This window comes from Oncorhynchus keta, chromosome 33 (genome assembly GCF_023373465.1).
Source record: "Oncorhynchus keta strain PuntledgeMale-10-30-2019 chromosome 33, Oket_V2, whole genome shotgun sequence".
Taxonomy (NCBI): Eukaryota; Metazoa; Chordata; class Actinopteri; order Salmoniformes; family Salmonidae; genus Oncorhynchus; species Oncorhynchus keta.
This window is the reverse complement of record NC_068453.1, coordinates 6,300,953-6,445,131: the sequence shown is the minus strand read 5'-3', so window position 1 is coordinate 6,445,131 and position 144,179 is coordinate 6,300,953. Positions and strand designations below refer to the sequence as shown.

Below are 144,179 nucleotides of genomic sequence, written 5' to 3'. Positions count from 1 at the left end.
AATTTCTATGTTGATATGCTTTACAGTGAAAACACAACATAGGATTATGTTAGGTCATTTGTAGAAAATCAAAACCTAATCATGTCAGGCTTGTTAACACTTTATTAATATCTTCTCTCTTGAGGGTTGATCCACATGAACACAGAGGCTCCAGGAGACCTCCAGCTGCACTAACCTAAAAAGCTCTAATTCATTAATTAGCATTTGACGCTAACCAGGTGGCTCCACTCCAAAGGGCCTTGGCTCATATTAAAGGGCCTACGATGGTGTAGAGAACATAACCCCGGACGACGCCCTGCTGGGCTGCCCACTGAGCAGAGCGATAAAAACTTTCTTTAGAGCTATTCAAAGGCCTGAGGCATATACATGTGTGTGTGTGTGTGTGTGTGTGTGTGTGTGTGTGTGTGTGTGTGTGTGTGTGTTCAAAAGTTTGGGGTCACTAAGAAGTGTCTTTGTTTTGCATGAAATCATACATGAAATGAGTTTCAAAATGAATAGGAAATCTAGTCAAGATGTTGACAAGATAATAAATAATGATTTTTTTAATTTAAATAATACATTTGTCCTTCAAACTTTGCTTTCGTCAATGAATCTTCCATTTGCAGCCTTTCGGACCTTTGGCATTCTAGTTGTCAATTTGTTAAAATAATCTGAAGAGATTTCAGCCCATGTTCCCTGAAGCACCTCCCACAAGTTGGAGTGGCTTGATGGGCACCTCTTACATACCACATAGGGTCAAGCTGCTCCCACAACAACTCAAAGGGGTTTAGATCCAGTGACTGTGCTAGCCACTCCATTACATACAGAGTACCAGCTGACTGCTTCTTCCCTAGATAGTTATTACATAGTATGGAGCTGTGCTTTGGGTCATTAACCTGTTGTAGGAAGAAATTGGCTCCATGTAAACGCCGTCCACAGGGTATGGCGTTGCAAAATGGAGGGATATGGATCTTGAAGGAGGAAGGCTTTCACCTTGTAAACATCTCCCCCTTTACCACCACCAAATCACCCCCAGACCATCACATTGCCTCTACCATGCTTGACAGATGGCGTCAAGCACTCCTCCAGCATAATTTGTTTCTGCGTCTCGCCAATGTTCTTCTTTGTGATCCGAAAACCTCAAATTTAGATTTGTCTGTCTATTTAACTTTTTTCCCAATCTTCCTCTGTCCAGTGTCTGTTTGCACATCTTAATCTTTTATTTTTATTTGCCAGTCTGAGTTATGGCTTTTTCTTTGCAACTCTGCCTAGAAGGCCAGCATCCTGGAGTCGCCTCTTCACTGTTGACGTTGAGACTGGTGTTTTGCGGGTACTATTTAATAAAGCTGCCAATTGAGGATTTGTGAGGCGTCTGTTTCTCAAACTAGACACTCAAATGTACTTGTCCTCTTGCTCAGTTGTGCACTGGGGCCACCAGTTTGCCCAGTTCTGTGAAGGGAGAAGTAAATGGCTTTGTAACAGATCTTCAGTTTCTTGGCAATTTCTCGCATGGAATAGCCTTCATTTCTCAGAACAAGAATAGACTGACGAGTTACAGAGGAAAGTTCTTTGTTTCTGACCATTTTGAGCCTTTAATCGAACCTACAAATCCTGATGCTCCAGATACTCAACTAGTATAAAGAAGGCCAGTTTTATTGCTGTGCTAACATAATTGCAAAAGGGTTTTATAATGATCAATTAGCCTTTTAAAATGATAAACTTGGATTCGCTAATACAACGTGCCATTGGAACACAGGAGTGATGGTTGCTTATAATGGGCCTCTGTACGCCTATGTAGATATTCCATTAAAAAAATCTGCCGTTTCCAGCTACAAAAGTCATTTACAACATTAACAATGTCTACACTGTACTTCTAATCAATTTGATGTTATTTTAATGAAAAAAAAATATTTATTTCAAAAACACAAATCTCTAAATGACCGAAAACTTTAGTTTAGTTTATATACAGTATATATTACAGTTGAAGTCAGAAGTTTACATACACTTAGGTTGGAGTCATTAAAACTCATTTTTCAACCACTCCACAAATTACTTGTTAACAAACTATTTTTTTTACCGTTATTTAACTAAGTCCGTTAAGAACAGATTCTTATTTTCAACGACATCATAGGAACAGTGGGTTAACTGCCTGTTCAGGGGCAGAACGACAGATATCCCCTTGTCAGCTCGGGATATGAACTTGCAACCTTTCGGTTACTTGTCCAACACCCTAACCACTAGGCTACCCTGCCACCAAGTCGGTTAGGACATCTACCTTGTGCATGACTCAGGTAATTATTTCAACAATTGTTTACAGACAGATTATTTCACTTATAATTCACTATATCACAATTCCAGTGGGTCAGAAGTTTACATACACTGAATTGACTGTGCCTTTAAACAGCATGGACAATTCCAGAAAATGATGTCATGGCTTTAGAAGCTTCTGATAGGCTAATTGACATCATTTGAGTCTCCACAAGTCCTCCACAAGTCTGGTTCAGAAAAGTTCAATCAATGCCAGAACAACAGCAAAGGACCTTGTGAAGATGCTGGAGGAAACATAGCACGAGTGCTATATCGACATAACCTGAAAGGCTGCTCAGCAAGGAAGAAGCCATTGCTCCAAAACCGCCATAGAAAAGCCAGACTACGGTTTGCAACTGCACATGGGGACAAAGATCGTACATTTTGGAGAAATGTCCTCTGGTCTGATGAAACAAAAATAGAACAGTTGGGCCATAATGACCATCGTTATGTTTGGAGTAAAAAGAGGGAGGCTAGCAAGCCGAAGAACACCATCCCAACCGTGAAGCACATGCAGTCCATCCTGCTTTGCTGCAGGAGGGACTGGTGCACTTCACAAAATAGATGAAAAAGGAAAATCATGTGGATATATTGAAGCAACATTTTTATTTATTTATTTTACCAGGCAAGTCAGTTAAGAACAAATTCTTATTTTCAATGACGGCCTAGGAACAGTGGGTTAACTGCCTGTTCAGGGGCAGAATGACAGATTTGTACCATGTCAGCTCGGGGGTTTGAACTTGCAACCTTCCGGTTCCTAGTCCAACTCTCTAACCACTAGGCTACCCTGCTGCCCAGACATCTCAAGACATCAGTCAGAAAGTTAAAGCTTGGTCGCAAATGGGTGTTCCAAATGGACAATGACCCCAAGCATACTTCTAAAGTTCAATCCTATAGAAGATGTGTGGGTAGAACTGAAAAGAATGTGCGAGCAAACCTGACTCATTTACACCAGCTCTGTCAGGAGGAATGGGCCAAAATTCACCCAATTTATTGTGGGAAGCTTGTGGAAGGCTACCCGAAAAGTTTGACCCAAGTTATACAATTTAAAGGCAATGCTACCGAATACTAATTGATGTGATGTAAGAAATAAAAGCTAAAAAAAAAATCACTCTTCTATTATTCTGACAATTCACATTCTTAAAATCAAGTGGTGATTCTAACTGACCTAAAACAGAATTTTTACTAGGATTAAATGTCAGGAAAACTGAGATTAAATGCATTTGGCTAAGGTGTATGTAAACTTCAACTGTACACACACAGACACTTGAAAACACACACACACACAAAATTGTATACAAACACACACTTGTACATACACACTTGTTAATACATACACACACACGTGTATATATACACACACACACTTGTATATAAACACACACACACACTTGTATACACAAACAAACTTGTATACCCACACACACACACACTTTTATACACACACAGACATATGTGTATACACACAAACACTTGTATACACACACGCACACACACACAAAAACAACACGTGTATACCCACACACACATGCACATGTAAGAGAGAATATAGTAGACGGCACACGTGAAACAATTTATGACCCTATGTCCGGAGGCCGTGTGCATGCCCATATTTGGGCATCCGGCCAGGACATCCTGGCGGGAAGTGATCATGTGCTCTAGGGAGTAACCATATTTGGGCATCCTGTCAGGACATCCTGGCGGGAACTTATCACGTGCTTATGTCCATATATGGTTGTCCTGCTCCTGTTCTCACACGTTAGAGGGTGTACTAATTTATGCATATATTGCATCTATTCCTATGTTGTCATGATGATTTGTTGTCTAGGGACCTCTTTGAAATGGGGGGGATGTGTTTGAACATTTCAAAGAGTATGGCCCCCCAACCCCTGTTGTATTGACCTTAGGGCTGTTGTCTATGAAACAGGAATGTCCTGGGGTATTGGGTGTGGCAGACGCATTATAAATAAAGATCAGAACAAGACATGCGGCCCCAGAACACTAAACAAGATTTTAAAAATAAACATGGATTTTGTGATCAGTGGCAAAGCTGTGATGACTAACAACGGAAGCAGGACCGCGGCTGAAACATAGAGAAAGGGCCAAGTATATAAAGCCACAATATACAATGCGCCAAAAAAGCCGTTTCTAAATGTGTATAGAACCCAAATACCGCCCGCAACTGTACTGAAAGATCAGGTGCTGATGTCTAATGGACAGCAATGGGGGTATCAGTTTGATTACCTGGCCTGTAGAGTGAACCTTTATATGGTAGCTGAGGAAGAAGAATATACCAACCAGACTTTAGGAGTGGACTACGGGCTTGAAGACTGGACGGTTTTTCGCAAGGTTGTGTGTCCCGAACTGAGACTTTTCACCAAGGGGTAAACCTTGTTCACGGGCTACGAGACCCATTGGGAAGGTACCCCTGACTCCTCAGGAATAATATTTCACAGGGTGAAAATACAAAGAAAGAATGGACTTCCATGTGGCTGCGTGGAGTTCTATATCAGCAACGAGGAAACCTGCAACCAAAACATTTGTGATGGTGGCCTGACTGGGATGCTTATTCCTTTTAAAAGTTGGGATTTAATGGAATTGAACATTGGATGCTCTTTTTGTACAGAGCCAACAGCGGCAGAGCATTTTTCATGGAAGGAAGTGCATAATATATGCGAATCCTGAGGATTATGATTCAAAGGAGCCCCAAGAAGGGTCATCCTCAGAAGGGTCATCCCCCGAAGAAAACTAAGTACGCAGCTGCGTTAACCACGCCCTGAAACCCAAAGGACTGGTTCAACAATAGCGTTCCTTTCCGCATATACCATGGATATTCATTCAACATACCAGGACTCCGAAAAGTCATGGTGCCCAGACCCTAAGGACTCTATGCCTCGCAGCCCAACATTCTACTCCCCCCTGGCAAGACCCACGACACCCCCTACATGTACACAGCCTGAGGATGTGTTTGATGGGGTGGTCAGTACTATTTTTGTGGACACCATCAAGGCTTCTGTAGCCACACTTTTAGACGTGGTGATTGGAGAATATATACGTGTTATGCAGGTGAGTGAGGACCCAAAAGCGACTTAACAGAAACTGAGTTTATTAAAGTCCAAACAGGGAAAAGAGAAGAGAAAGCACAGGGACAAGACATGACAATACAATACATGACAATACGAGAAAAATGCATCGGTTGTGAGATCAATCACCCCAGCCAGCACCGGCATCCGTGCCTATAAGACCCCCAAGATACTACTTCTTCAACCATTTTGAGGCGCTGGTGAAAAGACTTTGGTCCAGCAGGTTTATACCATCATTTACATTTACATTTAAGTCATTTAGCAGACGCTCTTATCCAGAGCGACTTACAAATTGGTGCATTCACCTTATGACATCCAGTGGAACAGCCACTTTACAATAGTGCATCTAAATCTTTTAGGGGGGTGAGAAGGATTACTTATCCTATCCTAGGTATACCATCACTGGTCAGAGCCCTGGAGTCTATGGCTCTTGACCGTCTATTCCCAGAGTTTACGGGGTAACCGAGGCTTTCCTTCATGAACTGAAGGAGGCAATCTACATCCACGAGAAACTCAAAGAAATCCGACACACCCTGGTGGATGACAACAAATACAGGGAAGCTGTGGTGGCTGATGTGATGACTTTCTGGCTCAATAAACCCCAAGAGACAGAGTGACAATTTGTTATTTAGATGTAAAGCAATGGGCAACTATGTGTATACGATGTTAGAGAATAAAAAATATATATATTTTGAGAGAACTTACAAATGTTATGCATCAAATTATTGAAAATAAAGTGAGCAATGTAGCGTTCTAAACAACCCACAATACCTGGGCCAATGTAGTGCGTGTGCTGAAAATGGAACAAATCATGAATCATGAGCGACGGCTCACCTCTCACAGTTCTGGGCGACTTTAACCTCCCCACGTCTACCTTTGACTCATTCCTCTCTGCCTCCTTCTTTCCACTCCTCTCCTCTTTTGACCTCACCCTCTCACCTTCCCCCCTACTCACAAGGCAGGCAATACGCTCGACCTCATCTTTACTAGGTGCTGTTCTTCCACTAACCTCATTGCAACTCCCTCCAAGTCTCCGACCACTACCTTGTATCCTTTTCCCTCTCGCTCTCATCCAACACTTCCCACACTGCCCCTACTCGGATGGTATCGCGCCGTCCCAACCTTCGCTCTCTCTCCCCGCTACTCTCTCCTCTTCCATCCTATCATCTCTTCCCTCTGCTCAAACCTTCTCCAACCTATCTCCTGATTCTGCCTCCTCAACCCTCCTCTCCTGCCTTTCTGCATCCTTTGACTCTCTATGTCCCCTATCCTCCAGGCCGGCTCGGTCCTCCCCTCCCGCTCCGTGGCTCGACGACTCATTGCGAGCTCACAGAATAAGGCTCCGGGCAGCCGAGCGGAAATGGAGGAAAACTCGCCTCCCTGCGGACCTGGCATCCTTTCACTCCCTCCTCTCTACATTTTCCTCCTCTGTCTCTGCTGCTAAAGCCACTTTCTACCACTCTAAATTCCAAGCATCTGCCTCTAACCCTAGGAAGCTCTTTGCCACCTTCTCCCTCCTGAATCCTCCTCCCCCCCCTCCCCTCTCTGCAGATGACTTCGTCAACCATTTTGAAAAGAAGGTCGACGACATCCGATCCTCGTTTGCTAAGTCAAATGACACCGCTGGTTCTGCTCACACTGCCCTACCCTGTGCTCTGACCTCTTTCTCCCTCTCTCTCCAGATGAAATCTCGCGTCTTGTGACGGCTGGCCGCCCAACAACCTGCCCGCTTGACCCTATCCCCTCCTCTCTTCTCCAGACCATTTCCGGAGACTTACCTTACCCTTACCTCACCTCGCTCATCAACTCATCCCTGACCGCTGGCTACGTCCCTTCCGTCTTCAAGAGAGCGAGAGTTGCACCCCTTCTGAAAAAACCTACACTCGATCCCTCCGATGTCAACAACTACAGACCAGTATCCCTTCTTTCTTTTCTCTCCAAAACTCTTGAACGTGCCGTCCTTGGCCAGCTCTCCCGCTATCTCTCTCAGAATGACCTTCTTGATCCAAATCAGTCAGGTTTCAAGACTAGTCATTCAACTGAGACTGCTCTTCTCTGTATCACGGAGGCGCTCCGCACTGCTAAAGCTAACTCTCTCTCCTCTGCTCTCATCCTTCTAGACCTATCGGCTGCCTTCGATACTGTGAACCATCAGATCCTCCTCTCCACCCTCTCCGAGTTGGGCATCTCCGGCGCGGCCCACGCTTGGATTGCGTCCTACCTGACAGGTCGCTCCTACCAGGTGGCGTGGCGAGAATCTGTCTCCTCACCACGCGCTCTCACCACTGGTGTCCCCAGGGCTCGGTTCTAGGCCCTCTCCTATTCTCGCTATACACCAAGTCACTTGGCTCTGTCATAACCTCACATGGTCTCTCCTATCATTGCTATGCAGACGACACACAATTAATCTTCTCCTTTCCCCCTTCTGATGACCAGGTGGTGAATCACATCTCTGCATGTCTGGCAGACATATCAGTGTGGATGACGGATCACCACCTCAAGCTGAACATCGGCAAGACGGAGCTGCTCTTCCTCCCGGGGAAGGACTGCCCGTTCCATGATCTCGCCATTACGGTTGACAACTCCATTGTGTCCTCCTCCCAGAGCGCTAAGAACCTTGGCGTGATCCTGGACAACACCCTGTCGTTCTCAACTAACATCAAGGCGGTGGCCCGTTCCTGTAGGTTCATGCTCTACAACATCCGCAGAGTACGGCCCTGCCTCACACAGGAAGCGGCGCAGGTCCTAATCCAGGCACTTGTCATCTCCCGTCTGGATTACTGCAACTCGCTGTTGGCTGGGCTCCCTGCCTGTGCCATTAAACCCCTACAACTCATCCAGAACGCTGCAGCCCGTCTGGTGTTCAACCTTCCCAAGTGCTCTCACGTCACCCAGCTCCTCCGCTCTTCTCCACTGGCTTCCAGTTGAAGCTCGCATCCGCTACAAGACCATGGTGCTTGCCTACGGAGCTGTGAGGGGAACGGCACCTCAGTACCTCCAGGCTCTGATCAGGCCCTACACCCAAACAAGGGCACTGCGTTCATCCACCTCTGGCCTGCTCGCCTCCCTACCACTGAGGAAGTACAGTTCCCGCTCAGCCCAGTCAAAACTGTTCGCTGCTCTGGCCCCCCAATGGTGGAACAAACTCCCCCACGACGCCAGGACAGCGGAGTCAATCACCACCTTCCGGAGACACCTGAAACCCCACCTCTTTAAGGAATACCTAGGATAGGATAAAGTAATCCTTCTCACCCCCCCCCCTTAAAAGATTTAGATGCACTATTGTAAAGTGGCTGTTCCACTGGATGTCATAAGGTGAATGCACCAATTTGTAAGTCGCTCTGGATAAGAGCGTCTGCTAAATGACTTAAATGTAATGTAAATGTAATACCTGTAAGCAAGAAATATATTGATTGAGCTTAAAACGGATCAGAACGAAAACATAGAATTTACTTATGGTAAAACGATTGTAAAACTCCACTTTAGACCCACCAAAACCTCTCTACATATATAATATTAGTATTATATATTTTTATAAACATAATACAAATAAATTAAAAAGGGTTATGGACCACCAACATCTTGACCCTAACCGCTATGTCTCATACTATGTTGCTCAAGAGGGTAATGGGTTACCCGGCTATTATGGATCCCCTACCATGTACGGTTCGGGGATAGGAGGTATATTTCGTAACCTCTTTAGGATGTTTTTACCGTTTATGAAGAGAGGCCTCAGCATAGCCAAACCGGATTTAAAATCAGTGGCTAAAAATATAGTAATTGAGGTTGTAGCCAATGCTATGACCAGAAGAGCGTTACCAGATGCAGAGCATCAAGAAGGCTTGGGGCTTATGATGTTGTCTCGAAGACCAAAAAAGAGACCTCCGGGTATAAGGTGCAGGCTTGCCCCTAAAAGTCGGAGGATAACAGTTAAAAGAAACTCAGTAAGTCAAAGACGGGGTAAAGTACACACACACTCGGAAGTATATTCTGAAAGAACAAGCAACATGGCTCTTTTACACCGCATGTCCTCTGAAGCTATAAAGACAGAGCTCGATCTTTTCACGGCCCCCGTAACCCAACATTCAATAGAGAGGTCCAGTTATGTGGAGATAGCCCCACTCTCTGCCATTACAGACAACGGTCCTATAGAATTTTTCATACCAGGCCACGGTGACAACTATCTGGACCTCAACAACACCTTGGTGCATTTGCGTCTAAAAGTGACCAAAAGATGGTACTAATATTGCAAATGATGCCAAAGTGAGTCTCATTAGTTACGTAGTGGCCACTATCTTCTCCCAAGTGGATGTGACTTTGGGTGAACGCCTAATCAGTCAAAGCAGTGCCACATACCCTTATAGGGCCATCATTGGGTGTTTACTCAACTACTCCGAAGACACTCTCAAGACACAATTCAGCGCCGGGCTGTTTAGCAAGGATACTGCAGGAGTCTCTATGGAATCGACAGACCCTTCCACCGGTGCAAACAAATGACTGGAGGTACGTGCTCGCTACTGTGCCGAATCTCGAAAGCTAAGGCTTTCCAAACGCAATTTAATAACAACATATCTGTGCAAGAATTTTACAATCTATTCCTGGCTACCGGGAGGCATCTAAAATATCTCTCTTTACCTATTGACAGAAATGATTTTGCAGAGGGTTACACATTGTATGCTTTCAATTTAACACCTGATGATGACACCTCAGGAAATCTTTTGGTGGTGTCCCAAGGTAACCTCAGGCTGAAAATGCGTTTCTATACACCTTTAGCCTGTACCGTTAGCATGATTGTTTATGCATGCTCTGATTCAATCTTGGAAGTGAATACCAGAAGACAGGTCTTAGTGGATTAGTATTAAGGATCTTTGAGCAAAGACATGAATACCAAATAGTTGGAAGGGCTCATGAGCCGACTGATTGAAAAAAATTTGTGGCGTGTTGGCTTGTGATGAATTACCTATTGAGAAATGGCCGGAGCGGCCTGCCATGTTTATTGTCAATACCCATCCTAAACACATGCCGGGTGAACATTTGCTAGCTGTGTCATTAGAAGAGGAAGGAGGAAGTAAAAACTAAACTTTTTTTGATTCCTACGGCTTTCCCCCCGGTTTTTCACATTTCCCTAAATCTATTAAATAATTTTTTGACCAAAACGTCTCGAAGATATACTACAGCATCAAACAAGTGCAAGACAACCTTTCCACCACATGCGGTCACCACTGTGTATTCTACCTATGCCAAAGCCGGGGAGTTTCTTTTGAAGATGTTATGTCTCTATAAGGATGATTTAAGAAGTAACTATAACGTTGTATCTTGTTTTGTTAGAAAATATCAAAAGTGTTCAAATATGTGTCCTTTAAGACCGAGTAATCAAGGCGTATGCTCACGTCAAATGTTTCAAGAATGCCACAAATGTTGATTTGCTTAATTTTTCAAATACAATGTGTTGAATTTAATCATAGTCATTCAAAAGTCTAACCACCCAGAGAGATTGGGATTAGGAAAAGGTCCGGAGACGTTTAGGGGGGTAAATTGGTTTTCATCATTCATTTCATAGGGGGTGGGGTTGTTGGGGCATCTTTAGGGGTGCTGTATCTTGTTGAACGTTTTAGTTTTTAAGCTTGAATCTGTTGATGAAGCTTATAGTTGGGACACCAGAGAGGGGAATGTTGAGGATTGCCAGGGCCTTAAGAAACTGAAGCCACCCGGGAGGTTTTCTGTCATCAACAACCTTGTGGGCAGCTGTGGTACTTTTAAGCAAGTCAAGCATACAGTATGTGAACCCCTGACGACAGCGCCCTGAAGGATAAACTCTCCTTGGTCATTCCAAGTAGCGGTCCCCTTTGAGTCTTTTATCTTGTTCATAATGTATCTAACATTTTTCCTGTTTACGTGCCCGAACAAGGGTCAACATGTCCTGCATAACTTTATCTTCAACAAGCATTTGATCTTCAGCCGGTAAGCTCGCAAGTACAGGCATTACAGGGGCTTGGCTCTCGCTAGGCTCGTCATCTTTTAAAGGGTCCGGTAGGGAAATAGTTAAATGGCCAGTCTCTCTCTCCCCTTGTTTCACCAAGGCCAAATACCTTTGCAATAGGTTTGTGTATTTTTTTACCTTTTCAATCCTTTTCGGGTTCAAAATATCCTTCATGGCCGTATCCAAATATTTTTCCGCTGTTTGTCTGATATTTTCAGGACCCTGCACTTGTTTTTGAACTCTATCCAACTCCAAAAGGTTCTGGGACCCTGAAGTCCATGGAGAACAAGAGCACCTCCTCCCAGCTGCCCACTGCACTGAGGCTAGGTAACACGGTCACCACCGATAAATCCATGATTATCGAAAACTTCAATAAGCATTTCTCAACGGCTGGCCATGCCTTCCGCCTGGCTACTCCAACCTCGGCCAACAGCTCCGCCCCCCCCCCGCAGCTCCTCGCCCAAGCCTCTCCAGGTTCTCCTTTACCCAAATCCAGATAGCAGATGTTCTGAAAGAGCTGCAAAGAGCTGGACCCGTACAAATCAGCTGGGCTTGACAATCTGGACCCTCTATTTCTGAAACTATCCGCCGCCATTGTCGCAACCCCTATTACCAGCCTGTTCAACCTCTCTTTCATTATCGTCTGAGATCCCCAAGGATTGGAAAGCTGCCGCAGTCATCCCCCTCTTCAAAGGGGGAGACACCCTGGACCCAAACTGTTACAGACCTATATCCATCCTGCCCTGCCTATCTAAGGTCTTCGAAAGCAAAGTCAACAAACAGGTCACTGACCATCTCGAATCCCACCGTACCTTCTCCGCTGTGCAATCTGGTTTCCGAGCCGGTCACGGGTGCACCTCAGCCACACTCAAGGTATTAAACGATATCATAACCTCCATCGATAAAAGACTGTACTGTGCAGCCGTCTTCATCGACCTTGCCAAGGCCTTCGACTCTGTCAATCACCATATTCTTATCGGCAGACTCAGTAGCCTCGGTTTTTCAGATGACTGCCTTGCCTGGTTCACCAATTACTTTGCAGACAGAGTTCAGTGTGTCAAATCGGAGGGCATGCTGTCCGGTCCTCTGGCAGTCTCTATGGGGGTGCCACAGGGTTCAATTCTCGGGCCGACTCTTGTATATATCAATGATGTTGCTCTTGCTGCGGGCGATTCCCTGATCCACCTCTACGCAGACGACACCATTCTATATACTTTCGGCCCGTCATTGGACACTGTGCTATCTAACCTCCAAACGAGCTTCAATGCCATAAAACACTCCTTCCGTGGCCTCCAACTGCTCTTAAACGCTAATAAAACCAAATGCATGCTTTTCAACCGATCGCTGCCTGCACCCGCATGCCCGACTAGCATTACCACCCTGGATGGTTCCGACCTTGAATATGTGGACATCTATAAGTACCTAGGTGTCTGGCTCGACTGCAAACTCTCCTTCCAGACTCATATCAAACATCTCCAATCGAAAATCAAATCAAGAATCGGCTTTCTATTCCGCAACAAAGCCTCCTTCACTCACGCTGCCAAGCTTACCCTAGTAAAACTGACTATCCTACCGATCCTCGACTTCGGCGATGTCATCTACAAAATGGCTTCCAACACTCTACTCAGCAAACTGGATGCAGTCTATCACGGTGCCATCCGTTTTGTCACTAAAGCACCTTATACCACCCACCACTGCGACTTGTATGCTCTAGTCGGCTGGCCCTCGCTACATATTCGTCACCAGACCCACTGGCTCCAGGTCATCTACAAGTCCATGCTAGGTAAAGCTCCGCCTTATCTCAGTTCACTGGTCACGATGGCAACACCCATCCGTTGCACGCGCTCCAGCAGGTGTATCTCACTGATCATCCCTAAAGCCAACACCTCATTTGGCCGCCTTTCGTTCCAGTACTCTGCTGCCTGTGACTGGAACGAATTGCAAAGTTGGAGACTTTTATCTCCCTCACCAACTTCAAACATCAGCTATCTGAGCAGCTAACCGATCGCTGCTGCTGTACATAGTCTATTGGTAAATAGCCCACCCATTCACCTACCTCATTCCCATACTGTTTTTATACTGTTTTTATTTATTTACTTTTCTGCTCTTTTGCACACCAATATCTCTCTACCTGTACATGACCATCTGATCATTTATCACTCCAATGCTAATCTGCAAAATTGTAATTATTTGCCTACCTCATGCCTTTTGCACACATTGTATATAGACTCCCCTTTTTTTCTACTGTGTTATTGACTTGTTAATTGTTTACTCCATGTGCAACTCTGTGTTGTCTGTTCACACTGGTATGCTTTATCTTGGCCAGGTCGCAGTTGCAAATGAGAACTTGTTCTCAACTAGCCTACCTGGTTAAATAAAGGTGAAATAAAAAATAAATAAAAAATACATTGTTGTGGCACCAGATACATTTTATTGGCCATCACCCTCCGTGTTCAACCCCCAAGTCTGGCAGAAATAAGGCTGGTGATGAAGGGCACGGCTATACTTAGTAAAGGTAGAAGAAAACCCCCAGACTGTTGTATGCTATGTCTTTTCTTTTGAAGACTGGCCCTTTTATTGGCAAAGAGTTTGATCACGGTCTTTTGTCTCTTTAATTTTTTCAATTGGGTCAGGGTGAGTGGAATGCGTCCTTTGAGAAGATTCAAAGCAATCTCACATAGGGATAATATGAGATCTGAAGAACAGTGACCCAAGATGGCGTTCCGTTCCTTAGCTGTAGCCCCAACTAGTCTTCTCAAGAGGGGCAGGTTTCTTTTTAAACGCAGAGACATTTTACTTTTTACTTTTTAGGAATGTACGCAGCCGGCCACTCCCATTGGAACAGACCGGTTCGTAGCCTCAGGTGTTCTGGAGTATTTGCTTTTAAATCCACGATTAAATAAGAAAATGGTGCTTTGGTAGCGTCCTCATAGTTCTCCATAAAGTAGGATTTCCTGCCCGGGTACATCTGCTGAGCTAGAGTGTTAATTTGTAGTTTGTCTCTAGGAATTTTGAACAAAACCATGTAATTGGTGTTCAAACTGATGGTGCGGCTATTTTTACCTTGGTGAAAGACATTCTCCACCAAGTAAAGTATGGACAGGTTTCTGTGATGCGTATATTGGGTAAAAGCTCGTTCAATATTAGGATGTTCGCTTACCTGCAAATAGCATATTGTCCAAAACCAGCAGATTGTTTTTATGAGGAGAAATTCCACTTCCTGTTTTTTTTCTGGATGTGGAAGATTTTCAACCAAGGTCTCATTGAAATTACAGCGAGATATGGATGAGTTTTCACTTCCTACAACTTCCACTAGATGTCAGCAGTCAGTAGAACTTTGTCTGATGACTCTAATGTGAAAGGGGGTCGATTGACACAGGAAATAGTCACCACAGCCATGAGAACCATGCTTTCACAAGGTGCGTTCACAGGGGAAGGACTTGCGTTCCACCGCTCATCTGAAGTAATTCTAATTCTCCGGTTGGAACGTTATCCAAGATATATGTAAACAACATTCTAAAGATTGATTCAGTACATCATTTGACATGTTTCTACTGACTGTTACGGAACATTTGGACATTTCGTCACGTTATAGTGGACGCAATTTGTGACTTTGGAATTGTTTACCAAACGCGCTAACCAAAGTAGCTAATTGGACATAAATAACAGACATTTTCGAACAAATCAAGCATTTATTGTGGACCTGGGATTTCTAGGACTGCATTCTGATGAAGTTCATCAAAGGTAAGGAAACATTTATCATGTATTTTCTGGTTTCTGTTGACTCCAACATGGAGGCTAATTTGGCTACTGTTCTGAGCGCCGAGTATTTCTGTTGAAACGATGTGGCTATGCAAAATCACTTGATGTTTTTGGAACTAGTGAATCTAACGCGCCAATGTAAACTCCGATTTTTTTATATAAATATGAACTTTATCAAACAAAACATGCATGTATTGTGTAACATGAAGTCCTATGAGTGTCATCTGATGATGATAATTCAAGGTTAGTGATTCATTTTATCTTTATCTATGCTTTTTGTGAATGCTATATTTTGCTGGAAAATGGCTGTGCTTATTGTGGTTTGGTGGAGACCTAACAATCGTTTGTAGTGCTTTCGCTGAAGAGCCTATTTGAAATCGGACACGTTGATGGGATTAACAACGAAAATAGCTTTAAAATTATATAAGACACATGTATGTTTTAGGAATTGTAATCATGAGATTTCTGTGGTTTGAGTTTGGCGCCCTTTATTTTCACTGGTAGTTGTCATGTCGATCCCGATATCGGGATTGCAGCCATAACAGGTTAAATTCACCCAAAAGGTATTTTGATGTTCATAACCTGCAAATGTGAAAATGACTGCATTCAACCCTGTGTAGATCAGTCAATTCTTAACATAAAGACTTTAAACTCAGGATTCTGTAAGAGAGTACCCCACGCAAGATATGTGTTTATTTATAGCTTCCTGTGCCAACCGGAAATACCTTTAATTGGGGTCACAGTGTCTGTTTCGAAGGGTTAAAAAAGTCACATCTTTCCAAAACTTTATGTGTGTGACTAGGTAACCCTCATGAACTGTACATCAGTCATTTCTCCCAACAGGTGTCAAAGAAAAACCTCTCACACGCGCACACACACACAGCCAGGATGGAGTGACAAAGTGCGGTGCTTAAAGACAGATTCCCATAATCTCTAGGCTGTGCCGAGTTCAACGAGATGCCCCGCTTGACCGTAGCTCGCTCGGTCTAAGCACAGCGACCATGAGCAAAAGTAGGCCCAAAATGAAGCCTGGCCCTAAATGTCATTTGCTTTTGGGTGACAGTGAGAGAACCATTAGGATGAGAAGCACAATTCGACATCAGGTACATTCCTGAGGTCCTCCCGATCTGTGCAAGCCTACATAACCTGACCGTGTGGCATTAACCGTTAACAGTGAAAACTGTTTTTTTTTCATCTCACAGTTTAAAATGACTTCTCTCACCATAGGAATACATTGCCTGCTCCTCTAACGTCAAACTGAAGCCTATGTGGGTTATGAATGCCTTATGAACCTGTCTTCGATGACAGTCCATCAGGCCACTATGAGGTCTACCTGTGTTGATTCCAAGCTTCCCTAGTCAACCGGAAGTGGTTAAAATCACCCTAAAATTGTTTTTGCATACCCAACCTGTTGTTTGATAGAAATAGTGCATTCAACCCTGTGTAAATCAGTCAGTTCTTAACGTAAAGACTTAAAACTCAGGATTCTGTAAAAGCGTACCCCAATGTTTACTTTTAGCTTCCTGTGCCAACCGTAAGAACCATAATTGGTGTTATAGGGGCTGTTTCGAAGGGTTAAAAAAGTCAGATCTTTCCAAATCTTCATATGTGCGATTAGGCAACCCTCATGAACTGTTAATCAGTCATGTATCCCATAAAATTTCCAAGAAAAACTCACACACACACACACACACACACACACACACACACACACACACACACACACACACACACACACACACACACACAGCTTGGACGGAGGGACATAGTGCGGTGCGTATAGACAGAGCCTGCAATAGTTACCTTTGTTCGAACTTTAAAAAAAAAACGTCAGACCTAGAGTTCTGAAACTTTAGAAACCTGTTCTAGAGCTCAGGTCGATAGTGTGTGGTGAGTTACGTGGCTCTAGAAGGTTCTCGGACCGAGAAACAGCCTCGTACATTTGCAATGACTACAATTCATTTTGACCATTATGAAAATGATGACATTTAGAAAAGTCCCAGAGTCGCAAGACTAGGTGCATTGAAACCGGCTTGGCCCATAGAGATGGACCCCAACATTTCTGTCCGATAGCTCATTCAAGGACCCCGTAACAAGGCAAGGAACAAAGTGGATTTTCAGCACCAATTAAGGTCTATCTCGGGCAACGAATGACCCATTGAGCCGAAAGGTGGGATTCGGGGTCGCCTCAGCTTGCCCTATATATGATGTCAGAACTGGACCGGTAGCTAAAAACGTAACTATGTGTTTTACGTTTTTTTTTTATCGTTTGAACAGAAGGCGCTGTAAAATTTGGGCCTGTTCTGAAATATGTAATATTTGGCTTCCAAACGAGTTGGAGAAAGAGGGTGTGGTGTCAGTTTGTATCAGTTTGGTGTCAGAATGACATCTAATTGACTGACTTGATGGCTGAATTTTGTCCATTTGCATTTGTTTAACCTCTTGCTCCTACCTGACACGCAGGCGTCCCATCTAAACATCTGGAAATGCAAATGCGCTACGTTAAATGCTAATAGTACTAGTTAAAACTCAAACATTCATTAAAATACACATGCAGGGTATTGAATTAAAGCTACACTCGTTGTGAATCCAGGCAACAAGTCAGATTTTTAAAATGCTTTTCGGCGAAAGCATGAGAAGCTATTATCTGATAGCATGTAACACCCCAAAAGACCCGCAGGGGACGTAAACAAAATAATTAGCATAGTCGTCGCTACACAAACCGCACAAATAAAATATAAAACATTCATTACCTTTGACCATCTTCTTTGTTGGCACTCCTAGATGTCCCATAATCACTATTGGGTTTTTTTCGATTAAATCGGTCCATATATAGCCTAGATATCGATCTATGAAGACTGTGTGATAAACGGGAAAAAAAATAGCGTCTTATAACGTGACGTCATTTTTTTTTATTAAAAAAGTCGACGATAAACTTTCACAAAACACTTCGAAATACTTTTGTAATGCAACTTTAGGTATTAGTACACGTTAATAAGCGACCAATTTGACCACGAGGCGATGTATATTCTTGAGCTGTCCATCTGGAAATAATGTCCGGGTAACTCTCAACCAAAATATCCGGTCGGAGACCGGAAGAAATGGCTTGTCTCTTCTTCGTTTGACCAAGAAACAAAGCCTAGGCAAATGACAAGACTGTTGACATCGTGTGGAAGCTGTAGGTATTGCAACCTCAGACCCATTTATTGTGGTTCGCCTTTATCAATGGGTTGAAGTGGCGGATGGATATATATTTCCATTTTCAGTGATCAGATTTTCCTGCGCTTTTCGATGGAAAGCACGTTCTGTTATAGTCACAGCCGTGATTTAACCAGTTTTATAAACGTCTGAGTGTTTTCTATCCACACATACTAATCATATGCATATACTATATTCCTGGCATGAGCAGCAGGGCGCTGAAATGTTGCGCGATTTTTAACAGAATGTTAGAAAAGGTAGGGGGTAGGAGTAACAGGTTAAACAGTGAGGTACCATCACCAAAGTGGCATTCTGAAATCAACCCCAACGAGCGATGGAGAGGAACCAGAATCACTGCCCAGCCATCCCGAGTTCGTCAGGCCAGTCAATTTAGCATTTCTGCAGTATTTTTGAGCATGACAAATTTGTGATGGTAAATGCCCATTGGAACATATTGCAAATGCACGTGCATTTGGGGCAGCAGCGTTGCTTAGTGGTTAGAGCTTTGGACTAGTAACCGAAAGGTTGCAAGATCGAATCCCCGAGCTGACAAGGTACAAATCTGTCATTCTGATCCTGGCCAAGGCAGTTAACCCACGGTTTCTAGACCATCATTGAAAATAAGAATTTGTTCTTAACAGACTTGCCTAGTTAAATAAAGGTAAAATTTACGAAATGACATCGTAAATATTCCCTTACCTTTGATGATGTGCCAGGAATCCTAGTTCTGCATTAAATTGTTGTTTTGTTCGATAATGTCCATTACTAGTGTCCAATTAGCTACTTTTGCTAGCACGTTTAGCTAACATGTCCAAAAGCTGGCGCCGGTCCAGGCGAACTCTGAAGAAAACTTCAAAAAGTTATATTCCAGGTCGAATAAACTGGTCAAACTAAGTAGAGAATCAATCTTCAGGATGTTATTATCATATATCCAATAACCTTCCAACCGGAGCAATTGTTTTTGTCTACAGAGCAATGGAATGCATGATGATAAAATGAGTACTGCGCGTAACCAGGAACTGGCATTTTGCCAGACCAGTGACTCATTCCCCTCCCATCCGGCCCCACATTACACTAGAGGCTTCATTCCATGTTCTACTGACTGTTGACATCTAGTGGAAGGTGTAGAAAGTGCGAACAGATCCATATCTTACTTGCATGTGAATAGGCGATGAGTTGAAAATCAACCAGCCCCAGAATTTCCACTTCCTGTTTGTAAGTTTGCCTGCCCTATGAGTTCTGTTATACTCACATACATAATTCAAACAGTTTTAGAAACTTCCGAGTGTTTTCTATCCAATAGTAATAATACTATGCATATATTAGCATCTGGGACAGAGTAGGAGGCAGTTCACTATGGGCACGCAATTCATCCAAAGTGAAAATGCTGCCCCCTATCCCTAAAAGGCTAAAAAGTGTGTCTGATTTCCTGGAAAAGTTCCACACTTCAAAGATTTTGGCCACCCGATACCCCATCTCTAGAGCCTTAGAGAATTCAACTGTGACCCATACCCCTGTCAGGGCTCTTTCTTGATCTGAGTGATCACATGGGTTTTGCTGGTTGTTGTTTTCACTGCAAGTGCGACAAAGGGGAAAGAAAAGTTTTCCTTTAGGGCCCTTGTAAGGCAACACTGGTATAAACAAACCCCTAGGAGGGTAGACAGTTGCTTTGATCAGACCAAAATAGTTTTGAGGTAAGTCAACGTCTCAATGAATAATTTCCGGATGCCCCATAGGATAGCATGTTGAACTCATTACATGCGGATAAAGGGATGTAAAATCTACGTATCCTATTGTCTCGTCGGGTTGCGCTACATACCGCAATGTCAAAGCATTGGTACGGCCGCCATACAAGGCCTGTTGTGGTTCCAGGGGTTCTGGTGTGTCATAGCTGGAAAGGAAGGCTTGAACATGAAGATCAGACTTGATGGCAGCCCATTCTTCCTCCCACAAAACCTCCACTTTTAACCCGTAAGTAGCCTGTTAAAGAGTCCAATTTGTCTTGAAACTCTTGGTATATTTCCCCAAAAGTATTTTGGGTTAGGACACACATGGCCTGGGGCACAAAGCAAGATTTACAACCGTGGAAGAAACAACATTTGTACTCATACACGTTCTCAACCCCGTCAATCTGTGTGTATCCATCTACATGGTAAGAGCCAAACGCCTTCTCCCTCCGATTCAAAGCATGTTGAATAAAAATGTCTTTATCCTGGGCCAAGTACTCCAACCATTGAATGGACCCACTAGAGTAGGACTTGAATTGGCGTCGGTAGTTGTCAGGCGAGGGGATAGCTATAGATGCTGTAGGTAGAAGTGTGTATGATAGGTTTTGATCACACCCGAACATTTCGGGGCTGGGATAAGATCGAATATAATGTAGATTCTCCTCAGATGTGAAGAAGTGGGGGAACCAGACTTTCACAGAATCTCATGGGTAAGAAGCTTAAACTGTCAATGTATCTCTGGTTGAAAGCAGGGTCTACAAAACACAAGATTTTACTACCTTGAGCTATGACACTGGGGGCCACGCCTTGCTGTATCAAGGGGTTCAGAAGAAGATAAGAGTCATAGGCTCTAGCATTGTGCGCGATAAACGTGAAGTTTCTGTACTGGGGTTTTCTAAAGTATTTTAGAAAGAGCCGTGCACAATTGGGTCCCTCTGTCGACCACTTTTCACCCTTGAATGTCATGGTAGATACAAAAATAGCCAAATTAACCCCCAGTTGCTGATTTGTCTCAAAATCATAGAACACGTATTTCTCTGAATGTTCATCTTCATCCAAGGGCTGAATATAAAACTCGTGTGGCACTTCTTCCACTTCAGCGTCTCTGCTTTTCAAAGGCCCTTTACAGATTGGCCAACGTATGATTCCACACACATGCAGTTTAGGACTATCTATTTTAAGGTTGTAATTGCAATGGCATTTTGGGCATTTCTTGACACACCCATCCCGTCAGCGGGATCATTTACATCAACACCCGCTGAATTGGAGCACGCCAATTTCAAATTCAATTACTAAACATATTTCATTTTCATGAAATCAGAAGTGCAATATAGCAAAACACAGCTTAGATTGTTGTTAATCCACCTGGCGTGTCAGATTTCAATACAGCTTTTCGGCGAAAGCATAACAAGCGTTTATGTAAGAAAATCTCTCTCAGTAGACAAAATCTTACAAACACCTAGCAGCCAAGTAGATTGGTCACGAAAGTCAGAAAAGCAATCGATTAAACCGCTTACCTTTGATGATCTTCGGATGTTTTCAATCACGAGACTCCCAGTTACACAATAAATGTTCATTTTGTTCCATAAAGATTATTTTTATATCAAAAGTACCTCCATTGTTGTTTGGCGCGTTATGTTCAGAAATCCACAGGCGCAAGCGGTCACGACATCGCAGACGAAAATTCCAAATAGTGTCCATAATGTCCACAGAAACATATCAAACATTTTTTTATAATATATAATCGATAATCTATCAACCGGGACTGTCACTTTTTCAATAGGAGAGGGAGAGACAATGGCTGCCCCACTCTGTTGCGCAAGCAAAACTCATGCGAACACCCAGCTATCCACTGACGTGATGTTATCTTTCTCGCTCACTTTTCAAAATAAAAAGCCTGAAACAATGTCTCAAGACTCTTGACACCTTGAGGAAGCAATAGGAAAAGGAATCTGGTTGATATCCCTTTAAATGGAGCAAAGGCAGGCTATGGAACATGGAACTTTCAAAATAGAAGACACTTCCTGGTTTGATTTTCCTCAGGTTTTCGCCTGCAATATCAGTTCTGTTATACTCACAGACAATATTTTGACCGTTTTTGGAAACTTTAGTTTTGTTTTCTATCCTAATCTGACAATATATGCATATTCTAGTTTCTGGGCCTGAGAAATAGGCAGTTTCAAATGGGCACGTTTTTTAGCCAACAATTAAAATCCTGCCCCCTACACTCAAGAAGTTAATGTCACAACTGCTTACAGATTTACAGGCCTTGGGGAGCCATGTTTCAATTTTGTGTTTTCCGTAACAGTAGGCCGGACGACATGTGCAGTGACAATCCTCACAGGGTTTCAGGTTTAAGGGTTGCATAGGACAATTTTCATCCAGACATACTGAACAGTTATAACGGCATGAGTGCCTCCCCTTTCGGGTGTAGCCGGTATGGCACGATGTACAGACATATGGTGCACCTAAAAATGCTGTGATGTTAGTAATGGCATAGTAATGTTCATTTTGCACATAAAGGTACATAACCTGAGGATGAGGTTGGGGGTTGTCTTGGAACTTCAAGAGAGCTGCATTAGCTCTACTGTGGTTCAAAACCGCAATCTTGATATTCAGAAAGTTTTCAAATTTGACTATGTCAGAGAAAGCCACAGCATCCTGTATACCAAGACCCACGGCCGTTTGGAGCTCTCTAGCCTTTTGTAACGCCGCTAGATCAGTACATCCAGGGTTGAGTATATGGGATAGCCCTATTGCAAAGCATAGCTTATTACCTGGATTGTGAACGTTTATGAGGTAGGCCCTTTTATTGCTTACGATTTCTGATTGCATTATTAGGCTATCTAGCTTCCTTCTCTGACCCCCACCACCCTGGGGTTGACGTATTATTTGCACTACAAGCTCGAGGGTCCTATCGGCTATGACGGATACATTTGACTGAACAAGTCGTTCTAGCAGGGCGATAAATTGTTCAAGATCTGCTTCGCCATTGGGTAAAATAAGAGTTCTGCAGGCCATCTCCACAAATGTCCAACTGTAAGACATCACGTGGTTTGCCATAATCTCTTGCCCTGTCTAACAGTTTGTTCAGAGTATCCAATATCATTACGTAAAAACCTAGCTTGTTCTATTTCAGATCCAGATGATGCCACCAAAGAATTGGCGGAATCAAGAAGGTTGGCCGCATCCCATAATAGCTGGTCGTCTGCCTCTGAAATGTCATTTGAAACGGTGAAATCGTCCGGTTTGGTCGTTTCGTTGGGAATGTTCAGTGAGCCGGAATCCTCCGCGTGCTCTAGATGTGTGTGGTCTTCTGTGCCGTTATACGCCGGGGATGAGTCTGATAGAAAATAAAACCATACAAAATAGGTTATTAAATGTAAAATTATGTGAGATACATAAAATGTCAAATACATTTCAGGTATAATACTATATATTAACAATACATAATTAAAATACCTCAACTTTTTTGGCGAGGGCTGTTCTGACGAATCGCGGAAACCGAGGGGGCGTGACTTTTGTCATCAAGCGTTCCCGATTCTGCAGGGCCGGTCTCGTTGGAGCCTGAAAAAAACATTATTGGTCCTTGTTTTAACATATTCAATCCTACAAAATGTATAAATAATAAACTATGTATAACTAATAATATATATATAATGGCTTCATACGGTGTCCATGGAGGGCCGGCTCGGTCTGGAATATGTGGGGAGCGGGTGGAGGTTCCCGGGGGAGAATGGCGGGACGTTTAAATACTCTGTTCTCAGTGTGTTTGAAAAAAACTTTCGTACAGAACGGGAGAATTGCATCTGTGTCATTGGATGTGTCATCTGCTCCAACGAAGTCGTTCAGGGTCCATAAGGAGCCCGTTATCTTTCTTGGCTGTAAACACAAAAATAGCTTTTAATATAGGGTGCACACTTTTTTATGTATAAATATAGTTGTTTATGTGATTATTGGACTGTGATGGGGATTGGCTGCATGCGTTTTGCGTCTGAGAATCCCCGTCTAACGCTATCTGTTCCAGATCTTTTAAACCTTTGAGCAGCTGCGTAAATGATGGAGAACCTACAAACGTTAGATAATATTAACAGTTATTTATCCTATATATTTTTTTTACTTATAAGAGTATGTGCATTGCCCCCGTTTAAAACACATATAACTCCTGTTTAATATTACAATAATACCAATAATATTCAAACAATTCCCCGCCTCCAAATCTTAAATATATTATTTTCACTAACTCACCTTCAGAAAGCGCCATTGGGAGGGATTCACAGATGATCTTTTAACTGTTTGCTCTGATAACTCTTCTGGGCTGTTGGCCGGGTGTTTGTAGCTGTGCTAAAACCTTGTGAACAGAGTGGAAAGTATCTGTTTTCCTGAGACTCGTTCCGCGGTCTTGTCGCTAACGAGAGACAGTACGGAATGAGTTTACAGAGCCATGGTGGCATTTTTTCGGGCGATATCCTGTATGCCATAAAAATGGGACTGGAGTACCCTGTTACTATAATTTCATTATTCCAATATGTTTTCATTAATTGAATTCACTTAGTCTATTTTATGAGAATTTGTAAGATTCTTATTTGCATAAAATAGACAGAGACCAGTCTTATCAAAAATAGATAATAGTATTTATTCTGTACAAAATATGACATCACAGGTTATAAAATATTCTTTCTCCCAACAGTTCAAAAGTTAATTTGAGATAACTTCAGGTTTGTCATCCATCAACCTTCAGCAGACAGTTCCAGCTAATGGAAAACCTAAGATAACACACAATGTCTTATCTGAACATTACAGTGCTAAGTTGAGTCTGTTCAACCATAGGTTAATAATTACCCTTTCTGCTTACTTAAAAAAAAACTTCCAATCTTCTCCAACCTGGCTGGAATGGTATTTATTTTATTTAATTACCCCCTGTTTCAGGCTTCACAATCCCTCACTTATAAATTCATATTGTTAATCAGATATAATTAAACAGAGTATAAGTTTACTCAGTTACAGTTCTATTTGAAATGGGGATATTGTTTAGTCATTTATTCATAAAATTCCTAACATACCCCCAGAATGTTTTAGAGAACAAAGGCAGTGAATTGAAGCAACATGAGAGGATGTTGAGACATTATGTCTGCAGGTATTGCCTTTTGATTTGCTACATCCTCAGGGGTAGCAGCTTGGGGGATGTATTAGTATATGCGCTGATTAGAAATTACAATGTTTTAAACCCAAGGGTCGTTCTAGACATATTTTATTCTTGGGGTGTTTGCCTTTTTAGCCCCCACATCCTCTGGGGTGAGATAAATTCGGATTTGAAAGACGTGTGTTAATGAATCGAAAATGCCCATTTTAAGAGACGCCGACATACTTTTTGATGGGAGGTAGGCGGATATCTGGACATACAGTTTGTATGGTAGTGCAAACCTTGGTTTCAAACGACCCCTGCAGAGACACACACCCCCCATCCCTTTCGTTTTGAAACACACACTCCTCCTGGCCCGGCACACACACACCCACAGCTTTTCCGAAAGCCTTTTTCTCCGGGACATGCTTGGTGATAGAAGGAAAGGACATATTCTTTTAGTTAAAACGTGAGATACTGTTTTAAATTCCTTTATTTAATTCCAAAATATTTAGTACAAACCTTTTTAAGACATGTTAGAATGAATTAACCAATTTTACTGCGCAATATTTAAACATGCACAAATGTTTTATGTATAAACATTATTGGCCTACAGTTGTACATCATTACCACACACAGTACTAAACTTTAATAACCTTTAATGTTTATACCATACCGTTGTAGGAAAGACTATAAAATAATACATAGTTTTTTTAAGACATTGCATTTCTCCGCGACAGAGCGGGGCAAGAGAGAAAACGAGAGAACCCCTTTCGTTAAAGGGTGAGATACCATTTATTTAATTCAAAATATTTAGTACATACAGTTTAAAACATGTTATAATGAAACCTTTTTACTATTCCTTTCTTACAGATATAGGGCCTGGTTAGCCCTGACCTGCATCCGTTTCCAATTCACCAACCCCAAGACAGGCTCTCTTGCACACTCCATCAAAGCTCTAAGTTTTCACTCCAGGGAAAGATCCGCCGTTGGGCATGTGGGTCCTGGGAATGTATTAAGGATAGACGCGGCCAGCACCGTAATTTTTCACGATTTTGGAAAAGACTGTCCAGCTTAATGTCCAAAAGTTCCGTAACAGTCGGTAGAAACATGTCTAACGATGTACTGAATCAATCTTTAAGAATGTTGTTTACATAAATCTTGAATAACATTCCAACTGGAGAATTAGAATGATTTCAGATGACCGGTGGAACTCAGGTCCTTCCCCTGTGAACGCGCATGGTGAAAGCATGGTCAACTCGTGGCAGTGGTGACAATTTCCTGTGTCAATCGACCCCCCTTCACATTAGAGTCATCAGACAAAGTTCTATTGACTGTTGACATCTAGTGGAAGAAATAGGAAGTGAAAATTCATCCATATCTTGCTGTAATTTCAATGACATTTAACATTTACATTTAAGTCAGTTAGCAGACGCTCTTATCCAGAGCGACTTACAAATTGGTGCATTCACCTTATGACATCCAGTGGAACAGCCACTTTACAATAGTGCATCTAAATCTTTTAAGGGGGGGGGGTGAGAAGGATTACTTTATCCTATCCTAGGTATTCCTTAAAGAGGTGGGGTTTCAGGTGTCTCCGGAAGGTGGTGATTGACTCCGCTGTCCTGGCGTCGTGGGGGAGTTTGTTCCACCATTGGGGGGCCAGAGCAGCGAACAGTTTTGACTGCGCTGAGCGGGAACTGTACTTCCTCAGTGGTAGGGAGGCGAGCAGGCCAGAGGTGGATGAACGCAGTGCCCTTGTTTGGGTGGAGGGCCTGATCAGAGCCTGGAGGTACTGAGGTGCCGTTCCCCTCACAGCTCCGTAGGCAAGCACCATGGTCTTGTAGCGGATGCAAGCTTCAACTGGAAGCCAGTGGAGAGAGCGGAGGAGCGGGGTGATGTGAGAGAACTTGGGAAGGTTGAACACCAGATGGGCTGCGGCGTTCTGGATGAGTTGTAGGGGTTTAATGGCACAGGCAGGGAGCCCAGCCAACAGCGAGTTGCAGTAATCCAGACGGGAGATGACAAGTGCCTGGATTAGGACCTGCGCCGCTTCCTGTGTGAGGCAGGGTCGTACTCTGCGGATGTTGTAGAGCATGAACCTACAGGAACGGGCCACCGCCTTGATGTTAGTTGAGAATGACAGGGTGTTGTCCAGGATCACGCCAAGGTTCTTAGTGCTCTGGGAGGAGGACACAATGGAGTTGTCAACCGTGATGGCGAGATCATGGAACGGGCAGTCCTTCCCCGGGAGGAAGAGCAGCTCCGTCTTGCCGAGGTTCAGCTTGAGGTGGTGATCCGTCATCCACACTGATATGTCTGCCAGACATGCAGAGATGCGATTCGCCACTTTTTCAAAAGCCTGAGATCAATGAGAGCTTGGTTGAAAAGCTCCCACCCCATATATATATATATATATATATATATATATATATATATATATATATATATATATATATATATATATATATATATATATACTGTGGCAAAGAAGGGGGTCGAGTGATAAGTGGCAGATATGTGAGAGCAGAGCTAATAAACGGGCTCTGCCCGATCACTAAAATGGCCACCCCTGTCAGAACTACAGATCACAAAATGGCCGACCGCCAAAACTACAAGTCCCAAAAGCAAGGGGAACCCTCAGAAGGTGGAGCCGACTCACAGATAAAGGGTCAAGAAAAACCAGGAAGAAGAAGAGAGAGTGCTGGAAGGAGCTATGAACAATAGAGAAAGAGACTATAGATATTGGCTGGATTTACCGTGTATGAGCTGGATTGTTTGGACTTACCTGTTGGCGTTTGGACCTGGACCTACCGAGAACCCGATTCGTGTACCGAACCCTGCTATCCTTGACCTCGCCTACGGCCTGGGTGGACCAGGACGGAGAAACAAACACACAGGTACTGACTGTCCTGTTCGAAAGAACTCTCATTCTTGGGTGATTTGGTGACAGTTTACCACCAAGTTTGTGACAAACGCTCCTAACCATGAAGAGGTTTGCCACACGTGGTGGAGGATGCGGGCATGGACTAACATACCACTGGTTAGGTAGAAGGAAAAATTAAATAAATGTTCAGTTAGCACTCCAAAGGGGAGTCAGGTTTTTTTTGTTTTGGCTTTGTTTGGTTAGGACAGTTTTTCACGAAAATGAGTATGGAGGGAGCCATACAGGCCCTGTTACAAGCGGCGGCCGCCCAACAAGAGGCAACTAGAGCTCAACAAATAGTTCATCAGGATGCAATGCGAATGTATCAGGACACGTTACAGATCCAGCACCGCACCAACCAGCTGCTCAGAGAAGAGCAAGAGAGAAACACCCAGGAGTTAAGAGAAGGCCTAAAGGGGCTAGCGGACCAAATTGGGGCTCAATTACCAGCTGCAAATTCCCAGAGGAGGGCCAATCATTTTCTTCAAAAAATGACAGCGCAGGATGATGTGGAAGCATATCTTACCACCTTCGAAAGGACAGCAGAGAGGAAAAGTGGCCGAAAGAAGAATGGGCAGGGCTTCTGGCACCATACCTGGCAGGGGACGCTCAAAAAGCGTATTTCGACCTGGAGTTGAAAGAAGCACAGGATTACGATAAACTAAAGGGGAGATCCTGACTAGACTGGGAGTGACCGATACCGTGAGGGCACACCGCTTCCACCAGTGGTCCTACCGACCGGGACAACCCCCACGAACACAGATGTTCGACTTGATTCACCTGGCACGGAAATGGTTGCGACCAGAGACCCGGTCATCCGCCGAGATTGTCGAGACCATCGTACTCAACCAGTTTCAGCGAGGTCTACCCCAAGAAGTGAGACGATGGGTTGGCCAGAACGAGATATTTTCCGCCGACCATCTCGTGGGCCTGGTTGAACGGTATTGTACGGCAAGAACAGCTGAGCAGGCACAGGAGGAAAGATTCCCGTTCCCCAGGCATGGGCGAACCAGCGGACAGGGTAAGGCTGTCCCAACATATAGAGGGGGAAGAGAGCAGCGTGGGGCCATGAGGAAAGAATCAGAATCAGGCCAAGACACTAAGGGAAAAAACGGAAACCGGGACTGGGTGTCGAGGGGGTCTCCCCCCCGAACCCCTATTATCTGTTACAATTGTAATCAACCAGGACATATTGCAGCCTATTGCCCTATTAAAGAAGAGCCAATGCAATGTAACCTCGGTGAAAATGAAGATGATATACGGTATGCATGTCCTGTTGTAACCACTGTACTTGAAAGATCAAGAAACAACCATATGTGCAGGGTGAAGATTGAAGGGAAAGAGGTTGAAGCACTGCTGGATTCCGGCAGTATGCTAACCCTGGTCGTTGCAGGCCTAGTGCCGAATCATAAACTGGATACAAGACAGGATATCAGTGTTACATGCATTCATGGGGATACCCGTCTGTACCCCACGGCCTTAGTGAGCATACAAACAGAGGACGGTCTGCTGGATTATGAGGTCGGCGTGGTCCCAAAGATGCCATATGATGTAATATTGGGTAGAGACTTTCCTAACTTTGCGAAGTTAGGCCACAAGAATGGCATATTTGAGAATCCAACAACCCTGACCAAGCAGGAAGAAGCATGGGGCCTTCAACCAAAGCCAAGAAAAGAGGTCTCCCAGGGGACAACATCACAGGTGCTAGTAGGGGAGGAGGAGGATGAAGTGGCAAACCTCGCTGATGACGAACAGCCCGGTACTAGTGGGGCTGGGGTCGATCTGAATCCAGAGGACGACGATATAGAACCAGCAGACCTGGCAGAGTCCTTGACTAATTTTGGGACGGCCCAAAACCAGGATCCAACCCTGCAACAAGCCAGAGCAGATGTGCAGGTCGTAGATGGTACTCCCATAAATGGTGGGATGATGCCTAACAGTTTTCCACACTTCATCCTGAAAAAGGGTTTGGTGTACAGAGTCTCGAAAATAGGGGTTGATGTGGTGGAACAGTTGTTGGTTCCCACTCGGTACCGGAGGACAGTACTGGATCTAGCTCATGGGCACATTCTGGGTGGACACCTTGGTATCGATAAAACCAGAGACCGGATTGTAAGGAGGTTTTACTGGCCAGGAATTCAAGCTGAAGTGGCTCGGCATTGTGGAGAGTGCCCGGAGTGCCAGTTAACAGCTCCCCGACCAGCTTTTAGAAGCCCATTAGTGCCACTCCCCATAATCGAAACGCCATTTGAGAGGATAGCGATGGATTTAGTGGGCCCACTACCCAAATCCGCCAGAGGGCACCAATACATTCTGGTCATTCTAGATTATGCCACTCGCTACCCAGAAGCCATTCCCCTTCGGACGATGACTTCCAAAAATATCGCAAAGGAATTAGTGCTCTTGTTCACCAGGGTAGGGGTTCCAAAGGAGATCCTTACCGACCAGGGGACCCCTTTATGTCCCGCCTTATGGCGGACCTTTGTAAACTGTGGCAGGTGAAACAGTTGAGGACATCGGTTTACCATCCTCTGACGGACGGGCTGGTTGAGAGATTCAACCGAACCCTGAAGTCAATGCTCAGGAAGGTAATCGATAAGGATGGGAAAAACTGGGATTGCATGTTGCCGTATCTGATGTTTGCCATTAGAGAGGTTCCTCAAGCCTCGCTGGGGTTTTCTCCCTTTGAGCTGGTATATGGGAGGCATCCCCGGGGAATCTTAGACATCGCCCGGGAAACCTGGGAGCACCAATCCACCCCGTATACTAGTGTCATAGAGCACGTCACGGCAATGCAAGACAGGATAGCCACAGTCATGCCCATCGTCAGAGAGCACATGAGACAAACACAAGAACACCAGCGGCACACTTATAACCGGCAGGCTACCCTGAGGGAATTTCAACCGGGAGATAAGGTGTTAGTGCTGATCCCCACAGTAGAGTGTAAACTACTAGCCACATGGAAAGGGCCATATGAAGTACTGGAGAGAATAGGAGAAGTCAATTATCGGATCCGACAGCCAGGTCGACGGCCCCAGTAACAGATTTATCACATAAACCTGTTAAAAGCATGGAGAGAGAGAGAAACACTAATGGTCACATACCCCACACACATTCAGGAGACAGCCGAAGTAAATATTTCACCCACTCTGTCCCCAGCGCAAGTACAGGAAGTAAAGGCCCTGATCCAGAAAAACAGAGATGTGTTTTCAGAGGTACCTGGCCGAACTGAAGTTACGTCTCATGATATCGTTTCCCTACCAGGGAGAAAAGTGAGTATGAGGCCATATCGGGTACCCGAGGCTCGACGGGCCGCGATTAGAGCAGAGACTGAGAAAATGTTGACAGCTGGAGTGGTTGAAGAGTCACATAGTGAGTGGTCTAGCCCAATTGTGATGGTCTCCAAGCCCGATGGGTCGTTGCGGTTCTGTAACGACTTTCGGAAGGTAAATGAAATCTCAAAGTTTGATGCCTACCCCATGCCCCGAGTAGATGAACTACTGGAGAAAATTGGTCATGCTCGGTACATTACGACCCTTGATCTGACAAAAGGGTACTGGCAAATTCCTCTGACCCCCAGGGCCAAAGAAAAGACAGCCTTTGCAACACCTGACAGTTTGTTTCAATACACCGTCATGCCATTCGGCTTACACGGGGCCCCAGCAACCTTTCAACGGCTCATGGACAAAGTCCTAAAACCGCACAAGGCATACGCCACAGCTTATTTAGATGACGTGGGGATCTACAGCCCAGATTGGGAATCCCACTTACCCGGGTACAGGCAGTGTTAGATGCCCTTAGAAAGGCAGGGCTCACGGCAAACCCTGCCAAGTGTTATGTGGGGTTAGAGGAAACAGAGTATCTGGGATACACTGTGGGAAGAGGGTTAATCAAACCCCAACATAAGAAGGTGAAGGCAATTAGAGAATGGCCGAAACCAGTAAATAAGAAGCAGGTCCGAGCCTTCCTAGGGCTGACCGGTTACTACCGGAAGTTCATCCCAAGTTATGCCACAGTGGCCGCCCCACTTACCGACATGACTAGAGCCAGAGGGCCAAACATGGTCAAATGGGATGAAAGGGCCACCAAAGCATTTAGGACATTACAGGAGGCTCTCTGTTGTAACCCAGTGCTGGTGGTACCAGACTTTGAGAAAGAGTTTGTGGTTCAGACGGATGCCTCAGAGGTCGGCTTGGGAGCAGTGCTATCCCAAGAGGTAGAAAGGGTGGAACACCCCATCCTGTTTTTAAGCAGGAAGCTGGAACCACGGGAAACCAACTACTCAGTCGTTGAGAAAGAGGCGCTGGCAGTAAAGTGGGCTCTAGAAAGCCTGAAGTACTACCTGCTGGGGCGCCACTTCACCCTCATCAGTGACCATGCCCCACTCACCTGGATGCATAGGGCTAAAGAGAAGAACGCTCGGGTGATGCGGTGGTTTTGAGTCTCCAACCGTTTCATTTTGACTTGAAACACAGAGCAGGGAAGGAAATGGGAAACGCGGATGGGTTATCCCGCATGCATGCATACACGGTAGCCCGACCTAGGGGTCGGATCTAGGGGGAGAGATATGTGGCAAAGAAGGGGTCGAGTGATAAGTGGCAGATATGTGAGAGCAGAGCTAATAAACGGGCTCTGCCCGATCACTAAAATGGCCACCCCTGTCAGAACTACAGATCACAAAATGGCCGACCGCCAAAACTACAAGTCCCAAAAGCAAGGGGAACCCTCAGAAGGTGGAGCCGACTCACAGATAAAGGGTCAAGAAAAACCAGGAAGAAGAAGAGAGAGTGCTGGAAGGAGCTATGAACAATAGAGAAAGAGACTATAGAGATTGGCTGGATTTACCGTGTATGAGCTGGATTGTTTGGACTTACCTGTTGGCGTTTGGACCTGGACCTACCGAGAACCCGATTCGTGTACCGAACCCTGCTATCCTTGACCTCGCCTACGGCCTGGGTGGACCAGGACGGAGAAACAAACACACAGGTAATATAATAATATAATAATATATGCCATTTAGCAGACGCTTTTATCCAAAGCGACTTACAGTCATGTGTGCATACATTCTACATATGGGTGGTCCCGGGAATCGAACCCACTACCCTGGCGTTACAAGCGCCATGCTCTACCAACTGAGCTACAGAAGGACCACTGACTGTCCTGTTCGAAAGAACTCTCATTCTTGGGTGATTTGGTGACAGTTTACCACTAAGTTTGTGACAAACGCTCCTAACCTTGAAGAGGTTTGCCACAATACATACATACATACATACATACATACATACATACATACATACATACATACATACATACATACATACATACATACATACATACATACATACATACATACATACATACATACATACATACATACATACATACATACATACATACATACATACATACACACACACAAACTTGTATATATACAAATGTGTGTGTGTATATATTTACACACATACATACTTGTATACCCACACACAATTGTATATACACACAAACACTTGTATACACAAACACACACACACACACACACACGCACACACACACACACGCATATATACACACACATACACACACAAACACTTGTGTATATATACACACACAGATGTGTATACACACACTTGTATGTATATACACACGCACACACTTGCATACACACACAAACGTGTATACACACACACACACACACTTGTATATACACACACACAACCACAAATGTATATATACACACAAACACTTGTATATTAGTATATATACACACACTTGTATATTAACACACACGTGTATACACACACACACACTTGTGTATACTCACACACACACACACACACACACACACACAGACACGTGTATATACACACTTGTATACACGCACACACACTTGTATACACACACACACACACACACTTGTTTCTACACACACACACACACACGTGTATATATACTCACACACTTGTTTATACACACACACACTTGTATATACACACACACACGTGCATATAAACACACACACACACACTTGTATACAGTATATATACTCACACACTTGCATACACACAAACTTGTATAACCACACACAAACACTTGTAAACACACACACACAAAAAACACTTGTATATGTACACACACTTATATATTAGTATATATACACACACACACGTGTATACACACACACACTTGTATATACACACACACACACACTTGTATATACACACACACACACACTTGTATATACACACACACACACACACTTGTATATACACACACACACACACTTGTATATACACACACACACACACACACACGTATATACACACACACACTTATGTATATATATCTATATATACACACACACACACATTTGTATATACACGTGCACACATACGCGTACGTGTTTATATCACCTACTGGGGACACCACTTTCCTGACAACCTAGAGACAAGACAAAAACATTAACTCAAAAGAAATCTATAATAAATACACCCTTCAAATCTAATTGATTCATTGAAATAAGGGTAGATGACATTGTGGGGACTGGGAAGGTGATCAATGTGGGGACACAAGAGGAAACTCCTTATTTGGCATCAACAGGAAGTCCCATCTGGGGACAAAGTTCCGACCGACTGGTGCCATCTGGGGACAATAGTGTAGACTATTGTTTAGGGCACAAGGGGAAGATGGATTCTGATCTAGATAATTCTGAATTGATAGCCTTTCATCATATCATTACCCACTAGAGAATGTTGCCAGGCATTCTCTTTAGCATATGCATCAGATGCATATCGAACCTGCAAGGTGTGCAAACATGTTTGATAAATACATGCTTAATAAATAGTGCATAAACTATTGTAAATTATTCATAGCATGAAGAAATAATAGGAATATATGAATAAAAAACAATAGTTATTTGTTTAGAGTCAAGGATAAGTTTGGTATAGTTCTACAGTCCTAGAAACACGTAGGCCGATAGCCTATTTTTGTTTCCCTTACAATAAAACACCACAGTGGAATCCATTTGATCAACTTTATTTATAAGTTTGATTAGTAATAGAGTTCTAGTAATTAATAAAGTCCATTTTCAGCTTCTAACCGAAACTAAAAAGATGATAATAACACTACAACCAGCCAGGTGAATTTATTTGCTGTATTCCTGAACAAAAGCAACAGCGCATGAACAATTGTCAAGGATTAATTACATAAAGAAATATTTGTGAAAATATATTCATGACATGATATAAAAACAGTCATTTGTTGATTGAATCAGACACTGTATTGTGCCCTAATACCCGTGCCATTACACATGAATCAATCACGTCTTCTCTTTACGTTTCGGGTCCACAGTCAGCTTTGGGGATTTGTGTGAGCAAGCCCCACAAACAAGTTGCACTGCAAACAGTTTATGGGCCTCGTTTCCTGTGCACCTGCCAACTTGAGATTATGTCTTATTTTTCCCAAGTCGGAGCTGTGGTGCTTGGGGAAGAGGGAGAGCAGGACCTGCTGCCTGCTTGGCGGCTGTAGCTTCTTTCTTGGCATTCATGTGCTTCTCATGAAACTCACATGCCAGATCCAGTGGGATGCATGGTGCTGAGGATGCAAACATTTATTCATTTTACATATGTACACCGCAAGTGTTGCTTTACCACTCGCCATAACCAATGTGGAGTATAGCTCTGCTGGTATTTTGTTTTGTGCAGATGCCTTTGTTTGTTCACTATTCCCAGAAGGCTTTTCTTCTTTGCAATCAACATGTCAGCCAGGGAAGTTGTCTTCCATGGTCATATTTATACCTTTGTCCATGTAAGGCTCCACGAGTTTCAACACCCGTCTCTCACCCGTTGGCCTGGTTTCATCTTTCACCAGATATGGAAAGCCATTGAGCAAGTACATGGTTTCGACATTGGCGGAAACAAAAACTTAAACCTCTCTGGGGTAGGGGGCAGTGTTTTGACGTCCGGATGAAAAGTGTGCCCAAACTAAACTACCTGTTACTCAGGCCCAGAAGATAGTATATGCATATAATTGGTATATTTGGATAGAAGACACTCCAAGGTTTCTAAAACCGTTAACATAATGTCTGTGAGTATAACTGAACTGATATGGCAGGCGAAACCCAGAGGACAAACCATCCCCCCCCCAACAAAATTCAGCTTACCACTATTTTTGATGGCTAGTATTTTAATAATAAGTCCAGGTCCTCCCAGATTGCAGTTTCTAGGGCTTCCACTAGATGACAACAGTCTTTAGAAAGAGTTTCAGGCTGGTTTTTGGAAGAATGACCCAGAAATTGTAGTTTTTCCAGGTGGCTCCCATTTTGGATGTAGTGTTTCCAAGCGCGTAATGAACATACTATTCTCAGTCTTAAATGTTATCGTTTATTTGCTTATTAGGATACCTAAGGTTTGATTATAATCGTTGTTTGACTTGTTCGGAAAAGTTTATTGGTAAGTTTATTAATTTGGTATGCATTTTGATGGAGGGAAACTGAGTGGATTATTGACTGAAGAGCGCCAGCGAAACTGATTTTTTATTAATATAAAGAAAAAAACTTTAGCGAAAAAAAATGACAATTTGTGATGTAATTGAGACCTTTTGGAGTGCCAACAGAAGAAGATCAAAGGTAAGGCATTTTTTATATCACTAATCGTGACTTTTGTGTCGCACCTGCCTGGTTGAAATATGATTTTCAGCGCTTGTATGCGGGCGCTGTCCTCAGATATTCTCATACTTTGCTTTCACCGTTAAACCTTTTTGAAATCTGACACATTGGCTGGATTAACAAGAGGTTAAGCATTATTTTGATGTATAACACATTTTCAAGAATGTTAAATATTTGAATTGAGTATTTTTGAATTTCGCGCTCTGCAATTTCACCAGATGTTGGCCAGGTGGGACGTTACCATCCTATGTACCCTAGAGAGGTTAAAACCTGTTGCGACTCTCGGGGCAGTATTTTCATTTTTGAAAAAAAAAAAAACATTCCCGTTATAAACGGGATATTTTGTCAGGACAAGATGCTAGAATATGCATATAATTCTATCCTTTGGATAGAAAACACTAACGTTTCCAAAACTGTAAAGATATTGTCTGTGAGTATAAGAGAACTGATGTTGCAGGCGAAAGCCTGACAAAAATCCAATCCGGAAGTGCCCCATATTTTGAAAGCGCTGCGTGCCAATGAGTCCCCATTGAGCTGTGAATGTGCTATGAACCAGCTTACGCTTTCTACGTATTCCCCAAGGAGTCTACAGCAATGTGACGTAGTTTTACACATTTATGTGGAAGAATACCCGTAGGGGGCTACATTGCGCAAGTGGTCACATGATGCTCCCGGAGAAAATCTTGCATAAGGTACAGAGGTAGCCATTATTCCAATCGCTTCTACTGAGAAACCAATTGTCCCGGTGGATATATTATCGAATAGATATTTGAAAAACACCTTGAGGATTGATTCTAAACAATGTTTGCCATGTTTCTGTCGATATTATGGAGCTAATTTGGAATATTTTTTGGCGTTGTCGTGACCGCTATTTCCAGTCGATTTCTCAGCCAAACGTGAAGAACAAACAGCTATTTCGCCTACAAAAATAATATTTTGGCTATCTACCTGGGAGTTTCGTGAGTGAAAACACCCGAAGTTCATCAAAGGTAAAGGATTTAATTTGATTGCTTTTCTGATTTTCGTGACAAGGTTCCCTGCTGCTAGCAAGGCATAATGCTATGCTAGGCTATCGATAAACTTACACAAATGCTTGTCTAGCTTTGGCTGTAAAGCATTTTTTGAAAATCTGAGATGACAGGGAGATTAACAAAAGGCTAAGCTGTGTTCCAATATATTTCACTTGTGATTTTCATGAATAGGAAGATTTTCTAGGAAGATTTATGTCCGTTGCGTTATGCTAATTAGTGTCAGATGATGACAATGGTCCCGTTCAAGGGATGGGGTGTCACTAGAGGTTAACTGAAATCACATGCACCATTATTTGTTTATTTCTGGCTGCTGGCGCCAATTCATCCATTTATGACAGAATAACACATTTTAATGTTACCTTTATTAAGTTACTCGTTTTTGCTTAGTAGCCAGAGCAATGCTGCTGCGCGAGGGGTCATGTACTGAATGCAGGGACAGCACAAATATTCTTGGAAAAAGTACAATTTGAAAAATGAGCTGTACCTCTTTAATTGAGTTCATTGTCAAATGTAAGTGTCATAAAAAGTGCAGAATATGCTTTTTCAGATATTATATAGAAACAATGTTTGACCTGCATGTGGAGGATTTGATAAAGCGATGCTCCTTTCCCTGCATCGGCAAATTACACGATGCGCCCATCTCTTCATATACAATTTGACAAATAGGCCTAATATTGTCACTCATCAGATAGCCTATAGACAAGATTACATTGGTAAACTCTTATTATGTGTGAAATTAGTTATGGTATAGTTTTAGGTGTAGTTTCGATGCGCCGGCTGACCAGGTTGTCTGGCATTGTTTGTTTCCCGCTCAATATACATTATTCAGAAGGCCTAGTGCAAAAATTAGCATGTTTTTATTTCCCTTACAATAAATGTGATAATTATTCATGTAACGATGTGAGTGTAGTGGGCGAGAAGTCAGGCGCAGGAAGCAGAGAGTTCAGGGTAGTGCTACTTTAATGCACAACACGGCGAACATAAGCCAACCCCACGAAAACACAGGGAGTATAACAAAACAAACGCCCCAAACACGGGGACTTAAACTGTCCAGCAAAACCCACGTAATGGGAAAACACGTAACTCACAGACGTGCACACAAGTTACACAAATCAGAAGGTCACAATAATTAATCCCACACAAAGAACCAGGCGGGCCGGCTGACTAATAAAGCCTCCCTAATTATACCCAACTCAAAACAAGTGTACTCAATAAACACATAAGGAGTGGGAGGAAAGAGTCAGTGGCAGCTAGTAGGCCCGCGACGACGACCGCCGAGCGCCACCCGAACGGGAAGTGGAGCCACCTTCGGTCGGAGTCGTGACAATTAAAAAGTAAAAAAAAAAAAAAAAGTCCCATAACAGCTGATTTTTACTAAGTAAAATGTAAAAGTTAGGGCTTCAACCCACAAGTCATGAGGTCAAATTATTTGCTGCTGATCAATAGGCATAATAAACTCATCCTTACACTTTCTAAATTAAAACAACCTCTTCACCCTCCTTATCACTCAGTTAGTGTCACGACTTGAAGTTGGCTCCCCTGCCTGTTCTGGCGGTGCTCTGCGATCGTTGTCACAGTCCTATTAGCCCCCACCGATCCCTTTTTTGTTTGTCTGTTTGTTTTGTCTTATTAGTTTCACCTGTGTTCTGTTGTATGGCTTAATGAGCTTCCCTATTTTAAGTATGTGTACCCGCCCTTGTTTTGTGCGGGATTGTCTTTATGTAAGTAAGTATTTGGTCAATAACAACAGTTTATCTCAATACTTTGTTGTATACCCTTTGTTGGCAATGACAAACGTTTTCTGTAAGTCTTCACAAGGTTTTCACACACTGTTGCTGGTATTTTGGCCCATTCCTCCATGCAGATCTCCTCTAGAGCAGTGATATTTTGGGGCTGTTGCTGGGCAATACGGACTTTCAACTCCCTCCAAAGATTTTCTATGGGGTTGAGATCTGGAGACTGGCTCGGCCACTCCAGGACCTTGAAATGCTCCTTAGAAAGCCACTCCTTTGTTGCCCGGGCAGTGTGTTTGGGATCATTGTCATGCTGAAAGACCCAGCCACATTTAATCTTCAATGCCCTTGCTGATGGAAGGAGGTTTTCACTCAAAATCTCACGATACATGGCCCCATTCATTCTTTCCTTTACACGGATCAGTCGTCCTGGTCCCTTTGCAGTAAAACAGCCCAATAGCATGATGTTTCCACCCCCATGCTTCACAGTAGGTATGGTGTTCTTTGGATGCAACTCAGCATTCTTTGTCCTCCAAACACGACTAGTTGAGTTTTTACCAAAAAGTTATATTTTGGTTTCATCTGACCATATGACATTCTCCCAATCTTCTTCTGGATCATCCAAATATTCTCAAGCAAACTTCAGATGGGCTTGGACATGTACTGGTTTAAGCAGGGGGACACGTCTGGCACTGCAGGATTTGAGTCCCTGGTGGCGTAGTGCGTTACTGATGGTAGGCTTGGTTTCTTTGGTCCCAGGTCTCTGCAGGTCATTCACTAGGTCCCCCCGGTGGTTCTGGGATTTTTGCTCACAGTTCATGTGATCATTTTGACCCCACGGGGTGAGATCTTGCGTGGAGCCCCAGATCGAGGGAGATTATCAGTGGTCTTGTATGTCTTCCCTTTCCTAATATTTGCTCCCACAGTTGATTTCTTCAAACCAAGCTGCTTACCTATTGCAGATTCAGTCTTCCCAGCCTGGTGCAGGTCTACAATTTTGTTTCTGGTGTCCTTTGACAGCTCTTTGGTCTTGGCCATAGTGGAGTTTGGAGTGTGTCTGTTTGAGGTTGTGGACAGGTGTATTTTATACTGATAACAAGTTCAAACAGGTGCCATTAATACAGGTAAAGAAGAAGTTACAGGTCTGTGAGAGCCAGAAATCTTGCTTGTTTGTTATTGACCAAATACTTATTTTCCACCATAATTTGCAAATAAATTCATTAAAAATCCTACAATGTGATTTTCTGGATTTTTTTCTTCTAATTTTTTCTATCATAGCTGAAGTGTACCTATGATGAAAATTACAGGCCTCTCAACTTTTTAAGTCGGAGAACTTGCACAATTGGTGGCTGACTAAATATGTTTTTACAGGAGCACTTTGGGTTAATATTTTTTCACCCTGTCAGCCCAGATTCGAACTAGCAACCTTTTGGTTACTGGCCCAACGCTTTAATCGCTAGGCTACTTCCTGCCCTTTTTGTTCTGTTGCCCCCACCTGCACCCCAGCCTCCAACTGCTTTGTGTCTGCTCTATCTCCATGGGGAATGGATATTATTACATTCCCTACCCATTGTTTTGTTTCATTGTGTACTTTATGATGCTTTTGCGTTAGGGAGTATTCCAAAAAGGAGCAGAGACAATAATAGTGCCATTTACATTTGATTAAATTAAATTGTTAAATGGCCAAATCTTCTCAGTGAATTTCATTACATTTTTTTTCGTTTCAGATCCTTTAGTTTTAGAGAATTCAGAATAACAGAGACCAAAGAGGTGGCAAGTGCAGATAGGAACAAATGCATCAATACGATTTACATGGACAGGATCCTTAACTGATTTTCCTGCCATGGCCTCCCATATCAGCTCTTGTATCCTATGAAGTTTGCATATACAGGATCTACTGAAACTGTCAACTCATGTCTTACCTGCAAAACTGTCGTCTGTTGCAGATCTGGCTTTAGTGGGGCATTTGTCCTTCAATGCATTAAAGTCCTCTAAACTGCTCTCCCTTTCTGCTCCTGGCACATATTCTTCTGTTATTTCTATGCTGCCGATTGAGTCGTCAGAATCATATCCGAGCATTTGTTTGTTGAGCTGAAATCATAAAAACAAATCAGAACATAAGCGGCACAGAAATATTTAAATAATAGTAGTTCCTTTAAAGTGAAGGTTCAATACAACAACAATGAACATAAAACATACTAAGTAACCAAGCAGAGACATAATAATTGCCAAAAACATTCATGCAAATATTAAATACAACAACATACAAAACAGTACACTTAAAGAATAGTGTGTGTGTAGATTGTGTGTGTGATAGAGAGGACATGTTTAACTATACCGATACACCCAGTCAGTCAGGAAAGCTAAGGTCAGCTTCTTCAGGCAGAAGTTTGCATCCTGTAGCTCCAACTCCAAAAAGTTCTGGGACACTGAAGTCCATGGAGAACAAGAGCACCTCCTCCCAGCTGCCCACTGCACTGAGGCTAGGTAACACGTTCACCACCGATAAATCCATAATTATCGAAAACTTCAATAAGCATTTCTCAACGGCTGGCCATGCCTTCCGCCTGTCTACCTCAACAGCTCCACCAGGTTCTCCAGGTTCTTACCCAAATCCAGATAGCAGATGTTCTGAAAGAGCTGCAAAACCTGGACCCATACAAATCAGCTGGGCTTGACAATCTGGACCCTCTATTTCTGAAACTATCCGCCGCCATTGTCGCAACCCCATTACCAGCCTGTTCAACCTCTTTCATATCGTCTGAGATCCCCAAGGATTGGAAAGCTGCCGCAGTCATCCCCCTCTTCAAAGGGGAGACACCCTGGACCCAAACTGTTACAGACCTATATCCATCCTGCCCTGCCTATCTAAGGTCTTGAAAGCCAAGTCAACAAACAGGTCACTGACCATCTCGAATCCCACCGTACCTTCTCCACTGTGCAATCTGGTTTCCGAGCCAGTCACGGGTGCACCTCAGCCACACTCAAGGTACTAAACGATATCATAACCGCCATCGATAAAAGACAGTACTGTGCAGCCGTCTTCATCGACCTTGCCAAGGCTTTCGACTCTGTCAATCACCATATTCTTAAGACAGTAGCCTCGGTTTTTCGGATAACTTCCTTGCCTGGTTCACCAATTACTTTGCAGACAGAGTTCAGTGTGTCAAATCGGAGGGCATGCTTTCCGGTCCTCTGGCAGTCTCTATGGGGGTGCCACAGGGTTCAATTCTCGGGCCAACTCTTTTCTCTGTATATATCAATGATGTTGCTCTTGCTGATTCCCTGATCCACCTCTACGCAGACGACACCATTGTATACACTTTCGGCCCGTCATTGGACACTGTGCTATCTAAACCGAGCTTCAATGCCATACAACACTCCTTCTGTGGCCTCCAACTGCTCTTAAACGCTAGTAAAACCAAATTCATGCTTTTCAACCGATCGCTGCCTGCACCCGCATGCCCGACTAGCATCACCACACTGGATGGTTCCGACCTTGAATATGTGGACATCTATAAGTACCTAGGTGTCTGGCTAGACTGCAAACTCTCCTTCCAGACTCATATCAAACATCTCCAATCGAAAATCAAATCAAGAGTCGGCTTTCTATTCCGCAACAAAGCCTCCTTCACTCACGCCGCCAAGCTTACCCTAGTTAAACTGACTATCCTACCGATCCTCGACTTCGGCGATGTCATCTACAAAATGGCTTCCAACACTCTACTCAGCAAACTGGATGCAGTTTATCACAGTGCCATCCGTTTTGTCACTAAAGCACCTTATACCACCCACCACTGTGACCTGTATGCTCTAGTCGGCTGGCCCTCGCTACATATTCGTCGCCAGACCCACTGGCTCCAGGTCACCTACAAGTCCATGCTAGGTAAAGCTCCGCCTTATCTCAATTCACTGGTCACGATGGCAACACCAATCCGTAGCACGCGCTCCAGCAGGTGTATCTCACTGATCATCCCTAAAGCCAACACCTCATTTGGCCGCCTTTCGTTCCAGTACTCTGCTGCCTGTGACTGGAACGAATTGCAAAAATCGCTGAAGTTGGAGACTTTTATCTCCCTCACCAACTTCAAACATCAGCTATCTGAGCAGCTAACCGATCGCTGCAGCTGTACATAGTCTATTGGTAAATAGCCCACCCATTTTCACCTACCTCATCCCCATACTGTTTTATTTATTTACTTTTCTGCTCTTTTGCCAACAATATCTCTACCTGTACATGACCATCTGATCATTTATCACTCCAGTGTTAATCTGCAAAATTGTAATTATTCGCCTACCTCCTCATGCCTTTTGCACACATTGTATATAGACTCCCCCTTTTTTTCTACTGTGTTATTGACTTGTTTGCTCCATGTGTAACTCTGTGTTGTCTGTTCACACTGCTATGCTTTATCTTGGCCAGGTCGCAGTTGCAAATGAGAACTTGTTCTCAACTAGCCTACCTGGTTAAATAAAGGTGAAAAAAATACAAATAATAAAAAATACTTGTCCCCGCAAGAATAGCAAACTAAAAAATTTGACAAACTGGGGACATTTTGCAGGTCCAGACAAGGAATAAGGCTATTTCTAGGGGGCTTAGGGTTAGAATCAGCATTAGGTTTCGAATACAATGGCTTATATAAACAATACAAGTAAAGAATAATGTGGGTGTAGATTGTGTGTCTGTGTTCGTGTGTTATTCTGTCATTTCACAATCCCTAATGTGCCATGAGATGTTGTTTTATACATTTTTAAAGACAATTTTGCCTAACCTTTCTTGCGCAGGGGTTCCGCTCGAAAAACATTCCGCTGAAAAGGAAGAGCGAAATTCAAAAGTATTTTTTTTTAAACATGTAACTTTCACACATTAACAAGTCCAATACAAAAAAATGAAAGATAAACATCTTGTTAATCTACCCATGTCCGATTCCAAAAATGCTTTACAGCTAAAGCACAACATATGATTATGCTAGGTCATAGCCATGTCGAAAAAACACAGCCATTTCTCCAGGCAAAGATAGGAGTCACAAAAAGCAGAAAATAGATAAAATTCATCACTAACCTTTGATGATCTTCATCAGACGACAGTCATAGGACATCATGTTACACAATACATGTATGTTTTGTTAGATAATGTGCATATTTCTAGAAAGAAATCTCTTTACATTAGCTCCTTATGTGCAGTAATGTTTTGATTTCAAAACATCCAGTGATTTTGCAGAAATACTCATAAACATCGATAAAAGATACTAGTGTTATTCACAGAATAAAAGATGGACTTCTCCTTAATGCAACCGCTGTGTCAGATTTCAAAAAAACTTTACGGAAAAGCATAATCTGAGAACGGCGCTCAGAACCCAAAACAGCCAGAGGAATATCCAACATTTTGGATTCAACAAAGTTAGAAACAACACCATAAATATTCACATATCTTTGATGATCTTCATCAGAAGGAACTCCCAGGAATCCCAGTTCGACAATAAATGACTGATTTGTTCCATAAAGTTCCATAATTTATGTCCAAATAGCCACTTTTTGTTAGCGTATTCAGCCCAGTAATCCATCTTCATGAGGTGCAGGCACTTCATCCAGACAAAAACTTGAAAAGTTCCGTTACAATCCTTTAGAAACATGTCAAACGATGTATGGAATCAATCTTTAGGATGTTTTTAACATAAAACATCAATGTTCCAACCGGAGTATTCCTTTGTCTTCAGAAAAGCACTGAAACGAGAGGTAACTCTGTCGGGAACGCCCGTCATGAGACCAAGGCTCTCTGCCAGACCACTGACTCAATGAGGTCTCATGAGCCCCTCCTTTAAATCAAAATCAAATCAAATTTATTTATATAGCCCTTCGTACATCAGCTGATATCTCAAAGTGCTGTACAGAAACCCAGCCTAAAACCCCAAACAGCAAACAATGCAGGAATCCTCAAACCAGTTTCTAAAGACTGTTGATATCTAGTGGAAACCGGTGGAAGTGTAACTTTATCCATATCTCAATGTGTATTCCGTAAGGCCAAGCTTTGAAAAACTACAAACCTCAGATGTCCCACTTCCTGGTTGGATTTTTCTCAAGTTTTCGCCTGCCATATGAGTTCTGTTATACTCAGCGATCAGGTCCTCGTACCCACTTTGTTTTAATTGTTACATTTAGCGTTGGAGTTATGTTTCATCTGTTGTTAATAAATAACTCCATTACACTCTGTTTGATTCTCCTGCACCTGACTTCCCTGCCACCTATACACACACGACTTTGACAAGAACCTTCAGAATATAACCGCAGTGTGTAGAATATTACTCTGAGTTAAACATGTCCATATTTCTTGTCCACCCATCTAAATAAGCCACTGACAAATACAACACCAGAACATGTCACAGGTGTTGCTAGGCAGATTAAATCATAAGTGACATGTGAAATGGTAAACATGTGCAGGAAGACACCAGGAGAAAGGGGAAGGGAGAGGCGATGGAGGGTGTGAGAGAAATAGTACAGGGAATTATAAAGAGTAGAGAGAGGACTGCAGCCAGGACCAGGTCATTATTCTGCATCCCTTAGTCATTTGTAGGGCGATGTCCCATCCCTCCATCCCTTTGTTCTCCAATCAATAGTCGCCTCTCAGAGAGGAGACAGAGAGCAGCGAGGTAACAGCCTTTATTCAACATGAATCATTTAACACTTTGGGCTGGTGGAAACTGCAGCTTATTTAAACACTATCACTTAAAATACTCAGAAGCAACATGCAGGGATATAAAGCATCTGGCCGCAGCATTTAGGCTTTAGTACAACAGGTCCATTCTGGTCTAGATACCTTCTAGCTAACAAAAGGATAGAAACGTGGGAGGGAGGAAGGGAGAGAAAGAAAGATGGGGAAGGGGAGCACTAATTGTAGTTACGTCATCAGCTAGGTGATTGAGAGAGGAGAACACATTCTCTTTTATAGCAAAGCAGCAGACATGATTCTCTCTCTCAGCAGCTAGGGAGAACTGTTTTAGTGAACAGTATTGTTGTTTTAAGGCAGTTCATGTTTTCTCCACATCTGGTGGGACTAGGACAAAATTATTTAGGAAATACAGTTCAAGTCATTTAAAAGGAAACAAACAGAAAATCACAAAGGTGAGGTTGGATTTTTCTGGACATTGTAACTGATGTGTACAGTGTTACACTAAATGACACGTTTAATAGCTTTATATTTTCATTATAGAAGTGTGTTATATAAAAAAATTGTATGCATCAATGAACAAATTCTATTAAAAAAAATTACGTCAACAGTGGCCATCGTTGTAAATAAGAACTTGTTCTTAACCGACGCCTAGCTAAATAAAGGTTTAAAAAAATGTAAGCAGGAGCATTCTATTTGACTATCAGCAGAAAAAAACTCTGTGTCACGATCGTCGTATGGAGTAGGTGAGGACCAAAACGCTGCGTGGTTAGTATACATTCTTCTTTATTGAAGAAAGAACATGAAGAAAACTGAACCAAAACAATAAACGAATAATGACCGTGAAGCTATAATAAGAAAACTGTGCTGACACAAGCAACTAACAAAGACATAGATAATCACCCCCCAAAGTACCCACAGAATATGGCTGCCTAAATATGGTTCCCAATCAAAGACAGCGATAGACAGCTGCCTCTAATTGAGAACCAATCTAGGCAACCGTAGACATACAATTTACCTAGGAAGGAGACAGCCCCATAAACATACAAAACCCATAGACAAGACAAAAAACACATACATCACCCATGTCACACCCTGACCTAACCAAAATAGCAAGGAAAACAAAGAATACTAAGGTCAGGGTGTGTCAGAAAAGGTGCCCACCCAGGGGAGGGTCTGGGTGGGCGTCTGTCCATGGTGGCAGCTCTGGCGCTGGACGTGGACCCACTCCACCATAGTCTTAGTCCACTTTTGTGGCCTCCTAGGAACGGCGACCCTCGCCGCCAACCTAGGACTGGCAACCCTACTAAAGGGCCCCACTGGACTGAGGGGCAGCTCCGGACTGGCAGACTGGCGGCTCTGGCGTATCCTGGCAGACTGGCGGCTCAGGACAGACGGGAGACCCTGGCGGCTCAGGACAGACGGGAGACCCTGGCGGCTCAGGACAGACGGGAGACCCTGGCGGCTCAGGACAGACGGGAGACCCTGGCGGCTCAGGACAGACGGGAGACCCTGGCGGCTCAGGACAGACGGGAGACCCTGGCGGCTCAGGACAGACGGGAGACCCTGGCGGCTCAGGACAGACGGGAGACCCTGGCGGCTCAGGACAGACGGGAGACTCTGGCGGCTCAGGACAGACGGGAGACTCTGGCGGCTCAGGACAGACGGGAGACTCTGGCGGCTCAGGACAGACGAGGCGCACTGTAGGCCTGGTGCGTGGTGCCGGCACTGGCGGTACTGGGCCGAGGACACCCACCTCAGGGCGAGTGCGGGGAGGAGGAATAGGGAGAACTGGGCTCTGGACACGCACAGGAATCCTGGTGCGGGGGGCTGCCACCGGAGGGCTGGTGCATGGAGATGGCACCGGATAGACCGGCCGGAGAAGGCGTACTGGAGATCTGGAGCATCGAGCCTGCCCAACCTTACCTGGTTGAATGCTCCCCGTAGCCCGCCCAGTGCGGCAAGGTGGAATAGCCAGCACTGGGCTGTGCAGGTGAACACCATGCGTAAGACTGGTGCCATGTATGCCGGCCCATGTATGCCGGCCCCCCAATACATTTTTGGGGCGGCCTCTCAGGCTTCCTTGCCAGCCGTGTTCCCTCGTATCGCCAGCTCCTTTCTCTGGCTGCCTGTGCTCTCCTAGCTGCCTCAACCTGTTCCCATGGGAGGCCATCTTTTCCCGCCAGGATCTCCTCCCATGTGTAGCAAACCTTGCCGTCCAAAACGTCCTCCCATGTCCATTCCTCCCTATTTCGCTGCTCCTGCTGCCGCTGCCTGTTACCACGCTGCTTGGCCGTTGGTGGTGGGTGATTCTGACACGATCGTCGTATGGAGTAGAAGGTGAGGACCAAAACACAGTGTGGTTAGTATACATTCTTCTTTATTGAAGAAAGAACATGAAGAAAACTGAACCAAAACAATAAACGAATAACAACCATGAAGCTATAATAAGAAAACTGTGCTGACACAAGCAACTAACATAGACATAGATAATCACCCCCCAAAGTACCCACAGAATATGGCTGCCTAAATATGGTTCCCAATCAGAGACAACGATAGACAGCTGCCTCTAATTGAGAACCAATCTAGGCAACCATAGACATACAATTTACCTAGAAAGGAAACCCCATAAACATACAAAACCCATAGACAAGACAAAAACACATACATCATCCATGTCATACCCTGACCTAACCAAAATAACAAGGAAAACAAAGAATACTAAGGTCAGGGTGTGACACTGAACATTGTAGACAACATCACGAACAAAAGCTGCAGAGGGGAAACCCAGAGAAATGTTTTGCTGATTAATAATAAACTGAATTTGTATAGTGCTTTTCATTCCCGAAAATAATCTCAAAGCACATGAAAAGGAAGCTCATCAAGCTCATCCGCAGGGCTCTCCAGTGGGTGGTGCGATCTGCACAACGCATCACTGGGGGCAAACTACCTGCCCTCCAGGACACCTACAGCACTCGATGTCACAGCAAGGCCAAGAATATCAAGGACAACAACCACCCGAGCCACTGCCTGTTCACCCCGCTTACCATCCAGAAGGCGAGGTCAGTACAAGTGCATCAAAGCTGGAACTGAGAGACTGAAAAACTACTTATATCTCAAGGCCATCAGACTGTTAAACAGCCTAACACAGAGAGGCTGCAGCCTACATACAGACTTGAAATCATTGGCCACTTTAATAAATAGATCACTAGTCAATATAATAATGTAACTTTCATAATGTTTACATATCTTGCATTACTCATCTCATATGTATATACTGTATTTTTACCATCTTTTGCGTCTTGTCTATGCCGCTCTGTCATTGCTCATCCATATATTTATACAGTCTTATTCCATTCCTTTACTTAGATGTGTGTATTAGGTGGTTGCTGTGGAATTGTTAGATTACTTGTTAGATATTGCTGCACTGTCAACTAGAAGCACAAGCATTTCACTACTCTCCAATAACATCTGCTAACCATGTGTATGTGACCAATCAAATTTCATTTGATGCAAAACAAACAAGACATTTAAATTGAGATGGTAGAGATGGGGATTGAATGTCACTAATGTCCAATTCACAACTACTTGGTCAGCCAGATCTGAACACAATCCGACGACAATGCGATCTTTGTATTCTGATAGCAGAAGTCGCATGTACTGTAAGTGTAGCCACAGCCAAAGAGCGCTTCATCAGTGCACCACATCTGCTTCTCCGACGGTCAGTTACTCCGTAGGTACGGGTCTTCCATTGCCGAACATGTAGCACCCACCTGGGTGATGATACGGCTGCTGAAATGCATAAAAAAAGAACAGTCCCTGAGCCATCTCTGGACAACGTGTAGTACTTGTTGTGATTCTTCCCAACAGAAGAAACAAAGCCGGGGTTGCACTATTTGAATCCAAAACAGGCCTATTAGGCCTAAGCCAAAAATAGACTTTTCATCCCAATTCTGCAAACTGAGGGTCAAGACCATGAGATCTAAGTGATCAACCCCCAGAGCAGTCAAACACCTATTTTTTTATGCAACCAAAAACACAACTACAAAATGATGCACAGTAATATTATAATTATGACTAATATTCCTTAATTGGAGACAAGAATACAATCTCTGACATTCTCTTCTATACAGAGCATACTACTGTTTGGTATTCTGCCGCGTTTAGGCAAATCGACAGATCTTGGTATTTGAAGAACAGGAGCCTGATAATGGACACTTCACCATTAACACCTACAACAATGTCACTGTAATGATTCAAGGCCTACAAGCTGCACATCTCCTCAATATACATGAGTTTACATCACTGAAAGAGCTAGCAGACACCTTGAAAGAGAATGGCACTCTGCTACACTTCAATCAGAAGACTGACCTGATAGGAAATCAGTTAATTCCAAAAGTCCCCCCACCCTCATTACTAACCAAGCCACCATGGCAGACATGGCAAATCACAACCTGTACAAGCTGTCTCAGGCCTTTGGCATTATATCCCTACTGGAGGTAAAGGTGGTGAGGTGACAGTTCTGAGGCTGGATAAGGAGGAGCTGTGAGAGAAACTGGTAATAGTCAAGAGCATCATTAGTAGAGAGATAGTTGACATCAGGGAGAAGCTACAAAGGGAGTTGACCACCACAACCCTCACTACCACACCCTCACATCCCCTCATCGGCAGTACCATAGCCAGCGGAGCCATGCTGGGACTCTAAGGAGCAAGGAAGACATCAAAAAGCCACCTGTGGTCTCCAGCTCACTCCATCTACAGAACATAACTTCAGACACCACAGCCCACAACAGCAGCACTCAGACAGAGGACCACAAGTCCTTCATTTTAAAATTCTCCAATGTGACATTTCTCAGAGAGAAACTGCTAATCCATGGCATGTCAGTCAGAAAGCTATGTCGGGGCCTCCCGGGTGGCGCAGTGGTTAAGGGTCACTCCTCCCTGATGTCAACTCCCTGATGTCAGCTGTGCCACCAGAGACTCTGGGTTCACAGCCCAGGCTCTGTTATAACCGGCCGCGACCGTGGGGCGACGCACAATTGACCTAGCGTCGTCCGAGGGTTTGGCTGGTGGGGATATCCTTCTCTCATCGCGCACCAGTGACTCCTGTGGTGGGCCGGGCGCAGTGCATGCTAACCAAGGTTGCCAGGTGCACAGTGTTTCCTCCGACACATTGGTGCAGCTGGCTTCCGGGTTGGATGCGCACTGTGTTAAGAAGCGGTGCGGCTTGGTTGGGTTGTGTATCGGAGGATGCAAGCCTTTCGACCTTTGTCTTTCCCGAGCCTGTACGGGAGTTGTAGCGATGAGACAAGATAGTAGCTACTAACAATTGGATATCATGAAATTGAGGAGAAAAAGGGGATACAATTCGAAAATGTCTAACAACAGCAAGTGCCTTAACCTGTTGCGTCGAGCAATCCCGTATCCGGGAGCGTAATTATAGCCTCAAGCACATTACCATAACGCAATGTTAACCTCTTAAGACTAGGCCTCAATACTGCCCCCTTTGGAGGAAGTGCGTGCCCATAGTAAACTGAAAATATTTTTTCACAAAATTGCTAATATATGCATATAATAATTATTATTGAATAGAAAACACTCTAAAGTTTCTAAAACCGTTTAAATGATGTCTGTATGTAAAGCAGAACTCTCAGGGCAGCCTTTCTCTTGTCAAGAGAAAAGTTGGGTCAACTTTGACGTCATCGCCCCCACCCTTCCCAGGCAGCTACCGATCTGGGAACAGTATGTATGTGTTCAGCGCGATGCCTGCTCTCAAATGGCGCGTTCATTGTGAGAATCCCGCGAGCCCTCGTCGTTTGGCGGGCGAAAACGTTCGGGTCACTTTCAAATACATGCACTCTATTGCGCGCGGCCGATTTGGGGCACCGTCTTTTCCAAGAAACACCAATTGAAGGCGGTTTGTCTGTTCGCGCTGATCATTGTTTTACATGTTAAAAACATCATAAAGCTCGATTCTGCACATAGTTTGACCAGTTTAGTCGACATATAATATGTAAATTTGAAGTTTTGATGCGCAAGAGTGCAGGACCAGAAGTCATTTTGGGTGCATTTCAGCTGAAGCTGTTAGCATATGCTAATACAGAGACACACAACGTGAAACCAAACGATGTATTGGGTAAGTATGACTCCTTCTACGTCTTCTGATTGAAGAACATCAAAGGTAAGGGAATATTTACGTGGTTATTTTGGGTTTCTGTGGACTCCAAACGTAGAGGAGACATACTGCTAATATCTGAGCGCCGTCTCATTGTATAGCCAGTGAACGAATTCTGTAACGTTAAAAATAAATGTAATACAGCGGTTGCATTAAGAAGAAGTGTATCTTTGTAACTATATGTAGAACATGTATATTTAGTCATGTTTATTGCTTGTTATCTGACGTTATCTGTCGGAGCTATCATCATTTCTCCGGACATTTGAGTAGCATTTTTGAAATGTCGTCATTGTAAACAGAGATTTATGGATATAAATGGCATATTATTGAAAAAAAAATGTATTGTGTAACATGTACTATTACTGTCATCTGATGAAGATTTTCAAAAGGTTAGTGAATGATTTATTTTTTAATCCTGCTTTTATAATTTTATATTTTCTGGGACAAAATGGCTGCCTCTCGTCTTTTGTTTCGGTGGTGGTCTAATATAAATATGTGCTATGTTTTCGCCGTAAAACATTTTAGAAATCTGACTTGCTGGGTAGATGAACAAGGTGTTTATCTTTCATTTGAGCTATTGGACTTGTTAATGTGTGGAGGTTAAATATTTCTAAGAATATTTTTTTGCATTATGGTAATGAGCTTGAGCCGTAGTCACGATCCCGGATCCGGGATGGGTCGCCGCAAGAAGTTAACTATTCATGAAAATCGCAAATGAAATGAAATAACTATATTGGCTCACAAGTTTAGCCTTTTGTTAACAACACTGTCATCTCAGATTTTCAAAATATGCTTTTCAACCATAGCTACACAAGCATTTGTGTCAGAGTATTGATAGCTAGCATTCAGCAGGCAACATTTTCACAAAAACAAGAAAAGCATTCAAATAAAATAATTTACCTTTGAAGAACTTCGGATGTTTTCAATGAGGAGACTCAGTTAGATAGCAAATGTTCAGTTTTTCCAAAAAGATTATTTGTGTAGGAGAAATCGCTCCGTTTTGTTCGTCACGTTTGGCTAAGAAAAAAACCTGAAAATTCAGTCATTACAACGCCAAACTTTTTTCCAAATTAACTCCATAATATCGACAGAAACATGGCAAACGTTGTTTAGAATTAATCCTCGAGGTGTTTTTCACATATCTATTCGATGATAAGTCATTTGTGGCAGTTTGGTTTCTCCTCTGAACCACATGGTAAAATGCACGCAGCTGGAGATTGCGCAATAATTGCAACGGAGGACACCAAGCGGGGCACCTGGTAAATGTAGTCTCTTATGGTCAATCTTCCAATTATATGCCTACAAATACATCACAATGCTGCAGACACCTTGGGGAAATGACAGAAAGTGTAGGCTCATTCCTTGCGCAATCACAGCCATATAAGGAGACATTGGAACAAAGTGCATTCAAACTCTGGGGCATTTCCTGTTCGAAATTTCATCTTGGTTTCACCTGTAGCATCAGTTCTGTGGCACTCACAGATAATATCTTTGCAGATTTGGAAACGTCAGAGTGTTTTCTTTCCAACGCTGTCAATTATATGCATAGTCGAGCATCTTTTCGTGACAAAATTTCTTGTTTAAAACGGGAACGTTTTTTTATCCAAAAATTAAAAGAGCGCCCCCTATATCGAAGAAGTTAAATTCTGTCAAACAACACATTAAATGGGGCCAACCACATAATTCACACAGGTATTATAAACTAATCATTGATGACAGAGGACATGTAGCTCCTGCAATGCAGCAGGTAGCAGAGCTGCAGAGAGATTTCCTAACACCAAAATCATTTAAGTCCACCCTGTTGCCATGTGCCCTTCCACATTATTCAGAGCGACAACACTAAGCGGTCTAGTGGCTATCCTCTCTTAGACAATGTTTACCTAGCGAACCACCGTGACATTAACCCCCAGCTGATGCACAACATAGTTCACTTGAACAAACAGTGTGTCAAGGTGTTTGCTAGGAAACTGAAAGAAACTGCTCTGGGACAAAGCAAAAACCAAAATAAGAGGAAATCTGCCATACATCCTCCAATGTCACAATCACAACCCCCAGCCAGAGTGAGGTTGTAATCGCTGCCAAAGGTGCTTCAACAAAGTACTGAGTAAAGGGTCTGAATACTTATGTAAACATTAGTGTTTTTTTGTTATTGATTTGCAAAAAAGATAGACATGATTTTGCTTTGTCATTATGGGGAATTGTGTGTAGAAAAAAACAAACAATCGAATACATGTTTGAATAAGGCTGTAACATAACAAAATGTGGAAAAAGTCTAGGGGTCTGAATTCTCTCTCTCTCTCTGCCTCATCTGAAGATTTCTTCTATAGGGTCTATATTCTATAGGCCACTGTTAGCAATGTATGTTACTCCTCAATAACACAAACTCCAAAGCAAATAAGGGGGAGCCCTAACCTGTTGTTGACCTATTAGAATTATTTGCAATAAAACTAGCTAATACGCCAAATAATGTATCCTATTTCAGAAGACATATTCCTCCCATGTCTCTGAACCATTTATCAATAATTCCCAATTACAGAAAAAAAACACTTTCCATTGATCGTTAGTTCTATTCTTGTACTCTGTCTCTGCATTGTGTATTTATCTTCCAAATGTTATTACACCAACAAGTGTGAACTATCTATATCTGGAGAATATGTGTATGATGTTCTCTGATGCTACAGATAAAGAATATACTACATGACCAAAAGTATGTATGTGGACACCTGCTCATTGAACATCTCATTCCAAAATAATGGGCATTAATATGGAGTTGGTCCCCCTCTTTGCTGCTACAACAGCCTCCACTCTTCTGGGAAGGCTTTCCACCAGATGTTGGCCTTTCCCAAACTGCTGCCACAAAGTTTCAAGCAGAGAATAGTCTTGGATATTAGTTTATACTGCAGTGTTAAGATTTCCTTTCACTGGAACTAAGGGGACTAGCTTGAACCATGAAAAACAGACCAAGACCATTATTCCTCCTCCACCAAACTTTACAGTTGGCAACATGTATTGGGGCATGTAGCGTTCCCCTGGCATCCGCCAAACCCAGGTTCGTCCGTCGGACTGCCAGATGGTGAAGCGTGAATAATCACTCCGGAGAACGCTTTTCCCATGCCCCAGAATCCAATGGTGGCAAGCTTTACACCACTCCAGCTGAAGCTTGGCATTGTGCATGGTGATCTTAGGCTTGCTCAGCCATGGAAACCCATTTCATGAAGCTCCCGATGACCAGTTATTTTGCTAACATTGCTTCCAGAGGCAGTTTGGAACTCAGTAGTGAGTGTTGCAACCGAGGACAGACGATTTTTACTCACGACACACTTCAGTACTCGTCGGTCCTATTCTGTTAGCTTGTGTGGGCTACCATTTCGCGGCTGAGACATTTCCACTTCACAATAACAGCACTTACAATTGACCTGGGAAGCTCTAGCAGGGCAGAAATTTTGACAAACTGACTTGTTGGAAGGGTGGCATCCATGAAGGTGCCACGTTGAAAGTCACTGAGATCTTCAGTAAGGCCATTCTACTGCCAATGTTTTTTTCTATGAAGATTGCATGGATATGTGCTCGATTTTATACACCTTTAGCTGAAATAGCTGAATCCGCTAATTTGAATGGGTGTCCACATACTTTTGCATTTATAGTGTATATTGGTGGCCTGAACATTGACTGATTATAATCTAGTTGTCCTCTCAAGAGGAAGGTTTTTAGTGTGACTAATTCCTGCAACATGACCCAGGTTATCACTCAACCAACTCGAGTGTATTCCAATAGTGTTGGATCTGTGACATCCACTTGTATTGATCATATCTTCACTAATGCTGCAGAGCTTTGCTCTAAAGCAATATCAGTTCCCATTGGCTGTATTGACCATAACATTACGGCAATAACAAGGACATCCAAAGTATCAAACGCAGGTCCTACAGAGATCATATGTTTTTTCATTAATCTTTTGTTGAAGACAATGTTCAGCTGAAAAGGTGGCACAGGGAATGCAAAAATATTCTTTAGAAATATTTAACCCCCACACATTAACAAGTCCAATACCTCAATTGAAAGATAAACACCTTGTTCATCTACCCAGCGTGTCAGATTTTTTAAATATTTTACCCCGAAAACACAACATATGTTAGACCACCACCAAACCAAAGAAAAAACATAGCCATTTTTTCCAGCAAAAGATAAAAATCACAAAAGCAGGATTTTTAAAAAAATCTATCACTAACCTCTTGAAAATCTTCATCAGATGACAGTCATATGACATGTTACACAGTACATTTATGTTTTGTTCGGTAATATGCATTTTATATCCAGAAATCTCAGTTTACATTGACGCCATGTTCAGAAAATCCTCCAAAATATCCGGAAGAATTATAGAAAGCTACGCCAGATAACATAAATACTCATCATAAACTTTGACTAAAGATACATGTTCTACATATAAAGATACACTGGTTCTTAATGCAACCGCTGTGTCACATTTTTTTTAACGTTACGGAAAAAGCCTAACATTGCAATAATCTGAGACGGCGCTCAGACGTAACAATATTTCTCCGCCATGTTGGAGTCAACAGAAATACAAAATGACAACATAAATATTCCCTTACCTTTGATGATCTTTCATCAGAATGTAGTGCCAGGAGTCCTAGTTCAACAATAAATCGTTGTGTTTCATAATGTTCAATTCTAGTGTCCAAGTAGCAGCATTTGCTATCACTTTCAGCTCACATGGCCAAAAAATGACTTCTGGTCCAGGATAACTTTGCATGAAAACTTCCAAAACTTCCAAAATACATATTACAGGTCGAAGAAACTGGTCAAACTAAGTGCAGAATCAATCTTCAGGATGTTATAATCAAATATATCCAATAGTATTCCAACCGGATCATTCGTTTTCATCTGGGGCTGATTGGAACAGCCGTAGCAATCAAAGACAAACTCGCCACAACAAAATGGCATTCTTTTGCGACACCGACACCTTTCCTTTCCATTAGGTCAAAGTTAACAGCAAATGCTCCATTACACTTTCTACTGAATGAGGACATCTAGTGGAAGATGTAGGAAGTGTCCATAACTTGTTGGGAAGGGATGACGTCAAAGTTGCCCCAACTTTCAGGATTTCAAAACTTGTTTGGAAGATTGCCTGCCCTGTGAGTTCTGTTATACTCACAGACATAATTCAAACTGTTTTAGAAACTTCAGAGTGTTTTCTATCCGATATTAATAATAATATGCATATATTAGCAATTTAAGACAGATTTTCATGCAGTTCACTATGGGCACGCAATTCATCCAAAGTGGAAATACTGCCCCCTATCTCTAACTGGTTTAAGAAACTAAACTGTTAGAGCCCCCTAGATAGATGATGAATTGAAAAATGTTATGGTTCAAAGAAATGATTGGCTGGCATGCTGTTAATAGGTAATAGAGTGTATTCCAATAATTGAGAAATTGTGACTAAACGTAACAAAATAATATAAATTGCATTACCAAAACAAGATAAATTACAAACTTTACAAAAAGACTTGAGCACTTTAAATTATACCTGAAAATAGCTGTGTAGCGACGCTCCTCAAACAACCTGACAGTTTGAGAGGATCTGCAGAGAATGGGAGAAACTCCCCAAATACAGGTGTGCCAAGCTTGCAGCGTCATGCCCGTGAAGACTCTAGGCTGTAATCACTGCCAAAGGTGCTTCAACAAAGTAAAGGGTCTGAATACTTATGTAAATGTGATATTTAATTTTTTTTCCCAAGAAAACTTTTTAAAAAACCGGTTTTTGCTTTTTATTTATGGGTTATTGTGTCTAGATTGTTGAGGAAAAACCCAATTGAATCAATTTTAGAATAAGGCTATACCTTAACAAAATGTGGAAAAAGTCAAGGGGTCTAAATACTTTCTGAATGCCCTGTATATTGACATGATCCCATATAAAAGGTGATTGTAGAGAAGGTTGGTGCCTTCATATTGGACTTCAATCAAACCCACCATAGCAATGTTTATGCAGTGTCTATGTTTACAAACTGCACCCTGCACTTCAGAGTATGATTGAATAGATAGAATTGAGCTCTTAGAAAAGTTGTGAGTAAACTCATGCTGTAGTTTACCACCAGGGAACAGAGTGTGATTGGGTTCCGTGACAAGCCTGCCATGTATCAACATTTTATTTCATTTGTTCACTCCTTTGAAGCAAGAAACATTAGTGGAGAAGCCAGACTACTTTGGAAAAAGCAAGCGGTGATGATGAAAATGATGATGGCTCAGTGACTGCAGGTGCATCACTTGTCTATAATCGCCTCTGCTCTGCATCCATGGGTATAAACAGGCAATCAACGCCACACACAGATAAATGCAGGTATAGACACACGCTAACCGGTAGTGCACACAAACACACACACGGCATATATTATACGTGCACACATAAGCACACGAATACACAAAGACATGCAAAGACATACGCAGCTCTCCGCAAAGACACCTCACACCGTGACACAGATCTAGAGAGAGACATCCTACACTATTGATGCTCTCAGAGAGGTAATTCTGTTTCTGTGCGTTTGAAAGAGAAGAAGAGGGGGTGGGGGGGTAGAAAAGAAAAGTGTAAATCTAATAATTCTTACAGAACAGGGCCTCGGGCGAAGCCCTATAGAATCAAATCCAATTGTGGCTAGATGCACATTAAGCCCCGTCACTCAGTAGCAGCACTACACTGGCTGCCCTTGGAACAGAGACAAATGTTGATGAGACTACTGGTGATGGTAGTAAAGTGGGAGTTTCTCTCTTAGAAGCAAGAGATGAGGAGTGTAAACTCACGCGCGCATGTATGGACAAACACGTGAACGCACACAAAAAAACAAATGTGCGCACGCGCATACACACACAAAGGATGAAGCAATGCATAAACATGAGCACACACACAACACACTTTGACACCCCGGCACCAGGCACCAGGCACCGTACCTCAGCCAATCAAACACTGGAAACAAGATTACTCCGCACTGGGAGCACTACTGCATGCCAAATCCAACACATACGTGGACACACACTACAAACACAGAGAGACATGATTCACACTCGCATACAAACACGACACATACCCCGCCCAAAAGCAACGAGTCCCTGTTTGATTAGGTTTTTACCTTTCAGACACAAAAGCTCGTACAGTAACGTACATTAGTAAAAGCATTAACGAGTCTAGTTACTTAAGGTGCTGGACTTTAGCTAATTATCTTAATAACTACACAAGTAATTATCCTTCCTTTCAAAGTCTCCGTCCGCCTCCCAAACGGCGCTCTATCCCTGACATAGTTCACTATATAAGGAAAAGGGTGCCAATTAGGACGCAACCCCTCTCCCTCTCTCCATGAAGCCCGCTCCTACAGCTTTCTGTGCAGACTGAAGCATGACATTCACAGATAATAGGCTGATCACCATGCTGCTGCTGTTTTTGATGAAAGGACATGTGAGAGCCCATACAGGTTGGGTAGTAAAAATCACACTCAAGCATTAACACGATCGCACGGGAATGCACACACTCACAGACACACACTTCCAGGCACTTGTAATTTGAGAGATAAGGGGGATACTACACATAGGCATTAACACCTTGGAAGACTGAATGACTTAAAGGTGCTATATACATATCTGTCTATCTGGGCAAAGCCCTGCAGAAAGCCAGTGAAATCGCAACAGACTCTTCCCATCAACTCCACCCCGAATTCCATCCTCTCTGGCCGCAGGTACAGCCAGCCAAAAGTAATAACCCACAGTGCAAGAAATTATTTTAATACAAGTGCAATACTTCAGATGTACAATATAGACTTTGAGCACGAAGCACTGTGACATGCAAATACAGGCCCACCCTCACTTAGACATGTTTAGACCCTTGCACTATCCTGCCAACTTTTTTGTAAATATTTTGTAAATATCTGATCAATTTTTTCTGTTTTTTTTCTGACATTAACGTTTATTCTGAACAACCATGCTGTTTGTAAGGGCAACATCCGAGCCGTTACACCAGAGGTCCAGACCTCTCAACGAGGTATCTTCTGTTCAGATGCAGACTATGGATCGAATACAATATGACGAAAAGAGAGCCATTGGCTCATTTTATTAACACACCATGATCTGTTATGATTCAAGACGGTTAACTCCTTTCATTCCATGACATTATCTAATAATAGTTGACTCAAATGCAGTTGTTTGACTGAAGCATGTGGATCCAGAGTGGGCATGATATCAGGCCAACAGCAGTGTGTTTGGATTTATTTACTCACCTGCCAATAATTCTCTGCTGTTGTCTGACATTCAGAGACAGAGGTAGCATTCCAAATGGCACCCTATTCCCTATATAGTGCACTACTAACCTATGGGCACCGGTCAAAAGTAGCTCACTATAAAGGGAATAGAGTTCCATTTAGAAAACACACAGAGACAGACCATAGTAACCATAGTAATTGGGGCAGCAGGGTAGCCTAGTGGTTAGAGCGTGGAACTAGTAACCGGAAGGTTGCAAGTTCAACCCCCCGAGCTGACAAGGTACAAATCTGTCATTCTGCTCCTGAACAGGCAGTTAACCCACTGTTCCTAGGCCGTCATTGAAATTAAGAATTTATTTTTAACTGATCGCTACCTGCACCTGCCCGCATGTCCAACATCTGCTGTCCAGACCTCTGATACCTAGGTATCCTGGAAGGATATTGATCTCATCCCGTCAGTAGAGGATGCCTGGATATTTTTTTTAAATGCCTTCATCACCATCTTAAATAAACATGCCCCATTCAAGAAATTTAGAACCAGGAACAGATATAGCCCTTGGTTCTCCCCAGACCTGACTGCCCTTAGCCAACACAAAAACATCCTATGGAGTTCTGCATTAGCATCGAACAGCCCCCGTGATATGCAGCTGTTCAGGGAAGCTAGAAACCATTATACACAGGCAGTTAGAAAAGCTAAGGCTAGCTTTTTCAAGCAGAAATTTGCTTCCTGCAACACTAACTCAAAAAAGTTCTGGGACACTGTAAAGTCCATGGAGAATAAGAACACCTCCTCCCAGCTGCCCTCTGCACTGAACATAGGAAATACTGTCACCACTGATAAATCCACTATAATTGAGAATTTCAATAAGCATTTTTCTACAGCTGGCCATGCTTTCCACCTGGCTACTCCTACCCTGGTCAACAGCACAGCACCCCCCACAGCAACTCGCCCAAGCCTTCCCCATTTCTCCTTCTCCCAAATCCGTTCAGCTGATGTTCTGAAAGAGCTGCAAAATCTGGACCGCTACAAATCAGCTGGGCTAGACAATATGGACCCTTTCTTTCTAAAAATGATCTGCCGAAATTGTTGTCACCCCTATTACCAGCCTGTTCAACCTCTCATTCGTGTCGTCTGAGATTCCCAAAGATTGGAAAGCAGCTGCGGTCATCCCCCTCTTCAAAGGGGGGGACACTCTTGACCCAAACTGCTACAGACCTATATCTATCATACCATGCCTTTCTAAGGTCTTCGAAAGCCAAGTCCACAAACAGATTACCGACCATTTCGAATCTCACCATACCTTCTCTGCTATGCAATCTGGTTTCAGAGCTGGTCATGGGTGCACCTCAGCCACGCTCAAGGTCCTAAATTATATCTTAACCGCCATCGATAAGAAACATTACTGTGCAGCCGCATTCATTGATCTGGCCATGGCTTTCGACTCTGTCAATCACCACATCCTCATCGGCAGACTCGACAGCCTTGGTTTCTCAAATGATTGCCTCGCCTGGTTCACCAACTACTTCTCTGATAGAGTTCAGTGTGTCAAATCGGAGGGTCTGCTGTCCGGACCTCTGGCAGTCTCTATGGGGGTGCCACAGGGTTCAATTCTTGGACCAACTCTCTTCTCTGTATACATCAATGAGGTCGCTCTTGCTGCTGGTGAGTCTCTGATCCACCTCTACGCAAACGACACCATTCTGTATACTTCTGGCCCTTCTTTGGACACTGTGTTAACAACCCTCCAGGCAAGCTTGAATGCCATACAACTCTCCTTCCGTGGCCTCCAATTGCTCTTACATACAAGTAAAACTAAATGCATGCTCTTCAACCGATTGCTACCTGCACCTGCCCGCCTGTCCAACATCACTACTCTGGACGGCTCTGACTTAGAATACGTGGACAACTATAAATACTAAGGTGTCTGGTTAGACTGTAAACTCTCCTTCCAGACCCATATCAAACATCTCCAATCCAAAGTTAAATCTAGAATTGGCTTCCTATTTCGCAACAAAGCATCCTTCACTCATGCTGCCAAACATACCCTTGTAAAACTGACCATCCTACCAATCCTCGACTTTGGCGATGTCATTTACAAAATAGCCTCCAATACCCTACTCAACAAATTGGATGCAGTCTATCACAGTGGAATCCGTTTTGTCACCAAAGCCCCATATACTACCTACCATTGCAACCTGTACGCTCTCCTTGGCTGGCCCTCGCTTCATACTCGTCGCCAAACCCACTGGCTCCATGTCATCTACAAGACCCTGCTAGGTAAAGTCCCCCCTTATCTCAGCTCGCTGGTCACCATAGCATCTCCCACCTGTAGCACACGCTCCAGCAGGTATATCTCTCTAGTCACCCCCAAAACCAATTCTTTCTTTGGCCGCCTCTCCTTCCAGTTCTCTGCTGACAATGACTGGAACGAACTACAAAAATCTCTGAAACTGGAAACACTTATCTCTCTCACTAGCTTTAAGCACCAACTGTCAGAGCAGCTCACAGATTACTGCACCTGTACATAGCCCACCTATAATTTAGCCCAAACAACTACCTCGTTCCCTATTGTATTTAATTTATTTATTTGCACCCCATTATTTTATTTCTACTTTGCACATTCTTCCATTGCAAATCTACCATTCCAGTGTTTTACTTGCTATATTGTATTTACTTTGCCACCATGGCCTTTTTTTGCCTTTACCTCCCTTATCTCACCTCATTTGCTCACATCGTATATAGACCTGTTAATACTGTATTATTGACTGTATGTTTGTTTTACTCCATGTGTAACTCTGTGTCGTTGTATGTGTTGAACTGCTTTGCTTTATCTTGGCCAGGTCGCAATTGTAAATGAGAACTTGTTCTCAACTTGCCTACCTGGTTAAATAAAGGTGAAATAAATAAATAAAAATAAAGTTAAAAAAAAAGAACAATAAATCAGGTCATCAAGTGTTCATTAGCTAGCTACTAGCAGCAGCCAATTCCAACCTGCATGGCCGCATAGTAATGTATGATGAATGAAATGATAAAACTTGCATTCATATTCTTTTGAAGTTGTTTGTTTGGCTTACCTTGGAAACACTCAATTCCTATTTCCCCTCTGTGGTATGTTTAAGCACTGTGCATAAATATTTATATTAATCTACCTAGGGCCCCTATCCGGCCGAGCTAGTGTTTCACCATAGCAACTGGAGAACGGGCCTATTGGGGGGGAGGAGGAATATATTGGGGGGATAATGTTGAATATTTGCCAGAGTTTGCATGTTTCTCAGTTGAAAGTTGGACTGTTTGTGTGTAAATGTTTATGAAAGAGATGTGGTTTTTAAATATACATTCATTTAAAATGTGCCTCCTCATACCTTTTTCTTCTTGTCACAAATGTTCCTGAGGAGAGATTCCTCTCATCAACGAGTGTCTTGGAACTGCATAATTTTGACATAAACCAAAAAGTGTGTGTGTTTCATATGCGTGTGCACTCACGCTCTGGAGCGCATCAATGTAAAATGCATAAAACCACTGACATTTCCTATTCCTTCCTAACCCAGGTTGGTGACACATCTGTATGCTGGTGAGATTATGCATTCATCCCCTCCCTCTCTAGTTGTCACTATGGTCTCACCTGCTGGCTACCTCCATGCCATCCTATCGACGTATCAGGCACGTCGAGGCACGTCGAGCCCCAGGCCTTGCCAAGCTCGGCTGCCAGCGGCATGGTGTGTGAGTGTGAGTGCTTCTCTCTCGGTGTGTGTATATGTATATGTGTGTGTGTGTATGCGGCGCCACATGCCACTAAGCTAATTAGAGGGCTCTTAACTCTGTCAAAGTCATTTGATGACACTGATGTGGGAGATTGATATTCACGCTTGACTCTCCCGTCCTCTCTCTCCACCTGAGTGCTTGCTGTTGTGTTGTTTACTTCCCTACACAATTAGTATATGATTGTTGATGGTTGGGGACTGGGTGAAGGGGTCTCACTGTGCAACCTGATGATTAGGAGGTTGGAGGAATATGCATCTGGCCTGTCACCGGCAACTTATTTTTCAAATTGCAAAGTTACAAAGTTGCAAATTACAGGTTAATAATGTGCTCTTTCATTCTGTGGTGAAAAACGATTTTCTCTGAACATGTGGTCCTCAGTTGGTGGAGAAAGGCGCTTGCAACGCCAGGGTAGTGGGCTCGATTCCGGGACCACCCATAAGTAAAGTGTATGCACGCATGACTATATGTTGTGTTGAGATAAAAGCATCTGCTAAATGGCATATAATTGTATTATGTCAAATCCATGCAAGCCATTGCAGTGTCTTCGTGAAAATGTACATATCATAACACTATATAATGGTTTCCATATAACACGCAATGATCACACCTGGCTTCATCTGTGTAGTTTAATGTGAGAGTAGAGTCAGCCTCTGTCCGCATTCTAAATGGCACCCTATACCCTATGTCGTCCTGTTGTATCCTGTACACGTGACAAATACATTGACTTGATGTAGGGAATAGGGTGCCATTTGGGATGAAACCCCAGTTATAGTTATTGTAATTATAAGAAATCCTGCTATGCCTACCGACGAACCATAAAAAAGGCAAAGCGTCAATACAGGACGAAGATGGAATCCTACTACACCGTCTCTGACGCTCGTCGGATGTGGCAGGGCTTGCAAACCATTACAGACTACAAAGGGAAAGCACAGCCGAGAGCTGCCCAGTGACACAAGCCTACCAGACGAGCTAAATTACTTCTACGCTCGCTTCGAGGCAAGTAACACTGAAACATGCAGGAGAGCATCAGCTGTCCTGGACGACTGTGTGATCACTCCCTCAACAGCCGACGTGAGTAAGACCTTTAAACAGGTCAACATTCACAAGGCCAGACGGATTACCAGGACATGTACTAAGAGCTTGCGCTGACCAACTGGCAAGTGTCTACACCGGCATTTTCAAACTCTCCCTGTCTGAGTCTGTAATACCAACATGTTTCAAGAAGACCACCATAGTCCCTGTTCCCAAGAACACTAAAGGTAACCTGCCTAAATGACTACCGACCCGTAGCACTCACGTCTGTTGCCATGAAGTGCTTTGAACGTCTGGTCATGGCTCACATCAACACCATTAAACAGAAACCCTCCAGAAACCCACTCCAATTTTCATAACGCCCAACAGATCTACAGATGATGCATGCTCAGTCTCCTCCTGTACTCCCTGTTCACTCATGACTGCACGGCCAGGCACGTCTCCAACACCATCATTAGGTTTGCTGATGATAACAGTGGTAGGCCTGATCACGACAACGACAAGACAGCCTATAGGAGGAGGTCAAAGACGTGACCGTGTGGTGGAAGGACAACAACCTCTCCCTCAATGTGATCAAGAGAAAGGAGATGATTGTGGACTACAGGAAAAGGAGGGCCAGGCACGCCCCCATTCTCATCAACGGGGCTGTAGTGGAGCAGGTTGAACGCTTCAAGTTCTTTCGTGTAAACATCACCAACAAACTAACATGGTCCAAGCACAGCAAGACAGTCGCGAAGAGGGCACAAAAAAGCCTATTCACCCTCAGGAGTCCTCAGATCCTCAAAAGGTTCTACAGCTTCACCAGAGAGCATCCTGACGGTTTGCGTCACTGCCTGGTATGGCAACTGCTCGGCCTCCGACCGCAAAGCACTACAGATTGTCAAAGACTACAGCCACCTTAGTCATAGACTGTTCTCTCTGCTACCGCACAGCAGGAGGTAACAGAGCGCCAAGCCTAGGTCCAAGAGGCTTCTGAACAGCTTCTACCTCCAAGCAACATCTAATCAAATGGCTACCAGACTATTTGCACCCCCCCTCTCTCTCTCTTTTAAGTGGCTGCTACCCTGTTATTGTCTAGGCATAGTCACTTTAATAACTCATATTACCTAAATTACCTCAACTAACCGGTACCCCCTGTATATAGCCTCGCTATTGTTATTTTACTGCTGCTATTTAACTATGTTACTTTTAATTCCTACTTTATGTATTTTTCTTAAAACTGCATTGTTAGTTCAGGGCTTGTAAGTAAGCATTTCACTGTAAGGTGTTACCTGTTGTATACTGCGCATGTGAAACAAAACATTTGATTTCAGGGATATGTCTATGCCAGTTGTCATTTTCTGTAGAGCCACAGCGCCCCTATGTGAACAGTCTTAGCATGACACCCCATTTGAACAAAAATGATTTACCCTTGGAAATCCCCAATATCCTATGCCTCCACAAACACAATGCTTTTAGATTTGCGGGAAGTAGTGAACGAGTGCACACTTCAGGTGATATTATTGGGACAAAGTCTGTTTTGAATGAGCATCCTGACTACATTCTTCCTTGAAGTTATCACCGATCTCCAAATATTTGGATTTGTGAAAGCTAGTAAAGCCATTGCCTCCACCTCCTATATGCACTCACCTGACAAAGTCTTCTTAGAAGTCAAAACAATATTGATTTGGGTGCATTAACAAAGCACTGGGGGACCTGCAATATTCCGCATAAGGGCCGCTCATTCCTTTTACTCCCCCTACTGTATTAGATAGTATAATAGTCGGGTTAGCAAGCATCGTCTTGTCATCTGCGGCTGTGGGTCTTCCAGAGATGCCGGTCCTCCATTGCAGACGCAATCTCATCCTTCTTCAGTCCGATGTCGCTCCTGAGCTGTTCCACATGTGATCTCTGACCGTCAAAACTGCTGAAAGAGGCATGGCATGAGAAGTGTGTACAGTGCTGTTGAAATATAGATTGTATCATATTAAGAGATGACTTTGCTCGTAGTGATTTTACATCCTGGTCTTTTTATTATCTGTGTCTTGATAAAAAGGAAGGACAGTCCCAAGCAATAGGCCTGATGATAAAAAATGAAATCAACTAAAAATGAAATTATCCAAAACTACCCAATGCTACCCAGAAAAAGAACTTACTATAAAAGAATGTTATGAAGTTTACAAGCTAAACCATCAAATTAACCAGAAGTAACGCAACCCAAGGATTAACCACAAAATGAGCCAATAACCACTAGAAACTCTTACATGATTCTCCAAATATAAAGTAATACTTTACAATAAATAACAGGCACATCTTCCTAAGTCTACAATAAAGGTCCTAGAAGTAAGTAACAGTCACAATCCTGTTGTAAAAAATAAACTTTTAACCATGTTTTTTTTTCAATAAACTTTCAAACAACAGGCACAAACAAATCCAAGTATAAAATAATCTGGGCAGCAAGATTTTTGGTTTCTTGAGAACAACGCACTTTCGGTTTCCATAACAACAAAATACTTCCCAACATGTGAGCATCTGAATTATACAGATATATATATACACACACATACAGTGGGGCAAAAAAGTATTTAGTCAGCCACCATTTGTGCAAGTTCTCCCACTTAAAAAAATATGAGAGGCCTGTAAATTTCATCATAGGTACACTTCAACTATGACAGACAAAATGAGAATATTTTTCTCCAGAAAATCACATTGTAGGATTTTTTATGAATTTATTTGCAAATTATGGTGGAAAATAAGTATTTGGTCACCTACAAACAAGCAAGATTTCTGGCTCTCACAGACCTGTAACTTCTTCTTTAAGAGGCTTCTCTGTCCTCCACTCGTTACCTGTATTAATGGCACCTGTTTGAACTTGTTATCAGTATAAAAGACACCTGTCCACAACATCAAACAGTCACACTCCAAACTCCACTATGGCCAAGACCAAAGAGCTGTCAAAGGACACCAGAAACAAAATTGTAGACCCGCACCAGGCTGGGAAGACCGAATCTGCAATATGTAAGCAGCTTGGTTTGAAGAAATCAACTGTGGGAGCAATTTTTAGGAAATGGAAGACATACAAGACCACTGATAATCTCCCTCGATCTGGGGCTCCACGCAAGATCTCACCCCGTGGGGTCAAAATGGTCACAAGAAATGTGAGGAAAAATCCCAGAACCACACGGGGGGACCTAGTGAATGACCTACAGAGAGCTGGGATCAAAGTAACAAAGCCTACCATCAGCAAGGGCATTGAAGAAGAAACGTGGTTGGGTCTTTCAGCATGACAATGATCCCAAACACACCGCCCGGGCAAAGAAGGAGTGGCTTCGTAAGAAGCATTTCAAGGTCCTGGAGTGGCCTAGCCAGTCTCCAGATCGCAACCCCATAGAAAATCTTTGGAGGTAGTTGAAAGTCCGTGTTGCCCAGCAACAGCCCCAAAACATCACTGCTCTAGAGGAGATCTGCATGGAGGAATGGGCCAAAATACCAGCAACAGTGTGTGAAAACCTTGTGGAGACTTACAGAAACGTTTGACCTCTGTCATTGCCAACAAAGGGTATATAACAAAGTATTGAGATAAACTTTTGTTATTGACCAAATACTTATTTTCCACCATAATTTGCAAATTCATAAAAAAAATCCTACAATGTGATTTTCTGGATTTTTTTTCTCATTTTGTATGTCATAGTTGAAGTGTACCTATGATGAAAATTACAGGCCACTCTTTTTAAGTGGGAGAACTTGCACAATATTATATATATATATATTTTACACACACAGTGGGGCAAAAAATTATACACACACACACACCCACCCACCCTTCGGAAAGCATTCAGAACCCTTGACTTTCTTCACGTTACGCTACAGCCTTATTCTAAAATGGATTTTAAAAAATACAGGTTTTTAGAAATGCTGAAAATGTATTACAAATAAAAAACATAAATAACTTATTTACATACGTATTCAGACCTTCGCTATGAGACTTGAAATTGAGCTCAGGTGCATCCATTGACCATCCTTGAGATGTTTCTATACAAATTGATTGCTTGTCCACCTGTGGTAAATTAAATTGATTGGACATGATTTGGAAAGGCACACACCTGTCTATATAAGGTCTCACAGTTGACAGTGCATGTCAGAGCAAAAACCAAGCCACGAGGTGGAAGGGACTGTCCGCAGAGCTCCGAGACAGGATTGTGTTGAGGCCCAGATCTGGGTACCAAAAAAATGTCTGCAGCAATTGAAGGTCCCCAAGAACACATTGGCCTCCATCATTCTTAAATGGATTAAGTTTGGAACCACCAAGAATTCCTAGAGCTGGCCGCCCAGCCAAACTGAACAAAAAAGGGCGAGAAGGGCCTTGGGTCAGGGAGGTGACCAAGAAGCCGGTGGTCACTCTGACAGAGCTCTAGAGTTCCTCTGTGGAGATTGGAGAACCGTCCAGAAGGACAACCATCTCTGCAGCACTCTACCAATCAGGCCTTTATGGTAGAGTGACCAGACGGAAGCCACTCCTCAGTAAAAGGCACATGACAGCCCGCTAGGAGTTTGCCAAAAGGCACCTAAAGACTCTCAGACCATGTGAAACAAGATTCTCTGGTCTGATAAAACCTAGATTTAACTCTTTGGCCTGAATGCCAAGTGTCACATCTGGAGGAAACCTGGCACCATCCCTACAGTGAAGCATGGTGGTAGCAGCATTATGCTGTGGGGATGTTTTTCAGTGGTAGGGCCTGGAAGACTAGTCAGGATCGAGGCAAAAATGAACAGAGCAGAACAGAGAGATCCTTGATGAAAATCTGCTCCAGAGCGCTCCGGACCTCAGACTGGAGTGAAGGTTCACATTCCAACAGGACAACGACCCTAAGCACACAGCCAAGACAACACAGTAGTGGCTTTGGGAGAAGTCTCTGAATGTCATTGAGTGGCCCAGCCAGTGCCCGGACTTGTACCCGATCGAACAACTCCGGAGAGACCTGAAAATAGCTGTGTAGCAACACTCCCCATCCAACCTGACAGAGCTGGAGAAGATCTGCAGAGAACAGGAGAAACTCCCCAAATACAGGCGTGACAGATTTGTAGTGTCATACCCAAGAAGACTCGAGGCTAAAATCGCTGCCAAAGGTGCTTTCACAAAGTACTGAGTAAAGGGTCTGAATACTTAGGTAAAATGTGATATCAGTTTTTATTTTTTTATAAATTAGCAAACATTTCTAAAAACCTGTTTTTGCTTTGTCATTATGGAGTATTGTGTGTAGATGAGGTGGGGGAAAAAACAATTTAATACAGTTTAGAATAAGGCTGTAACCTCACAAAAAGTCAAGGGGTCTGAATACTTTCCGAAGGCACTCAATCATATAAATATGTACGAACAAAATATACTAACACTATCGTTAAAAAAAAATATTACAAAATAACTAATGCCAAAGGGAAGCTTATATTTAGAAACTTCAATAACTTAAAGAAAATACAAAAACTGTAAAAGGAAAAAAAAGGGGGGAAAAAAACATTTTACACTGCTAAGGATTTTTACACTCGTCTTATTTTCACAGAACTTGGAAATACCACACCGTAGTGCTTACATAATTCACCAAAAAGTATAAATACTAGTAAGAAAAGCCATTGTACAGTACCAATTTCTTTCAATCTACACAATAAGTTAGTGTGTCAGACAAATATTGCAGTTATTTACAGTTAACTTTAAAACATAGTAGGTAGTTTTGGGTGGAAATAAATGGCATAAGGTTAGATGAGTGAGGTGAGGAAGAAGCAGCCCATCTTGGCAGTGGCATGGTCATAGGGAATAGAGGAGGATCATGGCAGCAGTCTTGCAGCACAGTCATGTTCCTTATGGAACACAACAGGAAACATATCAAAACTGTTTTGAAAGAAAACGGAAATGAGCGTTTCTTTTTGGGCAAGTCCATTAAACCCACCCTGTTTCAATTAGTTTTCAATTAGAACATGACCTTGGAGAAAGGTTGATAGGAGGGGAACTCGGGCACATTCATTAAAGCAGCAGCCGTCAGACCAGCGGGCGGGGGCTGACGAGGAAGGAGGCACCATATCAAGCCAAGGGGGTAGCCAGGCACCTGGTAAACACAGTCAGCATAGAACTCTGGAAAGACTGACGAAGAGGAGAAGGAGAGTATGCCAGACTCCGGTACAGGACAAGGCCATGAGCAGTAATTCAGGGGGTTGGGTGTCTGTGTGTAATGGTGTGTGTGTGTGTGTGTGTGTGTGTAATGGTGTGTGTGTGTGTGTGTGTGTGTGTGTGTGTGTGTGTGTGTGTGTGCATTAGTCCACGTCACTCATGTCGCTGACAGGTTCATCCTGAACGATGCTAAGATGGTTCATGGCACGTTTGAAGGCCGTCTGAACAGCCTTACGGATGCTGGACGTTCTGCCCTCCATCATCTTGATCTTGTCGATGGTCTTGTCAATCCCCAGTGGGACCATCTTAGACTTAGGAAGCCATTGCCTGAGAAGTGTGAAATCAAAATCACAGTTACATTTCTTCTGATACAAATCTGCAAAAATGTAAAACTTCTAATACAAATTTGAGTTCTCCGTGTTGTCTGTTGGTTGTGTATTCGCAGCATGTATTGAAATAACACTTAATATTGCAAATGTGGATTATAAAATGGTGTATCCATAAATGTTACGATAAAAAAAAAAGTCCCTTTCATAGCATTTAATATTGGAGAAGTCTCACCAGCTGCGTTTGTTGTCAAAGAAAAGGACGAGGAAGAGTTTTTCTTCGTTCTTGTACTGCATCCGTTCTCCGACCCGGAGGACGTCAAGGGGGGGCATAGGGATAGACACCCCGTTGTGCTGGCACCCCACCCGGGGCATGTGGGGGTCGACGATCTAACGTGGTAGAAGAGGTGTACCAGGGTTACTAGGGAGTGGTGTCTGGAGTGTTATGACACAGTATACTTGCATACAAACAGACATGCATTGCACATACATGCGCAAACACACATGCTCAAATACATAGCTGGTGCTTGTGATGAATAGGTGCATCCACTAAGGTAAAATCAGACCTGTTTGACAATGGCGCCATCTAGAGGACTTGAAAGATATGGACCTAGGTTTTACTCTACCATGAAAGGCAAAACATTGTAGGGTGTGAGTGTGTGAACATCCCTCACTCACAATTTGAACAGGGCCTAAAATTAACACTCACCAAATGCAGGTAGATTTTGGCATTGGCGGGTCTGAATTTCTAATTCACCAGCCACATTGGTCAAAAAGATATGCATTGGCACATGCGCGAGTAGTGATTTATAGCATTGGACATTTACATTGCTTTGTTCACAAATGAGGTTGTTTTTTCAATGTTTGAGTTTGCTTCCACTGCAAGCGAAGAAGAGACAGTCAGCCTCAACTAGCCAGATTCTCACAGGCACACTAGAATCGATTCCTCGACTCCTTGCCCATCGACTCCCGTTGCAGACTTCCATTTAGCGGAATCGACTCCACGACTCCTAAGATTCAGTATTTAAGGGAGGAAACTAGTTTGCCGTAGACTACTTCCGAGAACAAACTCTTGCATCTATCACAGCAAAGAAAGAGCGAGCTAACGAGGGAGGGTGAGAGAGGGGATGGGCATAGTCAGGTATAGGTAGACATAATAATAATAATATTAGGTAGACATGTCGGCCACCAGGCATAGTCAGAACCATGCATCGGTAATCAAAAGATGTACAGGCTATCAGTGGCGACCCGTCATTCAGGGCACATTTTGCATGTTATTCTGGCATTTATATCAGTTTGCAAACAATGTAAAAAAGTGTATATATTATACACACACAAACGTCAACTATTTTTTGCTTTCTTGAGTAATGCAGCTCCAAAATGCATTGGCCATAAACATTTCACAGCAAGTTGGAAATCTCAAATTCAACAATGAGTGGTTTGGAAGGAATCAGTGACTGCAAGCATTGCAAAGCAATAATTAGCCTGCTATTAAGTGGAACGGATGTGTGGTCCAAGTCTGGTTTTAAGGGTCTCTTTCCAAGCTTAAAAAGGATAAGCTTTCAACATTCGCCATGTTGTCAATCCAGCATGACTTCTACCATAAATCCAGAGAATGCCAGACTTTGACCAAATTTGCCAACAAGAAAGACCGCCGCACCACCTTCCTGTTCAAGTGAGCACAGCACAAGGTGAGTCCAAAAATGTATTGTATGCTGCTGCATAAATAATGTAATATGCCAGTGAGATATGTATACTGTAGCTAAGAAAGTAATACTAAGTGTATGTTGTGTAGTAAGCTGTTAGTAGCTCATGTTCCTCACCCTGATAATTTGGCCCCTTTCCCCCACTCATAATTTAGGCTACTGTTCTTACTTGGTGGTGCACGTGTAGCCTATAGCCTGTTTTAGCAAAATGTCATCAAACATTGTAAAAGCTTTCATTGTCTGCTTGTATGCCCACTTTATTTATCCTATTGTTCTGACTTGGTGTAAAGGGAGAATTCTGTCGCTGTACATTTCGAAAGTGCTGAACAAATAGTTATATTGACTACGTCCTACTCACTCATTAAATTGCCTCATATCCGCTCGTCATCCCCTTATGCCATAGTTTGAACATCTCAATTGTCAGCAGAAACCACATTTGTTCAAGCAAGTAAACCATATCAGCTCAGTTTTTTTTCTTTCAGGCAGTAAATGAGGCTGAATGGACAGTTCCACTGCAGACAAGGATCCTCTGAGACACCTGGGATACAAGTGGTAAGGTGTTTGGACTCAGCTATTGAGACAGTTTAATGTAGGCCCTAACAGTATGTGGGCACCGTTTGTCACCATTATAGTCCAATTAATATATAGTTTAGTGTTGTAGCTTTGCTGGCATGCATCGAAAACATTTTGGGGAGTTTGCCCCACCAACATTTACAAGCTAAAAATCACCACTGATCGCAATGCTGTGTCTTGCAATTTCTCACGCAAATTCACTAGTAGGGGCTATAAAGGAGTAGACTGAGCTAAACAGACCAAAGACACACACTTGCATTTTTGATAGAAAAGAGAAAGACCAGGCGAGCCAGCGAGGGAGAGAGAGGATCGAAGCAGGCAGACAACCGTGCGCATAGGCTAAATTTTGGTCATCTGTATCTCACAATGTCTTGTCTAGCAATGCCTCATAAATTCACCAAAAAGTACATTAAAGCATATATTAGGCTATCAATGGCTAAGCTATTCTTCATAGTACCAGTGAATTGAAGTTAAACATCGCCAAATGCATCAGTTTAATTAAGTCTAAATGTGCAATAAAAGTTATTGTGCCTATAGCGTATTTAATTAAATCCTGGCTGGCTCTTGATGTCCAAAGTCAGGGCTCTTCAACACTGTTCTTGGAGAGTTTCGCAACAACACCAGTTGTAATTAACCCGATTCAGCTTATCAACCAGCTAATTATTGAATTAATCAGATGCGATAGATTAGGGTTGGAGTGAACACCTATAGGATAGTACCTCGCCAGGAATAGGGTTGGAGAACCCGGTCCTTGGCAATTGATCGCAAAGCAGGGCATCCCCACTAAACTTGTTGGAAATGGCAAGTTCCCTTTCTCATCCATAAAATGCATCTCAAGTGCAAATACGGTTCAGCAGCTTAAATCGTCAGGATGGGGGGCATTGTTATTAGGAAGGACACTTACCATGGATCGCTAAAATAACGACTATGATCACACTTAATACATTTCAATATTATGAGGACACCTACAGTGCCGTCAGAAAGTATTCATACCCATTGACTTATTCCACAGTGTGTTATAGCCTGAATTCAAAATGGATTAAATATTTTTCCTCACCCATCAACACCCCATAATGATAAAGTGAAAACACATTTTTAGAAATGTTTGCAAATGTATTGCAAATTAAATACATCAATCTCATGAACATAAGTATTCACACCCCTTAGTCAATACTTTGTACAAGCACCTTTGACAGTGATTACAGCGGATTCTTTGTGGGTAAGTTAGAAATAATTTATTACCCTTGGATTGCACAACATTTGGCCATTATTATTTATATACAAAAATGATTTAAGCTCTGTCAAATTTGGTTGTTGATCATTGCTAGTCAACCATTTTTCAGGTCTTTCCATAGATTTTCAAGTAGATTTAAGTCAAAACTGTAACTCGGCCAATTCGGGAACATTCATTGTTTTCTTGATAAGCAGTTCCTGTGCAGATTTGGCCTTGTGTTTTAGGACAATAACCTAAAACACAAGGTCATCTCCCAGTGTTTGGTGGAAAGCAGACGGAATCAGGTTTTCCTCTAGGATTTTACCTGTGCTTAGCTACATTCCATTTATTTTATCTTGAAAAACTCCCCAGTCCTTAATGATTACTAGCATAGCATGATGCAGTCACCACTATGCTTGAAAATATGAAGTGGCACTTATTGTTGTATTGAATTTGGCCCGAACATAACACTTTGTATTCAAGTGTTCTGCTTGTGTTTAATATTGTGTTTAATAAAAAGTTAATTTCTTTGCCACATTTTTTGCAGTATTACTTTAGTGCCTTGTTGCAAACAGGACGCATGTTTAGGAATATTTTTATTCTGTACAGGCTTCCTTCTTTTCCACTGTGAATTAAATCAATATTGTGGAGTAACTACAACGTTGAACCATCCTCCGTTTTGTCCTATCACAGCCACTATTTTAAAAAGTCACCATTGGCCTCATGTTGAAATCGCTGAGCGGTTTCCTTTCTCTTCGGCAACTGAGTTAGGAAGGATGCCTATATCTTTGTGCTTGGTGAAATGATTCAGTGCACTTTGGATAGTGTATCAATACACCCAGTCACTACAAAGGGATATTCAATGTCAGCTTTTTTTTATTTGTACCCACCTACCAGTAAGTACCCTTCTTTGCAAGGCATTGGAAAAACCTCCCTGGTCTGTGTGGTTGAATCTGTGTTTAGAATTCACTGCATGACCTTACAGATAATTGTATGTTTGGGGTACAGAGATTAACATGATTTTTAAAATGAATACCTAAAAACACTCCATACAACTTATTATGTGACTTGTTCAGCATTGTTTTTTACTCCGGAACCTATTTAGGCTCGCCATAACAAAAAAGGGTTGAATACTTATTGACTCAAGACATGTCAGCTTTTCATCCGTAAAAAATAAATAAATTCAGGCTGAAACACAACAAAATGTGGAAAAGGTCAATGGGTGTGAATAGTTTCTGAAGGCACTGTATACATTTGGCAGCCAAAAATGAGTTCAGTGTAGCCTATTATAGTCTAGACATGACGATGAAATATCTTCATGCCTAGAATAAAAACCTCCAGGCTTCCGTCAGGAGTCAATTAAATCTGAAAAAATAAAGAACTGCAGGGGGCAGTTTGGAATAATCCTGTGTAAATCGCCTTCTGGAATAACACACATGCTTGGATAATAATTACACAACCAACACTCTGGTAATACCAGTCTGAATAGCGCTATAAACATGGCAAAGAATGGCCTTATCAGCGTAGGATGAGCAGCATCATCACATGGGATGCCTTAAGGCACAGCAGAACGATCACTGAAATATTCTAGTTCGTACACATCACCTTCTATATTCAAACAAAATAGGACTTTTACAGGCTAAGTTAATGAACAAATGAGCAGCATCATGTTCATGTCAGTCCTCTAGACATGTAGCCTTCCTAGTAGGACGCTGCAATAATGAGGTGGTGTGTACGTCTGTTTCAGTTCCTTTTGGCAGTCTAACAGTTTGTGCATATATTATGAGGACATTGTGACATTTTTTGGTTCATTTTGGACTTCGGCAAGGTTTTTTTTTACGGCTGTTCGAGCACGCAAAAATGTTTCATGAGGCAAGCCGAATTCGGTAGCTGAAGTCTAGTTTTTCAAGCAAGCGGTCTTTTAAGGAAGTATGTGAGCACACTCGTTCGGTTCGCCTAGCATGCTGATGACTTACGCCACATGTGACGACTTGAGTGGCTCCATTACCACGGTAAGCTTAAAGGGGCAGCTGAACACTTGTCTCATCTGTGATATTTTGGTTAAAAGACTTCAGGTCACAAAATATTAAACTGAGCAATATACCACATTACTTCTTATTAGTAATAGATTCCTTGATTTAGAAACATTACTAAGCATGCGTATCCATTTAGATGTGTTTTTTGTTGTAATTAAAGCACCCGGAAATATTTTGACTCCTAAAAAAATCTGAGTGGCTGGTGGACAAAAAGGTTAGTTGTAGGCCCTGGTAGCAAGCACAAAAGTAAGAATGAGATAGTCAGGTGTCATACATATGCTCACTGTCACTCACCAAGGCAGGATAGGAAGGGTATCCGCTACATTTTGCCCAAACTAGCTTTAGAGGTTCCAGAACAACTGTTGCAGCACTAGCAGGCATCCAAATATTGCTATTGCCAACTTCTATGGATGCAGGAATAACAACAATCAAGTTAGGAAGGGTTCACTGTAAATAGAGCAAAACACTTCCAGAGCCATGCTAATAGTGACAGCATCAACACACAGGTTAAATACATCACAACTCACTGAAAAATGTGATATTACAAAGAGAATACAATTTGTGGACTGTAAATCATGAATATAATTGCTTTAAGTTATGTTTATATAGCCTGCATCGTAGCATACGGCTGAGGAAAACTCTGGGTTCTGGTTATATCCTAATGCTAGAGCCAAAGAGTTTTGGGGCACGTTTTGAGGTACTGTGCTTTTACCGGTATTTCCAGCATTGTCCACTAGTGTTGCTGGAGGTAGGAAATCCCAGGAAATGTTCTGTAATTGACATAAGCTGTCTCCAATCAATCAATCGTCTGTTTGTGCGTGTGTGTTTGTTTGGCAGGAGGGATTGCTTAAGCCAGGGGAGGAGTAGCTCTGCGAATCGTAAAATCGCACAAAATGTATTATTTTGCAGAGAATACTATTTGTAGAGCGGTGATTCTACACCTATTTTTTGCTCAAGCTGATCCTCTCCAACAGACTTGGAAGTTGTAGCTAAAAAATTGTCAATTATGGGGCAGTAAAAGGAGAGAGTCAATTACACCAACCATGGAAGTATATTGCTGAAAATTTGGGGTGTTGCCCAGACCGGGACTCGAACCTGGATCCAGCGACTGTCAATGGCCTCCCATGGCTTAGGCGATTCCCCCCACCAAACAAGACATTTATTGATTGATTGGAGACAGTTTGTATCAATTAAATAAAATTTCCTAGGATGATCTACCTGCAGCAACCCATGCGGATCATGCTGGAAATACCAGTAAAGGAACAGTACCTCAAAAGCTGCCCCTATAGCAATACATCTACTCCACTGACTCCCAGCCAGACCTCATCTGATACAATACACAGCAGTCTCTGATACCTCTGCAGTCTCCACTTTACTGTACGATGAACATCAAGACAGAAAACTTACCGGCGGCAATCCTAGCAGCTCTGGCAAAGTTCCCGGTTTCTATACAGGCAATGAGGTCGTTCTTATCATCCACAGTGTTTCTTCGGACCAGGGCCGGTTTGCCTTTACCACATGCTGGAAGACTGAGGGTGCTGCTGAAAAAGACATCCACACTATGTGAGTCAGACTGCCATATACATGAAACACTATAGAGAAATTACCAGACTACATAGTTGAACTACCAAGTACCACCACCCACGTTCAGCAGTGAAAAGTGCACCACCTAGCCTGTTGTTATGAGATGTCTTTAACTACACAAGTCAGTTAGAACAAATTCTTATTTACAATGACGGCTTACGTTTGATTGAGCCTGCCTGTGTTTCCACAGTTGGGACTATTCTAGTGGTTCCATTGAGCCAAGCGGGCTCAATCAAGCCCAGTTTAAATTATATTTGAACGCAGGTCTGTTGAGGCATATGCATGTACCTACCTGGTGCTGCCCAGCAGACTACCACTAGATGAGATGCTGGACTCAGAGGCACACCGTCTCCTGGTTTCTAGAGGCCTGCTGTCACTTAGCTCCTTCTCTTCATCAATTACCTCCTCCATCGCAAAACCATTAGACAGGCCTGAGGCGAGTAACACAGAGCAGTACGGTAATCAGTATACTATACATAAGCCAACTATAGCATAGACCTACAACATTAGGACCTTTTAATCATAAAGAGTCTCAGAGTAGGGATGCTGATCTTAGATCAGTTTAGCATTTTAGATGATAATTAATAAGATTACATGGACAAGGGGAACCTAATCTCTTATTTCACAAGTCTGAAGATCATTTTCTACTTCATGCTCGATTTAAGAGTCCCATTAACATAAGTACTTTTTTAACAAGTGAGAAGAACCCTATTTACCTGTGTTAATGTGTTTGACGGGGGACTCGTCCTCCCTGTCTCCACCCCCCTCGCTGTACACCCCACGTGGACTGTGGCTCCTCTTCCGAGTCCTTGGGTGGAGGAGGGTCTCCAGCCTGGGGATCATTACCGACAGGAAGGTCTTGGTGCCCAGCTGAGGGCACCCTGTCTGAGCTTCGTCACCTCCTCTCCCCCCCTGGTTCTTCCCAGGGCTAGAGGTCTTGGACTTCCTGAAGAGCACGGCAGTGCGGCGGTTGACAGTCGTCCCCGAGGGTTGGGCCAGGGTGGAGGTGGCCACCACACTCACGTCCCCCTTTGAAAGAAGCAGGGGGTTCTGGGAGTCGGAGTGGCCATTGAGAAGGGTAGTGGTGGAGGAAGCGTTGTTGGGTTTCTCCCGGTCAAATTTGACCTGTCCGTGGGTCTTGCTGTCCGGGGTGTGGATGGGTTTGAGGGTAGGGGGTTCTAGGTTACTCTCGAAGTGTAGGAGAGGAGTTAGGGAGTCAGAGGGTTCCAATTTGGGAGGTAATGATTTGTCCCCTGTTGAAGAATACAGTTATAAAATACATAGAAAGCATAACATTATATAACTATCACTCTAATATGAAAAGAGGGAACTGTACATTAATAAAAACACCAGAACCATTCCTAAAGCACATCATCCTCAGGGTGAAGACTTATTACAAGAATTCAATACAAATCATCTTGCCTTCTACAACTTCTTATGGCTGCAGGGGCACTATTGAGTAGCTTGGATGAAAGGTGCCCAGAGTAAACGGCCTGCTCCTCAGTCTCAGTTGCTAATATATGCATTTTTTAGATAGAAAACACTCTGAAGTTTCTAAAACTTTTTGAATGATGTCTGTGAGTATAACAGAACTCATATGGCAGGCAAAAACCTGAGAAGAAATCCAAACAGGAAGTGAGAAATCTGAGGTTGGTGGATTTTCAAACCAGGCCCAATTGAATTCACATTGGGATATGAATGAAGTTGCACTTCCTATGGCTTCCACTAGATATCAACAGTCTTTAGAAACTTGAATGAGGATTCTACTGTGTTGTGGGACTGAATGAGAGCTGAATGAGTCAGCTTACTGGCAGAGAGCCATTTCCTGGTCACGCACATTCCACATGATATCGACTCCTCCTCGAGACACAAGGAATTCTCCTGTTGGAACTTTATTGAAGATTTATGATAAAAACATCCCAATGATTGATTCTGTACTTAGTTCGAAATATTTCTTTGACCAGTAATATAAAACTTAAAGTTTTTGTCCGAAGAAATGCACGAGCGTTTGGATATATATACCAAACGCGAACAAAAGTAGCCAATTGGGCATAAATAACGGACATTATCGAACAAATCAAGCATTTATTGTGGACCTGGGATTCCTGGGAGTGCATTCTGATGAAGTTCAAAGGTAAGGGAATATTTATCATGTAATTTCTGGTTTCTGTTGACTCCAACATGGCGGCTAATTGTATATTTCTCAGATTATTGCATGGTATGCTTTTTCCGTAAAGTTTTGAAATCTGACACAGCGGTTGCATTAAGGAGAGATATCTATAATTCCATGTGTATAACTTGTATTATCATCTACATTTATGGTGAGTATTTGTTGAATCGATGTGGCTATGCAAAATCACTGGATGTTTTTTGAACTAGTGAACGTAACGCGCCAATGTAAACTCAGATTATTTTTACATGAATATGAACTTTATCAAACAAAACATACATTATTGTGTAACATGAAGTCCTATGGGTGTCATCTGATGAAGATCATCAAAGGTTAGTGATTAATTTTAGCTCCATTTGTGCTTTTTGTTACTCCTCTTTGGCTGGAAAAATGGATGTGTTTTTCTGTGAGTTGGTGGTGACCTAACAATCGTTTGTGGTGCTTTCGCTGTAAAGCATATTTAAAAATCGGACACTGGTGGGATTAACAACAAGATTACCTTTAAAACGGTATAAGATACATGCATGTTTGAGGAATTTTAATTATGAGATTTCTGTCGTTTTGAATTTGGCGCCCTGCACTTTCACTGGCTGTTGTCATATCATCCCGTTAACGGGATTGCAGCCATAAGAAGATAATGCATAGCTAAATAACCAATGAGACAGCAAAATATATTTAAAATCACATCACGCAAAGTATTCTGCTTTCTAGAAGGAAATCTAATAGTTACTGAGTTAGTGTAGGTTTACTGTGAATCAATTCAGGCTCCTAGCATATCAACTCCACTGTACCATGACCATGTTAAAGAGAAAGCCATGCTAACAGGCAGATACAGTGGCAAGAAAAAGTATGTCAACCCTTTAGAAATAACTGGATTTCTGCATAAATTTGTCATAAAATTGGATCTGATCTTCATCCAAGTCACAACAGACAAACCACGTGCTTAAACTAATAACACACAAATTATTGTACTTTTACTATATTGAATACATAATTTAAACATTCACAGTGTAGGTTGTAAAAAGTATGTGAACCGAGGCTAATGACTTCTCCATTAGCTAATTGGCATCAGCAGTCCGCTAACCTGGAGTCCAATCAATGAGACGAGATTGGAGATGTTGGTTAGAGCTGCCTTGCCCTATAAAAATTAATTTACAAAAAAATCACAAAATTTGAGTTTGCTATTCACAAGAAGCATTACCTGATGTGAACCATGCCTTGATCAAAAGAGATCTCAGAAGATCTAAGATTAAGAATTGTTGACTTGCATAAAGCTGGAAAGGGTTACAAAAGTATCTCTAAAAGCCTTGATGTTCATCAGTCCACGGTAAGACAAACTGTCTATAAATGGAGAAAGTTTACCACTGTTGCTACTCTCCCTAGGAGTGGCCGTCCTGCAAAGATGACTGCAAGAGCACAGCGCAGAATGCTCAATGAGGTTAAGAAGAATCCTATAGTGTCAGCTAAAGACTTACAAAAATCTCTGGAACATGCTAACATCTCTGTTGATGAGTCTACGATACGTAAAACACTAAACAAGAATGGTGTTCATGGGAGGACACCACAGAAGAAGCCACTGCTGTCCAAAAAAAACATTGCTGTACATCTGAAGTTTGCAAAAGTGCACCTGGATGTTCCACAGCGATACTGGCAAAGTATTCTGGGTTGTTTGGAAAGCACACACAACACTATGTGTGGAGAAAAAAAGGCACACCACACCAGGATCAAAACTTCATCCTAACTTAAGTATGTTGGAGGGAGCATCATAGTTTGTGGCTGCTTTCCTGCCTCAGCAAGCTGTCCAGGCCCATCTTCGCCAGAAAAATAAATTCCCAAGTTTATCAAGACATTTTGCAGGAGAATGTTAGACTATCTGCCAATTTAAGTGCAACAGAAGTTGGGTGATGCAACAGGACAACAACTCAAAACAGAAGTAAATCAACAACAGAATGGCTTCAACAGAAGAAAATACAAGTCCTGAAATCAACCCGATTGAGATGCTGTGGCATGACACCAGACATCCCAAGAATATTGCTGAAGTGAAACAGTTTTGTAAAGAGGAATGGTCCAAAATTCCTCCTGACCGTTGTGCAGGTCTGATCCGCAACTACAGAAAACATTTGGTTGACGTTATTGCTGACAAAGGACGGTCAAACAGTTATTAAATCCAAAGGTTCACATTTTTTCCATCCTGCACTGTGAATGTTTACGCAGTGTGTTCAATAAAAGACAAATGTATAATTGTTTGTGTGTTATTAGTTTAAGCAGACTGTTTGTCTATTGTTGCGACCCAGATGAAGATCAGTATCCCACTTCAGCAGGCATACTCATCAACCAGGCAAAGGGATGTCCTCGAACCCAGCATGACTACGTGATAGCAGGTTAACATGACTAAGCACACTATATGGTATGTTGGGTTAGAGGTTACAGTTCATTCCTGATCTAACTTGAGTTTATATCTAGTTTCCGCCAATAAAACAAAGGACTGAGAAGCACATGACATCCTGAGACCAGGTCACTGGGGATATCTGAGTGCTTGGCCAATGTCAGGTCCTCCTTCTCCCATCCTGACACTGAAAACCTCATACATGCATTAATCTACTCCAGTCTTGACTACTGCAACTCACTACTCTCCAGCATCAACTCACATCACCCGTGAACTCCACTGTCTCTCAACGAATAATTACAAGATCCTCCTTCTGACCTACAAAGCCCTTCACCACCCTGCCCCCCTTACCTCTCAGACTTTCTCAACTACCAAACTACACACGCAATCTGTTCCACCACAGCTGGCCACCTTGCCATTCCAGTTCAAAACAGCTTCCAAGATAACGCCTTCTCTCCTAAAGGCACACCCCCTCCTTTATGGGAAAATATTATATAATAAGCCATTATGTCAAAGTAAACTTGGAGTCACGCGATGTTATGCTACGTCGTACTACCACCACGACATGGAAAAGCATAGCTAGATGTTGGATGTCGATGAGCTTGATGCAAAATTCCAACAAATAGAGGGTTTTATTTGAATGCTGGTGACATGATCGATGCACGCCAAAACCAGATTGCGCAAGTTTTCTATATAAATCGCAACCGTTTGTGACAAAACCGTCAGTCGATTTTAAAATGCGATGGAAACACATTCAACTGTAGATTTCTATTTGGTAGATGAAAAGTGCAGATTTTCTTTATACAGATTTGACAATATTTGCATGACAATCTGTCACAAATTGGATGGAACCCTAGCTACTGACATTCTGAAGAGAGCGCTAATCCTGCCGGAAGCCATAGTTATCAAAACAGAGGCTCCAAGTAATCCAGAACACTGCTGCCAGGGTCCTGACCAGGACCAAGAAGTCAGACCAAATCACACCGATCCTGGCCCAAGTTCACTGGCTACCGGGCAACTACAGGATCAACTTCAAAATCCTCATTATTATATTTAAAGCCTTGAATGGATTAAGCCCCATTCAAGGCATGGGAGCAGAAGGCTCCCATGCCCCTCTATGGAATGCTCTCCCTGACCATCTGAGAACCACTTCATCAATTAGAACTTTTGAAAATGGGCCTTAAAATATGTTGTACATTTTAAATGTGTATATAATGTAAAATTTAAAAATCCTCCGGAGCTATACAAATTAAATGTACTATTATTATAATAACATATTGGGTTCCCCAATGCAGATAAAGTAACAACTTGAAAAAACCCACCCTCATTATCAGGACTCTGTCCATTGGTCTTCACACCCTCTGCCTCCCCAGCTTTACTCCTTTCTGGCTGGGAGGAAGAACAATGCGAATGGGAGTGGTGGGACGCCCTCCTCAGGCCGAAGCTCATCTCGCTGCGCACGTCGTTGATGGTCTTCTTGAGCAGCTTGAGGCGTTTGGAGCGTGACGGGCTGGACTTCATGGAGAATGTCAGGTCCAGTTTCTCCAGCAGCTCTTTCAGTTGCTCCTCCAGAGGCATGTGCTGCCGGTTGGCTGGGACCAATAACTGGTCCACTGGGAAAGGACACCAAGATAACACTGTCATTGGGAGACATTTGCTTGATGTTAACTTAAACACAGAGTAGCCTAGGTAAGTAGAATTATATTGAGGATCCAGATTAAGCAAACTGCTAGACAAAAATTCTCAAGAGCATCTCAATTGAAAGTGCTTCTTAGACCAGGAATATGCTTTACTAATGTGGATCTTTGCAAACACTGCAGTCTGTTCCAGTATTCTATATTGACTGATTTATCCATTTTATAGATATATATATAAATAAAACTCTTTGACTCGCTAGGCCTTTACCGTCCTCCCAGGAAAACGGTGGAGACGCTTCGATCTTGGGCGGTTCGGGCAGGTGCATCCCGCTGTCCTTCTCGAAGCCGATTCGTTCCACATCCCTCCGCGTCTTCCTGATCAAAGCCCCACCTTGGTCTCGGAGACGGGCGGCCGCCCGGTGGAAGAAGGTATCCTTACAGTTGTACTTCATGCAGTTGAAGATGATGAGATTGAAGTCAGACTCAAAGTCATCCAGGTTGCTGTAGGCCTGGTCGTCAATGCGTTTCCTCATAGTGGAGAAATCCATGGGGTTCTTGATGTGGTCAAGGTAGTCAGGCACCTACAGGTTTAATGATAGACAGAGTTACAAAAACATCTGATAGTCGGCACCTTCAGGGCATTGAGAGGTAAATGTATAATCCAGTCTGATATTTTTTTGGAAATACTTTATTTTTTTAATTATTTTTTTATTTTATTTTTTAAATCAGCCCAAATGAGGGGCTCTGACCCATGCTAGGAGGAGTAAAGAATTGAGATATAAATCTATTATAGTAAACAAAATAAGGTCATTCAAGTTAAAATATATATATTTTTTCATGAATTAAAAACTTGAAAGGGCATAAGCAGCATCTCAACTCTAGTCTGGCTGACACCAGACTCCTGACTTCAAAGACTATTTGATGTTAGGGTTAATGAAGTTGATAATGATGGGGGCTGTGCTTTTACTGCTTAGTTCTGTGTCTTTATGCCTCAAACACCCACATGTGCAGCCCCAGAGCAGCGCCCCCTGACATAATAAACACTGGATTTATAAATCTAAACAACAAGAGGTTTAAACTCACTGGGGGGGTGAGAGAACCAATAAAAGCTTGATCAATTTCTGGCCGAATCTTACATTATCAAACGGACTCCTGTCCAGACCAGTGGCTCTCCCTCGCTGTGTATGTAGATGTTATAGTAAGTGCTGCTCTCCTATGGTAAGTAAGCCTTACCTCTTTGATGTCGACAGGCTGGGCAAAGATCAAGGACTGGTCTCTCTCTTGTAGCTGTTCCAGCACAGACCTGAGCAGGATACTGAAGGGAGTCAGCTGGACCTCTAACAGGCTCTGCTGCAGCTTCATCTGAGGACACACAGGGGACCGTTAGCCACATTATATACTGTATATAGCTGCTGAACCATGGAGGGGGAGAGAGAGGGGGGGAGGAGCTGCAGCTCCAATTTATACTATACTACTAATTGTCTTATAGTTGGCTTGTGAGCTATATTTATGTATTGTTGGCTTGCAGGGACAGCTACAGTTATCTAACCTACCTCTTCTCTCTTGAGTTTCTCCCTCTTGCGTATGAGCTCCAGCAATAGCCTGGCTCTCTCCAGGTCATGTCTTAGACAATGCCACTCCTTGAGCTGCTCCTTCAGAGCCCGGCTCTCCTCCTCACTCTCCTTCTGTGGTTGGAATCACACAAATCAGGACTTATAAAACATTGCAGACATGTACAGTTAAAAAATAATATCACCAACATTAGTGTTAGAAAACAGTGGAATTGTAATCATGCAAGGAGAACAGTGGAGCTCTCATTTATACAATCATATGCCTCTGGGCAGTTTTGGCCTGTTCTGTATCTTATAATGATAGGAGTGTGAGAGGGAATTGAGTGTACCAGCCAGGGGATGAGAATTGTGTCAGAAACAGGGGGACAAGAGTCTGACTGACCGGCTGTGCAGCATGGGTCTTCTGATGGGACTGTTGGCTGGACTGTAGTCGTCTAATGAGGGGTACTCCGTTCCTCGCCTGTCTCTTTAGAGTCCAGTAGTTTAGAGCCAGCTCCACAAACACCTTCTTTTTCTGCATAGACACCCGGTTGAGGATGGTGTTTAACCTGGGAACAGATGGAGAAGATATTAACGTTTTTGTTTTTTAAATGCTTATTGAAGTAATGTCCATGTCTGAAATTGAATGACATGTTTTTTCACTAAGTCCTGACCTCTTTTACTATAGATTTAAAAATCTACCTGCCCCTCAGATTTTTTTATTATCAGACAAATATAGATTGCTTTTTGTGTAATTATGAAAAAAAAACAATGAGCATGCTTTGTAATGTTTCTAAAATAATACATTTCTTACTAGTAAAAGGTGATGTGGTATATTGCTCAGTGTTATTTCCATATTTGTGACCTGAGTCTTTTAACCAAAATATCACAGATGAGACAAAAATGTTAATCTATCCCTTTAAGGGTGGTAGGTTACCATGGCAACAAGAACGCCATTTGAGTCCAGTGTGCCTGTGAGAGAATCTGACTAGTAGCTGATGCGTCTTTGCTAGCAGTTGAAACAAACTCAAACATTGAAAAACAACTTGTGAACAAGGTGGGGAGGAAGATTATATAAGATACTGTTTGAAGAGGTAGGGCTTCAGATGTTTTCAGGAAGATGGGCAGGGACTCTGCCCAGATAAGTTGCAGGGGTTTGATGGCACAAGCGGGGAGCCCTGCCAACCGCGAGTTTGCCCCCTGTCTGATTCTCTATTTTTGCAAATTTTTCACACTGAATTAACAGATCTTCAAACAAAACCTAATATTAATATCAACAGGACGCATTTGGTTGCAGTCATTGCAGTTAAAGGTGGCACAACAAGTTGAGTGGAAGAGGGCAATACATTTTTCAAACAGGGACATTGGGTATTGCATCATTTTGTTAATTAAATAAATGAAATAATGATCAACATTTTGTCATTTCATATTAGGTTTTCGTTAAATCTAATAGCATTCACTGTAAAAGAAAATGACAGAAAATAAGAATGGAATTGTGTATCGTCACATTTACTGATACGTCTGATCATCTGCAAATTATGAAAATGAAGCTTAGATGAATGGTGAGTGAATCTACCTTTGGGGAGGAAAGCTAGGCACGGCCACGAGTGGGACCTCTTCCTCTGGCTCCACCTTCTTGCTCTTCCTCTTCCTGCCTTTCGTCAGTGCATTGGCGCCCCTCATCTTCTCCCCTTTCAGAGGGGAACACAATCCATTTTGGGGTTTGGCGTCCTCGTAGATGGTGAGAGGTCGTCTGACCGAGCTGTTGGGGGTGTGAGCCCCACAGTAAGCAGTCTTCTTCACCGAAAACGTTGGTTCGCCGGTCTCTGTAAACTCCTTGATTGGTTCCATCTTCATAAAGAGTCCTGCTTTCTGAGCACAGCTGACATGGAAGGCTGTGTAGCAGTTAGCCTTGTGACACTGGATACAGGCCCCCACCCCCTTCTCCTTACAGAGGTAGCAGGTGAGCTTCCAGCGAGCAGACGGTATGTTGCTGACTCCGTCGATGGGCTCGATGAAGACCGTGTTGGAAAACCCTACCTCCGGCACCCACAGGGCGCACACCACATGACCCCAGCGGTCATCGTCAGTCTTTTTCACTGCGCCGCCTTTGTTAGGGCACAGTATGCAGCCTGCAGGCTGGGTGGGCGACTGGAGGCAGTGCCGGCACAGCCACTGTCCCTCTGGGATGTAAGGAACACCGTAACACTCTTGGTGCACGGCCAAGTTGCACATGTCACAGAAGAGAATGACGTTGCTGTCCTGGCCGTCTCCGTCCATACAGATGCAGCAGACAGCGTCCTCGTCGATGGTCAGCTTGTCCTGGCCCTGGCTCACCTTCTCCATCTGTGTCTCTTTCTCAAAGCGGTCCACCAGGAACTCAAACACGTTGTGGGACACCTGGTGGTTGGAGGGAGAACAGTAAATATTTGCACATGTATTGTAGTATTAACAACTACTGTTGTGTTGTATTCTTGTCTTAGCCTGTGATCCATTTGTTTTTGTTTCTTTGGGGGGAGGGGGGAGCTAGCCTGAGTGTCAGTGTTTCTACTCTCGTCTAGTTGGCAAAAGAGTAAAAAACAGACTGAAATCAAATCCAAGTTTATTAGTGGCGTACACAGTTTAGCAGATGTTACAGTGGCTGCAGTGAAACACTTATGTTACTAGCTCCTAACAATGCAGTACAATGTCAAAGTCCACAAATAATCAAAAATGAATGAATAAATAAAATAAAAAAAACAAGAAATCAAGAAATACCAGAATTAGTCCAATTAACACTAATACTACTAACAGTAATCCAAATGCAATCGATGCTTATATACACCAGATGAAATTTACACAAGCATTCTTAGTATATGTACAGCGGTAGCTATACACTGAGTGTACAAAACATCAGGAACATATTTTCTAATATTGAGTTGCACCCCCTTTTGCCCTCAGAACAGCCTCAATTCGTTGAGGAATGGACTCCACAAGGTGTAGAAAGCGTTCAGGGATGCTGGCCTATGTTGACTCCAATGCTTCCCACCGGTGTGTTAAGTTGGCTGGATGTCCTTTGGGTAGTGGACTATTGGTGATACACACAGGAAACTGTTGATCATGAAACATCCAGCAGCGTTGCAGTTCTTGTCACACAAACCAGTGCGCCTGGAACCTACTACCATAACCAGTTCAAAAGCACTTGAATATTTTGTCTTGCCCATTCACCCTCAATGGCACACATACACAATCCATACACAATCAAGGCCTATAAAATCCTTATTTAACCTGTCTCCTCCCCTTAATCTATACGGATTGAAGTGGATTTAACAAGTGACATCAATAAGGTATCATAGCTTTCACCTGATCAGTCTCATGGAAAGAGCAGGTGTTCCTAATGTTTTGTGCACTGAGTATCAGTGAGCTATGTCAAGAATCCAGTATAAACATAAATATGCAGTGTACAAAGGGTAACTAAAATGCAATGTACAGCAGTAGAATATAATAATAATATGCTGTCGAGAATACAGTATTTAAATACACAGTACAAAACCCCATGGGAAAAAAATGATTGACTGGCACCCGGGCTACAGGGGAGAAGCCTCACCCTGAAGTTTTGTAATTATGGCGTCATTTAAAAAGAGAAGGCCTACCTGACTGACGCCCTCGCTCCTCCTCTTGTCGTTAACGACTTCCAGCCAGGCGTAGTCCTCCTCATCCATATCATACTCCACCTCCTCATCCAACTCCTCTGACGTCTTCTCCACATACTTATAGTACACTGGGGGCCTCCTGGGGACCGCTGGTAGGTTATACTCCACCGTCCGGACCTTGGCCTCTGGAAGTGTCTGTACTGGCGCTGCTGCAGCTCCACGTGTCGTGTGGCTCTGGGCGACCGCAGCTGCACTTCTCTTCTCCTGGTTGTTTTTTAACCGGACGGAGCGCATTGGCGTCTGCTGAGGCTTCTCCATGTTCTCCTTGTTGCTGGTGCACTCCATAATCTCCTGAGCCGTAGGGTCATCATCCGAGATCACGTCCAGCTTGTCGTAGATGCTGATCCGGTGCATCCGGCCATCAATCTCCATGTCCACCATGCGCTGGGCCTGGGCATAGGTCAGAGTCTGTTTGTTGGGGGACGGCTGGATGGGGGAGGGCGGCCGCTGGGGCTCGGGGACCCTGTGGTGCCGAGCCTTCTTCCTCATCCTCGACACCTGAACAGCTGCAAGGAGAAGAGAAGCAGGTACATAGAGGAGTCTATACCACAACACAATAAATTAAACAAGCATGGGGATGACAACAGAAGCAGACATAGATTACCATCACACTACATTAAGTTTAAAAATTTAAATAGAATTTTTATTTTTGACTGGTTTTACCTAAGGGTGTGGTAACGGAGACAAACACCAGGACAATGTAAACAAGCATCAATTGGTGAAGGTATTTGAATAGATAGCTGGGAGCTGGCCTATCTGTTGATCGACAATGTGCGATATCAGTTTGAGGATTTCAATTTCCATAGCATTGTTGAATTTGTTTACATTAGAAACTATAATGTATACTACTGAGTGGAAATGGGGACTGGGTGAGTAGAGCATCTGCTAAGACATATGAATAAGAAAGTGTGTCACTAAAAAGTGAGGGACAAGGGGATAGTAGTGATATGGGGGGGTAAAAGGATGGCTTGTGCTCAAAAGAAACTCAGGTTTCCCATGCCAGCAAAAGTATGAGATAACTGCTAATGCTATCACCACAGCTGCAGTGCAGGCATATGATGACAAGATAAGAGTTCAATTAAAAGTTTGAACAAGAAAAATCTCTGCATGGGTTTGTATGAAGAATGTGGTCCGTTTTGGAGTGGATGGATAGATGTATAAAAACTGTCTGGTTATTCTTAAGAATCATTCAAGATTTGAGACTGCAAGATTCCACAGTAAATCACACTGAGCCTAAACATTAACACAACAGACACAGGAAACGTTTTGGGTTGCGAGAGACAATCTAGAACGTCTAACAAAAAACGTTTGCTATGCCAGAGAGGACAACTTGTTCACACAGCCTGCGTAAAGTAAGGGGGGGTGTTAACTTTAGCCTTTTAAAATTGTGCTAACTTTGTTGCGCCTAGGAGTGGCAGGCAACCGAGCCCCCAAAAAAACTATAAACTGCACCATGATAAATTGCACCATTTAATTTACCGCGTTCCGAGGATGTCATGGTTCTTTCTAGCAAACTAGCAGCTGGCTGAAGAGAGAGAACAGCGACACCAACGAATAGCGAAAAAAATATGAAGCCAGTGTGGGCTAGTAGCTAACAATAACATTACTGTAGCTACTAATGCTAGTTACAGTTAGCTAACAACCTAACGTTAGCAAATGGCGTCAAACAAAACAGGGCAACTGAGCCCTTTAAACGTGTATTGCGCTTCCTACAACACATGCAGCATTAATCAGTTACTGGCCGACTATGCTCTATATAATCCATGATAAAATGCATCGGAAAAATAACAACAAAAAAAACACATACCTTAGAACTAGAAACAGCTTTGCTGGTTGTAGATAGTAGCTTGTCAACAGCCTTTGAAAGCAATGGCGATGTGGCCTGCTCAGTGGCTGTAATTCCGTACACAATGTTCTCATCCAGCGGGAGATGTTTAGGCGTTTTCAGTAATAACGGAGAAGAATGCAGTTGGGAGCCCTCTGGGTCTTGTTAAATACTAAACTGGGTTATATCATGAGCATAAAAGCATTTTCTCAAGGATCTGAATTGGCTTCTTCCCTATAGCCTGGAACCATTTCGAGGCTGCAACTGCAAGCTCGAGCTCTCCCCCCACAACAATGCAGTGCACGAGCGTTGTCCCACCCGCTACGCACGACGCAACGACGTACACTATAGGTCATGTTGTAGCGTAGATACACAGATTATACACACAGATAGAACAATGAGCCCGATATTTCATCGGATGTAAACTGTGACGCATCCGGTTGGAGTTTAACACTACCAAATATGGTGATGAGAGGAAGCCCAGTGGCCGGCAGTGGGAGAAGATGGAGCGACATTCTGCAAATTTGCTCATCGATGAAACATTTGATCTCCATACAGTTGTCTGTTTCCAAGAATCTGTAACAAACAGAGTAGACTGCGCTTTGTAGACTTCAGCCTTTGCAAAATGTACAAAGAATTGCATTGTTTATACACGCGCACTTCAGAGTAGGCGTTCCCCAATGGAAATATGCAAATAAATGCTAGAACGAGCCAATAGGATTTTCACTAGCTTGTACTTGGCTCTGCCCAACTCCTTCCTTGTTCTGCCCACTATGACTAATTTGCTCCCTTTGGCCACGACAGGCTCTGGTCTATCTTTGGTTAGTTATAAAAATCTTTGTTATCCATGTCAGAAAAGATGGTCGTCACCAGTTACAGCATTCTTAAAGTCAGAAGGCCCGAATAGTCGACCAATCAAATGGAGTGTGATCGGTCATCTGATTGGTCGATTAGGCGGGCCTTCTGACTTTGTGGCTCTGGTAACTAGTGGATCAGGAAATTCAGCGAGACACTTGGCCCCTCATTTTTTTCTGATCTTGGCCACTCTGGTCTATTTATTGTCCCCGCCCCCCGGAGGGGGTGTCCCAGAGCAAGATTGTATTTTAAAATATTGAGATATGCCTGACTGGGTCTCTCTGCTTTACACTGGAAGTTGCAACTCAAACATCTATTTGGTATTTGCAGTGCGTGCTGCCCAAATTACTAGCCCTTCCGACTTAAAAAAAAGCTAATGATCCTCTGTGGCTAAATCGTGCTTTATGGTGTAATAGCCTATTTTTTAAATGATTTTATTTATTTCTCTGTAGCCGATGTGAAATTGCTAGCTAGTTAGCGGTGGTGCGCACCCAGGTCGGGGCAAGGTGACGGACGTAAAGCCTATACTGTTACATTGGTGCCGTGACCCGGATCACTGGTTGCTGCGGAAAGAGGAGGAGGTCAAAAGGGGGGTGAGTGTAGCCGATGTGAAATTGCTAGCTGGTGGTGGTGCGCGCTAGTGGCGTTTCAATTGGTGACGTCACTTGCTCTGAGGCCTTGAAGTAGTGTTTCCCCTTGCTCTGCAAGGGCCGCGGCTTTTGTGGAGCGATGGGTAACAATGCTTTGAGGGTGACTGTTGACGTGTGCAGCGTCCCTGGTTCGCGCCCAGGTCGGGGCAAGGGGACGGACGTAAAGCCTATACTGTTACATTGGTGCCGTGACCCGGATCACTGGTTGCTGCGTGCGGAAAGAGGAGGAGGTCAAAAGGGGGGTGAGTGTAGCCGATGTGAAATTGCTAGCTGGTGGTGGTGCGCGCTAGTGGCGTTTCAATTGGTGACGTCACTTGCTCTGAGGCCTTGAAGTAGTGGTTCCCCTTGCTCTGCAAGGGCCACGGCTTTTGTGGAGCGATTGGTAACGATGCTTCGAGGGTGACTGTTGACGTGTGCAGAGCGTCCCTGGTTCGCACCCAGGTTGGGGCGAGGAGACGGACATAAAGTCTATACTGTTACATCTCTATAGACAGGAGTAAGCTAATAAGACTAGACCTGTATAATTTTGCCAATTTAATATAATTTACTTCAGGGAAGCCTTATGCCTTTTGATGTGGCAGAAACACAACGGAGGGAATAACTACACTGTTTGCATTCGGTCATGTTTCCAGTCGCCTTGCCATGATTAAAGCAGGGGTTCGTGCATTCAGTTTTGTGCGATTGCTGTCATCAATCCACTGTGGGTACAACATCACCGATGCACTTGCTAATAAACTCGCTCACCGAATCAGTGTATACATCAATGATGTTGTCTGAGGCTATCGGGAACATATCCCAGTCCACATTATCAAAGCAATCTTGAAGCGTGGAATCAGATTAGAGAAGCAATGATCCAGAATTTTGCCAGCCCAGGTCGCGCATTCGATATGCTGATAAGATTTAGGGAGCCTTGTTTTCAGATTAGCTTTGTTAAAATACCCATCTACAATAAATGCAGCCAAAGGATATGTGGTTTCCAGTTTACAAATAGTCTGAGCAGAGGTTCTATCTTGGCACAGAATTGGTTCTACCTGAAACCCAAAAAGGTTATGCTATGAGAACAGCGGAATAATCCTTTTAGGTTGTAGATAGCACCTTTTTTTCTGAGTGTAGACCTATATTGCAGTGATGTTTCTGTGGTTTTCAATTTTTTTCTAAATGGTTAATTGGTGGTGGGGAGTTAAGATAATCAGAAATATTATGAAACATCCCCACTTTCAGCACACAGGCATGTGTGATCACTCAACAGAAAAAGACATGCTCACATGCAAACATGTGTCTGACTTGCACCGGTATGCAATTATTAAGAGACGTGACATAAATAGCTAATCCTGGCTTCCAATGTTCTTGCTATTATTTATTGAGGCAAGCAGATTAGAGATGTCAAGGTGATACCCAAGCATATGCCATGTGTATATGTGACACATACAAAAAAGTATGTGTAACGGTTCTCTTCTTCCTCTTAAGAAGAGGTGTAAGCAGGGATCGGACCAAGGCGCAGCGTAGTTATAATTCATGGTTCTTTTAATAACAAATACATGAAATAGACTACAAAAAAAAGAACCATGAAAACCCAAAACAGCCCCATGTGGTAAAACACTGACACAGGAGACAACCACCCACAAACCCCAACACAAAACAGGCTACCTAAATATTGTTCCCAATCAGAGACAGTGACTAACACCTGCCTCTGATTGAGAACCACATCAGGCCAAACATAGAAATAGACAAACCAGACACACAACATAGAATGCCCACCCAGCTCACGTCCTGACCAACACTAAAACAAGGAAAACACACAAGAACGATGGTCAGAACGTGACAGTATGGCTATTTTTTATGTTTAATTTTGTTTGTTATTTTATCAATCCATCCTTTGTACCATTTTGTAGGCCTCCCAACTATTTGCATTTAAAGTAATGTATATGATTACTGCCCCTGGGTGGTGCCGTGACGTCAATGGGGAGCTTTAGTGAGATTGTGAGGTTTTAGAGGTTTCTTTTTTAATCTTGGATATTACCTACTACTAAAAATGACCAACTAACGTTTCTCCTTCTCATCATTTTACATTCAGGTATGTAATGTGCAAAAGTGCGAGGTGACATGGTTAACTACATAGTCCATGAGTTTGGTGATGTTTGAAGGCAACTGAAGGGAGTTTTAACTGAGTGGAAAAACTGGTTGGAATTTTCCCCATTTTAACGGAGATTTCTGTACGTCCAAACTTTCTGTACTTTTCAACGTTTTAGATCCTATTTGTTTTGTTTTCTATGAACGAAGGCTCAGTTTAGTTCAGGTAATATATGTAAATATGTGATGTCACGATAAAATGTGTTAAGATGTTAATATTTGTATGAAAATAGCATTTAGCAGTTTCCTACCTTGATGTTAACCAAATGCATCTTGGCTAAGCGCTAGCTAGCTCCAGGCAATGTTTCTGTCAATCTTAGCTTACATGTTAGTGGTTAATAATGTAATGGTTGTAGCATTGTTTTGCATAGGCCTCCAGTAATTTATATATTTTTCAAAATTGACACTGCTAGTACAGTGAGTTATATGCAATGTGAATGTGGAGATCTATGGTGACTCCAGATTTGGATGAATGGACCAACCAGACCCTCAAGACTGCCATGGGCAAGTCCCTTGAAGGGCAGGAATGGTGGGAGGACAACCTGAAGGTAATTCTCTTTGCACACAACAGCAATGTCCAGGCCTCCAGAGTATTCACTCTATCGCCTGGTGTACGGACGGGAGGGAGCTGCAGCTGCTTACTGAGGTAAACAACAAAATTGTCTATACAATTTCTGCATATACTGTAGTATTAGAATTTGTGATTAACTTAGGATTGTTTGTCTATTGCTATTTATTATTACTGAAATCACAGAGATCACTGAAACCCCACCTTATGTGGTGGAAGTTGTCAAACCAGATCAGAACGCCTTCGAGAATCATCTTCAGGCATGAGCTGAGAAGCATGTTGAGGTTATTGACCCGGCAAAAAAATTATTGTCCGCTGTTAATTTATTTTATGGCCCTCCAAGAGATATGTAAGAGATGTATTAGTAAGAATATGAAATATAATTGCATTTATTATCAATCAAGGTGAGACTGAAAATGGACAAGTCGCAGGAGAAACAGAGGGAGAGCCACTGGAGGAGAATCAGGAATGGGACCAAGTGCTTTGACATCCGGGTGAATGACTTGGCTTGGAAGAAGGACAAAACGAGGGTGAGATCTGGGAAACCTTGCTGCTCTTTTGTTCCTAACTGGGTTCACCATCCGTTAAAGGTGAATATAAAAATCTCAGATGATAACTACTTGCATTTGTCTCCTCGTGGTGGGCGGCATCACCATGCTATCAGCAGTAGCAACACTGGCCCAGGGGTTTCTCCAAATTTCAAGGCCAACTACTGGGTCACGTTAAGTAACCTCCACTTCCAGGTAGGTACTGTTAAGGTGTATGACACCAACCTGGAGTTTCTCACACAAATTACAGACAGGTATCTACAGCTATTGTTATTGTCATGTTGTCATTATTTGAAAGAGCAAGAAAACTATCATACTGGGCACATAATGTGAGATATACAGATACAAAGACTAGCACTGCAAACACTTGGAACAAAGAGAGCATCAGTGCCTGGACTTCGCAGTCTCCCTCTTCGAGTCCCCCTTCAGAGACTGACTGCCTGTTGAGAACAAGCGACAGGCTAAACCTCCCACTCACACAGCACCCACCTCCTCTCTATTCCACACACCAGAATTCAGTATTTCAGTTTTTGATTGCCATGTGAGTGTACAACAAATCTGTGAAAGTAAATTGACACACGTACAAAAAAATACCAACATTTATATTTAAATCTTAAATATTGCCAGATTGGTTTCAACAACTGTTTCACAAGGTGTTCATTATTGTCACGACTTCCGCCGAAGTTGGCTCCCCTGCCTGTTCGGGCGGTGCTCAGCGGTCGTCGTCACCGTCCTACTAGCCACTACCGATCCCTTTTTCGCTTGTTGGTTTTGTCTTATTAGTTTCACCTGTGTGTATTTTAGTTTAATTAGTGTCCTTATATATAGTAGGTTGTCCTGCCCTTGTTTTGTGGGGGATTGTTTTTTGTTACTCTGTTGGATGGTGGTTTTCCGTGTGTGTATTCTCCAGACTATTCTGGTCCTTGTTTGGGCTGGTCAATTGTATGCGGCCTGTGTGTTGGCGTGACCGTTTTTGTGCGCCGGAGAATAAATTGACAATCTACTGAACCCTGCTCTCTGCGCTCGATTCCACCCACCACTCCTAGTAAATTGTGACAATTATTGTACATTTGAACTTATCCCTTGATGGTATTTGCTAGTTCTACATTGTTCATTGTTGTACCCTAGGACCTAAAATAGATATATTTTCAACCACAAGGGTGTACTGATAAGTTATGATTTAAAAAAAAATCATAATAGAGGACTACTGATATATTATTTCTGTGTAGATCAGGGCAGGCCCGTTTTAAAATGAAAACATGCCAGCCAGACAAGCCAGTGTATGAATCAAATTTATTTGCATATGAAAGGAGTGGAAATTAGCTGACTTTGTGATCTGTAAGGTAGGTAACATTACTGTGTGTTATTTATTTATTTATTTTTTATTCCCCGATTGTCAGGATTTGGCCAGGATTGTTCCGGTTTTGGCCACTAGATGCCCCTATTGTGCTTTTTGACCCTTTTGTTTTCCCTCGTTTCCAGTTATTATTTGCACCCTTGAATGTATTTAAACCCTTAGTTTTCCTCAGTTCTTTGCTCTGTGTTTGAATGTTAGCACCCAGCCTCAGCGACGCTGTGAACATTTGTTGCTCCAGTTGGACTCTCTTGTGGTACTCTGTTTTTGTTCTTGTTTATTTGTTTTTGATTAGTGGCTAGTTTGCTAAGTGACTGTTACTCACACCGGAGACCCGAGTTCGTAACCGGGTCTTGACACCGATGCCTATTTATTCATAAAAAACAGAAGATAATTTAGGTGTGAGTCCTTCCGGAGACACCTGAAACCCCACCTCTTTAAGGGATACCTAGGATAGGATAAGTAATCCTTCTCACCCCCCTAAAGATTTAGATGCACTATTGTAAAGTGGCTGTTCCACTGGATGTCATAAGGTGAATGCACCAATTTGTAAGTCGCTCTGGATAAGAGCGTCTGCTAAATGACTTAAATGTAAATGTTAAATGTAAATGTAATTAATTGCAATGGTTAGCTTATGCAAATTAATAGGAAAACATTAAAAGCGTATTAATAGGACTACATTTAGCCTAATTGGGAACAAATATAACATGGGGAAAAGTCAAAGGATCCTAGTCAGGCTATTTGTCAAATCCAGATTTAACACAGATCTTTATTTGTACCAAATCTGTAGGCGATTGTGGGCTAAATCAATGACAAACTGCTGAAATGCTCAGGCTTCATAATGATCTGTAATCAAAATAGACTGGGGTGTTTTCGGTTGCGTTAAGGCTAAGCTTATGTGTAAGAACACAACTGTACTGAAATCAATAGCCTGATTCAATGTGATTCTCCTAAATAAAAAAGTGTATCTGTATAGCTGTTTGGTCTATGGATAGACGCATACCGATTCCATCTTTTTGGTCTTTTGCTGTATGCATAGCCTACCACTAATATTCTAAATTAGGGGGCATTTAATAAAACAACCACATGTTTTCTGTGATGTTGAGGCTGAGCAAGACCTTTGATGGGCTAGTAGACTATGCGGAAATAATCTATGCAGAGTTAATCATTGTTATAGCCGAGATCGCTTTATATAATCTGGACCTTTGTTTTTTCTAAGGCGAAGCAAACAAGGGGTAGCATGTGATTTTTGCCTGTCTAAATAACAAGGGTTAGGCCTATACCCTCACATACCTCCTCAATTCAAGGCCTGCTTTTAACCATAAAACATATCCACAGAAATGTATAGCCTAAGGATTGCTTGGTGACAGTGATTGTGTCACACCCCGATCTGTTTCATCTGCCTTTGTGCTTGTCTTAATCCTCCTCCAGATGTCGCCCATCTTCCCCATTATCCCCTGTGTATTTATACCTGTGTTATCTGTTTGTCGGTTGCCAGTTAATTTTGTTTGTGAAACCTACCAGTGGTTGTTCCCCTGCGCCTGTCTGTTCCTTGCTCCTGTTTCCTAGTCCTTCCCGGTTTTGACCCTTCTGCCTGCCCTGACCCTGCCTGACGTTTTATACCTTGCCCCACCTTCTCTGGATTACTGACCACTGCCTGCCTTTGACCTGTCGTTTGCCTGCCCCTTTATTAGAAAAAAATGTTTGTTTCTTTAACACTGTCTGCATCTGGGTCATACCTGAAACGTGAAAGATTGTTTCTGTTACACCGGTACTGGGAACTCTGGGGAAAAAACGAGGTCAAAACATAATATCAGTGATTTTCAGGTCAGAGAAAGATGCCAGAGTTTCTGATTTGGAATTCTGAGTTGGATGGCCATTCAAAACTATTTTTCCCAGTTTTAGCTAGTTTTTTTCCCGACTTCCCAGTTGTCTTGAATGCACTGACGTCCGAAGTCAGAGATTGCAGAGTTCCGATTGGTTTTGAATGTGTCACTAGAGACCTAGGCTATGTCTTATTTCTGAATAGGGCATCCTCCAACAAAGAAGCCCTTGTGAACGTGTTGATTTGAGAAATAGGCATATCTACACAGTAATGTTGGCTGGCTGCAAATCAATAAATGTTGTATTGAGGTGATAGGCCTATTTTAGCTAAATAGGCAAATGAAATTGGATTACTCTGGCAATGATTTTATTTTAAACAAAATCATAAATATGTAGATGTCTGTTTATCAGGGGTTTATGCTGAGATCTTTAATAATAAACTAAACAGACACTTTAACTAACACATGACCCGTAAATGTCACGTGTACACGACGTGAAAGCATGATGTAAACGTAGATGTCATGTAGACTTTTTTAAGGAGTTCGTGGTGAGATCTTTCGTAATTGTAATGCTCCGGGTGTCGTGGGTGTGGAGTCAGACGCAGGAGACAGAGAGTGCAAGACTGTGCTCTTTTAATGCACCAACGCACCACAGGGTGCTCACAATAATAACGGCCCCAAACACGGGGAATGAGAAACACGTTCCTCTACATTAGAGCCGAAGGTTGCAATCATTAATCCCGCACAACAACCAGGTGGGCCGGCTGTCTAATAAAGACAAACTAATCATTCACCAACAGGTGCTACCAATAAACATACAAGGAGGGGGAGGAAAGACAATCAGTGGCAGCTAATAGGCCGGTGACGACAACCGCCGAGCACCACCCAACTGGGAAGGGAAACCGCCCTCGGTCGGACTCGTGACAGTACCCCCCCGACGCGCGGCTCCCGCAGCGCGCCGACACCGGCCTCGAGGTCGCCCCGGAGGACGAGGTGCAAGGCGATCCGGATGGAGGCGATGGAAATCCCTTAACATGGATGGATCCAAGATGTCCCCCACCGGTACCCAGCACCTCTCCTCCGGACCGTACCCCTCCCAGTCCACGAGGTACTGCAGGCCCCTCACCCGGCGTCTTGAGTCCAGAATGGCCCGGATCGTATACGCCGGGGACCCCTCGATGTCCAGAGAGGGGGGAGGGACCTCCGGCACCTCACTGTCCTGCAGGGGACCAGCTACCACCGGCCTGAGGAGAGACACATGAATCGAGGGGTTAATAAGATAATTCGAAGGGAGTTGTAATCGATAACACACCTTGTTTATTCTCCTCAGGACTTTAAAGGGCCCTACACACTGCGGACCCAGCTTCCGGCAGGGCAAGAGGAGGGGGTAGGTTTCAGTTCGAGAGCCAGACCCTGTCCCTCTGTACAAACACGGGGGCCTCACTGCGGTGGCGGTCAGCACTCCTCTTCTGCCGTCCACTCGCTTGTTGTAGAGATTCCTGGACGGCCCTGCAGGTCTCCTTGGAGCGCTGTACCCATTCCTCCACCGCAGGAGCCTCGGTCTGGCTCGGATGCCATGGTGCCAGGACCGGCTGGTACCCCAACACACACTGAAAAGGGGACACGTTAGTAGAGGAGTAGCGTAGTGAGTTCTGGGCCATTTCAGCCCAGGGAATGTATCGTGCCCACTCCCCTGGCTGATCCTGGCAATACGACCGCAGAAACCAACCCACCTCCTGGTTCACTCTCTCCACCTGCCCATTACTCTCGGGGTGATAACCGGAGGTCAGGCTGACAGAGAACCCCAAACGTTCCATGAAAGTCCTCTATACCCGAGACGTGAATTGGGGGCCCCGATCAGAAACGATGTCCTCCGGTACCCCGTAGTGCCGAAAGACAAGGGTGAATAACGCCTCCGCAGTCTGTAGGGCTGTAGTGATACCGGGCAACGGGAGGAGATGGCAGGACTTAAAGAACCGATCCACAATCACTAGAACCGTGGTGTTCCCCTGAGACGGCGGAAGATCGGTCAGGAAATCTACGGATAGATGTGACCATGGCCTTGATGGAACGGGGAGGGGTTGTAACTTCCCTCTAGGAAGGTGCCTAGGAGCCTTACTCTGGGCGCACACCGAACAGGAGGAGACATAACCCTTAACGTCCTTAGCCAAAGTAGGCCACCAATACCTCCCCCGAAGGCTTCCCACTGTCCTCGTCATCCCAGGGTGACCCGAGGAGGGTAGGACGTGAGCCCACCGAATCGGTTTGTCCCGAACACCAAACGGCACGTACTTTCGCCCCGCCGGACACTGAGGAGGCGCGGGTTCCGCCCGTAACGCCCGCTCGATGTCCGAGTCCACCTCCCATACCACTGGTGCTACCAGTTGAGGCAGGAATAATGGGAGTAGGTTCGTTGGACCCATCCTCCGTGTCGTAAAGGCGGGACAGTGCGTCAGCCTTTACGTTCTGGGAGCCCAGTCTATACGACAATGTAAACCGGAACCGGGTGAAGAATATGGCCCACCTTGCCTGACGTGGGTTAAGGCTCCTAGCTGCCCGAATATACTCCAGATTCTGGTGGTCGGTCCAGATGAGAAAGGGGTGCTTAGCCCCCTCAAGCCAGTGTCTCCACACCTTCAGAGCTCTAACCACCGCTAGCAACTCTCGGTCCCCCACATCATAGTTACGCTCCGCTGGGCTGAGCTTCCTTGACAAAAAAGCGCAGGGGCGGAGTTTTGGTGGCGTACCCGAGCGCTGTCATAGCACGGCACCCACCCCAGCCTCGGCCGCGTCCACCTCCACTATGAATGCTAGAGAGGGGTCCGCATCTGCCAACACGGGCGCATCAGTGAACAGCGCCTTCAACTTGTTGAAAGCTCTGTCTGCCTCTGCTGACCACTGCAACTGCACCAGGCCCCCCTTCAGCAGTGAGGTAATGGGAGCCGCTATCTGGCCAAACCCCGGATTAACCTCCGTAAGTAGTTGGCAAAACCCAAAAACCGCTGCACCTCCTTTATTGTGGTCGGAGTCGGCCAATTATTCAGTAAAGTGAAAGCGACTGCCAAATCGGCATACTCGGGGGGAATGCACACCGTGGAACCCTGGTCTGGACTTTCCACCGACGTGGCACCGCTGGAAACTCCCAAACACCTTCCAGAACACTCCTCTGACCACCCCTGGAGAACCCCCTGTCTCCACAGAATTTTAGGATTGTGCCGGGCCAGCCAGGGAATCCCCAGCACCACTGGCAACGCAGGCGAATCAATAATAAAAAGACTGATACGCTCCCTATGATTCCCCTGCGTCACCATGTCCAGTGGGACCGTGGTCTCCCTGACCATCCCTGACCCTAATGGCCGGCTATCTAGGGAGTGCACGGGAAAAGGAGAATCTATCGGTACCAGCGGAACCCCTAACTTAAGGGCGAGTCCGCGATCCATAAAGTCTCCAGCTGCGCCTGAATCGACTAGCGCCCTATGCTGGGAAGAGGGAAAAAAGTGAAGGAAAAAGGTTAAGACAAACAAGTGGCCAACAAGGGGTTCTGGGTGAGTTTGATGCTGAATCACCTGGGGTGATCGAGAAGCGTTCTGCCTGCCATCTCTACTCCCAGACGGACCCCCCCAGCACCGATCGGCCATGTGTCCTCTCCGACCACAGTTGGTGCAGGGAAGGCCTCCTCCTCCGGTACCCCTCGGCACAGCCCCTCCCAACTCCATTGGAATGGGAGCGGAGGGGCTGGGTGTTGGAACGCACAGGACCCTCTCCGAACGCCCGCGGGCAGCCAGCAGATTGTCCAGTCGAATGGACATGTCAATCAGCTCATCCAGTGAAAGAGCGGTGTCCCGACACGCTAACTCCCTGCGGATGTCCTCCCGGAGACTACACCTGTAGTGGTCAATAAGGGCCCTGTCGTTCCACCCAGATCCTGCTGCCAAGGACCGGAACTCCAGCGCGTAATCCTGGGCGCTCCTCCTCTCCTGCCTGAGATGAAATAGTCGTTCTCCCACAGCGGCGTGAAAACTCCGGGTAGTGCTCCCGCGCTGAGTCTGGGCCATTCCAGACTGCGTTCGCCCACTCCAGAGCACGACCCGATGGAGGACGGTGGTGTGGTGGAGAACCCGTTCCTCCATCGATGGGAGAGGGTTGGCTGCTGCTCCTGCTGACTCCATTCAATCTTTTGGTGCGAGATTCTGTAATGCTCCGGGTGTCGTGGGTGTGGAGTCAGACGCAGGAGACAGAGAGTGCAATGCTGTGCTCTTTAATGCACCAACGCACCACAGGGTGCTCACAATAATAACGGCCCCAAACACGGGGAATGAAAAATGTACAACTGAAAATACACGACCAGGAACAAACACGTTCCTCTACTACAGAGCCGAAGGTTACAATAATTAATCCCGCACAAGAAACAGGCGGGCCGGCTGTCTAAAGAAGCCCAACTAATCATCACAAACAGGTGCTACCAATAAACATACAAGGAGGGGGAGGAAAGACAACCAGTGGCAGCTAATAGGCCGGACCGCCGAGCGCCACCCGACCGGGAAGGGAAGCCACCCTCTAACGGGTGACAGGATATAACACCTGCTGTTTTTGGTGACACCCAGTATGCATAATGAACCGTTAGTACCGGTGTTGATTAGAAATAGCATTATTTTTAAACCTTAGGGGTTGTCTAGACCGATTATATTCTGGCTGTGGGGGTTTCCCCCACATCTTCTAGGGGGGAAATAAATTCAGATTTGAGAGGCTTATGTGCTAATGACATGAAAGTGCCTACCTGGTTTCAAACACCCCATGCAGACACACACCCTCGAAAGACCCATTGTTTTTTAAACACACACACATACACGCCCGAATGCACAAGCACACGCACACACACCCGTCTTTCCTGAAATACTTTTTTCTGAGACACACAAGAGAGAGAGAGCGTGATATTCCAGGCGTTAAAGGTGAGACAATTTTAAATACATTTCAGATATATATATATATATATATATAGTTACTGAAGTCGTTCATAGTTAGAGTCCATAATGCTTCAGGTATCCTTTTTGTGGGGGGCTGTCCGCTGTAACCCTTTATTTAGTACAGATCTTTTAAAACATGCTATAATTAGTACAAACAATTTTACTATTCCTTTCTTACAGATAAAGGGGCCGGCTATAGGGTTAGTCCTGACATCGATCCGTTTCCAATTCACCGTCGTCAAGACAGGCTTTCTGGCTCGCTAGATGTCTCGCACATTCCACGTTCTGTAAGTTTTCATTCCATGGATAGATCAAACATCGTGCCTGTAGACCCTGGGTATGTCTTAAGGATAGACGCGCCCAGCGGCGTAATTGTTCACGATTTTGGAAAAGATTGTCCAGCTTTTTCATCATGGCCAGGAATATATGATAATCTCCCCACTTAAAGCTAAAGATGGGCAAAAAATAGTTCACACCCTTGCAGGCTTTGGAAAATGCATATGAACTAACTGATTTTGTAGCATTTGAACTATCATATTGTTCACAGGCTATAATTGTCAATTTGGAGTAGGGGCCCATGCTTGGATTGCGTCCTACCTGACAGGTCGCTCCTACCAGGTGGCGTGGCGAGAATCTGTCTCCTCACCACGCGCTCTCACCACTGGTGTCCCCCAGGGCTCTGTTCTAGGCCCTCTCCTATTCTCGCTATACACCAAGTCACTTGGCTCTGTCATAACCTCACATGGTCTCTCCTATCATTGCTATGCAGACGACACACAATTAATCTTCTCCTTTCCCCCTTCTGATGACCAGGTGGCGAATCGCATCTCTGCATGTCTGGCAGACATATCAGTGTGGATGACGGATCACCACCTCAAGCTGAACCTCGGCAAGACGGAGCTGCTCTTCCTCCCGGGGAAGGACTGCCCGTTCCATGATCTCGCCATCACGGTTGACAACTCCATTGTGTCCTCCTCCCAGAGCGCTAAGAACCTTGGCGTGATCCTGGACAACACCCTGTCGTTCTCAACTAACATCAAGGCAGTGGCCCGTTCCTGTAGGTTCATGCTCTACAACATCCGCAGAGTACGACCCTGCCTCACACAGGAAGCGGCGCAGGTCCTAATCCAGGCACTTGTCATCTCCCGTCTGGATTACTGCAACTCGCTGTTGGCTGGGCTCCCTGCCTGTGCCATTAAACCCCTACAACTCATCCAGAACGCCGCAGCCCGTCTGGTGTTCAACCTTCCCAAGTTCTCTCACATCACCCCGCTCCTCCGCTCTCTCCACTGGCTTCCAGTTGAAGCTCGCATTCGCTACAAGACCATGGTGCTTGCCTACGGAGCTGTGAGGGGAACGGCACCTCAGTACCTCCAGGCTCTGATCAGGCCCTACACCCAAACAAGGGCACTGCGTTCATCCACCTCTGGCCTGCTCGCCTCCCTACCACTGAGGAAGTACAGTTCCCGCTCAGCCCAGTCAAAACTGTTCGCTGCTCTGGCTCCCCAATGGTGGAACTAACTCCCTCACGACGCCAGGACAGCGGAGTCAATCACCACCTTCCGGAGACACCTGAAACCCCACCTCTTTAAGGAATACCTAGGATAGGATAAAGTAATCCTTCTCACCCCCCTTAAAAGATTTAGATGCACTATTGTAAAGTGGCTGTTCCACTGGATGTCATAAGGTGAATGCACCAATTTGTAAGTCGCTCTGGATAAGAGCGTCTGCTAAATGACTTAAATGTAAATGTAAATGTAAATGGCTATGCACCATTGAAGAGATTCTTATGGCTTTCAAATCATCACACACCTCCTCTTCCAACACGTAGCTGGGCAGGGATGTACCACTCAGTGCGTTTTCGATCTGACATAGTGCTAGCCGTATCTTAACTTCTTATGGCTGGGGGCAGTATTGAGTAGCTTGGATGAATAAGGTGCCCAGAGTAAACTGCCTGCTACTCAGTCCCAGAAGCTAAGATATGCATGTTATTATTACATTTGGATAGAAAATATTCTGAAGTTTCTAAAACTGTTTGAATGATGTCTGTGAGTATAACAGAACTCATGTGGCAGGCAAAAACCTGAGAAGAAAATCCAACCAGGAAGTGGGAAATCTGAGGTTTGTAGTTTTTCAACTCATTGCCTATTGAATACACAGTGTCTATTGGGTCATCTTGCACTTCCTACGGCTTCCACTAGATGTCAACAGTCTTTAGAACCTTGTTTGATGCTTCTCCTGTGAAGTGTGGGCGAATGAGAGGGGAATGAGTCAGAGGTCTGCCAGAGAGGCATGAGCTGACCACGCGCGTTCACGTGACAGAATAGATCAAACGTTCACGTGCTTTCCATTGCATTTCTACAGACAAAGAAGGAATTCTCCGGTTGGAACATTATTGAAGATTTATGTTAAAAACATCCTAAAGATTGATTCTATATATCGTTTGACATGTTTCTACGGACTGTAACGGAACTTTTTGACTTTTCGTCTGCTTGTGCATCATGAATTTGGATTACTGAGCTAAACTCACAAAAAAAAGGAGGTATTTGGACATAAATGATGGACATTATCGAACAAAACAAACATTTATTGTGGAACTGGGATTCCTGGGAGTGCATTCTGATGAAGATCATCAAAGGTAAGTGAATATTCATGATGCTATTTCTGACTTTTGTTGACTACACAACATGGATATCTGTTTGGGTTGTTTTGGTCTCTGAGCGCTGTACTAAGATTATTGCATGGTGTGCTTTTTCTGTAAAGCTTTTTTTAAATCTGACACAGCGGTTGCATTAAGGAGAAGTGTATCTGAAGTTCCATGCATAACAGTTGTATCTTTTAGCAATGTTTATTATGAGTATTTATGTAAATTGATGTTGCTTTCTGCAAAATCACCAGATGTTTTGGAACTACTGAACATAACGCGCCAATGTATACTGAGACTTTTTTAAGAGCGTCTGCTAAATGACTTAAATGTAAATGTAAATAAATATGAACTTAATTGAACAAAACATACATGTATTGTGTAACAGAGGGCTCATTCATCACAAAACCATTTGATGTGCACTATTTTTATGAATACTTCACTGGCAAAGTGGGCAAATTTAGGAAGGAAATGCCAACAATGAACAGTGAGCCATCATGTTCATGCATAAAAATAACTAATAATGAAATAAAAGCATTGTAAGTTTGAATTGTGTTGGTGTGGAAGAGGTGGAAAAAATATTGTTATCCATCAATAGTGACAAACGTCCTGGCATAGACAATTTACTGTAGATTGAAAGCTACTGAGGATGGTAGCTGACTCTATTGCCACTCCTATCTGTCATGTATTTAATCTGAGTCTAGAGGAAGGTGTTTGTCTTCAGACCTGGAGGGAAGCCTAAGTAATTCCACTACCCAAGAGTGGTAAAGCAGCCTTAACTGGTTCTAACAGCAGACCTTTCAGCTTGCTGGCAGCTCTAAGCAAACTGTTGGATACCATTGTGTTTGACAAAATACAATGCTATTTCTCTGTAAACAAATTGACAACAGACTTTCAGCATGCTAATAGAGAAGGGCACTCAACATGTACTGCACTGACACACATGGCTGATGATTGGTTGAAATAAATTAATAATTAGAAGATTATGGGAGCTGTACTGTAAGATTTTAGTGCAGCCTTCGATATTATTGATCATATCCTGTCGTTGAGAAAACGTATGTGTTATGGTTTTTCAACCCTTGCCATGTTGTGGATTCAGAGCTATCTATCTAATAGAACTCAGAGGGTTTTGTTTAATGTAAGCTTCTCTAATGTCAAACATATAGGGTGTGGTGTACCGCAGGGCAGCTCTATAGACCCACTACTCTTTTCTATTTTTACCAAGACCTGCCACTGGCATTGTTAAACAAAGCCTGTGTGCCCATGTTTGCTGATGATTCAACCATATACATGTCACCAACCACAGCTACTGAAGTCACTGAAACCCTTAACAATGAGTTGCAGTCAGTTTTGGAATGGGTGGCCATCAATAAACGGGTCCTGGTCATCTCTAAAACTAAGAGCATTGTATTTGGAACAATAATTCCCTAAACCCTAGACATCAGCTGAATCTGGTAATGAATGGTGTGGCTGTTAAACATGTTGAGTAGACTAAATGACTTGGTGTTACCTTAGATTGTAAACTGTCATGGTCAAAACATATACATCGCCCTTTATTTTTTACTTTGTCTCTAATCTCCAAAAGTTTGGATTTGAAATCAAACAATGACTATGAGGTAAAAGTGCAGACTGTCAGATTTAATTTGAGGGTATTTTCATAGCATGCAATGACTACATCAAGCTTGTGACTCTACAAATTTGTTGTATACAAATATCATACCCCCAAAATGCTAACCTCCCCTGTTGTTGTAATGGTGAAAGGTGCCTAGAGTAAACGGCCTGCTCCTCAGATAGGGGGCAGCATTTTCACTTTTGGATGAAAAGCCTGCCAAGAGTAAACTGCCTCCTACTCAGTCCCAAATGCTAATATATGCATATAATTTAGTATTAGTATTGGATAGAAAACACTCTGAAGTTTCTAAAACTGTTTGAATGATGTCTGTGATTATAACAGAACTCATATGGCAGGCAAAAACCTGAGAAGAAATCCAAACAGGAAGTGGGAAATCTGAGGTTGGTCAATTTTCAACCCAACCCCTATTGAATACACAGTGGGATATGGATCAAGTTGCACTTCCTAGGGCTTCCACTAGATGTTAACCGTCTTTAGAAACTTGAATAAGGCTTCTACTGTGTTGTGGGGCTGAATGGGAGCTGAATGAGTCAGGTGTCTGGCAGAGAGCCAGGTCCGGGTCACGCGCATTTCACATGATAGCGACCTGCGTTCCATGGCTTCTCTACAGACAAAGGATTTCTCCGGTTGGAATGTTATTGAAGATTTATGATAAAAACATCCTAATGATTGATTCTATAAATAGTTTGAAATGTTTCTAAGACCTGTACTATAACTTTTTGAAGTTTTTGTCCGATGTTATGCTGGACCTGCACGAGCGTTTGGATTTGTGTACCTAACGCCCTAACAAAAGTAGCTACTTGGACATAAATAATGGACATTATCGAACAAATCAAACATTTATTGTGGAATTAGGATTCCTGGGAGTGCATTCTGATGAAGATCATCAAAGGTAAGGGAATATTTATAATGTTATTTCTGTTGACTCCAACATGGGGGATAATTTTATTTGTTTTCTGAGCGCCGTTCTCAGATTATTGCATGGTTTGCTTTTTCCGGAAGTAAAAAAATTAAAATCAGACACAGCGGTTGCATTAAGGAGAAGTATATCTATAATTCCATGTGTATAACTTGTATTTTCATCTACATTTATGATGAGTATTTCTGTTGAATCGATGTGGCTATGCAAAATCACTGGATATTTTTGGAACTAGTGAATGTAACGCGGCAATATAAACTCAGATTTGTTTTATATAAATATGAACTTTATCAAACAAAACATACATGTATTGTGTAACATTAAGTCCTATGAGTGTCATCTGTTAGTGATTCATTTTATCTCTATTTGTGCTTTTTGTGACTCCTCTCTTTGGCTGGAAAAATGGCTATGTTTTTCTGTGAGTTGTTGGTGACCTTTTTTCCGAATTAACTCCATAATATCGACTGAAACATGGAAAAACGTTGTTTGGTGTTTGAATCAATGCCTCAACGTGCATTCTTCTGTTAACATGCCGGGCAAATAATCGTTTGTGGTGCTGTAAAGCCTATTTTCGGACACTGTGGAGGATTAACCTGTTAGGCCGCCCCCATCCCGGATCCGGGATTGTGATTACAGCCTCAAGCTCATTACCAAAGCCTATTTGAAACTTTTTCCGAATTAACTCCATAATATCGACTGAAACATGGAAAACGTTGTTTGGACACTGTGGAGGGATTAACAACAAGATTACCTAGGCTTAAAACAGTATAAGATACATGTATGTTTGAGCCATTCACAGCCAATAAGGAGATTTGAAAATTATGTTGATTTCTGTTATCTTGGTTTTTTGATATTGTTTTGGAGCCAGTTCTGGAAACGCACTTTCCAAAACACTCCAAGCTGTTGTCTTTTCGTGACAAAATATCGATCCCGTCTTTTTATCCAAAAATGAAATACTGCCCCTAGGGAGGTTTGCAGCCTTTAAAAAGTATAAGATTTTTAAGAGTAATTATGAGAGACTGACTGCATCACTTCTTATTTTTATAAGAAACATTAATGTATTGAAAATTCCAAATTGTTTGCATAGTCAACTTACACACAGCTCTGATGCACACACTTACCCCACCAGACATGCCACCAGGGGTCTTTTCACAGTCCCCAAATCCAGAACAAATTCAAAATAGTGTAAAGTATTATATGTTGCATGGAACTCCCTTCCATCTCATATTGCTCAAATGAACAGCAAACCTGGTTTAAAAAAGTGAGGCAACACCTCACAACGCCTCTTCCCTATTTTACCTAGATATTTTGTGTGTACGTATTAATATGTAGGCTGTGTTTCGTTTTTAAATATATGTAGTTCTGTCCTTGAGCTGTTTTTGTCTATAAATGTTCTGTAATATGTCATGTTTATTGTTTTGTGTGAACCCCAGGAAAAGTAGCTGCTGCCTTCGCAACAGCTAATGGGGATCATAGTAAAAACAAAAATACTTCTGAGCCAGCTGTTGCCTCTCTTGTGTGAGATATTATGGAGGAACCATGAGCTCACGTGGGAAAGCATGCTCACGCGAGAGAGGGAATGCCCACTTACACAGACAGGAACCTTTCAAAAATGTTCAATGGTTAACAAACGGCCACACTCTAAAAATTAGGGGTTCAACAAGGGTTCTTCAGAACCTTAGGGTTCTTGGCACTTACATTTGTCCACAAAAGGTTCTTCCAAGAACCCATAGGAAAAGGTTATTCCAAGAACCCATTGTTGTTGGGGTTCATTGAGGAACCTCATTAGTTCTCGCAGGAACCTAACTGCCCCACTGAAACATTTGGATTTGAAAGGACAGCAGGTGCAGGCACTTAACTGAAAAATGTAAAGATCTCCTCAATTTAAGGTTTGTCCCTGGTATCTAAATTCCTATTGTTTTATGATGATACCCTCTATCTTTTCATATTTGTGCAAATCTTTCTAAAACAGAAAATGGACACAATTCAATGGATATATTATTATATATTATTATTATTATTATATTATTATTATTATTATTATAGGTAAGAATATGTAGGCTATAAGAATATGTTGAAGGCTAGCTGTATTGAGTGCAGATGACTGAACTGCTCACCTTTGTGTCTGTAGGTATACAGATGAGGAGGCATACAATGGTATGTCTATTGGTATTGGAATGTTATGCAGATCAAGTTTAGTAAACTAGCCACCATTCTTTACCCCATCTTCCCCTTCATGTGAAGCCTCAAAGCATGCAAGAGGATTTACATACATGTAGCCTAGTAATTTGTTCAAAGTTTGGTCAGGTTAAAATTCACATTTGATTTGAGTTTCATGCTGGCTGAGATAGTGTCTAAATTTAGACTCACTACACATAGTAACATTTAGATTTCATATTGTTCTCAGACAGCAAGCCTTTCATAACAATTTGTTTTGCCTGTGCTTATAGAAGTTAAATATGTTCATATGCATAAGTGTCGAGTTTTGTTGTGTAAATCATTTGCCCAACGTGATGGTTTCAGTGCCCCTGTGAGAGACCCTTCAGGTCAAGAAACCCCGTTGTTAAGGTTAAAATGTAAGAGCAGTGATAACAGGAGGAAAACAAACAACACCGTTTGTAAAATTGATTAGTGTCTGTGTATTGGCGACGGCATATGCACACAATGTTAATAATGCACCATGACGTCTGTCAAGAAGTAATATTCACGTTTTGATATTTTAAGAAGTGTTGCTTTACCGACGAATGTTTCGTATTTTATTGTCCCTGCCGCCATATTGGAAAACCCTTCCACCCAGTGACATCATAAAGCGTGTTCCTTCCGTCCGATGCTGTGTGGACCTGATTCAACTGAATGTGAACTGCTAGGAGACAAAGCAATGAAGTAATCCCCCCCCGGATCAATCAAATGTGTCGTATTTAACTGTTTAGTAACTGAAACATAAACCACGATCTCAAGGTATGTATGCTATCTTGGTCTAATATGATTTCTAGGAGTCAATTTTTTTCTCTCTCCAAATAACGTCGTGAGTAATGTTCTGGGCTGATTCGGTTGGTCCGTCTGTTCCATTACCCACGATCTGGTTCTGTCTCACCAGGCAGGTTATGCCCTGTGTGGTTTAGCTAGCTGGCACGACCAGGGTCTGTACTGTATCGGACACTGTCCCCAATTAATAAATAGGCTGCTTCATGTATGTAGTTGAAAGGCTAGTTGGTTTGTGAAATTATGGTTTCAGATTTCTGTTTTAGAAACCCGTGTGTGTGGTATATGTTTGTTTTTGTGTAGCTAGGTTTAATGTGATACCTATTTAGCCTCTTGACACTGACATTGTTATTAACTTGGCTGGCTAGCTCGGTTAGGGTTAGCATTTGGCATTACCTAAATGGGCTCCAAATTATGAGTAGAGTTTGAAATAGCTACTATTTTAAGGCAAATCAATGTGTCACCTTAATCCTGGATGTTGCTCGTTAGCTAACTACCCGGAAAAGTAGTAGCCAGCTTGCTAACGTTGGATCAGGAAATAAGGCTACTGTAGCTAGCTAGCTTTCACGCTAACCAGCTAGTTAGCTATCCAACTGGATAACGTTCAAGCTAGAAAACGAGTATGATACTGCGGTAGCTATTTTGTCTAGATTCCAGACATAAATATGGTCCGATCACCTGTAAAATCGAATTATGTCTGTAGTTGCTACAATCTTGGTGGAACATTTGTTGTGGTTTGCTGGTGGCTGAATGAATAACTAATTCCCCATTTGTTTCTTGTTCTGGGTTAGTTAATTTTAATGAACACTCAATGTGCAATAAGCAGTTTTATTTGTAGGCTAATTATAAAGGCGTTATAAAGGCATTGTTGCTAATAAAATAAGGTTTACTGAAACTGATTATTAATTTGATAACCAATAACAATGTATTGTGATCTAGGCTATATTTCAATCATACATTGGGAAATTATACTCATGAAATAATTACATAAAATTATCATCATACCTACTTTGAATATGAATAAAACGTCACAAATTAATGTCAGACTATACATTTTGTCATTGAGGGGGCTTAAAGGACCCCAAAGTTAAAATCATTGCTGGAAGCAATGCACACCAACATTGAAAACCATTTAAATTAAAATGTTTTGGGTGGGGTACCACCTAAATAATGGTAGGCTAGTATGACTCTACATTCCTCAAACTCAACTCTGGACCTCAAAGCCCATTCCACTGCATTTGTGTTTTTCCTCTCTAATCAGGAACTGCTTTAGACTTGGGACACTAGGTGGGTGCAATTAATTATCAGGTAGAACAGAACCAGTAGGCTTCGGAGCTCGTAGGGTAAGAGTTGAATACCCCTGCTCTACACTGTCGTACTGCTAAGCATGTCTAATATATAATATAACCTAACACATCTGTTAAGGGTAATGTGAGGTCCGTTGGGTTGCCGCCTGACATGTTAAACAGTTTCTAGTCTGTCAACTTGTTTTTATCTGCTATTTGCTGAAATATTGATGTTTATTGAATTTCTCTTTCATTCCAGATCCTACCAGAAAAGGTGGAAACTTTGACACATTAGTAAATGGAGAAAATGGACTACAAGCTTGCTCCTTCTGAACTGGACAAACAGACTTAAACGTTGGTGTGAGAAATGCTCTTACACCCATGACTCATTAACTTCTGTCAAGCTGCATCAGAATTTGATTTTTTCGCAGAACTTTGGTCAGCTAACATGGATGGAGAGGAAGACCTCTCTCTTAAGAGTGAAGAAGATGTAGTAGATTCAGAAACTAATGGCATAGAAAACAAGAAAAGAGAGGCGAAAGGAACATGTCTAAAAATTGAGGGGCAAGATGGCTATGTGTTTAAATCATACAGCATCGCCCCCCATGACACTGCAGATGCAAAGACCTCCTGTCCATCTAAAACACTGGCTAAAGACTCTTCTCCCGTCGCTTCAATTCACGAGGAGGAACCAGACAATTTATCTATTTCTCAGGTTGATGGACAATTTAAAATTAATGGGTCTGTCAATGAAACAGGTGAGGCATGTGACAAACATAATTATCTTAGGCCTACTTCTCCAGCCATTTCAAACAAAAGCCTAAATCTAAACACTGAGGTCAAGATAGAAAATGACACATCTGAACATATTGAGGAAGAGGATCCAAATAGTATGGAGGAGGGGACCCAAGAGGATGAAAGGTTATCATATGATAGTTCTGTAGGCCCCTTTGTTACTAGAGACAATACAGATGATTACAGTAGTATGCTTAGTGGGTACACAAGCACTCTTTATGATGTTGCGATGGATGCTGTCACTCAAAGCCTATTGTCATCCATGAGAAGTCCCGCTAATGCTAATCCCAGGAAGAAATCCCCTGCCTGGAACCATTTCTGCATATCTCCACGTGATAGTACCAAAGCAATCTGTATGTACTGTATGAAAGAGTTCAGTCGAGGTAAGAACGAGAAGGACCTCAGTACAAGTTGTTTAATGCGGCACGTACGAAGGGCTCACCCCACTGTGCTTTTACAAGATGGCGACCTCTCCTCAAATACTCTGACTGCTTCTGCTGCCTCGTCGGTAATATCCCCCTCAAATAACGGAAGCCTGGCAGCTAGCATTACTACTCCCACCGCACGAAATAACTCCTCACCGTCCACCTCTTCAGCAGAGGGCTCTGACATATCATCGTCCAAAGAAGTGTTACCAAAACTCGAACCAAAACTAGAACAGGGTGCCAAAAATGACACTGGCACAATCTCATCCTCACATTCCAACAACAACCATGAAGAAGCGATGGATGGAGGTGGGTCTGAGCGCCTCGCTGCAACTCCTAAAAACTCAAGTTCTCGTAGAAGATCAGCTGTGTGGAAGCATTTCTACCTGTCACCTGCTGACAGTTCCAAAGCAGTGTGCATACACTGCATGAATGAATTTAGCAGGGGTAAAAATGGAAAGGACTTGGGCACTAGCTGTCTGATTCGCCATATGTGGAGAGCCCACAGAGAAATTGTCATTGAAGAAAATGGACAGGGCTCCAACATACCACCACCATATACAAACCCACCAACGCTATTGTCTCGCTCTCAGCTGCATCAGGACTCAGTAGTGGACATTAAAAAAGAATCCCTCTTCGCTCCATCCTCCCCAGAAACAATATCTGACAAAGTGCCCCATAACGAAGATGAAAGCATGGATGTGAAGGAGTCTAACACAATAAACCAATTGGAACAGGATTCCTCCCTCAATCTCTGCTTTGGACTTCGAGATGAGGATGTTCCTTTACCTTCCTCACCGTGCGATCTGTCCCTTGAGGGCTCAGGCCTGAAAGAGGATCCGGCAAGTTCAATCTTCCAACAAAACAAAAAAATAATGAAACGGGTGAAATCCGAAGTGTGGCACCATTTCATCGTCTCTCCAGGGGATCAGCTTAAAGCCCTCTGTCGATACTGCCCCTGTGTCATCAGCCGGGGGAAACGGGGAGACTTCGGAACCAGCTGTTTGATGAGGCATCTAATGCGAAGGCACCCCGATGTCCTCAAAAACCAAAAAAGTACAGATGATAAGGACTCCTCACCTCATCCCTACGCTATTCTTTCTGCCACTGAGGCTGTTCCAGCCAAACTGACTAACAGCCCTGCTAAAGAGAAAAAGCCACATAACTCTGTGTTCAGTAAAAAGACATCAAAGTTGTGGAATCATTTTTCTATTTCCCCTTCCGATCCCACTAAGGTGGTTTGTTTGCACTGTAGCCGCACAATAAGTCGTGGCAAAAAGACGACAAACCTCGGAACTAGTTGTTTATTTAGGCACATGCAGAGATTTCATGGAAATGTTCTTGAAAGTAACAGTACTATCTCAGGTGATGTGCCGTCTGCTGAAATTCACGTTAAACACGAACTCATGGACACTTCTGTGTATGACGAAAACTGTGAAAGATTTGATGACTACCATCCGGTTGCCAAAAAAATCACCAAACTCGTTGCTGAAATGCTTGCACTGGATCTTCAGCCATCAGCCCTAGTAGAGAACACTGGTTTGAACCGACTACTGGAGTACCTTCAACCTCAATATTCTCTACCCTCCTCTTCATATTTCACCAGCATTGCCATACCAGACATGTATGAGAGGGTGAAGGAGGTTGTTCTCACACACCTGAAAGAGGCTGAGAGTGGTATCGTCCATTTCACAACAAGCATTTGGGTCACTAGCCAGACTCGGGAATTTCTGACTCTTACTGCCCACTGGGTTTCATACGAATCATGTGTTAGACCTCAGGGTGAGGACTTTCACTGCTCTGCTCTCCTCAGTGTGTCACAGATAGACTGTGACCATGACATGCTCAATATACAGAAGCAGCTCGAATACTTCTGGGACACCTGGATCAGCTCCTTAGGGCTGAAGAAAGGATTTACTGTTACCGACAACAATGCCATTGCAAACGTCCTGGAGGACAACGACCATGTCATCGTGCAGTGCTTTGGACACACCATAGACCTAATTGTGAGCGAAGCCATAAAGAGTCAGAGGATGGTTCAGAACCTTCTCAGCATTGCTCGGAAGATCTGTGAGCGAGTGTATCGCTCAGACAAAGCAAAGGAAAAGTTGGCTGAACTGCAGAAGGTTTACCAGTTACCTGAAAATTGCCTCATCCAGGACGTTCCCTCAAAATGGAGGACATCCTTCTTCATGCTTGAACGTCTGGTGGAACAAAAGAAAGCGGTCGACGAGATGTCGATAGAGTGCAACTTCAGGGAAATGATCAGTTGCGACCAATGGGAAGTGATGCAGTCAGTGTGCAATGCATTGAAGCCCTTCGAAGTGGCCTGCAGGGAGATGAGCAATCGCACTGCCACTCTGGGTCAAGTCATACCACTGATACACATCCTCAACCGAAAGATAGACATGCTCTTCGACGAGACGATGGGCATCGACAACATGCTCAAGTCGCTGAAGGAAGCGATGGTGAGTAGGATGTCATCAACCCTACGCAACCCCAGGTACACTTGGGCGACAATGTTGGACCCGCGGTACAAGGCTTCCTTGTTCACGGAGGAAGAGGCGGAGCAATGCAAACAAGACCTCATCAGTGAACTTCAGGTGTCCCTTTCTACCTCAATTGAGACAAAGCCTTCACTATCCAACGGATGTGGTGGAGAGGTCCCAGCATCATCAAATGGCTCTCCCTCAAACAACAAGGACAACCTCTGGGCACTCATGGATGACATCAGACACAAGATAAAACAGGAGGACAAGCCAAAATCATCAGAGCTGGCAGTGCTGGAATACTTGGAGGAGGACATACTTGATCAAAGCTGTGATCCACTGGACTATTGGAACCTGAAGAAGTTACTGTGGCCTGACCTTGCCAAAGTCGCTGTCCGCTACGTGGGCTGCCCTCCCAGCATTGTCCCAGCAGAGATTCTGTTCAGCACAGCCAGTGTGAACTGCACTCTGAATCAGCCCATGCCATTACTAGAAAACATGGAGGGGCTGCTCTTTCTAAAGGTCAACCTACCGTTAATTTATTATCAGCACTGATTAAAACCATTGCTTATGAGGAGCTCCTTATCAAGGTCCAATTCATAGAACTGTGAAATGACCCTTTTAGATTCAGGGGTAACTAAAGGAGAATAGATATACAGAGGTTAATTTTCAAAACATGAGTGCATTTGGAATTGTTAATTGCATTAATGTGTACTACTGTTGAAACACTTTAGAACTTGCATCAGTCAGCAACTCAGTGACGTGTCAGGGAGGGAGGGGTGTATTTAGCAGTAGGGGTTGTGAATATTTGTTCCTGTGTCTTTTTTTCAATGTCAGTTGTCTTCTCTCTCCTTGTGCCTTATCCAAAACTAATTCAGGTCAAAATGCTGTAAATACTTGCGCAAATCAAGTCTGTCAATTTAAATGGCTTAATTTTAGAAACAATGTTGGGTTTTTTTTCTAAATGAACACATGGCCCAAAAATAAATGCTGTGACTTAAAGATGTTAAGTTTTATTTAATTATTTCATTGTGAATTTGTGGCTCATGGTACTGTTGATTTAGAAATTGCTTTAACTTGCTGAAATATTTAATATTATGCAAGATATTGCCATTTCAGAAGCAATTTGTTTGAAAATGTCTATAGCACAATTTTAAGCTTATTTAAGGGATTAAATTATGAGTTGTCAAGTAATGTACATATGTATAAAATGATTTCTGAACTTAATTTGATAAACGTGGAACCATGCAAATTGTTGTCATTTGTAAATAAAGGTTTCTTATGTGATCCTTTGTTCCTGGTTTTGTATACAAAATTGGACCTGTTCGGTAATGGACATTGTAGCAAAAAAATGTTCTTACTAGAAAGGTTCAGGCACCACCTGCCAGTTTCACTTAGTATTCTCCCTACAAAACACGACCCAGACATCCCACTGTCATGGGGAACAGTCAACAGGGAATGTTTAAATGTAACCTTTCTGTAAACAGTGGTCTCTAGAAACATGTAATACTGCCTTGTAAGTCAACACACAGGACAAATTTCCTCTTCAGTTTTATTCTAAAGACCACGACAAGCAGTTTTGTTCATATAGGAAAGCATAAACAAATTCAAATGGATCAATAGCATAATGAGGTCTTTGAACTTATTTCAGAAAAAGAAATGCAGTTTTGAAGGATGGCAGTTATTGAACTGGGGTTATCTGACCACTTTGTTTGAAGGAAGTGTTCGACAGTGAACCAGTTACCTGGTTTGGTGGAGTAAATTGGATAAGTATATTGTATTGGATCATTTGCAGTTGAAGTAATGAAAGGCCTATATACACACTTTCTTTGCATGGGAATGGTTAAGTTGGCCTTGCCAGACACATTCTCGTCATTTCCATATTAAAAATAAAGCAGGTGATCCTTTCGGCGTACCCTACCAATACCTGGCTCCAAACAACTTATAGCCCAAAAGAGTGATTGAGTGTTCTGTTTTCAATACACTGCAATTTAGTTTTCGTTATTTGCAATTTCGTCACAAGAAAAAAACGAAATCCTGAAAAAGGACATCCCTGTCAGTTCAACTGGGACTCTCAGGGTTGGGTACTCTTTCTAGCAACACCAGTTTGTCTCCCAGGTTTATACTGAAGAAAGGAAACCGAAAGGCATTCAACAACATGTTGCTGTAACCTTGGATGAAGGCCAAAGGCATGTGGGAGTCTCTGAGTAGTGCTATCTGAGTGGCATTGGCCTCCATCAGAACATGGGAGTAGGTCTTCATATCAGGGTGTCCAGGGCCGACGTCTTCTCTCTTGTCATACCTGACAATAGAACACAAAGCTGAATCCTTAGAATGCCTTTAGAAGGTTGGAAACAGTTATATTCCAGAATAGAATACCTAGTCAAACTAACCTCCAGTTTCTGTTCAGTTCTAAGAAACGTGACACTCCAGTTTGGGCAGCAAATACATCAATATGAACAGAGACATCTGAGGAGAAGCAATTGATTACATAAAGCCTTTAATCAGTGTTTCTGCAACCATGATACTTCCCTTACTGTCTGATATTTAAAAAAAGTATAACCTCTTACCAAGGGATATAGTTGTAAAAAAAAAAATGGGTAAACACTGATAGCAGCGAGTAAATTAACGCTCCCTACAATACATGATACATTTTTCCGCAAAAGGTGGTGAAAAGTTCACTAAAAGTAAGAAAGGTGTGTAAACACTGTTTACCCTCCACTACATCACTGCTCTTACCTGATGTAGATGGTACTAGTTTATGTAGTACCTGCACCCCCCTGCCTCCAGGGTAGTTGTGATGGGACACGTACAGAGATATGCTGGAGTATGCAGCATTTGTCACCAACTGGCCAACCACGATTAAGGAGCCAAGTTTATACATCCAAGATTTGTGGTAGTTGTTCAGACTGTAGGACCGAGAATTAAAAAGTTCAACATTATTAAATATTGTGGTTTCTCTGTCCACACTTAAAGTATGTCCCCCGAAAGACAATTGAACTGTGACTCCATCCTGAAGACCAAAAATGTCAATAAGCTTTTACCATGTTCTCTCAACATTATACTAAGCCTCCCTGAACAGACAACACTCATGCCAATAACAGCCTCTCTCTCCTTACATGAAGGAGCAGCCCCGTGCAGCCACTATATTCAGCACAGGGAAGGTGTAGAGGATAAAGCGTAGCTCCTTATGGGGCAGGAAAGAGTAGAGCAGGATAAATCCTACAGTCGGCAGCAGCAGGGTGCGCGTCCGTCTGTCCAGCAGTCCTAGGGGGATGAACAGAACTGCGCAGCCCAGGGCACGGGGTAGAGCAGAGTAGAAGTACCACAGAAAGGGGGAGGTTTACTGGGGGAGAAAGTCAAGGAAAGATAGCAACTTGTTTTCAGATCAAAAGTGGGCTCTCTGTGATGAGTGGAAAATTACCCCATTACTTTCGTAATATTATCACAAACGTTGATACTAACTCAGAATCGATGAAGGAGAAGCAGGTGTCAAGCCGCCTTGCATGATTTAATTAGTTGACTGTGGGCATTATTGTTAGGGGTTTATAACAAGCATTTAGTGAAGTGAAGGATATTCCCCAGTTGGAGCTCTTGTTCAGGATGGTGTTGTACCAGAGTACCTGGCCCTCGGGCCAAAGCAGCTTATTCCAGAAGAATGAGTCAATGCAGACAGTCAAAGCTGAAAGAGAGAAGATAAAATTAGACGTTCATCTAAAGAGCACTTATATTTATGACACTTCTAATCCTGAAAAACTACAGGGTATGTATGCATTTGTTCCAGGCAAGCTACAGCACACCCGACTCATCTAACTACTATAGCCCAGCCAGCTGTGTTAGTGCTGGGCTGGAGCAAAAGCCTGCACACTCTGTAGTTATCCAGGACCATAATTAGTGTTGCTGATAACAGATTTACCTAGTGACAGAGCACCTGCAGGAATGGCATAGTAGAACAGTTGAAGGATCTCCAGCCTCCTGCTCAGTAGTGACATGAGCAGCATAAGACCCAGGTAGAGACACAGTTCTGATCTAAACACGATGATGACGAGCGCAGAGAGACAGATGAAGGACCCATACCTCTGCCCCATCCATGCAGTGAACGCCAACAGAACTAGGAAGAAAACAGAACAGACCATTTAACGGCATAAGATAATCAGTGAAACTGCTGGAAGAAAGGACTTAAAATAGACTATATACACAAAATTATGTGGACACCCCTTTAAAATGAGCGGATTCAGCCATTTCAGCCACACCCGTTGCTGAAAGGTGTATAAAAAAATAAAAAAAAAATCGAGCACACAGCCATGCAATTTCCATAGACAAACATTGGCACTAGAATTGCCTTACTGAAGAGCTCACTGACTTTCAACGTGGTACCGTCACAAGACGCCAGCTTCCAACAAGTTAGTTAATCAACTTATGCTCTGCTAAAGTTGCTCTTGTCAACTGTTAGTGCTGTTATTGTGAAGTGGAAACGTCAAGGAGCAACAAACAGGTCAGCAGCGAAGTGGTAGGCCACACTAGCTCACAGAACGGGACCGGCGAGTGCTGAAGCACGCAAAACATTTTTTTGCCTGTCCTCACTAAAGAGTTCCAAACTGCTTCTGGAGGCAACGTCTGCACAATAACTTTGTCGGGAGCTTCATGAAATGGGTTTCCCTGGCCGAGCAGCCGCACACAAGCCTAAGATCACCATGTGCAATGCCAAGCGTCGGCTGGAGTGGTGTAAAGCTTGCCGCCATTGGACCCTGGAAATGTGATCTTCGGAGTGATGAATCATACTTCACCATCTGGCAGTCCAACGGACGAATCTGGGTTTGGCGGATGCCAGGAGAACGCTACCTGCACCAATGCATAGTGCCAACTGTAAAGTTTGATGGAGGAGGAATAATGGACTGGGGCTCTTATTCATGTTACTGGCTGGGCCCTTTGTTCCCATGTAGGGAGTTAACACAAGCATACAAGGACATTCTAGATTATTCTGTGCTTCCAACAGTTTGAGGAAGGTCCTTTTCTGTTTCAGCATGACAATGCCCCTGTGCACAAAGCGAGATCAATACAGAAATGGTTTGTCGAGATCGGTGTGGAAGAACTGGACTGGCCTGCAGAGCCCTGACCTCAACCCTATTGAACACTTTGGGATGAATTGGAACACCAACTGCGAGCCAGGCCTAGTCGCACAACATCAGTCCCCAACTTCACTAATGCTCTTATGGCTGAATAGAAGTCCCCGCAGCAATGTCCCAACATCTGGTGGAAAGCCTTCCCAGAAGAGTAGAGGCTGTTATAGCAGCAAAGGGGGGAACCAACTCCTTATTAACACCCATGATTTTGGAAAAAGGTGTTCAATGAGCAGTTGTCCACATACTTTTGGTCATGTAGTGTATTTTAAAGGTGCTGCACCTAGAATTGTTCACCAATAGCATGTGTAAGCTAGGTTAATTTTAACAGCACTAGGCTCCAGTCAAAACAAAATCTGCCCCCTCACCCCAATCCATTTTCATGTAACATGGGAGACTCGCAATTGAGCCTTACTTTCAGTTTTGGTCCTCCAGCTTTAAACAGCTGTACAAATTGTATTTTTTGTTATCAAAAATATATTTCACATTGATTTAAAATGGTACAATGATTCCCTACAATATGCCGTGCTTGTTTCCTCACTGAAATTGAGAAAACAGTGTAGAATTGTAGTAACCAGGAAATGGCAGAGTAATTTTTACATTTGGCACTTGATCCAATTTCCACTACATAACATAGCCAAAGTCAAAACAGCTCTCCCATTTTGACAACAGGTGCCACTCGGCAGGAGAAAGCAATAGATGAATATCACAGCCAATCACAACACTGCGGGTAAGTAATACTGTGAAACACCATCATTCCACTATTACTGCAGATATATTATGTACATGATCTGAAATTACAATGGAAAAAAATCCTTTCTGTAGCACCTTTAACACATTTGACCGATTATGATTTTTCGACGCTGATACCGATTATTGGAGGACCAAAATAAGCCGATACTGATTAATCGGGCGATTTTTTAAATGTATTTGTAATAATGACAATTACAACAATACTGAATGAACACTTATTTTAACTTAATTTAATACATCAATAAAATCAATTTAGCCTCAAATAAATAATGAAACATGTTCAATTTGGTTTAAATAATGCAAAAACAAAGTGTTGGAGAAGAAAGTAAAAGTGCAATATGTGCCATGTAAAAAAGCTAACGTTTAAGTTCCTTGCTCAGAACATGAGAACATATGAAAGCTGGTGGTTCCTTTTAACATGAGTCTTCAATATTCCCAAGTAAAACGTTTTAGGTTGTAGTAATTATAGGAATTATAGGACTATTTTTCTCTATACCATTTGTATTTAAGTAACCTTTGACTATTGGATGTTCTTATAGGCACTTTAGTATTGTCAGTGTAACAGTATAGCTTCCGTCCCTCTCCTCGCTCCTGGGCTTGAACCAGGAACACAACGATAACAGCCACCCTCGAAGCAGCAGAGCAAGGGGAATAACTACTCCAAGTCTCAGAGAGAGTGATGTTTGAAATGCTATTAGCACGCTCCCCGCTAACTAGCTAGCCATTTCACATTGGTTACACCAGCCTCATCTCAGGAGTTGATAGGCTTGAAGTCATAAACAGCAGAGCTGCTGGCAAAACACACAAAAGTGCAGTTTGAATGAATGCTTACGAGCCTGCTGGTGCCTACCACAGCTCAGTCAGACTGCTGTATCAAATCATAGACTAAATTATAACATAATAACACACAGAAATACGAGACTTAGGTCATTAATATGGTCAAATCCGGAAACTATCATCTCGAAAACAAGACATTTATTCTTTCAGTGAAATACGGAACCGTTCCCTATTTTATCTAACGGGTGGCATCCATAAGTCTAAATATTCCTGTTACATTGCACAACCTTCAATGCCATGTCATAATTACGTAAAATTCTGGCAAATTAGGCGGCCCAAACTGTTGCATATACACTGACCCTGCGTGCAATGAACGCAAGAGAAGTGACACAATTTCACCTGGTTAATATTGCCTGCTAACCCTGATATCTTTTAGCTAAATATGCAGGTTTTAAGAGATATACTTCTGTGTATTGATTTAAAAAAAGGCATTGATGTTTAGGTACACATTGGAGCAACGATACGCAACGCATCGATGATATGCAACGCAGGACACGCTAGATAAACTAGTAATATCATCAGCCATGTGTAGTGATTATGATTGATTGATTGTTTTTTTTTTTATAAGATAATTTAATGCTAGCTTTCAACTTACCTTTGCTTACTGCATTCGCGTAACAGGCAGTCTCCTTGTGGAGTGCAATGTAATCAGGTGGTTATAGCATTGGACTCGTTAACTGTAAGGTTGCAAGATTGAATCCCCCAAGCTGACATGGTAAACATCTGTCATTCTGCCCCTGAACAAGGCAGTTAACCCACCGTTCCTAGGCCGTCATTGAAAATAAGAATGTGTCCTTAACTGACTTGCCTAGTTAAATAAAGTAGTTAAAAAAATAAAAATTGGTTTCTGATTGTTATGAAAACGTAAAAAAAAAAAAAATGGCCCTAATTAAATCGGCCATTCCGATTAATCGGTCGACATCTATAATACAAAGTAAGAGTTTATCCTACATGAGGCTTCTCCAACAGTATTTTCAACAAGATTTTCATCCAATAAATTTGTATATATTTGTATATCAGTGTCTCTTACCTATTGGCAGTGCAAATACGTTGGGGAGGGGTCTCGTGCTGTAGAACATGAGATGGAACTGTGAGGCGCAGGTGAGACAGAACAGTCCCGCAACTGTCGACCCGAACTGCCTCCGAACCTCCCTCTGCATGCTCCATAGAGCTAATGTCACACACACTCCCAGGCAACCTCGCACTGGATAGCAAAAAAGGTACACATCAATACATTTGAGTAAGTGGACTGATTTGTGCCATACCTGTCAAGCTGTACTTGATTTAGTTTGTCTGGAACTATGGAAACAATTGAGTAGTCCCAAAAGTGAAAAATCTATTGAACCCAGGTCTTCTCTATTGCACTGCTGTCGTTTATGGATATCATATAATAGTAGCAGGACTTACCCATCAGTTGTGTGTAGAATTTCGAAGCCTCCAGTAGTGACAGCAGGTAGAACAATGGGGAGCATACCGTTGATATGAACACAGCACCAAGGAATGTCCGTGGCACCACACCAGGGAATTCATGGTGGTCATACTGGTGAGACAGTGGGAAGATACTATCAACATAAGCAATGGAGTTCTGGCATGTGCATTTTTTATTTAACTAGGCAAGTCAGTTAATTACAAGTTCTTATTTACAATGATGGCCTACCCCGACCAAACCCGGACGAGGCTGTGCCAATTGCGCGCTGTTGCAGCCTGGATTCGAACCAGGTACTGCAGTGTCTTAGACCACTCGGGAGCCTAAACTATTTGTCATTGTTTAGGTGGGCACAAAATGACTTACGGGCAGGTAAAGTTGTAGAACGCTTTATCAAGAGATAGTGTAACACCGTCAACAAGCATTTGCACCATGCATGTGTAAAGACGATTAATGTTAGCTAACTTTTAGCTAGCTACCGTTAACGTTAGTTGGCTGTTGTATGCGTAGGTCTGTCTTACCTTTTCAAAATCAAGTCTGTGATAAAGAATATCATGCACTGCTTGTAAGTTGAAACTCTCTTCAACTTTTGTAAAAGGACAAATAAACAAATGTAATAGAGCCACCGAAATTAGTACAAACAACAGTGATTTCCCAGACGCAGCCCTCTTCTCTGCCATGACGTAAACGCGAATAGGAAGTTCACGCATGCGCAAGAATATGGAAATATTAATTTATTTTCCACGTGGGAAGACTGAAGACGGGTGTCCCGCGCGTGGCAGAATATCATTGGTACTTCCAGTGATTGACGGGAAAAATGGCAAATCACGACAAGCCACACTCGTACCAAGAGCCTGTCCGGAAAAAAAGTAGCTATTTTTTTTCTAAATGCATGTACATAATACTTTCGAATGCTTTGCATAGATAACGCTAGCTAACTTCCAATGAATTGTTTTATATGTGGCTGGACTCTGTGCTGCATGTTGTTAGGGATAGGAAGTTTGCTGGCAAGTGGCTAAGGTATAACGTTAGCTATGATGTGAAACTTCGAGTCATTCAACTGCTATCCATCTAACGTTACTGTAGTTAGCCAGAATGCTATCGTTCCGTCAATTATTGTGGCTATTTTTTAACCTAGCTTTTATTTTACTATCACAATGCACCCATGCAAAAGACTTAAAAAGCTCATGTCATACCTGCAAACAGATAGCTGATAACTTCATTAAGGTAAGTTTGAAATGTTGCTCTGTGCATAATTTGCCTTGGCTAGCTTGGCAGTACTATCAATTGGCCTGATTCAAACCACAATCAATTGATGTGCTTTTATTTACCAGTGGGCAACCAATGATGGTGTATTGTGCTTGAAATGCGTTAATGTAACTAAGCCCTCCGTTCTGACCTTGATGTAGGCTATGTAATATGATTGAACATCATAACACCAGTATACTAGTGAGTCAACTAACGTTAGTCAATTAACGTTAGACCAGTTTATAATGTGGGAGTCAGACCAAATAACTAGCTAACATATGTGTGCTCTTTACACCCAGATTACCAGACACAGTGCTGTAGTACATTTTCACCATTGATCAAATTACTGCCATAATATGTGTCTGGTTAGCTAGTCTTCATCCTCACATTACTTGTACCAACAGGGATTGGACCAAACAAAAAAGCAGAACTTTGGTGGAGGAAACACTGCTTGGGAGGAGAGGGCACTTTCCAAATATGAGACGAGGTAAGATTCCTATACACCACTCATCACACAAACGATTCCTCCTAATGCTGGACTGTTGCTGTGCTTATCACACATCTGTTTGCTCTGATCAGTGATTGCTAAACCTATTTGTCATGCTGACCAAGACCACGTATTCTCTGTTGACCCATTGGCACAATAGAAGCTTATTTCTCTGTCTCCTCTTCCCTTTCCCTCCTCCCCCTCAGTGAGATCCGCCTAGTTGAGATTCTGGAGAATCTGTGTGAGAGCAGCAGCTTTGACTGTAACCACATGGTAGAGGAGCATGAGGACCACTTTGAGACCTGGTGGTTCAAGAGGTGAGTACTTGACCTGAGTGATCAGCTAGAACACGAGGGCAGCACATGTCCCATGAGCGCAAAAACCCTTACTTACTTACTTAGGCCTTTTACTTCTCCTGGAGCATAGGCCATTGACATCAGATTTCATGACCCCTTATCACTATATTTGTCCTTGTAGAATATTTTAACTTCCAGGCTACAAGTCAATGATCTATTGTGATTTGACATCTCGCTCTTCCAATCCAGGCAAAAGAAGCATCCTGATCTGTATAAGTGGTTCTGCATTGATACCATCAATGTGTGCTGTTTGAAGGGGACATTTGGCCCTGATTGCAATGGTAAATACGTACTCCTCCAACACCACATTTATTTGACTAATACCAACCAGCCATGGGTGAATGAGAATCATCTGTTTCCTTCTGACAGCCTGTGTGGGGGGTTCCGAGAGGCCTTGCCATGGCAACGGTGTGTGTGACGGTGATGGAACACGAGGGGGTAATGGCAGGTGCAACTGTGACCATGGTTACAAGGGGGAGTTCTGTCTGGATTGCATTGACGGATACTTCAATGAAATTAGGAACGACACATTTTCACTATGCACAGGTATTTGGTTTATTATGTTTGCATGTTCTTTTTTAACAATGGTTTACACAAATCCGTTCCTTTCAGATCTAAGCAATGTGCCTAGGGGACAGGCTAGGGGTGTATTTGGAGCAGGGCATGCATCTCAGACCACCTTTCCCACTCAATCCCATACACTACAGAGTGCCACTCCTCCTGCAAGACCTGCACTGGTCTAACCAATGAGGACTGTGAGAAGTGCAAGACTGGCTGGGGGGAGGATGACAAGGGGGCCTGTCTTGGTGAGAGAGACATTTTTATACTTTTCTGTGGCATAAGTACTTTCCCTGTCATGAATTTGACATCAAGATCAAATTCACTTTTCCTGTTGCTTCTCATTGTGTGACACTAGATGTGAACGAGTGCTTGAACGACCCTCCTCTCTGCAAAGAGGATCAGTACTGTCTGAACACAGATGGCTCGTTCTCCTGTAAAGGTACTGTAAAGCTGGTTTACTACTTAGTGAGAGGACCATATTTACTATATTGTTGGATGCATACAGCTATTGTATTAGGGACTGAAAATATAAATATGTATACTGACTAAGCTATTTGTAATAAACTTTAAACAAGTATTAACATTTGAACTCTGTGTTCTCCTCTCTGGTAGGCTGTGACAAGGTGTGTTCAGGCTGTACTGAGGCAGGGCCTGATAAGTGCCAGAGCTGTGCTCCTGGGTACCAGGACACAGAGGGCACCTGCACAGGTAGGGAGTCATGGTTAACTGCGTTCGTGGAGTGTGTCTGAAAGTGGGTTTTGCAAAACAAGTGGGAGGATCAACACGAAGTGTATCGAAAAAGTAACCGCTTGCTTGCTGCTTCCTTGTAGCATTTCAGCTAAGCCTAACCTAAACCTCATTCTCCTAACGTGCCACGTTACTTTTCCTGACATACTTAACCGGCTTTGCTAAAATGCTACAAGGAAGCAGTCACGCAAAAGTCTTGAGTGGAGACCAATCTGCCCGCTTTTTTTCACGCAATGCCCACTTTGTCACATTCCACATATGCACTTACCCACACTTGGAGCTAGGACATCTCACCTTACATTATGGCCCTGAAGTATCTTCCTTTCATCTCTCCCTCCCTTCATCACTTCTTTGTCATTTTATTCATGATTTTATCCTTCCTTCCTTCTTTCCCTCCTTGATGTTGCCACCTTCAGTTGTCCAGCCTGTGTACCCTGTTGGCCAGTAACAGAGAGGCAATAGTCTTGGACATAGAGTAACTCGTCCACAATGGAGGTTTGTCCATAGTCTGGACACTACCTTAAAGGCAGGTCGATACAGTACATTACCACTCGCAATGCTATCCCTACATTTCTCTACATGCTAAATCTAGATCCATGTTTTAACTGTCAGATACTTTGCTTAAATATACTTTTTATGCTTTATAGATGCACTATGCTGAAATCGCTCTGCCATTTCCTGGTTGCTGAAATTCTATTTGTTTGCCTAATTTCAGTTTTTGTGACATGTCAGGCAAGTATATCTAAACTGCTGTGAAATATCTTTTCCATAACCAAAAATATTGTATTTTCAGCTGCTTGAAGCTGGTGTACAAAACCAAAAGTAAAATACTTAAAAACAGGAAGCATAGAAATAACACCCATGGAACATATCTACCGCTTCATAGACTTGCTTCCAATGAGAATGACAGATCTGTAACTCACATTTCTATGTGAATTTGGTCGGGTCACCCAAAAAGGAACCTATTGCATCTTTTAATGAAATGGGAATGACATGGTTGTTGTCGAATGCTTATTACAATGCTCCAATTGAGCACATCTGGGACATCATGAAGAAACTTTCCAAGCAGCACCTTCATATCATAACTGCTACACACAGCCTACATTGTCACCATATTAGCGAACATCATTCCCAACACAACATAGCTTACACTGAAACAGAGGGATGCTATACTAGTTAGCTGCATTCGCCAGCAAAGTGAAAATGAAAGAAATGCAACTATATATAGCTAGCTCTCTTGTTTGTCCTTCATTTTTCAAGAAATTAATTTGTTCAAAACGACTATTGTCTATTGTCTTTCTATCTTTGAGTCAACTACTCACCACTTTTTATGCACTGCAGTGCTAGCTAGCTGTAGAGTATGCTTTCAGTACTAGATTCATTCTCTGATCCTTTGATTGGATGGACATGTCAGTTCACGCTGCATGAGCTCCGATAGGTTGGAGGATGTCCTCTGGAAGTTGCCTTAATTACTGTGCAAGTCTTTGGAATGGGTTGAGAACCATGAGCCTCCTAAGTTTTGTATTGAAGTCCGTGTACTCAGAGGAGGACGGAAACTAGCTGACCTCCGGCTACACCATCGTGCTACCCTACAGAGTGCTGTTGGGGCTACTGTAGACCTTCATTTCAAAACAGTCTGTTTTAATCAATTATTTGGTGATGTGGTTATATTTTGTATAGTTTTATGTAAAAATGATAACTTGTTTTAATGTTTCACTTTTTTATGAAATTCACTGAGGATGTTGCTGTTTGTTACTATGCAAATACTTTTCCAACTGCTGATGTAAAAAGGCTTTATAAAACCTCTGTCTGAACCTCATCTCCAAAACCAATTTTTCTGGAAATGGAAAAAAATGACCATATTTTCCCATTGCCGAACAAACAATTATAAAACTTCAGGAGCTATTTTGAATACATTCTTGGTTATAGAGGTTTCATGAAATGAGTACACTGAGGGAATTTAATGCTTTTAATAAATGTAACAACATTTTAAAAATAATTTTCAAAGTCATTAGACAGTGCTGAAAACCAATTTGATGGTGGATCTGTTTTAGATGTGAACGAGTGTGAGCAGCCTGCCGCTGTGTGTACTGCGGGAAACCAGGAGTGTGTGAACAACAAAGGAAGCTACATCTGTATCTGTGCCAGCGGGTACGAGGAACAGGAGGGAGTCTGCGTCACAATACCTGAGCCAGGTAATCAATAATAACAGTCTTGACTAGTTGATTTATGATTTTTAAAATGCATTTTATACATGAAAACACACTTTAATTGAGTGTCTTTAGTTATCTTGTGTTATTGTTTCATGTAACTGCATTCTGCATAATAAGTCATGTTGACCACAACCATGAATTAAATCCAAATCAGGTTTAAGTACACTGTAGTTACTACTACAGTAACAGTATACTCTCTGAAATACTGCAGGTGCAGTTGTATCAGATGATTCTTGGTTCTCTTGGTTGACACTGTATTTGACATCAGTGCATGATCAAGCAAGTATGTGTTTGACGTTTTTCTGACATTCTCAAATTCTATGTCCACAATGAGGTCATTCCTTTTGCAGCGTACACTATACATAAAGACAAAATAAACACCACAAGGAAAGGATATTGTGTTGCCTTGTACAGTACATGAGTTGAGGGGTGTGGGACTTCCAGCGCTGGTCAGTTATTTTCAAGTGCGTGTGGTTTTGTCTTTGTTACCTTCAGAGGAGAATGAAGAGGTGGCTGACACAGTGAAACATCCAGAAGAGCACGTGGACCTTTGACCTCAGGAAAAGAACCAATTGGAACAAACCAGGAAGAGCATTTGGAGTAAATGTATTAGGTGGTTGTGACCTGTGAGACTACACCCCTATAGCTCACAGCATCAAAATATCCGGAGGCCACTACTTTTAAATAACTTCATGGCAGTTATTGAACACTTGACATGCATACTGCACTCTTTACAGACTTTTATACCTGTGGATTATGGTTGGACAGCCAACAGAATGGCTGACAAAATAAAGGTTCTACCCCCAAGTACTCTGGTTCTTGTTATTCATGCAGTATTTTAATGTAATTCAAATAAAGTTTTTGAGAACAGAAATGGTGCATAGGTCAGATTATGGATCTTTCTGAATTAGCAGTGCCTAAAACATCCTCTTGGGGGCAGTCAATGCAATTCAAATACTGTTGTTGTAGTTTTCAAAATTGAACTCAGAGTGGCACCCTAACCACATAGAATAAATCTCAAATCAGCTGTTAGTTGGATGAATCGGCAGAAGGAAACATACTGTTTTGTTTGCGATGAAATGGATCAAATGTGGTATTATTTTAGGGTTAGGCAATTGAAAAGATTGACGACCATGTCTTGTGGCTGAACTAGTGAGATGTGTATGTTTTAGCATGAACCTGATCCTAAATCATCAAATCAACTGTTTGCTCCTGATCAAAGGCCACATATCATATCCAACTAACCTGCTTCTCACCCTTCTAAGGAATGACGAAAATTGTTATGACTGTTTTTGCAGCCTTAGAGCTGGATGAGGAGCCAGTCGAAACCTGTCCTGGCTGGTGCTTTCCACAAAAAAGACAGACCCCCCATTCACACACTGTTATTGCCCACATTTCCTCTCTGGTACTTTTCCAGTGTTTCATCTGCTCAAAACCACAATGTGTGCCAAAAGTGAGATGAGATTTGAGTTTACAAGAAACCTCAATGATATTTCCCATCTGTATGCATAATGGTTTTGTTTTTTGCACCCAGATGCAAGATGTTATGTCAGCATTGTAAAATTAGATGGGCCAAAATCTCCCTACATATGCTATATCAATGTAATTCAGGATTGTATAGATAAGTGGTGTATAGATGATGCCCTAATATTGCTCGGAAATACAAGGAAACACTTGCAGCACTCCACCGACTCAACAGTGTATTGCAGTCAGTGAGGAAAGTATGCATTCGTGTCACAACAGGTTGCTGTGGATACTTAGTGATGCCATGAGTAGTTATTCCTTCTGTCTCGCTCTCAAGATCGGAAACAGAAACAACAATACTGTGAAGATTGACATTGATGTCTTTGTAGCTGTCTTTCCCAGAACAAGGCACTTCAAAAGGAACTAGTACACTCCATTCAGATGTTTTTATTAGCCTGCAATCTAACCCTTTTGTGGAGTAAATCCCTGCCTGAACTGTCAAATAGCCTCAGAAGTCCACAAGTGTGTGTGTGTGTGTTGGTTGAAGGGCTGTTAGGCTCTCTTCCACCTCTTTGTTGTGGTTGTGTGCTGCCAGTAAAGGCCAGCTGTGGTTCACATGGTCTGGTTGTACTCAGAGTGACCACAAGGACAGGGAGTACAGACTGACTTCCCAAGGTATGATGAAATTTGGAGAATGAAATGGAGATGCTGAAACTGTTTGTATTTTCATTCAGAAATGCATTCATGAGTTCAAGTAAGACAGGTGTCATCCATTGATACCTTTACATGCATCTGGTGTCATCACCCCTTATTAAATTGTCTGAGACTAGGCTGATCAGCTGGTTGGGCATGATGATGACTCTTTGGTTGTGGAGTTTTTGATGGGGCAGACCTTAATGAATGTCACTCACTCTGAACTCACTTCTCTGAGGGCAGTGTGTCCATCGATGTAGTGGCAATGATCGGCCACGGAAGTGCAATGCAGGATACTCGTTTCCCCCCTTTTCTCTCTCTTTGGCATCAAACCCTGTGCCCTGTCCTTCCCACTCCTCTCACCCCTCCTCCAGCTGTGGTTAGGGGTTCGTATCGCTGCAGAGAAGTGAAGCAGTTACACCATGTGCTTTCGCTCAGGCTACTGCCTGTGATGTGGCTCGCTTTTTTCCTCTGTACTCTTCTGATGTGGTCAGGTCTGCTTTTTCTACACACAGCTGGAAACCGCTGTCCATCAAGAAAGCCCGGACAAATTTAAAGCCCTGCAGACACAGTTGGATAATGGATACAGTCAGAAGCCTTGGATGTGTCTAAGTCAGTGTCCCAAATTGCGCCCTATATAGTGCACTACTGCCCTACTGGCCCTGGTCAAAAGTAATGCACTACATAGGAAATAGGGTGCCTTTGGGACGGACCCGGAGTCTTAGTAGAGGAGAAACCAGCTGTGGCCTGTTTTGTGGCCTGAGGCAGAGTAGAGGAGCTGCTTGCTGGGAAATTGTATTGTGTGATCTGAATTAAAGTCCTTACCTCTGTAACATGGCTGACCCCTAGTGTTGAGATACAAGGAGCTCTGTGTTATGATTTTAATGCTGCTGATATACACCCATGAGCAGCTGAGCACAGCCTGCAGTGGACTACCAACCCTTCTGCCTTTCCATCATGACCCCATTATGAGTCACTCACCCTCCCTTCTAGCTAAATTAAGGTGATAACTATGATTAATATCCATAATCTTTTCACTTATTCACAGCTGCTTACTTTGGTCATTAGTAGTGCACTATATGATGTATTACTCTGATGAAAAGTAGTGCGCTATGCAGGGAATAGAAAGTGATTTGAGATTTGTGCTCTGCTCCAAGGAGTGAGTCTGAATGTAACCAGTGCTGTCTGCTGCAGTCTGATGCAGATGTGAGCCCAGACCTGAGTCAGAGGCAGACAGCAGCATTTTTCTCAGGAGACTGGAGGGAGTGGCGTTGGCACACTTCTGCTGCGCAACGCTACTGAGAGACTCTGTGGACAGACTGGTCATGATGTTGCCCCTCTCTCTGATCTCAGAACGTGTGTGTGTGTGTGTGTGTGTACACACACCCTTACATGTTTGCGTGTGTGTCACCTCTGATCTCTAACACACACACACACACACACACATCAGGAATTAAAGGACTTTGATCTCTCAGGAAGGCTTTGTCTGGTTTCCACCTCTAGACGAGAGCTGCACGCCAGCCTCAGTTCAGTGTAGTCAGTCAACATCGACTGCATTGGTTGGTCGAAGTGTTGGTGTGGTGTCTGGGCCATGTTTCTGATGATGGGAGATGTAAACAAACATGGAGGAGCAGGAACAAGGAAGCTGTGTGAGATGAGATGATGTGTCCAGTCCATGAGGCACTAGGAGAGAATAGGAGGATGTTTGATGTGGCTTTTTGGTGGCCTTCAGTATCTTTCAGACACTTATTCGTACAAAATGTTTAAAGTATTTTCTCGAGACTGGCCATCAGTCTGTTTTAGCATTTTGGGCAAAATTTCACCTCTACTTTATGGAATGGTGTGTCGGATGCACAGTCCTTCACTATAAAAGCAATTGTAATGTTTAGTCAGCATAACATCAAGCCATCAAATCATAACATTGAGTCATCAGCGTTATCATGTTATGATCTAAATTATGCCATGACATCATTCTTTAATCATACCGTGTTAGGCCTTTTTAATTTAGACATTTTTTATTACATCACTTCGTAATATCGAGACTGTAAAAGAAGGGAAATTAGTCTTGACTTTTGTGCAAAGCCTGTTTGTAATAACCCCAACCACCACACCACAGAAGGCCACTGCCACAACAGTTTCAAAGCAGGTACCAGTTCTTATGCTGCTTATTACAGGCTTTATAGTGATCCAGATCTTGTATATGTGTCCCAAAGGGCATCCTATTCCCTATATAGTGCATTACTTGAGGCTCTGGTCAAAAGTGGGTGCACTACAATAGGGAATATGGTGCCTTTTGGGACTTAGCCTTTTGCTTCTGCGTTATCCCTTCTCTTTCATTTCCTGACCAGTATCAATATCATCTGGTTCGGTTTTATCTCCACGGTGACCCCGAGTGAGATTGAGAATACGAGTGTTTAGCGGAGTAATTCACACACAATCGTCATTCTGACCAACTTGATGTACTACTGGATGTTACGTAACAGGAAGCTGCTTACTTTGGTCATTAGTAGTGCACTACTTGGGGCTCTGGTCACATACCTTTTGACTGTTTACATATTTTTAAAGAAGATGAAATGGAAATCCCAAAATTAGATTTCAAAGGACTGTGTTTATGACAACTCACTGTCATGTAAATCCTGTGAAAATAGTATGTAGGTTTGTAATTGTGTTGCTGTTAGTCACATAGTACAGTGGATAGCCACTCCACCATGTCATGTGTGCCTTACCACTCCCTTCAGAAGAGTACTTCAAGAGTTCAAGGTACTTTTCATACTGCTATGTCACCATGCATGTTTGTGTATTGTCATTGCAAATTAATCGGCAGCTGTAATGAAAGGGATGTACGAAATAATCACATTTGATGAGCATGTACTGTACACGTGTTTATGCGCATGTGTGTACTAGAGTGGGGTTGGGTGGGTTATAGGGGGGGCAGAGAGAGAGAAAGACAGTGATGACTCTGCAGTCCCATTCCTGCCCGGGTAGAGAGGGAGGCAGGGAGCAGTGCTGGGTCAGCTAGCTGCCTTCTAACAGGTCAGCAATTTGGGGCATATATCAGCAGCTCTTTTGGGCACACTTGTTTAAACATGTCATCCTATTGCTAATCTGAGTATCATCCTTATACTCTCTCTCTCTCTCTCTCTCTCTCTCTCTCCAAGGCTATTTGATCCTAACCTTGTGCCCAGGCTAATTACTCTCGACAGCGAGATACAGTATCCGGCTGGTGGATGGGACTAATTTGACACGGGCATTGATCCTGTTCAAGTGCCTATTCTCCACTAGGTGGAAAAGTTGTTTACACAAACATACTGTAACCCAGTGAGTTAAACGTCAGCGTCACCAATATAATCTGGGCACATTAACAATTTAAAACCAGCCGTAGACCACAGTGGTTTTAAAGGGGCAATCTGCAGTCATTACATCATTTGTATTTATTTCTAAATTAGTGATACATACCAGTGGAGGCTGCTGAGGGGAGGACCACTCATAATAATGGCTGGAATTAAGTTAATGGAGTGGTATCAAACATGTCTTTGTTATTGTTTCAACTGCTGATTGCCGCTTTAAGGACCATTTCCTAGTCAGACTATTTTTTTTATGTTGGGATTTTTGCCTCAGGACCACACTTTGGTTTGTGGCCCAGCTTATAGCCATTGATCTAGCTGCTCTTACGTAAGGTAAGAATAGAATTTGCCTCTAGGCAAAGATCTAGGATCAGCTTACCCTCCCCCGATAATAACCGAAACCATTAGAGAGAAGAAAATGCTAAACTGACCAGTGTCTAGGATCGAATGGGAGATGTGTGTCACCAACACCCCTTCATTTTCTCCCTGCTGAGCTCCCATTCAGACACCTGTATCAGTCCATATCTTTGCCCCCAGGGCCAACATTCTTTCCCCCTCACCACATCTCTCCTCCTGTCCTTCTCTCCCCTCCACCGCTCTCCTCTTACCCTCTCCTCTCCTCCCTATTCCCTCCTAATTTAATTTCTCCTTATCCTCCTCTCCCCTTTGCTCTTCTTTTATGCCTATATTTCCCCCTCTTCCCCTCTCACCTTCTCCGTTTTCCCCTTCTCCTCCTTTCATCCTCTCATCTCCTCTACCTGAGTAGGACAGTTCTGTGCCTGGCCTGTGTATCGTGTCCAGCCAGTAGTAAAGTGGTAGAAGAGGAGGAGGTGGGCCCTGTGAGTCTACAATCCTCAGAGGAGAGACAGGACAAGACCTACCTACCGCTGCTATCTGTGTACACAGGCCTAATTCGTCGGAGAAGAACAAGCCATCCAGCCGCTTCCCCCTCTATCCCTCCCTCTCTCCCCTCCCTCCAGTCCGGTCAACAAGTGCTTTTCCTTTCCACATGCCTACTCCATTCCCTCTTCTCCTTTGTGTGGTTACATGTTATTGCCTAAACTCTAAACCCTTCTCAATGGTCCGTTTGACAACTTGGAAAAGGGCTCAGCGATTGGTCGACGGTGAATGAAATAGCTAAGATGTTGAGCATATTGGGGAGACAGCGTGAGTGTTTTCACAACATCCTCTTGCCTTTTCCTGCACTCTGACCTCAGCATGCATCATGGTGGTCATAATACTTTTACTACCTCTAATCGTCTGTAGAGAAATGCCTGAATGGAATGTCTGTGTGGCCAATAAGCAGTCAGCTTGATCATGGATATGTATATCATTGTTTATGGCATTTGTGCTTGTTTGGTTGGCCAAGATTTGGTTTGTTTCTGGCTCTGCATTGATTCAACAATGAGTGTGTCATTGCAGCCGGTGCTGGTGGAACACTATGGCTCTCTGTCTGTGTGTTACTGAATGTGGAACTGAATGGTGCTTTCTTTTACTTCCCACTCTCTCCATCCGGCTCTTGCCCACACGCACACACTTGCATCCAAGCCAAAAGGAACCAACACACACACACACACTGGAGCCCAGATGGATGCATTCGGAATCAGAATGGACATTATGTAACAAAGCAGCACTAACATTTCAGGCCAATTTTCAAACTTAGAGTAAAACTTGGTGGCATGAGAACACATTCTTATGCAAATTGCATGGTGTATCTTTCAAAATGAATTTTGTGAGAGAGGAAGTTAGTCAAAGACCCAGCTTTCTGCCCCTTTGAAACATACCCCTGCCTGCCCTTTCTGCCTCCCCTCTCTGCCACCCATGTAGCTCACACTGCTCGCAGAATGTGACCATAAACGTAGTTAGTGGGGGGAGATGGTAGAGAGAGGGAGAGAGTGTTCTTGTGCATGTGTGTGTGCCTATATGCGTCATTCCTCCCTGCACCTGTGTGTGTGTGCTGCGTTCACGCCTGCCGCTTGTTATCAAATCAGACTTTATTTGCCACATGGTTCGAAAACAACAAAGTGTAGACTTTACCGTGACATGCTTACTTACAAGCCCTTAACCAACAGTGCAGTTCAAGAAGAACAAAACATTTACCAAGTAGACTAAAATAAAAAGTAATAATAAAAAGTAACACAATAAGAATAACAAGGCACCGGTACCGAGTCAGTGTGTGTGCAGGGGTACAGGCTGGTTGAGGTAGTCTGTACAAGTAAGTGGGGGTGAAGTGACTATTCATAGGTAACAACAATGAAATGCAACCCAGGTCCACTGAAAGAGTTCCTAACTAGAACCAGATATAGTAGTTCCCACTACACACAGTTATGCCCCCAGCTCTCCCTGGTCTGTGTCCCAAATTGAACCCTGTTCCCTGTTATGCAGTACTTTTGACAAAAGCCCTGTGCAAAAGTAGTGTACTATATAGGGAATACGGGACCATTTGGGATATAACCCTGCTATCCCCAGTGCCTAACAACAGGCTCTCTGTAGTGTCTGGTGTCACCTTGCTCTGTTGCACCAGGCCCCAGTTTCCAAACCCAGAGCCCCAGACCTGTTCCCTGGGCTGTTCCCCTGGCCTGCCTGGCCTGAACACACAGAGCCAAGTGAGAGAGCCTGTTTAAGAGCTGAGGTTAAACCTCCCAAACCTAAAATACTACATTTTCTCTTTCACTCGGTCACGGACACTCTCACACACATACAGTACACACATATAAATAAAGAGATATATGCCTGGTGGAGACATGGAGTAGACCTGATGACCTTGACCAGAGAGAACTGAGCGGCTCTCCCACAAAAACACACACACATCTGCTTGCAGCCAGGGGGCAGTGGCGACCCGCTCTGCCCCACCTGTTTTGAGCCCCACCTGTTTATCAAAAAAAAAAAATATATATATATATTTATTTATTTATTTTGGGGCGGTTGTTGCCTGTTGTGCATGTTATTTTGGCATTAATACGTGTGTCACATATCAGTTTGCAAACAATGTAAAAAATATAAAATAATGAAGCCAGATTCAAACATGGTTTCTTTTTTGCTTTCTTGAGAAAAGGCAGCTCCAAAATGCAGGTGTTTCAGCCTAGCTCAGTGTTTTCTGTGGTGGTGGTGCAGCCAGCAGAAAATATGTAGCATGAGGGTTGGTAATGTTCTCTAGTTGCACTGTGATTGGCTCCGTGTTCTGTCACTCATGGGGACACCACGTCACCGCAAAATCTACGGGAGAGCTCGAAAATTCAAGTCCATTGGATGCTGCCATAGAGTTACATTAGAAGTGCCCATCCAAGAAGGCTCAAGGTCATTGGCCAGAGATAAAATTATGTCAAATCCTGTTATACCTACTGTAGCTTTGACTGGACTGCTCATGTCAACATCATACTTTCAAAATCTTAGCTAGCAAGCTAGACAAGCAGTCATCGTCATGAATCACATTGACAATCTACTGGCAAATAATTTTCAATCTTTGTCATATAAAGATAAATGATAGATTAAAAGTATTGGTGCTCATTGGCCATTGGACATAAACATTACACAACAAGTCGGAAATCGCAAATTCAACAATGAGTGGTTTGGAAGGAGTCTGTGGCTAACTGCAAGTGTTGCAAAGCAATCACTAGCCTGCTATTTAGTGGAGTGGATCCATGTCTGGGTTTAATGGTCTCTTTTCCAATCTTAAAAGGACAAACGTTCAACACCATGGGCCCAAAAAAGTTTGAATACATTGGCCATGCTGTCAATCCAGCGTTGGACTACCCTGGGGCGGCAGGGTAACCTAGTGGTTAGAGCGTTGGACTAGTAACTGAAAGGTTGCAAGTTCAAATCCCCAAGCTGACAAGGTAAAAACCTGTTGTTCTACCCCTGAACAAGGCAGTTAACTCACTGTTCCTGGGCTGTCATTGAAAATAAGATTTTGTTCTTAACTGACTTGCCAAGTTAAATAAAGGTTAAAAAAAAAGAACTGGGAAATTGCAGACTTCAGTGAGTTCAAGACATCTGGGACCTCAAAAAAAAAAAAAAGCCATATTGAACAGTCGTCCAACTCGGAATTCCAAGTCGGGAACTTCCTAGACCTCTGACCTGATGATTCAACCTTGTTTTTTTCCCTTCAAGTTCACAGTTGTCTTGAAAGCACCATAAATCCAGAGAATGACGGACTTTAATGCCAAAGTTTGATGACAAAATCTGCCCACAAGAAGGACTGTCTGTTTTCAATATAGCAGGAAACATACTCAGGGGTTGGCGGGTGAACCAAAGGTGAACCGCATGGTTTTCAGTTAAACAGAAAGACTGTAGTGTACCTATTGAAGGTAGGTTAGTATGGTATGGCACTGTATGGTATGAAAGAGAAGGCTTACCCGCTCAGGTCCCTGTGTTGTGGTATTGTAAAGTATGATAATGCAGCTGCCGTGTTGCAGGAAATGTAGCCCTGGCCCAGTATAATGGCAGAGCTGCTGATGATGTTGCTGATGCTCATAGGTTCTTTCACAGTTCACAGAACATGCTCTGACCAATGACAAAGGCCTACTGGTGTTGACCAATGACAAAGACCCTCTGCGGGTCCTGGCCTGAAGCCAATTGATAAAACAAACAAATGAACAAAAAACACCATTCACAACTGTGAATGTAAATGTCCATTCTTAGCATTCCTGCCGAAGTGGAGTCAGGACGGGGCCAGCTCTGTGTGTGACACCCTGGGTGACAGTAGACGACCTGAATGACCTCTTTACACCAGGCCTCTTTATATTGTCCTTGTAAAAAAAGGACTGTATCTCTATTCACAACCAGCTCTCACCAAATATCACCTCTTATTATCAGGGACTGGAGATTTTCCTGACCAGAAAAAGCTCTGAGTTATTAGGTACTATACTCCTATATATCATTCTGTCATGGGCCTTACAGTATATTTTCTCTTTGACTGCAGTGAGGTAAAACAAGGTTACACAGAGGGAATAATCCTTTGGTGCCCTGATTGACACAGAGTCTATGATAGACCATGAACTTCCTCACCACAAGGCACCAAGTCGGATCTTCGTCCTCCCCTCACCCCACTCTACACCTGGTCAGCTGGCAGGTATAACAACAACAATAAAACAGTCACACAAAAATATAAAGGCGCAACATCTGAGGGGTATACCACAAAGCAGAATGGATGAGTTAGCCAGCTAACTTACCTAAATATTCAGAAGTATTTTTATTTTTTATTTTTTTAGAAACGATAGCTTGAAATTAGCATTGTAATTGACTCAACGTCCAAAAACACATTGCTTTCTTAATGTTCCTGAATATTTTTGGTTGTTTATCAAAGTTAGCTGGCTAACTCGTTGATTATGCTTAGTGCGGATCTTAACTTGATCACCCTTTTTTTGCTGAGAATTTACCTGCCGCATAGGAAATTCAAAATGAGCCTGGTGAGTCCCTGAAAATGAGCAGTTCTCTTTCTATCGAGTCATTGGGATCATTGCTTGTTCTCATCAAAATAATTTTCACTCTCGCTCGCTCAAATGCTCGGCCTAGGTCCTATTACGCAAAAATTCAAATGCACAAAAAGTGTATCTGAAATGCAGCCATACACATGACCAACAATCGTTTTTTTAGCCACTAGGTAACAGCAGAAAAGTGTCAAGTGTATCCTAAGGTAAGAATTCAGTTAAATCGTGGTCTAGTGGTTAGGGTCAGTGTCCTACCAGGTTGGCATGGGTTGAATACCAGTCTATGTCCTTCTGGCACTAATAATTAAAATCCCCAATTGAGCTGATTTATTTACACATTTAAAATATGAACAGTCCAGGGATATTTTACCCCTTTACCCCTTGATAAGAAATTACTCTACCAGACACTTTTGGATAAAATAAATAGGAAACAAATAAATGAATAACAATAGGCTACACCAGGGATCATCAACTTGATTCAGCCACGGGCCGATTTCTTTCTTGAGTCGATGGTCGGGTGGCTGGAACATAATTACAAATCATTTGTAGACTGCAAGTGACTGAAAGAAGCCGAAACATATATATTTGACTAAAACATAATCATTTCAAACCTTGCTTACATTTGCATACGATCACGTGTCTCTCTATTATGTGTGAGAATACTTCGGACCAGATTTCCAAATTTAAAATCACTTGGAACTGATTTCCTGCTGTTTCTGACCCCCCCAAAAGTTTTTTTTTTTTTTTAAACAGGGAGCTCAGAACATTGGGGACAAATAAAACCAGCCATGGGCCATGGCTACACCAACATTATTTAAAATTTATACAAAGTGTTGGGTACATTTCCACAGTAGATTTATCGTGGTAGATGAAGGAATATTGTACAGTGTGCTTGTCAAATAGAAATCACCCTTAGTCTGTTCAAAACGCACTAATTTGTTCCAATTACAATACCAAGCAGAGGGCAAATATATCTTGAAAGACTTTGGTTGTAAGCAGGACTAACATTAAGGTAAACATTGGTTTTATCCTTGATATGGAAATGTGGACCGCAGGCTCTGGAGGGAGGGTGTGACACCATTGCGGAGCCTCCAGAGGCCAAATAAAGCTCTGTACCGCATCGCTGTGCGCCTCACAAATTTTGCAACAATGTGGAGGGCTCCATATAGCTCCGTATATGATTGGTTGACTGTAGGTGGG

General features: G+C 43.0%; 4 protein-coding genes across 11 annotated transcripts; 2 read left to right on the top strand and 2 right to left on the bottom strand.

The window, feature by feature from the left end:
• Positions 1-67,391: 67,391 nt before the first annotated feature.
• LOC118366106 (bromodomain-containing protein 1-like) lies at positions 67,392-93,005 on the bottom strand. 3 transcript variants are annotated; one of them, XM_035748497.2, is made up of 14 exons: positions 92,219-93,004; positions 90,352-90,917; positions 88,296-89,119; positions 87,123-87,288; positions 86,723-86,854; positions 86,403-86,531; positions 85,438-85,750; positions 84,855-85,145; positions 79,693-80,229; positions 79,269-79,407; positions 78,800-78,930; positions 77,687-77,796; positions 72,100-72,254; positions 67,392-71,865 (listed from the first exon to the last, which is right to left on the bottom strand). In XM_035748497.2, the coding sequence occupies exons 2-14, from the start codon at positions 90,898-90,900 to the stop codon at positions 71,682-71,684; spliced, it is 3,660 nt and encodes a 1,219-aa protein (XP_035604390.1). In that variant the 5' UTR covers positions 90,901-90,917; positions 92,219-93,004; the 3' UTR covers positions 67,392-71,681. The 3 variants fall into 3 exon arrangements, 2 of the variants coding, with proteins under 2 accessions (XP_035604390.1, XP_035604389.1); XM_035748496.2 differs by having other exon boundaries at positions 78,800-78,933; positions 92,219-93,001; XR_004821880.2 differs by lacking the exon at positions 77,687-77,796 and having other exon boundaries at positions 71,717-71,865; positions 78,800-78,933; positions 92,219-93,005.
• Positions 93,006-95,472: 2,467 nt separating this feature from the next.
• On the top strand, positions 95,473-119,588 carry zbed4 (zinc finger, BED-type containing 4). 4 transcript variants are annotated; one of them, XM_035748491.2, is made up of 5 exons: positions 95,473-95,815; positions 96,443-96,517; positions 96,844-96,969; positions 97,107-97,182; positions 114,852-119,588. In XM_035748491.2, exon 5 carries the CDS (start codon positions 115,041-115,043, stop codon positions 118,854-118,856), a length of 3,816 nt encoding a protein of 1,271 aa, XP_035604384.1. In that variant the 5' UTR covers positions 95,473-95,815; positions 96,443-96,517; positions 96,844-96,969; positions 97,107-97,182; positions 114,852-115,040; the 3' UTR covers positions 118,857-119,588. The 4 variants fall into 4 exon arrangements, with proteins under 4 accessions (XP_035604384.1, XP_035604385.1, XP_035604383.1 ...); XM_035748492.2 differs by having other exon boundaries at positions 97,104-97,182; XM_035748490.2 differs by lacking the exon at positions 97,107-97,182.
• A 251-nt stretch (positions 119,589-119,839) lies between these two features.
• Positions 119,840-127,149, bottom strand: alg12 (ALG12 alpha-1,6-mannosyltransferase). Its single transcript, XM_052491735.1, has 9 exons — positions 126,959-127,149; positions 126,419-126,551; positions 126,042-126,215; positions 122,218-122,412; positions 121,881-121,983; positions 121,421-121,645; positions 121,041-121,210; positions 120,695-120,770; positions 119,840-120,603 (listed from the first exon to the last, which is right to left on the bottom strand). Exons 1-9 carry the CDS (start codon positions 127,145-127,147, stop codon positions 120,363-120,365), a joined length of 1,506 nt encoding a protein of 501 aa, XP_052347695.1. The 5' UTR covers positions 127,148-127,149; the 3' UTR covers positions 119,840-120,362.
• Positions 127,150-127,245: 96 nt separating this feature from the next.
• On the top strand, positions 127,246-132,859 carry creld2 (cysteine-rich with EGF-like domains 2). 3 transcript variants are annotated; one of them, XM_035748487.1, is made up of 11 exons: positions 127,246-127,664; positions 128,090-128,172; positions 128,379-128,489; positions 128,718-128,809; positions 128,898-129,074; positions 129,236-129,334; positions 129,445-129,528; positions 129,702-129,797; positions 131,891-132,031; positions 132,261-132,332; positions 132,545-132,859. In XM_035748487.1, exons 1-11 carry the CDS (start codon positions 127,533-127,535, stop codon positions 132,601-132,603), a joined length of 1,146 nt encoding a protein of 381 aa, XP_035604380.1. In that variant the 5' UTR covers positions 127,246-127,532; the 3' UTR covers positions 132,604-132,859. The 3 variants fall into 3 exon arrangements, with proteins under 3 accessions (XP_035604380.1, XP_035604381.1, XP_052347696.1); XM_035748488.1 differs by lacking the exon at positions 132,261-132,332; XM_052491736.1 differs by lacking the exons at positions 129,445-129,528; positions 129,702-129,797.
• Positions 132,860-144,179: the final 11,320 nt, after the last annotated feature.

Excerpts from the sequence above, each read along its gene's own strand:
- LOC118366106 (XM_035748496.2), bottom strand. The coding sequence starts at position 90,900 with ATGAGGAAGAAGGCTCGGCACCACAGGGTCCCCGAGCCCCAGCGGCCG. Across the intron at positions 78,934-79,268 it reads AGTCTGCTGGGCAGCACCAG|CAGCACCCTCAGTCTTCCAG; the intron begins GTAGGTACATGC and ends TGTCTTTTTCAG. Across the intron at positions 72,255-77,686 it reads ACCCTTCCTATCCTGCCTTG|ATCGTCGACCCCCACATGCC; the intron begins GTGAGTGACAGT and ends CTACCACGTTAG.
- zbed4 (XM_035748490.2), top strand. The coding sequence starts at position 115,041 with ATGGATGGAGAGGAAGACCTCTCTCTTAAGAGTGAAGAAGATGTAGTA.
- alg12 (XM_052491735.1), bottom strand. The coding sequence starts at position 127,147 with ATGCGTGAACTTCCTATTCGCGTTTACGTCATGGCAGAGAAGAGGGCT. Across the intron at positions 121,984-122,217 it reads TGCAGGTGCTCTGTCACTAG|CTTTGACTGTCTGCATTGAC; the intron begins GTAAATCTGTTA and ends TCTCTCTTTCAG. Across the intron at positions 120,771-121,040 it reads ACTAGTACCATCTACATCAG|ATGTCTCTGTTCATATTGAT; the intron begins GTAAGAGCAGTG and ends GCTTCTCCTCAG.
- creld2 (XM_035748487.1), top strand. The coding sequence starts at position 127,533 with ATGCTATCGTTCCGTCAATTATTGTGGCTATTTTTTAACCTAGCTTTT. Across the intron at positions 129,529-129,701 it reads TGGCTCGTTCTCCTGTAAAG|GCTGTGACAAGGTGTGTTCA; the intron begins GTACTGTAAAGC and ends CCTCTCTGGTAG. Across the intron at positions 132,032-132,260 it reads CGTCACAATACCTGAGCCAG|GTGCAGTTGTATCAGATGAT; the intron begins GTAATCAATAAT and ends GAAATACTGCAG.